We start from the raw sequence: 132,031 nt of genomic DNA, 5'->3' as shown, positions 1-132,031 counted from the left end.
TCAATTTAGTGATTGCATATAAACCGAATACACCTCCCTTGAATCCTGGCCTCATATAAAGTGTAAAGATGAATTGTGAAAAGAATGTGTTTTCTCTCAAACAGCCCCCCTCCTTCTCAATCTCATCAGCCACCGTGATTAAGGTTTGGCATTGGGGATTGTGCTGTCTTTTTGGAGAGATATTTCAGCTGCATTTCTGACACTCTGAAAGGAGAGGAAGATAAAGGAGGCGTCGGGGAAAAAACTCCTTCCCGTTGTGTGAGTCCTAGAGAGGGCCTTGAACCCTGCCATTCACGCCTTTCTCTCCATCAGCTGAGTCTAATTGCCAGAGAGGACAGGAGACCCCGGGCCCGATCGTTCCTTATCCTCTTTAGCGCTTTCAGGCAAGTGAAAGGCGAGCTTCTGCTTTTGATCTTTTCTCTGATTCGCTTTTTCTTCTCTGTCATCCCTACCATCCTCTCCTCAGGAGTGACACCAGCTCCTTTCACTGCCTGCCCCCATCTCCATCTGCCCAAAATAATGACCAAGGCCCAGGCATTATTAAACAGAGGTGGAGAAGGGAGGTCAGCACTGGGAGAGGGAGAGGGAGGTCTGGATGGGGACTCCGAGCTCGTCTAAGGAGGGGTGCCCCTATTCCAAATCTACTCCGTAGCCTCTCTGTGTTCCTCTAGATTCATCCCTTACAGTTTTCATGGCCTTAGCCTGGAGAAAGCCCATTCTTTTTACAGACCACAGACGTGAAGGCTCGTCCTTTCCCAGAGGCGCTGCTACAATAAAACCCAAGGCTGCTTGAGACAATGGAGCCTGTGTGATCTCTCAGCCAGACTCAGGATGAGACGATGCCTTGCTTGCCAGTCCCATGGGAGGGTAGACCCAGTGGTCATTGTTGACAGCTAATGGACAGCATCTTTCCACTGGCAGGCCCCCCCGCAGACTGTGTCATTTTAGGTTGCTTAATAACAAAACTCAGGCCGGGCCGACTGAGGAATCCTATCAAGAGCAGCAGTTTGTTTGCAGATGAAAATCATTCCCCTCACAAATCTCAAAAGCTAACACTGGGGGGGGGGGGGGGGGGGGGGGGGGGTTATTGGATGAATGCGGGCGGCGAGCAAAGACACCATTCAGCCGGCGAAATTCAATATAACTTATGAAAGGAGAGACTGGTCATATGTGTGAATGACCAGAATTAAAATTGCCTCATTCCGCAGGAACAATACAATTACAGGCATTTGTTTATCTTAATCCAGAGCAGAGCGTACTGACCACTAATAATGAGTCCGAACACGCTTACATACTAGATGCAGGACAATGCAAGAAACATGAGAGACAAGACTCTACATATCGCGTAAACAGACGTTAGAAATGCAGACCTTGTGTTTGGCAAGAGTGATAGTGATAGTTTACATGCTGTCGCAGTAAATGTAAATATACTGAATCCACTAATGTTCATTTCAGAGTAGGGATGTAATTGTTCTGTAAATCCAAATTCAAGACTTAATATTCCCAATTCAAGTTGTGCCAAGTCAAGATTGATTAGTCCAAAATCAAGACTGACTAATCCCATGTGAAATCCCGAATTGTCCAAAGTTAGTTCTCAAGTCAAGACTGATTAGTCAAGTTATTCCAAGTAAAGTCCTTAGTCGAGACTGACCCATTCAAAGTCTTTCATTTTTGAGTCCTAAACAAGTTATGAAGTGTCAGGTTTTGCACCCTGCAATTCGTTTTAAATGAAATTATCTTCGGTGTCATTGGCTTCCAACTAGCATTCAGTAAATGTTAGTTTCTTTATCGCTCTTTTCTGCAACTTCAATGTATGCTGTCGCATCAAACAACTTGCATCTCTGCTGGGAATTAAAAGCTATAATGTCAGTTGATTCACGCAATAAAGGGAAATTCATTTATTTGTGGAACACTTTTCTAATGCAATTTGTTCTCATTGGGCTTGGTAGAGGGTATTTTCAAGTCAAAAGGCTCAAGTCCAAGTAAAGGCCCGAGTCATTGGTGTTAAGGTCCAAGTTGGGTTGAAAGTCTTTTTTTTATTTAAGAAGAATTAACCTTTATTAATCCCCCTAGGGGGAAATTCTGTTTTGTGTGGAGTCGACTCTAAGCTCACAACACTTTTCATTTTTGACCTATTACTTTCACATGACATGACTCGGGTCCACACCTCTGCATCATATCATGTAATTATTTACATGTTATTATTATATTTTAAGCACTTTCACAGCACAATGTGTAATGCTTTTGAAGCAATTGTGAGGGATACAGTGATATGGACTGTGTGGTTGTCCTATTACGTTATTATAGACTTTCAGAAGGCAGCATATCATTTGTTCAACGCATTGAATAAAGCATTTGTTTAACCTTGTAAAATAATAGCCAATAAAGGCTAAATGGCCTTTCATCCTCTGCATGAAATTAAGAGGCGTGCTTTTGGATTTTCCTACACGTCTCTACACTGAGCAGAAAATCTGCTTTGTAAACTATTTTTACATTCGTCCCTATATCGATTTCACTTTGTCACACTGGTGGTCTAAATGTAAGCCTTTCATTGCGGGTGAAATTCCATAAAGACATTCTCACAATTCCTTCTGTCCTTGCAACCTCATACGGCGGCAAATATATAATGCCTGCAGACCTTAGAAACAGTTATGCTTTGACTGTTATTCTATCTATATTATAATCCTATTTTCTTGTATGAAATTGGATTGAATACTCTCTAAGACCTAATTAAAACAATTTTTCCTGAACTTCTTTGGTTCATATGAATGGATTCATATAATGTTATTGGAAATAATGTTAATTGTACTTGGAAAAGCGCTAAAATCAATACCATGAATTATTATTGAATTATTATTACAAAGTTATTTAATTCATATTGCATGTTTAGGACGATAAATAGGCAGGTTTTTTTTTTTTTTACAAGAATTACAGATGTTAAAGTTCTGGGCTAAATAAAGCATGCTAACGTGCTAACAATAACATTCTAATGATTAGCAGGTGTAACACCCTGTTAACCATTTCACTTAGCATGCTAACAGTTAGCACCAAAGCTGATTATGGCAAAAGATGAAAAGTTTGAGGATCAGCAAACGAATAAGAATTTATCCTGAATGGGGCATGAATGTGTCATCCAAATGTCATGATAAGCCATCGTATAGTTGTTGCGACATTTGACACAAAACCAGAAATATTAACCTCACGGTGGCGGTAAACCCACAGGAAAAAAGACAGCGGATCAGCAAAGTTGGTTGGATTAATCTTTTGGGGACCATATGTTTCTTAACAAAATGTCATGACATCCATCCAATCTTTGTTGCGATATTACAGTTTGACCGACAGACCGATGCTGCTACCATAGATTAAAACACACTATCTAAAATCTATTCTGTGGAATTGTTCTCCAAGGATATTTCCATTATATTGTAGTACAGTACAACTGACAATACAAATGGATGATTGGTAGGAATGAGCAGTCAAATATCCCTGTTTAGATTCATACACATCATAGCTTTACCAGAAATACTTCATGGGATTGTCTCCGAGTTGAGAAAGAGATCAGTCTTATCTAAATTACTTTTAAGTGCTGGAGGCTGCAAAGTGTTTATTTCATGTGCTGCCTGCCGGAGAAGAAAAACATAGAGGTACTGTTCCTTCTGTATTTTCTATGTTTTTGTTATTCCCTTTTCTTCTTTTTTTGTATGTGTAGGAGTGAGCGGCTCAGGCCAGAGTGTGATGGATCCTGGAGTGTAAGACGAGGGAGGGAGGGAGGAAAAGGGCAGAGTGTTAGGTCAGGCTGATAGAGATGTCAGCACTGCTTCAGTAATCTTGTGACGCCTAAGAGAAGAAAAAAAAAACAGGGGAGGGAGCGGGACGTCTGAAAGACCGGCGGCTTGGTGACAGCAGAAGTTGAGACCACCCTAACAACAGCATCAGGGTATGCTGGGAGGGGGGGTGCTGCGGGAGGGGGGGTGGGAGGAGGGAAGCCGGAGGGGGAAGCTGATCTTCAGTTACACATTATGGCTGATAGTTAACCCTCCTCCTCGCAGCAGTGCGTTAGACGGGGAGAGAGTGGTGAGCCAGTTATCAACGCTGTGGAGGATTTAAGCCTTGTCTACCTCATTTAACATCTCCAACAGGCAACAACAGTTGTGTTGTAATGACAAACACCAGTGCACACACCGGTGGGGACAGGAAATCCTTTTAAATAAGCGGAAATAATGTCATAATAATAAGGCTTTCTTGTAGAGCGTTTCTGATTTGCTTACAATCTATATCTGAATAGTAATCATTAGTTGTTGAACAGCACACGACAAACACTGTCCTTCTCTCACAGTGCCTTGTTGTGTATCCGGCTGTAAAAGAGTCCGCCTCTCGGTTCAGTGGCTGACCCAGTAATGAAATGTGATTCAGGTGGTAGATGGATATCTGCAGTGAAATATCTCTCCCCGCTCGCTGGCTGCAGCCCAGACGTCGCCTTCTGCTCGCTCCTGCTGGAAAGTGTGATTCGCTGTGTTTGGCCTTTTGTCTGGGCCAATTATGTTCACCATTAACTAGCTTTCTTCTGTTATTGTTCACGGTAATTTGAGCTGATGGTGGAGATGGTGCTTAGAGATTTAGTGGTGGTACTGTCGGGTGTTTGGGGGGGTGTTTAATGCCACAAAGAAAGAGAAGTTGGATAGTGTTTTACTATTGTCTCTATTCTTAATTTATATTTAAAGTTTTGAAACAGCTTGTGGAGTAAAGAAACATTCATGTATATGGTATTTCTCGATTAAGCCAGCCAGACACTGTGTCAGTCTAAGAGTTCCTTATTTTGATGACTCTAACGCATAAGTACAGCAAAGCAGAGGACACAGTCAACAATACCTGTTCTCATAAACTTTTGGTAATTATGGCTATGAAAAGAATTGCAATCTACATGATTAATTTAACGGGAAACTGTGAAATCAAACTCATGTGATTCTGAACAATGACTGGTGACCGGTATAAAGGGTGAAGAAGTCTGTGGGAAGGAGGTTGGGGTGAATGAGTAGTTCCAAATAATGCGGGACTCAGGAGACGGTAGATAATTTCTCACGTGAAACCAGAAGTCAATCTGACTCAATTTTGCATAACTTCCGTACTTAAGTAACAACACTTATTTCAACCCAAACCACAATCTTTACCTAAACCTAACCAAGTAGTTTTGTTTCCCTAAGAACAACTGACTTGTTTGTAAACCTCCGTACTAAAGTAACACCACTTCCTTAGTTATTTAAATCTAAACCACAATCTTTTCCTGACACCTATCCAAGAAATATGGTTCAGTTAACCCTTACCTTAAACCAAACCCCAACCTCAACCCTACCTAACTGATTTTGTTCCTACAGGGAAATGTTGGACTTTCTCCGATTTTTTTTTGATAAAATAATAAACAAAATTGTCACTTTTCGTATGATATTGTAAGATGATACAGAAGTTAACCTTGTCTTAGATTGGCCAACAAGCTGCATCGGCCAATCTAAGACATGCAGATCCTTTTCCTGCTTGATAACTCTGTAACTCGATCAAGGTGATTAACCAGTTTATTTCCTGGTCGTAGAGATGGAAGATAAAACAATTGCAGCTTTCCCAAGAGTTGTAAAATCCTGTCTCATATTATTATTAACTACTCTGAAGGGTTTTGGTGTTGGATAACCCTTCAAAAGTCATGGGTGTATTCATGGGCGTCGCAGCCATTATATGAGGGTGGGACAAGTCCCCCCCACTTTTTCAAATGATTAGTTTAGACCCCCCCACTTTTACTATGCGGAAAATCCGTGAATCGGTTTATCTGTAGTGCTTCACTATCAAATGAAATCCATTCCACTTGCTTATTGAGAGAATGCCCAAATCAATGAAACTCCGTACCATGTTTTCACTGCTACTTTGTACCAAGGCAGATTCTCACATAGCGCGCGCATGTTCAAGGAGTGTTGTCATAGTTGGACAGCTCAGGGGCCTCATTTATAACGCCTTGCGTAGGATTGACGTGAGAAGGTTGCTTACGTAGTACAAAGCAAAAAAATAGGTGCAGACATTTTCCGACATTTTCCGATTCACAAAACATTGCGTACCGGCGAGGGAAGTGCGTACCGGCACTTCATACGCCTGTTTCCCTTTATAAATCACAATCGACTCGAAATGCGGCGCAGCTTTTGCAGGCTTCACGTAACGCCCATATTTGCCTATAAATAGTCAAAGAAACGCCCATTCATTCATTCATTTTGACTGACTGCATGAAGAAGATCGCAGGAAATTACGACCGAACAGCTAAAAAAGACATCTCACACCGTGTCAGATTTAGGTTATTTTGGGGAGGTCGAGATAAATCATATTGTTTGGTGGATGCAGTTTGAACCAGAATAGCAGCATGGAGGTCGGATCGTCACCAAAATAAATAAATAAGTGGTCCGAAAAAAGTTAATGACAAAAAAAATACACATAACCTTCCTCAGGCAGTGTGTTTGTCCCGGGGACAGGAGACACCCCCTTGATGAGAAACTGTAAGAAATGATCGGGGAATCCCTCCGGAGTGGAGTCATGACGACTGGATCTGAATTATGTTGTTGTATTTGGTGGTTTGTGTTCCAGCTGTCGATCAGCAACTATATATCCATAATCCACCAGTTAAAGGAAATACAACTAATGTGTTGTGTTATTAGCTGTACAATTTACCACATATGGTGTTCTTAGTTTCCATACCTCCTGTGTTTTATGAGCGACTTATCAAGTCTTGGCAAACGGCATAAAACACGATTAAACGTGATAGTATATAAAACCATGCTCGTATCTACAACCTATAGAAATGCAAAACGGCGTCAGTTTAGACGTAATTCTGTCCTCCTGCTTACCGCATCATTTATGAGAAAACATTTCATAACATTAACACAACATATTCGAGGTGGTTTTAAATAACATATCCGTATTTATTTATTTCTCCAAGTTATGTTTTTGTGTGCACTGAGGAGTCTCAAACAGGCGTTTGTTTAATCATTTTAAGATTGGCTTTAATCAATGTTTGAAAATGAATTCTTCATATATGATAAATGAGAGGTAACATTTGATTTATTTCCACATATTTCTCTCCATTCTTCCTTCTGCCAACGGTGTCGCAGTTTCTCGTCTCTCCCGTTGTTGTGCTTAGTGAGTACGCATGGGTTAGAGTTTGCGTGGAGGACCGCACATTTTCCCGTCAAGTTAGTATTTTATAAATCGCAAACATTGCGTAGAAACTGGCGTACGCCATTTTTTGAGCGTATATCCCTTTATAAATGAGGCCCCAGATCTGTTGTATGAAGCGATGCCGGTAGCGGAGGTAAGGCACACACACCAAATGTTCAGGAAATGGTTAATACAGCGAAAATCAAAGCTGACGATCTCTTGGTTTGATATGTTTTCTCCCCCAGACAACATGGACATGAGAACATTTTTTTCAAAGAAGAGGAAAGTAAGTCATCAGCTGGTAGCAGTTAATCAGTTAACAGTGATGGCGGCGTCTCACTTCTGGAGAGGAGTTTCGTCTTTATGTCATGATAGAGAGATACAAATACTGAATAGTTTAGATGAGAAAAGGCATCGAAATGCCAGGTTACTAGTATTTATCATGTAAACAGGGAACATGAATAACCCGATCTCTCTGTGCTCATGTAAACACCATATCCCCAATATGATCATAACCGGGATAATACTCATAAACGGCTTACTGATGTCCATGTAGAGACGCAGTCAGTGTGTTTTACTGGAGCCTCAGTTCGATAAGAGATTCTTTTCTGAGTTCTTTAACTTAGGTACTCTCTCTCAAAATGGTAATGTGCATTATGTTTTAATTATACTTCTTATCATTCAGAAGCTTTTTGTGTGTGTTTATGTTTTACTGAGTGCTTATAGGCTATTTCCATCCCAGTATTCAGTTAACTATTTATTTTCTGTGCACATTACATAGACTAGCTAATATTCTACCTACTGCTTGGGACTTTGAGTCTTCAAAATGTCCAATGTCACAGACTGGGACTTACTTTAGAGTCAGTTGTATTTACATTCAGTATGACTTGTTATGATTCAACGTGAAAGAGTATACTGCTCAATAAATAATGATCACTTCACCACCTCTCTTGACATCTAGGCACTTGAGAGTGAGTCAGAGGCAGAATACAGGGACAGTGGAGAGAGGTCCATTGCTGAGGTGAGTGATGAAAGGGAAATGACAGTTGAGAGTAAATTGTGATGTGGACTCTCATCCCAGGATTTTAAGAAAATCAGTGGGGATATTGAACAGGAAACATTTCAGTCAAGGGGCATCATATGACCAATATAGACAGAAGAGCAACATTTATTTGAACATTTAAGTCAATGATACCATTCCTAGGTGAACTTAACATCCGTATGGAGTCAGATCAGTCTCAATATTAATAAATGCTCACAGAAGGATTCACAAATGTATTTTGCGATTTATATATAAATGACTCTCCACAACAATATCTCTCAATGCACTCACAAATATTTATTGTTGTATATAAATGTACAAAAAATGGGCATTTAAACTGCTTTTTATTAATTCAAAGACAGCTCTGAATTAATAATCAAATATGTTTCCTTTCTTTACTACTGGATGAAATTACAAAATGTACCCATCATTTTCCTCATGCTAGTATAGCCACATAAAAGTATCAAACCACCTGTTAAAATGCACCAGAATACAGGAAATCTATATTTTTTTTCGCCCCCACACCCCCGTTAAAAATGTCCCCCCCCCACATTCAGGATGCTTCCTACGCCCATGGGTGTATTACTAGACTAAAAAAAAACGGGGCCCAGAGAACAATATAGGAACAAAGTCCTATGATATATTCTGCTTCTATATACATTTAGATAAATGTAATAAATAACAGATTAAGATAACATCAGTTAATGTGCATTCCATAAAATGGTAGTGTTTGAAAATATTTGGAATCCTGTTATTTTCAACACTATAAATGCCCTAGTATCACATGTAATAGTGTAGTATTCAGAAACAAATAAGAAATAATTAACAAAAATAATTTCACAAATGTTGCCATAAAGATGAAGCTATAATTTTAAGCAAAAGTAATACATATATATTTAAAACATTTGGAGCTTGAAAATGAATGTGGTTCCTAAAGAAATATGTTCTTGTGAATTTACGAATTCATAATCAGAAAATATTTTAGTATTCATTTAATTACTAAGTTTGAAAACATGTTATTACAGAAAATGGCACCAACACTCGGTTGAATAAGAAATTATAAGAAAATAACTGAAGGATGTTTTCCTCTGGCTGAATAATATCCAGGGTCACAATGTCCCCGTTCAAACCCAACAACCTCCACTGAGAGGACAGGCAGTCAAAATAATCTAAATCTGGGGCAAAATCTTTAGGGGACCTAAATTGAGCCGTTTATGGTGCGGTGCTGTTCTGTGGCATGATTAACACCTCATACATGGGCAGCATTCCAACATTCTCCTCACCCTCTTTGTCTGAGCAGCAGAGAGGCCTGCAGGATGCCCATCAGTGGCACGGCTCAGATAATGACTTATTGATAGGAGAGGATGCCGGGTGCCCCGTGCACATTAGCACAACGCCAGCTGGTCGCTGCACCGCTGCTGCACCCCCGCAGCCAGGGCCGGCTCTAGACAATTTGCTGCCCTAGGCGAGATTTTAACTCGCGAGAGAATCGTACAGTAGAAAAGATAAAGATCAATAGAGTATCCAAGGAATACACAATAGAATATATAAAGCATAAATGAAAAATCTCTACAAAAGACAACTACAAAAACAGAAACTTATAGAATAGAATAGAATTGGGAGGGATGAAACCCTCTTCAATGGTCACACATGCAGAGCACACAGCACACACAGTGACATTTGTTCTCTGCATTTAACCCATCCTAGTACCAGGAGTCTAGTACTAGGAGCAGTGGGCAGCTATTGTACACTATTGACATAGGCCGAGGTAATGTACATCAAAAAGGCTTCAAATGTATTCAGCAGGGGCGTTTCCTGGACCTGGAAACATTCGGGGCTTAGCCCACAGTTCCTTATGATTAAGGTACATTAAGGTACTTGGCGCTACAGTGGAAATTTCTACTGCAACACTCCCCACACGCACATACACAGTACACCTGCGACTGTTACAATGAAGGCTTGATAATCAGCTCACGGCATATAGGTGTAAGCAGGGGTAAAGTGCTATTTTTTACAAGTGGGGGGCGGACCTAACCTCCGGGGGTCCTCACCTCCTATAGGGGGGTCCTCACCTCCTCTCGGGGGGTCCGGGAGCATGCTCCCCTGGGAAGATTTGTTTTTAAATATTGAAGTTAAAAGCATCAATCTGGTGCACTTTGAGAGCAACATTAAGAGATATGGATACCTCTCATATGAAACAGAACTGTCAACAGATTTTCTTTTTTTTTATGGATATTTTACAAATCACTCCCCTGTGACTGTGTAATGTAAGGTAGCTTCTAGCTTCATGTCGAACACTGACAGTAAGTCAACATTTTCCAGAGAGCTTTCTTTGAAATCACCAGGTAACGCTAAAAAACATAACATTTAGATTGTATGACAAAGTGTTTATTTAATATCTCTGGCTAGCTATAGCTACTTGCTAACGGTTTAGCTTACCCGCGCGATTCAAAGTAACGTCAACAACGTAGCTGTAATTTATGCTTTGCTTACATGTTCGCATAACTTGGAAGTTTACTGACATTTACATACCTTGTTTACCTGGCGCCTGATAAGCCAACATTCCCCACTTTCATCACTTACAGCGCCCATCGTACAGGGCAAATGAAAAGAGTAACCGGGGTGAAAAGGGTGTTACATTTACTTAATTATGAATGTTGTTACATCAAGGCCGAAAATTAGGATGAGCACCAACGGTCAAAAATGTTTTTTTCCCTCCCAGAGCTGCCAGCGCAGCGCCCCCCAGATCTGGCGCCCTAGGCGAACATCTATAACGCCAATGCTAAGGAGCGGCCCTGCCCGCAGCACCGCTCAGGCTATTACCTGTAGAGGAGGTCGCTCTGCTGTCAGGTGATACCTCATTTCATGCAGTCGATTAAGAAAAATCACAGTCTGTAATTTCTGATATCAGAGACATTAATTACTAACACTTAAAGGCAATTTAAACCTCTTATTTTGCCACCAAAATGAAAATGATTAAAGATGCACATTAAGAAAAGTTGCTAATATTAAAGTGTTTTTTTATATATATTTTTGTGACTTATTGGCTGGTGTTCCTCGTTGTGCAGCCAACCAAGATTAATAAACCAGCTAATTTAAATGTCATGTCAAGACAAGACTTTGTTTGGCCTGTGTGACAGATTGATTTGCAGACAAAACATTTGTTTTAAATAAACAAAATGTACTTAGGCATGCCTTGAATGCGTTACTGCTTGATATTTTCCCCCCTTCTTAATTATGAAACCAACAAAAGCCTCCCTGAATCCCAGCAAAGGAGGTTCCCGCATGTTACCCTGTCGACATCCTTGTACACTGAGATAAAACACATTCAGGGCCAAGGAAATAATTCTGCCGTATCAAGGGAGCTTGGGAACAGTGGAGGGAGGGGAGATTCCCAGCGTGTCCACAGATGACAGTCCTTCGCCCAGGGCTGGCCGGCGCTGCGACATTGTGCGCCTGTCATAGCTGCCCTTCAACGGCAGATGAAGCTGTCAGCAGGACGATGACTTTATTCTGACAGCCGCTCCACCCTCTCTCTTCAGAGCGACGCAAATAAATATGTTGGGTTTCAAAGCAGCCAAGGCAGACGTTGGACAGTGGGTCAGGGGGCCAAACGCAGAGCAAAAGCATTCCCTTCCCCTCGTAACCTGCTCTCAAAGAGCCTGGTCACCTCGCCAGGGCACCCATTCAATGTGAGCCATCCAAAGGGCCACGGGGCCCCAGATCTCACACACTGCCTGCCGGGGGGAGTTCTGAAAGCCTCTCTCTCTCCCCCTCTGACAGCCGTCACTCTGTTCCTCTCTTCTTCTCTGTGCATCTCTGTGGAGAGCCAAAAATATCCTCAACAGAGAAACAGCATTTCTGACAGAATGAGATTCAGTCTGATCAGATGACTCCTCTCTGACTCACTCACTGCTTTCTATGATGCCCTGTAATTCATTTAACATACATAATGTTAAATAATGCTTAAGAACTGTGTAATTATAAGACACTATACAATAAATAATGCTTAATTACAGTTTTCAATCATAATTGCTGCTCACTCGCTGACTTATTTTGCAAGCCCCCCCTCTATAATGCATAATAAACAGGGTTAGTTAAATGATGGTACAGTATATGAATGTGCTACTTATAGTATATTACTATAATGCATTATGATTATAATGTACTGCAACTATATGAACAATTACACACTATTGTCCTTGCAAACAGATGTCAAGTGGCAATAATGATAGCTTACGTTGTTATTTCATGAGTACTTTTCATTAGGGCTTATAATTAAACTGTGCTTTAAGCATATTATAAGTGTTTTAAAGATAATTATACACATAGGCGTCATAGAAAGTGTTAATGTAATATTATTTGATACAATTTCTCTTGATGATGAAGAGCAAACTCTCTCACCACTTTTTGTTTTCTCTTGTATAATCCACAAAATCAAACCTCGGTTTTTTTAACTTACTTCATCTTGTTTTTTTTTACAAACTAACTAAAGACAAACGCTAGTGGAGCCTCGCAGCGGCGAAACCATGCCGCGCCACACTAATTGTGCCGCATAGGTGCGCCGCATTTGCGGCTCAGTTGAGGCTCCCTCCGCAAGATGAGGCCCCCTCCGCAAGATGAGGCCCCCTCCGCAAGATGAGGCCCCCTCCGCAAGATGAGGCCCCCTCCGCGAGATGAGGCCCCACGCAGTCTGCGTGATCTTCCTGTAGGGAGGGACGGCCCTGTATATTAGTGTCACATTTTCTACAAAAAAATAAAAAAATATCCCAGGACAAAATCCAATAAACTTCCAATAGAGCTACAAACACCTTTAATACAACTTTTCATATAGAAAAGAAATCCCTGTTTGACTGGCAGTTTTTTAAATGTCAAATGTGGTATGCTCATTCAAAGGTCCCTCTGAATCCTGATGTATCGCACTTATTGAAAGAAAATCATTTTAAATTAGAAAATATTTTTTATAGTCTAAGTAGGCTTTAATAAATGAGCAAAACTAATTGACGAAATGTTTTTAAATCGATTAAATACGTCTTTTTTTTCTTATCTTAGGTAAAGCAGTTTTGAATTCTGGGGTTTGACGGTTTTTGACGGACAGCTGAAGCAATCTGAAGACTTAACCCGGGATTGAGAAGGTAATGAGCTTTGAATGATCTATTTATCATTATTCTGACATGTTATAGACCTAGAGGTTAATTAAAACAAATATGTCCCCTCAAGTAGCCATTACTTTCATCCAGATACTGGAGTTAAATCAGTTAAACGAATACAAACAATGTTTCCCAGCAAACAGCCTCTGGTACACAGGAAGTGCAGCAGCATTCAGTTTGTGTTTATTTGAAATAAACATCAGTATGGCCAGAGGTGCAAAGGCACTTATCTGTCAATAATAAATGACATGTTCTGTGTTTCCTGTCCTCTAGGTGTGATATGTATGGCATGTGCAGTGTGTCAGTGTGCCATTTTGTATAGTATATTGAAGTATAGTGTGTGTCCTGGATATTTGTACCACAAGTACGAATGTCCCGGTAAGCTGTAGGCTAAGATTTTTTTATATATAATTTAGTCGTTTCATACACAGCTGCAGATTTTTTAGGAATTCATATATTTTTGACGCATATCTAAAACAGATCTGAGGCAATATTTTCTTTATTCAAAATTATGCATATTTTGCCTTTATTTAAAAACATGACCATTGTGAGATTTATATCTCACCATTATATCTGATGCAAATCCAGAATTTAAGGGTTAATTTAACAGTATGTAAGAAACATTTAACTTAATGTATATTACAAATGTTAAAGAGAACAAACAATTCTGTTAGAGGAAAAACAAATCCTGGAAGCTACCAAATGTAGGCGCAGCCCATTTAACTTACTCCGTTGTTATATAACAGATTACAGCCTACCCTTACATAACAAGCCTAAATGGAGACACTCTTTGCACGCAACCAAATGCAAAACTGATGCTACTTTTTGGATTAAGATTCACTTCCTCCGTTTGTTTCAGGTCATGGACTTAAAAGTGGGCCTCCTGAAAATATTACGTATGTAATTGCATTTGAATGAAACACTGGGAGGAAGCTGTTACTTAGAGTTGAAAAGTGGAACATGGTCCCACACTGTAATAATCCTGACCTCAACTGGCTTTTCCACTTTTTAAAATGTAAAATAATAAATTGTATTTGTTTTATATAATGCTGTAGTTATAAAGTTTCCCTGACAACACTCAAAATAAGCTCTACAAAGCCAATCTTATGGATGTAAACTAAATTGCTGCTCATAAGACACATGGAGATTTATTTTTTGCTGACTGACCTGGCTCTCTAAAGTGACCATTTAATTTCCCTCTAGAAGTGTTTAAAAAGCTGCAGCGGATATATTTGTATCCGCCATACTCTCTCTATTTAACTTACAGATATCAACATGGTCACTATTGGAGACACTTCTCTCTATTTCAGGTCCCAACTTTAGATTTCAAGTATAAAAGAGTATCATTTAGACAGTGTTGGCCTTTTTGCATCTTATTCAATGTAGTGCAGAAGTTCCAACTTGTGTATATATGCAAGAGCTCCTTACATTTTACAACTCTTTCAAAAAGATACGATTTCTGCGTTCCAAATCGCATACATTTTATTTATAGTTTTTAGTATGTACTGTACCGGACATCTTGGAACTTTTGGAACACATGCTAGATTTGTTTCAGGCATACTAATTACTATAATAGTTTGAGTAATGGAATGCACAATAAGTTTGAAAAGTAACTGTTGTTCCTGGAGATGCCTGAATAAAAACACATTGATGTGTTTTGTCACTTTTTTACAGACCCTGTCCTTACAATCTGATACTGAGATATTCTCCAGCCTGAAGATAGGTTTAAGACATCGTGAAATGATGATGAAAACAGGAACTTTGCCTTAACCGAAGTATGTTATCCTTTGCAGGACGTGAGCAGAATGAAGGGCTGTGAATGGCCTCCTGTGATTTGAGGAACGAGCCTTGATATCTGTGACCTCCTTGAGTAATATTTCATTTCATTTCATTTCAAACCTTTATTTATCCAGGTTATATCCCATTGAGATCATTGATCTCTTTTTCAAGGGAGACCTGCTTTAATATGAAACAGAAGCACAAAGACCAGTTGGACTCCTTTATGATACATTTTCAGGAGAATCTCTAATTAAGTCAGATTCAATAGTGTGATTTTGTATTATTTTTTTTGTTTTTTAAGTTTGAAATCTTGTGTTGTTAATTAAGCACTATAAGTCAGCTAAGGGTGCTGCAGCTTACTTTCACAAACGTATTAAAGTTTTACAAAATCAAAGGCCTGTCCTCGACTAAAGAAATTCTTAGTCGCCTATACGTAACGACTTGGAAATGTAGCCATTACTTTATTTAATAGACGGACATTTACTACTAAGGTTCACTACAAAGTATCAAGCAAATGCTGTTTTTACCAGAGATGTGATCATATGTTTCTTAGAAATAAATAATTCAGCATGAAAAGAAACGTAAACAAGCAACTAATGGACTAAAGAACTCTTAGTCTAGACCAAGAAGACCAATTGGTTGACTCAACTAGGAAGGGTCAACCCTAGAAAATTCATGGTTTCTGCAGTGTAGGCTGGCCATATGCACCACATACCAACTGCTTTCAGATCAGCACATTATCAGCTTGATGCGTGCGGGCCCTTTACGCCCGGGGCCCCAATCCCCACCACAGCAGCCCCCACATGTCTGAGGACCGTCGCCATTTAAAGTCCTTAAACTAAGAGAGAGGAAAACGAAAGTGACACCTTTTGAATTAAAACAAGCTAAACTTTAGGAATTTCGGCGTTCCTCTGATCTACCGCCATCCAGTTTCCTACATCAGCAAGATTACCAAGCAGCCGCAGTCAGGAGATCAGGGGGTCAAAGGTCACAGCACACAGACAATATTCCTGTGACCCATGAGTGATCATAGATGATTAAGAAGTGCTGAAATAAAGTCAACGTCTTTTCGTCTTTGTTTGGAACAATGCTACACGATAGGCAACAACAAACACGGGAGACGAGTTTACTCTAGAAATTCTCTGTGATATCATACGAGGGACCACTTTGTGCGATGTTATCGCATGTCACTGCCCACAAACGTCTACATGCATCACTGCTCGTTGGCAATGACATGTTTATTTGGGATTTCTTGTCCGAGTCTACACCTAGATATCTGAAATCTAAACTGACTTCTGTCTGACATCATAGGTACTAAAAAAAAAAAAGGAAGAAAAATATATGAAGAACAAAGTCATTCAAACTTTAAGGGGTCAATGAATAAATGAAAAGCTTTTATTTTTTCATTCACATAATTTAAATAAATAAGAACCTCGTGCAGAAGAGCCTGCCAACTTTTTGCCAGTTTATTAAGTACAACTAACTTAACTTACTTTGTTAACTAGCTTATTTCCCCCTAATGTTCAATATAACTTGGTTTTTAGGTTGCATCACAGATCCTTTCTTCAAGTAATCTCCAGTCTGCAATGTAAAATGACCCTGCAAGGGTACTGAGGGGCCGTCAGAAAAAACAGTTCTGATACCCAATGTAGTTTTTTATTACTTTTCTCTAATCTTTTTTTCAGAAATGTTTAATAGATTTACTTCTTTAGCCCTCAAACATTGTTATGAAACCATAAGAAAATGTACAGCTCTGGAAAACATTAAGAGACCACTGCAAAATTATCAGTTTCTCTGGTTTGGACTATTTCTAGGTATGTGTTTGATTAAAATTAATGTTTTTAATTGTATTCTATAAACTACTGACAACTTTTCTCTGTGTTGGAATTCAACAGACACTGGAATGGAGTGGCTGCCATCAGGGGCGCCGCCAGCGATTTTGGGCCCCATGAAATTATATGACAATGGTTACTTACATTTTATTTTCTTAATGTTCTAAAAAATGTTGGGCCCCTGTCAGTCACGGGCCCTTAGAATCGTCCTAACTTTTCACCCCCTTATGGCGCCCCTGGCTGCCATACATCTAGAGATTGAGTTTTAAGAAACATTTGGAGTGGTCGCTAATGTGCAATATTTCATTCTTAATTGTACCATATATGAAATACCATAAGATTGATTTTCTGAAGTAAACTACTACCTAAATGTGACTATATGGTACAAAATACCTGCCCGTAGTTACTTTCTACGAATAGAAGAAAACCAAAGCAGTGACTCTGATACTGCAGGCACCTGTATTCTATGTGGAGGTAGTTACATTTTGAACCAATCAGCTGACTGAAGTGACAGGAAGTCACCTGAAATATCCTTAAATCACACGCTGACATCCGGCAGTATCTGGAAGCATGGGCGTAATTTCCACTGTGGACAGGGGGGACATGTCCCCCCCACTTTTCAAAATCCCATTTGTGTCCCCCCCACTTTTTATTTTATTTTATTTTTTTTTACGCAAGCGGTCATCGTCACGGAGGAGCGTCTGTGTGTGTGTGTGGCACGAGCGCATCTTGTGAGAGAGAGATAGAAAGAGAGAGAGACAGAGAGAGAGAGACATAGAGAGTTACGGGGGTTGTTGTTAGCATTTGGTGCTAGCTCGGAGCTAATGGAGATTAGTAGCTGTTTCAACAATAAGGAGAGGGAGAGCTCTTTCCTGTCGGACTTTGAGAGACTGAGAGAGAGAGAGAGAGAAATAGAGAGAGAGAGAGAGACAGAGAGAGAGACAGAGAGAGAGAGACAGAGACAGAGAGAGAGAGAGAGAGAGAGAGAGAGACTGAGAGAGTTACGTGGGTTGTTGTTAGCATCTGGTGCTAGCTCGGAGCTAACGGAGATTAGAAGCTGTTTCAACAATAAGGAGAGGGAGAGTCCTCTCCTGTCGGACTGAGAGAGATAACGTCAGCTCAGGGAGGTAAAGGACTCTCTGAGTGATTAGGTTGTAAACTTTAGTCTAGTTATCTCAGTGGGTCTCAAACGGTTTGGTCATCTATGTAAACAAATATTTCCATCTATGTAATAGTTGTATATAAAATAAGTTAAGAAATCCTTCCAATGTGTACTATAGGTCAGTACAAAAATAAAAAACACAGTTTGAAAGGGGAGTGATTAGTCAAATATGCATAAATAAAAAGAAAAAATGCAGACTAGGTAAGATAAAGATAGGAGAGAGGAGTTTATCAATGATTTGTTATTGGTTGTGAGTATATTCTAATGGCTTTTTGATTATTGAAATATATACAGTTCTGTTTCATATGAGTGTTGAGAACTGTATCCATAAATCTCGTAATGTTGCCCTCAAAGTGCACCAGATTGATGCATTCAACTTCAATTTAAAGAAACAAATCTTCCCAGGGTGCATGCCCCCGGACCCCCCTAGAGGATGTCAGGTAATCACAAATAAAACAGGTTCACATGGATAGGATACTAGATAAGTGTGCACACTCATTATATACACTACACATTTTTCTTGGATTTGTTAACACTATAGTCCCTAATATATTTGTAGAAAGGCAGGAAATGGAATTAAATTGAGAAAATATTTCATTGCGGAGGACCCCCTGTTTTGTGTCCCCCCCACTTCTCAAACCAAAGTTACACCCTTGTCTGGAAGGTTCTGAGCGACTGACGCTTTATTTGATACTTTGATATTAACTCGATCCGCTGAGACTTTACAGTGGCCTACTTTTGTCTCTGCTCTCCTCTGACTTTGCCATAATATCCGATTTTTTCTTCATCCCAGTTGCCTTTTCAGTAAAAGCAAGATTTGCATCTTAATGGATTTTAGCAACAGCAGAGGCCCGTTTGGCACTGTGTGTTTCAGAGTCACTTGCACATGCAACATAAACTTTTAAATTTAAAGAAAACAACAACAAAAAATACAATTTCACATGGGCCCCAACAAAAATCTATTGTGCCTTTGGTCAGATTAAAACCCGTTCCAGGAAGATGTTTAGATGGGGTTGTAAAAACAGATCACTGATAGCCAGAGTTGGGTGTAAAGCGTTACAAAGTAACGCGTTACTGTAATAATATTACTTTTGTCGGTAACGGACTAGTGTAACGCGTTACTTTTATAATTCAGTAATCACACTACAGTTACTAACATTGCCCCGACACGCGTTACTTCGTTACTTTTATAAAATCAGTCATAATCACACTGACAGACAAGAGGGGTTTCCGCCGCAGGTTTATATGTACGTAATCTGCGCGACTTGCGCGTCCACATCTCCACGTGCAGTGCTGCATAAACATGGCTGAGTCAGCGATAACTTTCGAGGGGTGGAGGTATGCCCATTATTTTGAGTTCGTCCGAAGAATAGACAGGAATGTGACGGTGAGGTGCAAACTGTGTCCAGGCCAGAAGCTGTTATCCACTGCTGCAAACACCACGTCAAACCTCAACAAACACCTGCAAAGAACACATGCTAAGGTGAAGCTAATAGCTAAGGACCCCCGAACCCAGAGTGAGGATGTTGTGAGTGCGCCGCCGCCGACCGAAGCAGCACAAATTAGAATTTGGAGGACCGGCAACCAAAGCAGAGATGGACAGGCTTGAAGCATCCTTCATAGTAGAGGTAATGTTGCCCATTTGCACAGTGGAATCACCATCGCATCGTTCAGAGATATACTGCGCAAAATACAGATAGCAGGAGACAGAGGACAGCCATAGTCAGAGCTATCTGGATCAGTCTTATGCGACAATGGAAACTGAACTAAAGAGAACATTTGAAACTTTAGCAGTCTGCGTGATCTGCCTGTAGGGAGGGGCGGGCCGGCCCTGCGAGTAAAGTAACGAGTAAAGTAACGAGTAAAGTAACGAGTTACTTATGTAGAGAGTAACGAAGTAGTGTAATATATTACTTTTTTTTAAAAGTAATATGTAATATATTACTTTTTTTTAGTAACGACCCCATCTCTGCTGATAGCAATGTATTAGTGGGGGATTAACACGATTTTCGCCCTGCTTTCTGTGCACAATAAAGCTTTAATCTAGGCTCCGACTGGGAGGCGGGGGCTTCAGGCCTGGGCCAATGAGGTTCCTCGGTGAGGAGCATGTTCCCGCCCATGGGTGTCTCCTGTGTTGGTGCTGGGCCAGCCTGGCAGCAGTGGCAGTGACAGACGTGCCCCTGGGATTCCACCTGTCAGCCGCAAACGCACTAATCGACAGGCCTCGTATAACCTGAACTCTCCGCCACCTCTCTGTCAAATCTCCATCTTCTCATTCGCCTGACAGCCTCACTTGCCCACCCCCCACCCTCTCTCTTCTTATCCCGCCCTGACTCCGCCCATACACCAGCTTGGGTAAAAACACTAACACTTCTAAATTCATTCTGGTGTGTGGAATAAAAAGGTTTTGCTTTAAGGAATAATCTTAAATGTTCTGTACAGCTTCACAAACCCCACCCCCCTCTCAGCTTTATTGTGACAGAGGTGGGCTTTAATGTGCAGTAGTAATTGGGTAGGAGAGGGAAAGACTGCTCGGGAGGAGGAGGCGGAGGAGGAAGGGTCATGGTCAGGTTTCTCTGCATCTGTCTCTTAGCAACGACAGACCGTTCTTTGTACAGTCCTTGAGTTGATTGGTGCGTGTGTTTTTTTTTCTTTTTCTCGCTCCTTGGTGGCTGAAATGTTTTCTTTTTTTTTAAAAGGGGCTCCTCGACAGACAGCCTTCCTCCCACATTCACTGCTTTTATGAAGCATGGATTGCATGAAGATGGAGTCTCTGAGGCGTGGCATGAAGTGTAAATGTGCATCGCTCACGAGAAGAGAAGAAAACTGAATTTGAGATCAACGCTCATGCTGACTGTATCTCAGTTTAGAGGCTGGATGCTGCTGAAGCTCATCCTCCTTCAGAATCTTTAACCACTCTCATATCCCCCTTCTCTTGAGCCTGTGTCAGGAAAAGGGCAGCCCTGGGTCAGAGGTCAGTGGAAGGAGCCAGGGGAACCCCTTAATTCACACCGTCAGCCTGAAGACATCAGAGTAGGGAGCCAGAGTGGCGTGATGTCAGTCTTACACATGGAACAGGATTAAAAGGGCAATTTGGGGACAAGGAGCAGAAATAAAAGAAGAAAATAGCCTGTTCTCTTTTCCCAGCAGCTCAGATTCAGACACAGATAGATTTATACATAGAGATACATAGAAAGATAATGTCACAATTATGGTTCGACTTCAGTGGAAATGTCTAGACAACTGCCTTTCCCCCAATATAACGAGTTTCCACCATTTAAATCAATGACACAAATGTATTTAGTATTGTCAGTGAAGTTATTTGTCCCTTAAAACATTAAAGAATGTTTTCCTTTGATCTGAGGAGGTTTCCATGTTAAACGTGTCCCACAGATTGTTGCTTTTGAACAGGCGTACCATACAAAATGTGGAATTGCTTCTCAGATGTTTCAGCCTGCAGGTCCGTTTAATGCCAGCTTCAGACAGATGGAGCTTCATTTCAGCCATGAAAGTGTTTTTCTATTCTCCTGAAACTACACAATCGCACAATAACGCCAAGTATAAATCGAGGCAGTCCACATGAGGACAACACGTGAACTTGGATCAATTTATATAACATTAAAGGCGGTTGTTTTGTATAGGCCATATGTTGTGCTAAAAACCTCGAATAACTTGATGTGTTTCTCACAGATTTAGGCTAAAATAAATCTGATTGAAAGCGTTATGTTAAGCCACTGTACAGTTTGTACAGACATTGTATGAAGAGCACCAATGCCTTTATCAGAATAGCCTACATCGCAAAGGAATAAATCAATACCCGAAGTAGCCTACATAAATTAGTCGGTAAATTAATGTGAAACGCGGGATTGTATTCATGCAATTAAAGACTGTGTAGGCTATTAATGAGCTGTATGATGTTCAAATATAATTCTGCTGTAGCCTATATTGAATAGGCCTATCACATTTTTTATTCAGATAGGCTACTAGCCTATACCATAAAGTAGGCTAAGTTTAGGCAGTTTTTCTGTCGACCCGCCTCACACACCCTGCGGTAATATTTGTTGACTTTTTGTATTGACTTGTAATTCTGCTTAGCCTAATTTGAAACTTTAACTCGTTTTTTATTATCATACATTTATCAAGGTGTCGTTAACAGTAAAACTGTAGCAATACAAATATTTTTGATCAGAATAGTAGCCTACAACTGTTAGCCGTTTATATATATTTTTTATTTTCAATGAAAATGTAGGCTAATGTGTTTCCTTTTGAAAACATTATCATTCTACGTATCTAGACCTGCTGTTCACAACAGAAACTTGAGAACAAATTAAATTTAGATTTGAGGAAATGTTGAACTCCTGGCTTTTTGGATACGGCCACAGAGCTGATGAAGCGTTGCTGAAGCTGTCTAATATAGGCCTATCGGAGCTGAAGCTGTGTATGATGTCCACTGAAATTTGGGGGAAAAAGCAGTGTATTAAGTTACAAATTATAAACTCAACTCGGTTATACAGTTAGTGTTTGAAATGTAAAAATGTAGCCCATTGGCTTTAATAATATATGCAGTTAGAACACAGATTATAAAGTAACTTAATATTTCAGTAACAACATTTACCAAAATTGTTTGTGTCTATAGCCTAAAATTATTGCCAGCGCTGGTTTCCCACATGAATCCAATTTACCGGGAGATATTGATTGAATGCGCCAAACCAGTGAAACACATTTTAAAAAAGCAACAGAGACACACGAGAGAAATAACATGTGATTTGGTTGACTTTCATGAGGCTGTGTAACGGAACAAAATTAAGTTTACTGTGTGTGTTTTAGGACAGATATTAGAGAGTCAATCTGATTTGCCCTTTTTCACTTCGTTGCCCAATTTTTCTCAAACCTCTTCTTTTGATAAATCTGCAATTTATTACTGTAACATTTTGTTAACGAAACAATCTAAGAAATTAATGGTGTTTAAATTAGAATTTGTGGAGGATTGTGAACGAGTTTGGCATCATTTTAGATTTTGGAGTGGTAATTATTGGTTTAAAGCGTGCCATTGAAACGGCTCCAACGCGGCAGTCAGCATCACAGATAAACTACAGGAGGGCAGCCACGGCCCAGAAAATAAACAATATTTATGTATTAACATTCACATGTAATTTTGATAATTAAACTGAATGACTGATTTGATTTTACAATGTTTCTGTAAAAGCTAAAACTTCAAAAATTGTGAGATATTTCACTCCAATGTGTTCCCCGCTTAGGCCTATCAGTTATCACGTCATAGGAACTTAAGACATATATATATAATAGTACAAAAACTATATATAGATTTTGCGTCAGAAATAAAACATTGTTAAATCATAAACCATTACTCTTCAGGAAACTAGTTTGCTAAAAATACATTTTAGGCTACTTTAACTTTAACTAGCCTACTTTAACACCAGTTTCCAGTTTTACATTTTTTTTCAGAAGCGTCAATATCACAGAAAAGGTTTTAAATTAGTATATACATAAATATTAGAGTGTTGTTCTCAAGAACATTAGCACATCAATATAATAATATTTGATCACCACCAAAAGAACAACAACATTTGGGTGGGATAAATATTATTTTATGAAATGCTTGCATAAAGTATATTATATTGTTGAACATCTGTTATCATTGTGATATGTGGGCCTTAACCTCTAAGTTCAATAGCAAGTCCTCACTTGACATGATAAATGTTAATATTTAGAAAAACATGTTAAGAGCGATCAGATTGGCTACACGCTTTCAATGCTGAAAGCTGATTGGCTGAGTCCAAACCATGCTGCGCGGCGACTGCTCCAGCTTCAGTTCCCAAAAAACAGCAGAGCCGCGGCTCTCTCTTATTTATGACCGGGATCCATTTTTTGTAAAATGACGTAAATACGGAAGCAAATGGAAATCCATTGGAATAACAGTGCTGCTATTTCCCTGCAGCACGAGCTCAACTGATTTTCCTTCTCCTTTGCACCCTGTACTCCTTGGCATTTTCTTCTTTTGGACGTGTACGTGTGTGGGAAAATGCTCCATTGTTTTATGTTGGCCCTTTGGCCCAGGACACCCAGGGGCCGTGGAGCGCCCAGCTCCATCCTCCTCAGGGTAAACTGTTGTGACAGAGCACTCAGGGGCCCCTCATTAGCTCTCTGTCCACTAAGAAGCAAAGAAGCTGCTTTAATCCTCTATGTCCTCCTCAATCTGGCAACACAGACATGGATTATAATTCCATGTTCATTCAGCTCTCCTGTCTGATGCAGATTTTAACCACCTTTGTGAATTAATACAATCACTAATCACAAGAAGCACGTTTGTTAAGATGTGTTAAGTTAGCATCAAGCTATTACAAGTAGTATTAACTGAAAGTATTACGCTAATAGTCTAATCACTGTTTGTGTTTTTCCAAATTACTCCCTAAATACAAATATTATTTTGTGTGTGTTTTGATGGTTGTTTCATTATGATAAAGACATTTTAAATAGTGGTTAATGTGCGAATAATGAACTTTGTCTAATAAGCAACTAAATTATACATCTCAGGGATTAATAGTTTGCGTGATGTGCGTTTTGTCTGCATTTTAAATATGTTTCAGATGCAGGATGAAACCCAGTGCAACTAAATGCTGGAGAAAAGCTAAATGTTTCCTGCAGAATTTTTCAAATAAGGCATGTAGTTAAATGTTGGCATCCGCATGAGGCTTGTCATTGATATCAAATGTCTAATTAGTGACAATATTAGCGTCAGGAACTAAGCTCAGCATTCATGTGTTACCAATTCCAGTACACAACCTTGTGTACATGCTAACACACACACAGGCACAGGTTATACACATATTTTGTCCTCTCTTTAAAGTGGCGGCAGACATAAACAACATATAATTAAAATGTCAAAATAAACCAAATACACTTTATTTATAAATCTTGAGTTATAATTTAATATGGTACCAATATGTTAACCAATATGCTTTCACAGTACATCAGAGTGGTTGTCAAAAAGAAGTAAACACAAATACAATCACACACACACGCACATGCGCACACACACTCTTTCAGTTCAGCAATACCCTGCAGTGGTCTATTGTGCCATTTAAGCGGCCTGGGCTCATAAATGCATGAAAATTATATTGAAATACAATTTGTACTTGCACTGGAAGTATGTGTAGTGTTCAATAGGAGACTAGTTACAGAATACATTGGGCCCAGTGCTTTTAAAATCTCTTGGAGACAGTCAGTGTAAAAGAAATAAATGAAGGTTTTGTAATGCATTAATCATTAATCCATTATAGTAATAACATGACTTTCCCTGTAACAAGTTACCAGTCAAAAGAATAGGATTATAACCCCCTTTAACCCCGCTAAATAAGAAAAAACTGAATATTGTACAGCTATCTAATATTCCTTCCCTTTATCTATTTTGCCACATGTCATCATCTTTCAGTGTGAGAAATAACAGAAGAGTTCTATTTCTCTGAGTGTCACTATTTACTACTTTGATGAGAAATGTGACGTTGTCGAATATGTGATCATTCAAAGGAGAACTTAAAAATATAGATTTTCGAAGGTAAAAAAACTGCAGATATTAAGTACTGTGGAATTTTTTTTTAATGGAAATAATAATGTGAGGACGTAATGATATTACATATGAAAGGAGTAATGCATTACTTGGAGCAACCTAACACTGATCGTGGGAAGTGCATTATCCAAATATATTGTTTTGCTCTTGTCCTTTCCATTCTGCGTATGTCCATAATGCAAACGGAGCATTAATCTCACTATTCGGTCTGTACACAATTGAGCCAATAGGTTAAAGTCAGATGATGTTGGGTTCCAAACACCTGCGTTAAATCTTTCTAAAAATGTTCCTTTATTTTAAAAGTGCCATGTCTGGAAGGTATGAAACAAAAAACAATAAAAACACAACAGATCGACACGAGACAATCCCTGCAGTTTTCTCACATGCCGGGGCAAAAAAATACGGAAAACATTTAAAAAAGGAACCAAAACATAATTTATAAGCACGATAAATATACACACAGGGTCCAATAAATATTGATTGTTATCCCAAAAACCAAAGACGGTGAGATGTCACCACACAGCAAAAAAAATGTCCGTCATTAGCAATCATTTCATTTAGTCAAATATCGTTTTCCCCAAACAAGTACAAAAAAATCTGCCAGTGGGCAAAACGTCGGTAAGGTGGGTGAATTTATTTCAGGAACATTTTTCTAGAAACATGGGGACACAATGCAGCGTAAGGCGGATAACTCCTCTGGTATTGCAGGTGGTGTGAGAATATCATAAATTGAGATCTTATTTTTACATTGGAAATGTCTATAATTATCTCATAGCACTGGCAGTGTTTTTTCCTTGTTCCGAAGCAACAGAGATTTTACGGCGTACTGAAATGACTCGATTTGAGGTGTGGGACCTTTTTCTGACCTTAGAAGCAGCACCGTGGCCTGTTCCTTCTATTGAATAGGCATGTAAGGCCAGTTGAAGCTGCTCCCGGTCAGCAGCATGTCCCTTATCAGTGTTTCTATGGGTGTTTTCCCCACCAGTCGCACGAAGAAAAGCTGCTCTATGACAGAAGAAGAGACGGTGCGGAGGGACGGCAAGCGGAGCAGCAGCTTCCCAAACCTGTTAGGCTGGTTGGGGTACTGGCTCCTCACGTACTCCTCTAAAGCACACTGGGATTTCTCCTGCAGACCCTCCACATGCCCCACGTCCGACAGACCACAAGCATCTACAGACGGAGAGAAGGAAAGTGGGACAAAAAACCAGGAAGGAGAAGAAGAGGTCAAGACCAGAGGTTGAACCAGGCGTCGAAATGATCACAAGCATGGTGAGGAATGGTTTCATGCTGCAGGTACCTCCCTTACTATACAAATAAAGAGTGACTACAACATAGAGCAAAATAGGGAAGATCCATCCATTTTTTTATAAGGCAAAAAAAAAAATCTATAGAAACTAAAAACAATATCGGTTTTGCTCTTGTAAGTTATTATTATTTACTTCATCACAATTGCAGACTACTGAGCATTTGTGTTAAAGGTAGATCTGAGTAAGTCTGTGTGAGATAGTAACAGAAAAGTGAAGCAGGTTCATATGCAAATAAGTGAGAACTATAAAATTGCATTTTTAAAAACACAATAGCTTGAAGAAAATACATTCTCATGTACTTCCCGTCATTTCGCTCCAATTAAATCTAGAAAACGGTGTTCAGATCAAGAGATAAGGTAACAGTATGATTGTAACTGTATAAGACCTTTACAGACTGAGTGTGTGTGTGTGTTCTACGCTTAGCAGAAGCCTCTGTTTTTACTGTATCGCTGCAGGCCGGATGACAGCAGCCAGGGTTAAAGAATGGTTTCTATGTCCCAGTTTGAATACACGTGTTGTTCAGATGTGCTCATGGGGACTAAAATAGACCCAGTACACAGGAGACCTTTCTGTATTTTTTAGTCAGTGGCAACTCATCCTTTTGATGCTGCTCACAATCCAGCCATCAAACATCTGTTATTAAAAGGCTATGAAATATATATTACGCCTTTTGCTGTGCCAACCAGTTTCTCTTGTTTCAGAAAATAATCTGTTTCTCCAGTGTAACAATGTAAAGATATAGCAAAAATAAATATATCTTTGTGTGCTTCTAATTGAGTAATTTGTGTTATAAACAATGGCATTCATTTTATTTTAATATATATATATATATATATATATTAAAAATGTTAAATGCATTATTTCTTAAATAATTGTATGCAAAAATGTAAAGCCCACAAATACATTTTAATTACTTTATATAAAAGGCTTACATTTAATTAAAAAAAATCAAAACTGGTCAAAACAGTATATTTGAAAAATAACTTTACTGATACATCTTTTATCAAAAATACTAAATGCTATGAAAAATGAATTTTCAGCCATTCAAATGCATAGGCTTCTATATAATGAGTGTTTTATATTTTTCGAGGCTGCAAGATTTAATGCAGTTTGTAAACCCACTTAATGCTTTTTAATAACTGTTATTAAATGCCAGTTTAAAATGTGTTTCTGCTGGACTATTTACTATGTAAAGCACTTTGAATTGCATTGTGTTGAAAGGTGCTATATAATAAAACTTGCCTTGCCTTGCCTTCATAATACCGAAAGACTGTGAGCTCATAGTTCATTTTACAAGGTCAATAAGAGGTAAATATATATGTGTTATGTTGACAAGAATATTAATAGGAAACAAGATTGTTTTCTCTTTCCTGTATTTTTTTGCCTTTATTACATTTTATGAAAATATTATTTAAGAAATGATGTGTTGTTTTTATCAGCTATTGTGTCCCATCGCATACACAGTTATACATAGTTGCTGGTATTGAAGGCCAAATAGTCACTATCCAACCATCTTTATAATAACATAATTTTTTTGTTCATACTGGTAGTTGTTTGACAGTATATGTATTTGTTACTAACACTGCTATGCCTACACTTTCAAGATGGAAGCTTTGCATCTTTGAATGGTTGTGTTCAGAGAAAGAGTGTTTACCTGTTGTGAACAGCACGATGGCCTTGATGCAGCTGTACTCTGCGGAGTCCACGTGCAGCACCTTGAGCTTCTCCACCTGCTCCTGGAAGACCCGGATGTGGTCCATGAAGGCAACCACCCGGTCCGCAGACATCGGGGAGGCGTGGAGGCCTGCGGCGGCCAGCAGCGGGGCGACGTGGACGGGCATGGAGCACTGAGCGGCGTTCAGCACGAACAGTTCGCTCCATGTCAGGCGGAGCAAAGCGACCTGATCCGTCACCTGCAGGTCCGGGAAGAAAGGGATGTTGCGGGCCCACTCCACGGCGCTGAAGAGCATCCTGGCCGCCAGCTCACAGATGTTCTCGATGCCCATGATGTTGTTGCTCTGCAGGCACTGAGAGCCGAACCTGGAGGTCGGGTAGGGCTCGGCCCGCAGCAGGAGAGAGATGTATCCCGATAGATAGGAGTGACACTGCAGAGGGTCTCCGTTTGTCAGAGCAAACTGGCCGTGGTAAGACTGGGTGGGAAGTCTGCCTCTCTGCACAGCTGCAAAAAAAAGCAGAAATGTCAAATCAAGCTAAAGGCAATAAAAACGAGAAAGAATACATTTAAAGAAAAACAGTTATCGGTAGACATTTTTTTAAAGCAACCGAGATGTCAAAATGTAGACACAGAAATGCTACTAGCTTCTTAGCTATGAGAGTTAATTTCTACGGTCAACAGGCTATCGTGGACTAGCTCTTAACAAATGGACGTGAATAAGTGTTTTAGACAGTTCCTGAAAACAATTCAGCTCGGTCCTGAAAAAACCTTTTATTATTTTTCTTCAAAGCCAAAACGGTTGCATATACTTGAAGTCATGCCCACTAATATTTGCTAGTTTCTGGCAAGTAACTTTGCTTGTAGCCTATCTGTTTTCACTGTAGCCTTCACTAACTGTGTATTTCCCCCCCTGTCATTTTTGGTGCTGAAAACTATATTCGACTTTTATTCAAATGTTCAAGTTATTCTAACTTTTACATTTGCTTTTGTTAAGTTTGGAAGCATTTATAGCAGGCACACGCTACAGTAGGCTAGATTGGGCCTGTACAACCAGCACGCATAGTGAATCTTGCACACACACACACACACACTTGCACACACACACACACACTTGCACACACACACACACACACACACATAGTCACATGCATATCAATATGCTACATAATCTGCCAACAATATAAAGCACTCTAGTGCTAAAAAATAAACACAAATACCTAGAAAATTAAGCACAACGTAGCAAAATTAGTGTAGAATTTAAACATGCGACATTAAAGCAGCCTCGCGCTGCTTGGGTCACACAATGGCCATGTTGGACGGACATAGCGCGGGCGAGTAGCACAATAATAAACACGCAGCAGATGCTAGCTGTAACATTCTCTGATATCACGGGCTGGACAGTGTGCTAGGCTATGTAGCGTAAAGAATATCTACGATAAATATGCCGATATAATTACAATGGGAGTGGTCGGAAACAAATCTGTAAAATATCACTGAGTTTAGACAAAGGCAAACGGCTGTGTCCAGGAATAAATCAGGCTATGTACACTAGGTACTACATTTATCATGCAGAACATGTATAGCATTAATAACGCATACAAAATTAAGTCGATACGTTGTGAGCATGTATTGAACCATAACAGTGTCCAGGACCGTTTACTGCTGGATAATACGATTTGACAACAACATAAAGAGGACGCCAGCCGTACCTTCCCTCCTCATGCCGACTTTGAGGCATTTCTTGAGGCGACAGTACTGGCACTGGTTACGGTGGTGCTGGTCCACGGGACAGTTCCTGTTGGCCCTGCAGGTGTATGACAGGTTCCTCCTGACGCTGCGTTTAAAGAAGCTCTTACATCCTTCACATGTGAACTGTCCGTAGTGCTTCCCGCTGGATTTATCCCCACACACGATGCATTCGATCTGCTGGTTCTGCTGTTTGTCCATGGACGAGGAGGAAGAAGAGGAAGAGGATGTGTTGTTGTTGTTGGTGGTAGTGGTAGTAGTGGTGCTGGACGGATTGGGCGGCGGTGCGCCCTGGTGTGCTGCTGCTGCCTGGGGTATTTCCAGAGAAGACGCCGGGTTCATGTGTCCCGAAAGCTCCCCGGGCAGAGACAGAGGTGCAACCTGGGACACCTGGGAGGAGAGGGTCCCCTGAGAGTCCCCGACGCCCTCGGTGTTTCTCCACGCCACCATAGCCATGTCGATAGTCTCTGAAAGTTTGAGCGCCCAACTTTCCTATTTTCTCAGCGACAATTGAACCGCACTATTTGGTATCGTTAATTACTAACGCACCTTCAGGAAAACTGCAGCATTGTTTGACAAAATAAAGTACAAGTTACAACTTAATAATATGAAAAAAGCTCATAGAATAACGGTGATACAATTAAAGCGCGCGACTTTACAAGTAGCCTTTAAAAATCTTCAGTCACCCAGAAACAGTGTCGGTCTGTTGGAAATCCAAAAAGAAAGCTTCATTCAGACCGAGATGATACACTATAACATCCACAGAGATTAACACATAAAGACGAAAAACACTGAGCCAAAATCCATCGAGTAAAGCAATGTTATCCCAAAAATAATATACAATCTGTCTGATCCTTGTTCGGTCCTGTGTGTCCACTTTGAACAGAACACCGTGCGAGCAGATCCTTCACCAGAGATGGAGTCCAGGCTTTCCAGACGCTCCGTGCTCTCCCGATCAGTCAGAAGTTACATTAAAAAGACAGCGGAGGGGAGAGACAGAGAGGAGCTGATGGATGAGGATTTTGATGATGCTTTGCTCCGGGACGGAGGAGGAGAGTGGTGCGTCCTCACGTCACGGGCTGTGACTCGGTGACGCCTCTGTTTGGGGTGGGGCTATAACGCGAGGAGAAGCTGGTCTGGGATCAGCAGTGTGGGGCTCCGGTTGGATTTATGTTAATAAACACTGGCGAGTGTGGAGTGAGGTTTTAGCTTCCGCTGAGCTGTTCTGGTAGGAGTGTGTGCTTCACATGATTTGCTTAAATATTTGCAGTGATATTGACAGACCATTGTCTGTCACACTGAAATATAATGAGAGGACATACTTAAACTCACACTTCATTAGTCTCACATGAGGAGTGCAGCAGATCCCATATGCAGTAATTTGATGCCACCTAGTGTCATCAGTAAATTACACAGGAAATCACCTTATGACGCACTTGATTTATAGCTTGAGGAGATACTTGATTTTGTATAGTGTCAGTTGGAAGAGGAGAAATATATATTTGTTTTTAGGTCTGATAATTAAGGTGAATACATTTGCTATTGTAAGGGTGTTTTCAGTATAGGCATGTTATCAAAAACGTTTACGTTGTGTAGATACATGTTTTTATTGATTTTAAATAGTTAATTGAGTTTTACAAGGATTCCCTGCAGTGAGATGGGTGTCAATAGGACCTCTTTCAAATAAAGGGAAAACAAGAAGAAAAAAAAACACATTTTACATCTTCTTAATAAAACATCTAATAAAAACGTTTGGTTATTGTTTTGCCTGGAATTGCACTTCAAAATAGTTTGATAACAATAAAAGACATTGTGTCAAACACAAAGACTAACATAAGTGTTTTTCTTTGCCATGCCTCAATGTTAAATCTAAATAGTAGTCTGATTGAATCAATATCAAGTTCTTAAACAAATAAAGTTTAACCCATCTGCCTACATTTAAAGATGAAGCCCATGCATGTACAGTATGCATGGTTGAATATAGGCATTCACAACTTTTTTGCATGTCATTTGTACAGTGTTGTTTTGCCATCTGTGTCTCACTACTTTTAGCTCTTGATGTGTTTCTGCACCAGTGTTGCTAAGTATGATTCCTGTCAATGAGAGATTAAATCATCTTGATGTTCATGTAGGCCTTTTGGAAGTAAGTCATCGCCATGTGAAAATGTTTGCACGGCCCTTTCCGCGTTGACTCATGCTCCATGAGTCCCGAGGCAGAGTGTGCGGCACGTTCTTCCAGACGGCCAGCTTTGCAGTCATCCAGTGACTGCCCACACACAAAAAAAGCTCTGCTCCGCCTGTTAACAACACACACGGCTGACGTCCAAGACCAATCAACAGTGGAAGGTCAAGGCTAAAGTGTTTACAACGCTGGATACGGATGATGCATTCCTCCACGTTTAATTCACTGAACTCTCCCCTATGTAGTGACAAGTCCAGTAACCATTAATCACAGATTTAGGAGTTTAGAGATGATAAACCCCCTCTTGTTTTTGGTGAACCGGTGCCCTTTAAGACTTATCACATGTGGGGAGCTGAAAGCTAGCCAATTGGAGATGAATTGAGAGAGAGTATGGCCAGGAGAGGCCTGCTGTGTGTGCAAAGCCACTAGGATATAACTGTTTATGGCACAGTGGGAGACAGTGGCTGACTAGCTGCCACACAAACAAATATCGTAAATGTACAGCTCTCTTCTAAACTCTTCACCCCCTCTAACCAACCAATGGCACCATATCAGTATCTGTTAAACCCACCAAGTGTATACAACAGTGGTAAAACAATAATGACAGTCTGTGCTTGAAGATGCCAAATGAAGACCCACACACATACTGTAAGGATGGTCAAAAAGTGATGTCCCTTTCCTGAAAATGTACTTTTGTAATCTAAAATTAGCTATACTTCAGTGAAAAAAGTATACAAAAATTATTATATTTATTGAGTATTTTAGAATTGTGTTGAGATAGATTATTGTCTTCTAGGAAACGCAGTAGCACTCTTGGCAGAGTCCATATGTGTAGTGTAAGCTCATTATGCTAATGAGATTAGTGTTTGTGATCTAAAAGTACACTGTAGCTTCTCTCTCACATCCTTCTGCAATGTCCTACTGGTGTTTGTCAAAGAGTCAGTGAGCGTTCACATCCAGGAATGTCACGCCCTGACCTGTTGGCCCCGACAACGTAAAACAAACACAACATTATAGTTTGAGATAATGATACATCAGCAACTTGTTATGTCTTTAATGGTTTTTGAATGTGGTGTTTGTGAGTTTATCTGTGAATACACTGTGTTGTATGTTGTTGGGGGTCCTTGATCCCAAAAAGTCCTCACAGTTGTCTCAAAATACACATCACATGAATGCCATGAAAAACTCATTGTAGCATTGTTTTATTTTGTATTTATCTGTTATAATAATAATTATAATAATTTTTATTATTATTACATGAGAGAAAATGGTAGCGTAGACAAAAACTGAACTTAAATTAATAACTAGTGGTAAATTAATGAAAAATGGTTAGTTAAACTCAATTAAATAACTATTATTAAATAATAATAAAATAACAGGCAATTTTTATACCAAACTGAGGACTTCTTGTCGGTTTTGTATTCTGTAAATATATTTTTAGGAAAAACAGCATAGTCGAACATTTCTGGGAAGAATACATAGTTAATATGTTGTAAAAATGTGAATAAATGACAGACTACGTGGACATTTTCAGAAAAAAACACATAGTATAGCATGTTGAAAAAATGCAAAAACATTACAGTATAGTAAATGGATTTTTTCAGAAAAGACTACATCGTGTTAATGTCGAAAATAGGCCAAAAAACGACATAGTATAGTATTTCTATATATTTTTTAAAACACAACATATGTTCAAATTATGCAAAACGACACAGTACAGTATGTCGAAAATTTCAGATAAAAACGTTCAAGTATAGTATGTCGAAAAAAGGCATAGCAATGATATAATAAAGTATGTTGAATATGTAAAATACATTCATAGTACAGTATGTCGACATTTCAAAAAGAACAACATAGTAAAGTATATTTAAAAAACACTGGTATATTATGTCGAAAATAATCACAGAAAAAAACTTCACAGTATAGTATGTGATAATATCCCAAAATGTATTCACAAACATTAAATAAAAAAGTAATTGTAAAGTTGTCAGAAATATAAAAAAAGTTGTATTGTATGTAAAAAAAGCCATAGTGTTGAAAATATTTCCAAAAAGCCATAGTGTAGTATGTTGAAAAAAAGCCATAGTGTAGTATGTTGAAACATTTTGGGAAGTCGCACTAACATCGTTCTGAAAAGTCAACTGGTGAGTGGGCAACTAGCAGAATTCTGGATGTACTGAAGATATTCAGGAGTTTGGATGATGAGTTGTTGATGGTGAGGCAGAAGTTGTTTTTGGGATTTGGGACCGATGATGAGCATGTCAGATTTATCGCAGTTGATTTTGAAGAAGTTGCATTTCATCCAAGTTTTTATATCTGTGGGGCTGTCGGTGAGAGTGGAGCGACTTGCAGTGGTGATTAATTTAGTTGAGATGTATAGCTGGACTTCGACGGCGTAGCAGTGGAAGTGGAGGCCATGGTGGCATATGATGTTACTGAGGGGGAGAAGGTACAGGATAAAGAGGAGAGGCCCAAGCACTGTACCCTGGGGGACGCCTTGGGACAGGGTAGCAGGGAAGGAGATACAGATGTTGATGTTGAAGAACTTTGGTCTCCTGGTGAGATAAGTCAGGATAGGGCAGTATCTGTGATGTTGATGGAGGTTTCGAGATGGGCTGTTTTGGTGCTGTGTTGTGAACGGAAGTTGGATTGGAATGGCTCATACAGTACAAGTTATAGGAGTTGAGGTGGGTTTTCAGTTGGATGGAGACTACGCGTTCCAGTATTTTTGACAGAAAAGGGAGATTTGAGATGGGTCGGATATGACCCTTTTCTCCAGGTTTTTGGAGGATGGAGGTGACAGTAGCCAGTTTTAGTGATTGTAGAATGTAGTATGTCATAAAATGTCATAAAAAGTCCTTATTTAGGCGACACAAGGGTATGATCTCTTAGGCTTATCAAAGCTGATTCCTACAATAACTTGTCAGTTAGATTGGCACATCTCATCTACTGCTTCACCTGTGACCATCGCACCAACTTTCACCGTTCATTAACCCCAGACTGCCGACCTCTGACTCGCACCACCGTTCACCATGTGGAGGATTACATGCCTGAGATGCACATTGTGCTACAGGTCAGTGTCCAATGATAACCCACACTGACAGCCTTCCTAGATGTAAGTAGAGTCATCCTGGCGGAGTGCAGGGATCCTTCATTAAGAATTGTACAAAGCCCTATTTAACCTTTGACCTCACTTAGACCAGAACTCATTATCTGGATTAACGCACATAGCGGTGTATATTTTTTGGACTATTGTTGCCTTCCAAAGAAGCAGCATCAGTACTTATAATAACATTAAAAACCCACAAAAAAAGTATTTATGAAGGATGAATTTTTGCCATAACCAAGTAGTTTAGTAGCTTAACGTAGCTTAGCTTAGTTTAGCTTACCTTGCTACTGTAAGTATCCAAGTAAACAACCAGACAGGCTCAAACAAGAATGAAAATGTGATGAATAAAAAAACAAAAAAACAATAATATAATATAAAGTAAAATAACATAATACAATATGACCCATGTATCTAAGGATTCATGTGAGTGTACCAACAATTTCTACGTTGTATTTACCCAAGTGTCTTGGCCTGGTTGGAGAGCAACAGTTAAACAAAGTAGGATTTGGGGTATCCTTGTCCCTGCTCTGTTGGTGTGTGAGGTGATGCTGGAAGGTTTTGATGTACTGGATGCTACAGTACATTTGTTCAGACGGCTGTGTTAAGGCCAGGAGGGACACAGGCAGTTGGGGGATTGTCTGAACGACATGAAAACACACGTTTTTCTCTGTGCTTCTCAAGGTCAGGTGGCATAAAGGACTGCAAGTCAAAAAAGAGTCTGTCCCCTTGCATCTATCTTGGGAAATAGTTATAGTTTTCCAAGAGGATGAGAGTTAGGTTGCATACTCCTTTAAACTGGCAATGTGCATGGAATATAACGGTCTTACTTTGGCACTTAAAGGATGAAATGGTGAGATTTTGCAACCAACACAACAGACACAAACAATCCCTCTCACTTTTTCACTACAGGACCAAATGTCATTCAAAGGCAAATACACTTCTTTTGTCCTTCACAGCAGCACACTTCCTCAGACTGCGCATACTGCCCGGCGTTTTTGATTGATCATGTATTTGTATCTATTCATAGAGGCCAGATTCATCATTCCAATTTGTCAAGTTGCTGGAGTTAATTATGTGCAGGAGAGCCGGGGAAAAAGAGGACAGCCTCGTGTTTGGACTCATCTGAGGTTTTCCCTTTCTCACCTCGGCTCCAAACGAGCAGCCAGAGCTTCAGTGGGCGACAGGAGCGGCTTGGCACCATGGGTAATTAGTGTGATGAATGCTTTAGCAGAACAAATAGTGGCAGTCGCCTGTCTCGCTCATCCTGTGGCTGTGCTGTCGTAGCTCAGGGGCCGCGGGCTCATCAGGGTAATGGATGATTCTGCAACAGGACCATCCCTCAACCAACAGCGCCACTAATGCTAACAGGAAACACAGAGTTTTACAGGTTTCCTCCCTGCCTCAAAGATGGTGTCTTACTTCCCTAGGCATCTATACTGGTAATGGATGTCAAATGCATGTTTGGAAGGTTACTGACAATCAATAACTATGGAAATATGTAATCAGCAAAGTATTTTTCCAAGAAAATGCAAAGGAATTACAAACTATAACATTTTTTCGGTATTTATTTCTCCCAATAGAGCCTCTCAGGACTGTATATGTAGATATGCAAACATCTTCATACTAATCCTCTGTGGGATTACTTTCACTGCCTGTGGTGTAGATCCGTTGCTGCTGAAATGATGGATCACATTATTAGATTAGAAGAGAGCAAGGACAGCTAGCAGCTGGATTTGCATTTCACATCTTGTATATATGGACCTTTTCTGCATGGAAGCCATAATTGGGCTGTTGTCACTGAGTCAGATTGTTTTTTTTTTAAACAATGCAGGGAACCTTGCAATAAATCAGGTCAGCTGTCGGAGCCATGTCACAAGACATCCATTAGTCAAATATGCAGAATAACCCTTTTGCATACAATGTAAAGAGGAATACATAATAATGTATTTGCAGCAAGAGAAGTCCAGATATCCTCATTTGTCCAACAAATGAAGGGCATATGGTGATTTTGTCTTGTGGATGAACCTGAAGGCGGAGGCAGCCATGACTGTTTGGCTCTTTGAGCTGTCATTTCAGGACCAGCTAATGGCCTGTGCTTACTCTGTGCCTTGACTCTCGAACCCACTGTGACAGTGAATAATATGCGGCACGTAAGGCTGAATCCTAAGCCATGTCATCCGTGTAGTGGAAGCTGAATGGGTTGACTGTCACAGACAGGTAATCCATAGCTACAGTATATCAGAAAAAGAAAAAAAAACAAGATGAGAGAATTGTTTAGATAGCAGGCCAGAGCCACGACTAACAGAGCATGAAAGACAGGCAAGGTCGTGGAAAGGTTACTCCTGGGTCCAGGAGGTGAGACTTTGGGGATGCGGACACGTCAGTTCAGCAGTGTCCTCAGGTCAATGTGAAGACAAGTGAAAGACACATTTCTCTGTCAGCACGCAGAGAGCCCGCACGGGTTCAGGCTTTCGACGTGAAGTCCTAAGTCATTGAGTCAATAGCCAAGAAACATGACACAACCTCTCACAGTCACTCGGCATCAAGCGGAACAGGGAATGGCATGCTTTCCATTTCACTGCACCGTGGCCCCGGCAAGACCCGGTCTGCACTCGAGAAACAGGAGGGCTCTCAGCCCCGGCTCTCGCATACAAGCAACGCTGAGCCCTGGCCCCGAACATGGCTCCCTCAAAGCAGCGGTACAAGGTGATCCACCGGTCAATCCATAACCCCGGTTATTATCTCCACTGGCTGCCGTAAAGCGCGGCAGGGAAGCCTGTGGCTAACCACAGGGCTTGGATGACAGGGAATTTGATCATGGCAAAGCACAAGCACATTTCAATTAAACTGATGTCAGGATTTATCTTCTTCTGTCAGTGTGTTTAGACGGGGAAGAAATAACCTTTCACCCTAATTGACCAAGCATTCGCCCAGTGAAAACAAACCTTTATCACAGGCATGGTATACAGGAAACCGAATCACATTGCTTCGAAAAATGGTTGAAAAAATAAAAATGGAATTTCTTATTTTCTCCAAATCATTATTGCACAATGAATGACCCCCATGTCACGGTATGCAGATGTACATTTGCACTTTAGTTTCCTTAATAGATTGTTTGGTTGAACTACTTTTTCGTGTCACAAGAAAGTAACAAGGATGTTTGTCAAGATTAAAGCAAATTTGAAAAGATTGTTCCACTCACACAACCCTGTAGGGTCCCAAACCCCAATAGTGAATGCAACTTATACAGGGAGGCATATTCATAATCATTTGACTGAATATTGCTAATGCTTCTGTGCCTTGCATGGTTTTAGCCACAATGGAATGGCTCTAGGGATGGCAAAGTTGGTTGGTCCACCACTTTGGTCAAAATTATAATATCTCAAAAGATATTAAATGGATAGCCATCAAACTTTATACAGACAACCATTGTCCCCAGATGATCCCAATGACTTTTGAAATACCTTGACTTTTTCTCTAGCATGGCCATGAGGCTCACACTTTTTTCTCAATGTCTCAACAGCTCTTGGATAAACTCAAGACGTTTGGAAGAAATATGAATCCCCCCCAATCTAAACACCCATGGTGTCAATACTCTACAGCCATACATTCTGTAATTAACATTTTCTTCTGTCTATTGCCGCTTTAAAATAAGCATGGTAATTGTCACTATGCCTGAAAAGAGCCACAATGACTCTATGGCTGCAGAACTGTTTAACACAACTTATCATCTTGACGTGTTAACATTATCTAGTGAAAATATTTCTGGCTGGTTTGACAGTGTACAGTAGGTGTCCCGTGGGTGAATAATTGATGGGATTCATGCATACTAAATATGAAAACTGATATTTCAATGGTGTGAAAACCACCTCTCAGTGACAATGAGTTTCAGCAGGAAATCATCATAGTTGTGAGGCAAAAGAAAATGTTTTTTTAAAAACAAAAATAGTATATTTAATGTATTTACAATAAACATACAATCATGTAATCTTTTTCAAGAAATATACAGAACATAAAACAGCATATCTAAAAATCTTTAGGTGATGTTTTCTTATTTCAATGCCCTTTTATTTTCAAAGGTCCCCTGCAAAGAGCCATGAAATTCACACATTGAATATCACCCACAACATAAGCAAACACATCACTCGAAAACCGTCACTAACATGGTTAGCACGTGGTTTCACTTTAATCAAAGGCAACATGCTGCCTAAAGGCTCAAACCAAAGGTTTATCTGTCTTCATACGAAGAGTTTGCTGTCAAAATAACATCCGTCATTTAAAAAAAATTGACCATTCGTAATAAATAAATGATCGCAACAAAAACAAATTATGGGACTATTTACAGGTTAATTCTCCATTGATGTTAAAACGTCTCTTGAATGATAAAGCTCAGGACTTTTTTTGCCCAGAAATGTCGTATTTTGGCAGTAAACTCTTCATATGCCCATACTTCTGTCACTAAAGATTCCGCTATAAAAGTCAACCTGCTGTTACCACCAGGCAAGGTCATCAAAAGAGAATAATGAGAAAAATAGGATGTAAAAAAACATTTATGCTCCAAAGTTATTTTCTCATCACAAGGCAAAACAGTCCTATCGCCGCAGGTGAATACAAGGTCAAGCGAGCGCCGTCACACTGGCCAGCGCGTTAGACAGACCTAGAATATGTTGGCTTTTTCTTTGCAAGTGTTGAATATTACACTGCACAGGTTGATATGGCACAACATCAGGAAGTCTCAGAGTAGAGCTCAATATCCAGGCACAGGTGCAAGACTGCTATCAGTGAAGATCGGCAGATTTCTCTACAGTCAACCTCATCTACTTTACAATGTCAGGCGGAGGCTCAACATTGGTGCCACTTGTTTCAAGCAAAGTTTTGTTTTTAGTTGGACCAAAGCAACAAACAGTTATCAGCTTTCTCTGATGGAAAGAGAGATTAATCTAAAGTAGACAATACCTTCACTAGTAGAAAAGTTCTACATATTAACAGTTATTACACCCTAAATAATATGGTTTTCTAGACCCATATACAATACTTTATAGGCAATATGTTTTTGGGACACTTTTTGTATGATATGGTGAAAGTAAGTGGAGGGATATCACAGCTAGGCTACATACAGCTGGAGGATCTGCTCTGAGCTCCAGCGTGGTAAAGACAAAGTTCTCTGCAGGACATTACAGAAACACTTCTATGTTGTCTTGGGCACTTGTATGGCACTATTATGTACAGAGGAGTCAGCACTATGACACACTGGACATTACAGATATCAAAGACAGCGCCACCTGTTGGGGGTTACGGAGGAGGAGCTGGTGGCCAGCTGGTAATGTTACTTAGCATCCTTAGAAACTCTCTTTGTAATTGTTTGTACATCCTAGCAAAATGTCCTGCTGTCCTGTATGTCCTGCTAGGAGCCAATCTTCCCATCAGTCCAAATCTTTGCCTGGAAACTGTTTCAAAAAAATAATCAGTGCCCGAAAAATCATTCCATTTTAAGTATTTAAGTTTTACTACTATGCTTAAAATCTGTATGTATACTCTCTTTGTTCACATCACAGCAGGCAGACAGTAGTCTGGTCTGGCATGGCTCTGTGTATGTCCACTGTTGATCTCCAACATTTTCTAACAACTGTCTTTTCCCCCCCATTTTATATATTATTTAATATTTATGATGCTGAAGCATCGTCAAAGTATAGTTTAAATCTTATACTATTTGTTAATTGAAGTGCTAAACTAAGAGCACATGAGTAGTTTGGATCGAAGATAAATTCCACAAAAAAAGTGCTCATAAAACTTGAGCGTTAGCATAAAATGAGACTGAATCATGGAACTTTAACTCAAAAGAATAGTCGGACATTTTAGGAAAATATGTTTTTTGCGAGCATTAGATAAAAAGATCCTCTCTCGTTCCTGAACGGTAAATATGAAGCTACTGCCAGTAGGTGGTTAGCTTAGCACACAGACGGAAAAAACTGTGGGAGGAAAGCTAGCTTGCGTCTGGTAACGAAATACACCTATAGTAGATTCAAAGCTAGTCTATTAAGACCTTATGTCTAATTTGTTCAACCTGAAAAAAAAAAAATGTATGATGGGTTTTGTGCATTAACTCATGGACAAGGCAGGCTAGCAATTTGCCTCTATTTACATTCGTTATGCTAAGCTAATCAGCCACTGACTCTAGCTTTATTTTTACCATACAAACATGAGATTGGTATTATCTTCTTGTCTAATACTGGGCAAGGGACTCACCATATTTCCCAAAATGTAAAACCACACCTTTAACCCCCACCTTTAACATCATAGGGAGTAAATATGGCGATGGTGAGTGGCTGGACAAAGGTCCATATTTTTGATGCAAAACATATTAGATACTTAAAAAGTAAGCCAAGAAAACCAATATAATCTCTATATAAACTGGATATGTCAGAAATCCGAATCCCAAGGAATTCGGCAAAAAAAAAAAATTCTGTTTAGACAATCACTGCAGTGTGAGTGATTATGAGTCAGCTGAGGTTCGCTAAAAATGTTCAACATCACAATGCAGTATGCATTATAAAGCTTTTCCATTGTCTAAAATAGAATTTGGAAGCCATTGTAGTTACATTACAATTTAACTGTAACCATGGCCGCCAAACCACAGAGTCTGTGCAGCTTAGTGACATACTGAATATTTATTTGTATCATTGCATGCATTACCAGCATGCTTTAAATGAACTAATTCTGGCTGGACACTGTGCGTCATGCTGTGCTGCGTCTGCTGACAGCTAGCCCATCACCATCATCACGTCTCAGTGCCCTGACTTGGCGTTCCCCTTAAATGCCTTCACACTCTCAGTGTGTACGCACGTGTGAGCTTTGCTGCTGTAACTGATTCTATTTCTGAAGACCCCCTCCCCCACAGCCTCCACCTGCTCTGACCCCACTGCATCCAAGTACCCTGGAGAGTCTTATATGCAATGGTCCCTGTTTGTTATTTATCCTGGTGCTGTGTATTCCATGTATTGCTGCTGCGGGGGGGTGTCCCCAGGAGTAGAATACCACGACCAAGTAAAACTGTATTTCTGTCTCATTTTGTGAGTGTTCCTGGCTGGAGTTATAACGGTTCTACGGGTCTCATCGGTGAGAGTGGTGAAACTGAATGTCACAGGTTCAGTTACTGAATCGACATTCATTGTTTGACAACCAAACCCCTGTTTCCTCTCTCATAGTCCATTGCTTTTAATATCGTAAGCTAAACACCTAGAATTTCTTTGTTAAATATATTTACTTTTAGAAGTTGGACCTAATTTGTATACATTTTAAAGAGAAAAGACTGACTATAAATAAATGCTGTGAAGTAAAATACAAATAAAAACAGTCTTGTCCAGCATTCATAGTAAAACTCCACACTATGGCACAGTAAAGGGATAATTAATACATACTAAGTCAACACTCTTCTACCTTCCACAGATCCTAAAATACCCTCTAGAACAATGCAGGCCAATTACAGTGAAATGTATCGAAAAACACTCTTTATCATTATTTTTTAAATCTGAGCAATATGTGCAACTCAAAGTGAAGAGTTTTGTTCCAAAATGAGATATCCACCCTTTGAGGCACCATGGCCTCTGCTCTTGCCAAATAAAAATCAGTTTCTGAAATCTATAAATATTGTTGTTGTATAAGATATAACAATACATGATTTATGAAACTGTCATTAATCTTCCATTAATTTGGTTTGTTTTTAATGAAGAAGGTTCCATAATATACATTATATTTACTTTCATATGTTGCCCATTGCTTTATTATTTCCCCATTATTCTAAATTATTCCTTCCTACTTATACTTCTTGTTGCTTCTTGCTTAATGTGTTGTGCTCCTGCATTGGCCTCTGTAATCAATGCATATCTCTCTTTCATTATTTGTGAAGTTAAACAGCTGAGTGAGATCTGTATGTCTGAAAAAGTGCTGCAAACATGAGCTGAAATATGATCAGCTAATGATAAACGCCGAAGCTAAACTGCAATCATTTCCATCTGTCATCAGACCTGAGAGGTACTTCCTTCTTAAAGGAAAATAAACTGTCTAATAAAGCTTATGAAAATAACACATTTCAGATTGCTGGTTCTCAAAAAGCTCTTATCTCCTTATAAATCTGAACCTAATGACTGCAATTTTAACCGAGCTGTTAATGAAGTTGAACTAAAGAAGATGTCTGAGGGGCGTGCTGGCTGATTAGTGGTGTGATTAATTAACTGCTGAGTCATTCCTTTCCCAAAGTCAATCTGTATTCTACTGCCAAATTAAGTTATGTGAAAAGCAAAAAAAAAGAGAGTCAGTTTATGACAAAAAAGGACCAGATATCTGTATTTTAGCAAAAAAGTGCAATGAGGATATAGAGCATTTTGGGAACATCTCTTAATTATTTTTAATATGTCTGATGTTATACTGTAGTTGAGAAGACCCTTACTGAGAACATTCTTCTACACTGATACGACACATCAGATTAGTTTCACATTAACCACCTCAGCTCCAGTCCCGGTGCAGACCTCCACTATAAAACGGACTCCATGTTGTCACTCATATCTTGGTCCTCCAGGTTGTAAATTAACTTTGTCCTGTTGGCTGGGTTCTGGGTGATCTCCTTGCCCAAATTGTCCAGAGTCACATTGGAGGCGAAGAGTTCGGTGGGCGTGAGGTAGCCCTCACTGTTCTTGATGTATTTCCTGTAGTTCTTTCTCAAACACTGCCACGTGGTGGCGTACAGGATGAAGGCAGAGGACTTGAGGGCGATGGCGATGCTGACGTACAGGTGCCTGTAGGCCACGTTGTCGTACAGCATACAGGCTCCCTTCTCCCCGCAGACAGAGCTCCAGAACAGACAGGTGGAGTCGATGCCCATGCCGAAGATCAGAGGGGGGGGGATGAAGCCTGCAGGAGGAGAGGATGGTGCACAGAGAGCAGGTGAGGAGTTCAACAAGCATAGCATTTACATGTGTCTTATATCCAGACAGATGAGGTTAGTTTTAAAGGGGCCCTTCAATGCTCTTTCCAGGTTCATATTTGTATTCTGTGCCTCTACAGCAGTGCTTCTCAAAGTGTGGTCCGTGAGTGCCCCCTAGTGGTCCGTGAGTATATTGGTAACATTTCACATTTGAAATAAATAAATACATTTAAGTTTTCCGCACTCTCGCAGGAATATCTCCGCAATGGAGCGAGCTTAAGTTTTTTCAGGAGATTTGTAATCTGTTCTAGAAAAACGATGTGTTTTGGGATATTTGTGGAGTTAAGTGGTCCGCGAGTGTTTTTTTATTGGTTAAGTGGTCCTTGGTATGAAAAGGTTTGAGAAACACTGCTCTACAGTTACATGCTTTAATGTACAAAAAGCAGGATAAGAAATATAAAGATATGTCTTATCCTGCCTGTGCCTGGAAAAAAAACTCCCTCTGTAGACCATTTACATGCATAAAAACCTATATAACACACTACAGGAAAGGGAAAACCCCCAAAAGCATAATAGGGCTTGTTTAAAGGAAATCCCCAATTTTGAATGGTTGAGTCTTTTTTAATCATTCAATCAGGGCAAACTCTTTTTAATGAAATCAGTGAAAAGGAATTTGAAAGGCTAAACGCCAACAAACACAAACCCGGTTTGAAGCTGATTTGTTGTTACATCTACAATGATGTTCACTGTACTGCTCATGGAAACAGTCCAAGGACTTTTTTGCTCATGGAAACAGCCTAAGCACCCTCTGAGAGACCTTCTAGCATTTAAAGGAGAGTAAATGCCAAATATTCAGCCATTAAAACCCAAATGGCACAAGGTAACCAGAGAAAGGTGCATAACATTACTTTAAGGTTTCAACGCTTCAAGGTAAGTGTAGAAGCGGTTTTGTGTCGTAGGATTTAGTGGGGGATTATATTTGATTGCATAGTAGAAACTGAGAATACATCGGCATGTTAGCTTTCATTCAAGACGTCATATTAAAGTTACCAAGATATTGTGTTAGACAAAAAGATGAAATTATTGAATCTGTATTTTATTTATATTGAATTCTGACTATTGTATTTTACAACGTTCTGGATTTATACGTACGTTTGTATGTTGACACTAGAACCGCCAGAGGTCGCTGTATACCTAAAACCGCCAACGGGTCAAATGTACCCACTATTGATTTTCAAGGTACAATTTTATTTTATTTATCATGTAGAACAGTGAGTTTTGATCGCACAGGGATGAAACTTATACCAATATCTATCTATCTATCTATCTATCTATCTATCTATCTATCTATCTATCTATCTATCTATCTATCTATCTATCTATCTATCTATCTATCTCTCTCTCTATCTCTCTATCTATAAGGAATAGCAGTAGACAAAAGGCGTTGCTATAGCAACAGGTCATGTTTACGCTGCATTTTCTATGAGGTAAATATTACCCACTGGCGGATATAGGTATAAATGGCAATTATTTTGGCAATTTTTTCAATCTGACTTCATATTGACAATTTTTAACAACAGAGTGTGCTACATAACACCCTTTCAGGAAAAGTCACTTGAATATTTTATTGAAAAAAAGTTACATACAATCAAAAAACAGCTGCGGGTCAAATTGACCCGTTGGCAGTTCTATTGTTAAGATCACACAAGTCAGAAACAATCCTTTGCAGCCACAACTGGAATCTAATTCTACATATAGTATCATACTAAGACTATAAGTTAGCCTAAATGAGCAGACATGAAAAATAGAAGAATATAATAAATGCATTACCTATCAGTCTCAGGAGTAGGAACAGAACTCCAAGGGCGTAAGACTTCAGCTCTGGATTTACAGTTCTGAAAACAAAGACAGGAATGAGCATAATTGTATTGTACTGCTGAATAAAATAAATAAATCTGTTTATTCCTGTCTATAAATGAATAAGCAGTATATAAAAAAAGTAAAAGTAGTCATTCCAGATTAGCAGCTTTTGGTACCACTTTACAATAAGACTACCCTTATAAAGGGTTTACGAATAGTTTGTAATTCATTTATTAATTAGGTTGTGAGCACTTTATAAATCATTAATAAGCTTTTATAAGACATGAGATAAACAGGGCAACTGTGACTGGTTGCTTGCCAAATAGTGAGCCCACATTTATCTCTACTGCTAAGCCTTATATTGGCTACTTAGCTTACTTCGTCTTCTTCATCAGCCAGCATCCTTGGTATCTGTTGTTCACTGAGTTGATTCTCCCCCCTTCCATCTTGATGTTTCTTGGCATCTCTTTGTGACCATTTATGAATGAGTTACTAACATTTATAACTGCCAAAAGGGAGCCTTATTGTAAAGTGTAAAACACATTCCCATTTATTAATGAGTAATAATAACCATTTATAAATGGTAAAAGGGAGCCTTATTGTAAAGTGTAAAACAAATCACCATCTTTTGATGAGTCACTAACATTTATAACTACTGAAAGAAAGGGTGCGTTGTTTTTAAGTTTCATACACATGTCCATTTATGAATGAGTTATAACATTCACGCTGACCTAATACACATTTTTCACATGAAATGCAAAGTAAGATGCAACAGAACCAAGCAAAACATTTTATTCACACATGAAGAAAATTAGGACTCAAAGTAATGACTGTTTAGTATGACTGATACACATATTTAAACATAAAAGCTTTTCTCAGACATAAATGAAAGACTTGGTAAGACATAATGGTACTCAGACTGGAAAGGCTTTGTGTATATTCTTGAACAAGCGTCCAAGCAGTCCATCAGGGTGACCAGAGCCAAGCCAAGATGACCATTCAAGAACCTTGAGGTGTTCCTCCAACAAACTCTCTGTACGGTTTCCTCTCAGTCTACGGACATGTCCTTTGACGGTCGACCTAGCTCTTTCATTATGTTGGGTATGATTGCCGTCTGGGGGTTCACAAACACCTGCTGTGGTTTATGGTGTAGTGGTTGTACCCCATGTTACTCAGCACTCTCCTGTATGCCCTCCACTCATCACTAATAATGCTACTTCCTGACTTAACATGCCGTCTAATCAGAGGGACAAGGTGGCATCTTGATCGTTTCTCCACTAGTTTCAACACTAGTCTCCGCATTTTGTCTTTAACTCCCATCATTCCGAAGACCCATTTCTTCCTTCTCCAGGTATGTCCAAAGCGTCCACGTGCATAATAACTAAAAAGACATCATAACATCATCTTAGTTAACAACAAAATGCACACAAATTACAATAACAATTGTTGCACATCATGTTTCAAAATGCCATACTTGTTTATTAGGTGCATTGTATAACATCATTTAAGGATAATTATACAGTAATGGTCCATATTGATTTTTATTTTGTATTCTCTTGTACAAGAAAGCCCAGTCTATAACTGCCGAACATAGGAACTGGGTACAGTACCTTCTCCCAGACACAAATACTCAAATAAAATAGTTTACTTTATCAGCATTGGTATTACCAATGCTTACTATTTATTTGATACCAATTTGGTAATACAATTAATAAAAAGAACAAGGTTTGGGTTCGTTCTTCAAAGATGACTGTGACGTTAACGTGTAAGCTCAATAATGAACTCCAGCTCAACCAACCATATTGTAATATCTAAGTAATCATCTTGAAATATGACATTAATATTTGTAATATACACACATCTTATTGTGAGGTTAATTTCACATACACTAGGCCGCTCTTCAACACTACTTTGACATTAGCTTGTCTACATAATCGATCATAGCAAATTAAAATTAACCTTAGCAATGCATAAAGTTACCTACCTAATAAAATATCTCTCTAAGTTACAAGGATGACCTTATTTTACCAACCTCAAACAGAAGCCGCTTGTTCTACAGTATTATCCCACTTAATGCTTAACACTTCTCGATTACATTTTAACTTGGAGGCTACGATTAGCATCGTTAGCACAGATGTAGCTACCACTTGCTTACTACATGCTAACCCAAGCCAAACATTCATTAACGTTAGCTGACTAAAAACATAAGCAACACATAAATAAAGTACTCGAATTTCACTTACCGCAAAACCGCATTCATGCACCGTCTGTTTTAACCGCAAAGCGAGTCACAATAGTCCGATCTAAGCATGAAGAATAGTCCACAAGGCACCAGTACATGAGCACAACAAACACGGCCGAGTTCAAGTTATGTTCCCCGGATGAGCTGAGCAGGCAGAGTCCCTGTAGCATCACGGAGCTGCTAGCAGAGAGACAGGAAGCTTACAACAGCAGTCACTGGACAGAGCTGTCACTCAATGTGACCACGTCCTAATTTATGCATAACTTTAAGGCTTAATATAACTTAAACAAATTATAAATGGTTGTAACTCATTAATAAATGGGAATGTGTTTTACACTTTACATTACATTACATTACATGTCATTTGATAGACGCTTTTATCCAAAGCGACTTACATACATTCAGTACTGTTGACAATCCGCACAGGAGCAATTTGGGGTGAAGTGTCTTGCCCAGGGACACAACGACATGCTGACTGAAGTGGGACTCGAACTTGCTACCCCCTGATTCGAAGTCCAGCACTCTATTCACTTAGCCACAGCCGCCACACTTTACAAGGCTCCCTTTTGGCAGTTATAAATGTTAATTACTCATAAATAAATGGTCATAAAGAGATGCCAAGATACATCGAGATGGAAGGGGGAGAATCAACTCAGTGAGAAACAGATACCAAGGATGTTGGCTGATGAAGAAGACGAAGTAAGCTAGGTAGCCAATATAAGGCTTAGTCATCTTGCCAAATAGTGAGCCTGTGTTGACGTATGAAAACTATGTTAGAACTGGTTTATAAATGGTTCTTAATGATTAATAAAGTGTTTACAACCTAATTCATAACCTAATTATAAACCGTTTATGAATCCTTTATAAGGGTAGTCTTATTGTAAAGTGGTACCGCCCATTTTATAATCACCATCATACACTATTACTAAAATACAACACGATTCCTTCAATAATGTGCTCATCAAAAAATTGGGCTAATTTAATGTGATTTATAAACGGCTGTGAATCTTAAACAATAATATATATAAACACTTTTTATCAGTTAATTATATAATTTTTTTTTATCAAGAGCCTTAATCTACGGAGCCCCCTGGGGGACATGGAGAAGAAGAAAAAAAAAAAAAAGAAGTTTTGCGACATATCGCAAAACCCCTTTGCGAGATCTCGCAGAACTTTTCCTTTAGCTCAATGTACTTCCTGGTCAGTTCAACAACACAGAAACCACAACAATGGAGCGGTTCATCGATTTTACTTTGAGCTTGGCCTTAAATATAAAGATATAACATCAGTGCTTGGCAATAGGCACGGGTTTCACATAAGTGAAAGACACCTCAAGAGAACACTCAGGGCGAGGGGACATGCACGTCGCAAAGCATACTCTGAGCTGAGTTATTGACAGATTCGAATTTCGCGGATCAATAACTCATGAACATAACGTTGTAAAAACACAAACAACATGACTTTACAATCATAGCAAGGTAGACAACGAGCTACAGAGTCGTTTTTATCAGAACAGTTCGATACGCGCCGTCATCCGAGCTAAACTTCAAGAATTGGTCACAATCTGCAGCTGGAGGAGGGAGAGGAGTGCTTAGGGACCGTCTACAAACTGCAACGGGGTTTTGCGTTATCTCGCAAAGGTTTTGCGATATCTCGCAATACTTTATTATTTTTTTCAGATTATAATTTTTTTCTTCTCCATGTCCCCTAGGGGGCTCCGTATTAATCTATATGAAAGTAATACCTACAGTTATAAAAATGTTTTATTGGAGTTAAAAGTAATAATTCGAAGAATTAAAAAATAGCACTAAATATACATACTTCAGTATAGTAACTCAAAATCCTACTCAAATACAGTACTTTAGTAAATGTACTTATTTACTTTCCACTACTTTCTGTACCAGAGGTGGGAGAAGTACTAGGATTCTTTCTTAAGTAAAAATAGAAATACTATCATCTTAAATAATGTCTAAATTAAAAATTGAACTTAAGTAGAAGTACAAAAGTATTATAGGCAAATTGCATCAAAGTAAAAGTACTCTTCATGCAGAATGGCTCTTTTAACAGTATTATGGAACATTATTATTCAGCTTTCATCACCAACAATTATATCTTATAATTTTAATGTTGGACTTAATTATTTTTGAAATGCTGGGTGAATTAGCAGAATAGTAGTGCATCATATCATATACGCATACCATGTGTTTTTATTTGAAAAACGTATCTAATTACTATGAGAGTTAAATAAATGTAGTAGAGTAAAATGTAAAAATGTTGCCTCAAAAAATGTTGAATGAGTAGAAATATAAAGCATCCTAAGATAAAAGTACAAGTATGGAAAAATAGTACTTACATACTATACTTCAGTAAATGTACTTTGGTACTTTCTACCATTGCCTGTGCCAAAGTGACTTCCTCATGGTCCCTTGGAGCAGACACACATGTCACCAGCTCCCTCTGGTGGGAGCTCTATGAACAGCAACAGGTCTCCTCACCTGATGAGGATGATGACAGAGGGGGTCTGGGCCATGGCTCCGATCATGCTGCACACACAGATCACACACAGGAAGGTGAGGAAGGCCTGCTGACAGCCCGGACTGGGACACTTCCCCGGCAGAGCCACCGCCTCCTCACTGGAGCTGGATATACACGTGCAGCTGGTCAGGTTCTGACACGAGGACGAGAGAAGAGATCAAAGTGTTGTTATGGAGATCTGCTGCACTGTGTGTATGCTTCCTGTCTTAAAACTTAGGCGCGTTCACACCAAGTACTTTTCCCACAATAGTTCATGAGAACTCAGTTCATGAGAACTCTTTTAGTTCTGATGAACTAAAGCAGATCGCGTTCACACCAAAATGAGTTCCTGGGGGTGGATTAGGCAAATGAAGCCGCTGACGTCACTTCTTCTTCTTCTGCTTTGGCAGGCCGCAAACAACTTCACGGCGAGTACAGTAGGTGGCGGTATGCACCTTAAAGTTGCAATCCGCCAAAAAACCGAGAGAAGAAGAAGAAGAAAAACCTCCCGCGTATACTGCCACGCCCACCTGCTGTATATGAGGCGTCTGTTTACCTTCCGACCTCAGACATGAGCTTCGTCTGAGTTATTTAAGCAAACACAAATACAGATCGTCGACCAGTCAAATGCAATAGCAATGCTGATTCGGAGGCGACGGCGGTTAAGAAGGATTGACAAAAGGATTGGACGACGACATGCACGCGCTATGGATTGCGTAACCTGTGTGAAATGAATAAACTGTGCCAGGTGTGACGTATGCACAGTAAATAGGCTCAGCAGTTAACACACCTTTATTATATATCCTCCTGAGAGCAACTGCATCTGTCTGCCATGAACCCTACAGAAACCTACGTGTTAGTTTTGGTTCCCTTACTCACAACACTGGTAATTACAAAATTAACCATTTCTCTTTCTATAAATAAATAGTGCTTGTGTTGATGGACGCCATTTTGAAATACAATGAAATACATATTTGGGGTGGGACACAATAAATAAAGCTTCGCCAGTTTATAACCGATGAAACATGATGGTATCAGAATAATCACTTACATGTGATGTATAGGATGCTACACAGGTCACTGTAAAGATAAAGTGTCAGAGGAGAAATAAGCAAGCTTAGTTACTCCAGGGAGAATGTCCTTGTAATTAGTAATTGTAAGTCGCTTTGTATAAAAGCGTCAGCTAAATGAAATGTAATGTAAAATGTAAGATACAGGCTCTGTTTAATCGCCATGTAGGTTCTCTTTTATTGCACACTCAAGACAATATCAATAACGGCATCACGCTGTCCCAGGTGTGTCGTATGCATGTAAATACAAGTTAAAAGTTTTAGTGTAAATAGAAGTTAACATTTTCAATATAAAATAGAGTGTCAGTAGTATCAAAAACAATATATATATATAAATAATAACAATATTAGGTAGGCTCAGCAGCAGACACACCTTAGTGCAAAGTGAAGTGTCAGTATTAATAACAGTGGCATATATATATATAATCACAATAACACAAAATGAACTGTCCCAGGTGTAGGCAATTTGGGGTGAAGTGTCTTGCCCAGGGACACAACGACATGCTGACTGCAGTGGGGTTTGAAGCTGTGCTCCCCTGATCCGAACAACAACGCACTAATCCACTGCACCACGCGCCTCCCAACAAGTCATTGTACAGTTTATCAACGACGACAAGTTTTTCTTTATTTTTTTTATTGAAGTCCTGTTGGATTTAATCAGCTCGCTTAGCACTGCCAGAAGCCCAGCCTGAAAGGTATTTTGTTGTTTTGTTGCTCCACCTGGCGCGCAGACACCTCCACCTGGCGCGCAGCCTGGCACGCCGCCGAGTCAGCATGGCACGCCGCCGAGTCAGCACGGCGCGGCATCACCATGAGCAGCTGGTCGTCCGATTCCTGGGCCTTGTGTGAATGCAGCAGCCGTTCGTCGTGCATCTCCTTGGCACGCAGGTCCTCATTCTCCTGGCTGACCATGGCACGGCGGTCCTCCATCGCCATGATGGTGTCAAGGAAGCTGTCATCCCCTGCCCGCTTTCCTAAGAGGAGAAATAAGTAGGTTGTCAACAGAGACAACATTGGACATGATGCAGGCAGGGACAGTGTACAAAATGCAGGTGTAAAGTAGAAGATAAGATAGGATCGGATCAAATAATATCAAAAATAAATAAATATCAAAGTGCCCTTATTTATTGTTTTGTGCTTAATGTATGCTTGAACTTTGTTTTATAGGGATTAGTGGACATCAGTTCGATGCGTAACTTTCTTTCAAGGCCAGAGTAGTTACAGTGTAAGTGGATTGACATCTAACATAACATGGCTGAGTAAAATTATAACAATCAATAAAAAAAAAGGAAAAATTACATTTTTACTTAAATGTGCAAAATATTAGAACATCAGTCTTTGTGGCATGCAGGTAATCAACAGTTTAAGCTTTTACCATTAACATGTCGAATTAATGTTGCAAATGACACATGAAATTATAGCTACTACAATGTAAGTTATTGTTTATCTCTATTCATTCACTGTAGCCACAGAGGTAGCATGCTAATTGCTAACGTTATATTATCGTTTTATCCCGGAGGGGAAAGCTCACTAGTTTCCAATCCAGAGAGAAACACCTCGCCTGAAACACACGATTAGTGCCATGAGTTAGTGAAGCAAATTACAGAACATTGCACACTTATTCACAAGTCAAAAGTTTTTTATAGCGGCCGAGAATAGCTAGCGAGCTAGCTAGATGTTATTAGCTAGCTCGGTTCCAGCCTGCTAACAGTGTTACCCAATTCAACCTAGCATTGCTAACTCGATCTACCGAGCAAATAAAAGTACATCTGAGACCAGTATTGTGCAGATTAAAACAGTGCATTGCATGTAGTTCATTTTACCTTCGTCGTGGTCCCTGCATGACTGCGCTGTGGACGGTTTCCAGGTCTGCTAACTTTGCTGAGCCACGGAAACGGCCTTCAGTAGAAGCTTCTGGATCGCGTCCTCCGAGTAAATCGGCAGAAGCGCCGACACATCCTCATCACTCCACCGCTCCGAGGATTTATTTAGTGTTGCTATAATAACTGCTTTCACAAAAGTAATCTCTTCGTTGGTGGCTGCGGCGCTGAGCTTTTAATGTGAGAAAATACAATGGCGGCCTTCAAAAAACATTCAGAGACTCACGGGGCGTGGTTTGCATTCCGCACAGCCAATCACACGTATGAACTTTTTTATCCCACGTAAGTCCCTGCTCTCGAGCAGGGACTGAAAATGGCGTAAAAATGGTTCTGATGAACTAAACGCAAATATACAACACACTCTCACTCCATAAACGTCCAGGAGCGACGCTTGGTCAGGGTCCCGAGGCGTGCAGTTGGGACGCTCCTAGGCTCCTTCAGCTTCATAAACAGACGCAAATAGCTTTCAACTGATTGCAATGTATTCCCATCTGTGGCGGGATTTGACGCTCATGGAAGCACGGCATTCGTTTGTGTCGGAGGCTGTTAAAGGCAATGTGAGCGTCCATTCCCATTGGATAACGGAGAATTGTACACCCGGAAGTAAGTATTCCCCTTACTGTCGATTGATTTGACAGTGATATCTCCACTACTCATCAACTCAAAAACACCAGATTATCCTTGTTAATTAAACGACATTGATAGGTTTTAGTGTGTGTACAATGCTTTTGTCACGTTTTTCCCTTCAATTCTGAGAAACAAGTAGTTTTCTATGAGTTTTGGATGGCCGAAGACATTACATTACCCACAATCCTCTGGTTAAAGCACGTTATTGCATTTTATAATTTTATTATTAGATATTAATAGGAGGATGTGCCAAACAGACAACTTAATAAGGCTTTATTTAAACAAGATTAGAAAATCTTGAAATCTTGAAAGGGATGTGCAAAATAGTCATTATATACAGTCTTTAATTAACTATTAGTAGAGAATAACGACGAGTAAAGAATATACTTTATAGGGATCCTATTAATATCTAATAATAAAATTATAAAATGCAATAACGTGCTTTAACCAGTAGGTGTCCCTTTCTATCAGCTGTGTACCATTATGGCGTAAATACAGCCTATCTACCAATTGGATCAAATATAAAAGTCAGCCGAATTAGTGTTGATACTGCAAGGAGACATATTGTGTGAAAAGAAATGTAAGATGTTGTTTAATTGCTTATATATTTAAGATCCACGTTAAGTTTTCAGTTTTGGCGGCAGTTCCTGTTTATCTAGAAGTCTTGTCACCAGAGGCCTGTACTACGAAGCTGGTTCAACTTAACCTGGATATGTTGGAGTTAGCCGGTTGGCCTAAGCCAAAACATACGCGCTGGCGCTAAGCTGTACTACGACGCCGGTTATCAAGTGGATCGCTCAAGCCAGCCGTGTCCTATCTAGTTAGGTGCGCGTTCACATGAAAGGGGTGGTATTTGGAGCATTCGACCAATCTCAAACACGGACAACCGTACTGACAGCGCAGCGTCATACTTCCTGAATGAAAAGTGAACTTTAATATTAGTCAAATATGAAGAAGTTAAACTTTAAACATCCATGTCTTAAACACTTTATCCAGGATAAAAGCCACATAGCTGCACCTGCAAGGTGAATACAGCTGGTAAAAGAATGGATCTGACTTTAATTAGGAGAATTTGACTCGAGTGTTTCGTCAATTTAATGTGTTGCTTAAAATAATACTTCTGCATACAGTATGTGACACTGTGAGTGTTGCACGGCCAGATACGGCTCAGCTGACTCAGATAAGGAAATATATGATACATTATGATGTGATATGATATGAATGATAATGGCACACATCGACGTCTGCACTCACAGTGCCGCGGACTGTACTTAATGTTACTCTGATCCGGTTACTTATGTCGTGGCAGATATTTAAGTAAGCTTTCTTAACGCTAATATTATAATAGTCAGATTGCTCTGAAGATGGGAGGGGATATTGTATTAATTTTCACGTTCACACAGTCAGTTGATTTTGGCCGGCTGTCTTTCCTGCAACGGCAGTTTTTCTGTATTTCCTCTATCCTGTAATATTAATTGATAGCTTTAAACTCCGCACACGGAGCTCTGATTGGTCAGCAGGCGGTGCTTTCACTGAGTTGATCTCTTAGCCTGCCACCTAACCTGCTTCGGAGCAGGTTTGCCGCTCAGCATAAGTTACCATGGAAATCTAGCCTGCTAAAAAGAGAACCAGCGTCGTAGGACCGGAAAGCCCGAGATTTCCCTGAATTTAGCCGGCTAAGCGAAAATCCAGCTTCGTAGTACAGGCCTCTGGGCTCTATAAATAGAGTTAACTACGGCAGATATGTAATATTGAATGCAGCCGAAACGTGTATTATAATGCCGTTATGTGATGACTTTCAAAGAGAAAAGCAAGCACACTCGGAATAATGTATTATTTAATTGTTTTATACAGTCTATGGTTGCTACAGAGGATTGTCGGTAATGTAATGTCTTCGGCCATCCAAAACTCATAGAAAACTACTTGTTTCTCAGAATTGAAGCAGAAAACGTGACAAAAGCATTGTACACACACTAAAACCTATCAATGTCGTTTAATTAACAAGGATAATCTGGTGTTTTTGAAGAGAAAAGCAAGCACACTCGGAATAATGTATTATTTAATTTTTTTATACAGTCTATGGTTGCTACAGAGGATTGTGGGTAATGTAATGTCTTCGGCCATCCAAAACTCATAGAAAACTACTTGTTTCTCAGAATTGAAGGGGAAAACGTGACAAAAGCATTGTACACACACTAAACCTATCAATGTTGTTTAATTAACAAGGATAATCTGGTGTTTTTGAGTTGATGAGTAGTGGAGATATCACTGTCAAATCAATCGACAGTAAGGGGAATACTTACTTCCGGGTGTACAATTCTCCGTTATCCAATGGGAATGGACGCTCACATTGCCTTTAACAGCCTCCGACACAAACGAATGCCGTGCTTCCATGAGCGTCAAATCCCGCCGCAGATGGGAATACATTGCAATCAGTTGAAAGCTATTTGCGTCTGTTTATGAAGCTGAAGGAGCCTAGGAGCGTCCCAACTGCATGTCTCGGGACCCTGACCAAGCGTCGCTCCTGGACGTTTATGGAGTGAGAGTGTGTTGAAATATATCGTAGTTCTGATGAACTATTGTGGGAAAAGTACTCCGGTGTGAACGCGCTACTTGAGATGTCCAGTGTATAAGGTGCTGGTGACAGAGCTAATTTCAGTCCCTCACTCACTGGTTTGGTGCAGCCTGCGAAGCAGGCGGAGAGGTAGGTGACTCCGTTGGAGCCACAGACGGGGCTCACTGACGCGGTGTAGCAGTTACAGTTGTTGATGCACGCTGACTCAGGTCGCTGCCAGGACCGCAGCGTCCTACAGAGGGTCAAAGGTCACGTTAGAGAGCATATATATTTTTATTTTGTTTACATTTTATTGTTACACTTTGTAGTTGGTCTGTACATGTATATGGTGTATTCGACAGAGTGACTGATAAGTATCCACTTACTGTTTATGTTTTTTTCTACTGTTGATATATTTACTGTATATTTATGTTTATTCTCTAATTTACTTTATACTTATTTCATGTGCACTGCCTCATTGAAATGGGGACAAAAATAATTTCCAAAATTGGGATAAATAAAGCATATCTAATCTAATCTAATGTTATATATATATATATATATATCTATAATAATATTTACATCAAATAAAAACAACCACAGGATTTTCATGAAAATCTAACTTTTCTGTATCCAGATTTGTTTGTTTTTTCACTTTTGCATCGTTTTGACTCTGAACAGTCACGGCAAATGATAAACAAACTATATTCAACACAGCGCTTTTCCTGTTTTAGCGACCACTCTTAGCGCTTTACAACACAAACCGATTGCAATTTGGTTTGCTTGATTGGGATTGAGCATTTTGATATTTACCTATCACCTAAAGCTGCAAACAAATCAAGAAAGACATGGAAAATGCATTCATTACAATAAGGGACCTTTAACATCTTGAAATGTATGACCTTGGCTGAGATCTGCACTTTTAGTATTCAAAGATTATGTTCTGAATAATCAACCATTAAATCCTCACATCATAAAGTAACCAGGGATGTAAAAGTCAATATTTCCTTTCAGTGAAATGCGTAACATAACTTCAAGGTTTCAGCACTTCAAGTGCAGTGCTTATTGTAAGTTGTTTGGTCCCTTACACAAGACTTGAATTCTGAATTAATACATAAAAGGTATACATGTAAACAGAAATGCTAGAAGACATAGCTACATCCCCACTTTGTTTTTGGGCATAGTTTTAGTATCTATCATGTTTGAAGTCCAAATAAGGATATCCTGGGAGGAATATGTTTCTATAAAAAAATACATAAGTAGGTTGCCCCTGCTTACTCGTTGCCGTAGGCTACAGTAACCCCAGCGACAGGTCCGGTGTCACAGCCCAAGAACAGGAAAGAGACGTAGCAGGCGGTGGACACCAGGTTGACCATCATGGCCATGCGGACAGCGCCCAGGGCCGACAGGTTCAGCTTCTTCACCAGCAGCCCCCCGAGGAAGATCCCCAGACAGGCACAGGGGATGGCTGTCATACCTGGGGAGGGAGGGACGTGGATACGTTTCCAAAAAATATTTTGATAAAATGTGCCTGAGAGAAGGTTTCTGTTTTCACAAATGTATATTTTCATTTAGTTTGACTGTAAAAAAATAAGGTTCTCCATCATCTTAGACAAGATTATGCCCCGCCTACCTAGCAGCTGATTGGCCGAGGAGGTGGTGAGGTTGAACTGCTGCTCCAGGTATTTTCCCAGGAAGGCAGCAAAGCCAGCGACCACGGCGATCTCCATGCAGGCTGCCAGCGTGATGCAGCTGAACACCGGGTTGGACAGAAGGTGCCGGGTCACCCGCGGGATCACTGGTAGAATTGTGAAGAGAAAAGGAAAAAAGGGAGTTATAATTTCTGAGATTATTCATTAACCAAATATTTTTTTAAAGATTCAAAGGTTTATTGGAACAGGAAGTAATTCCTGCCAGTGGCCATCAAATAGGATGGTTGCGGTCTAATTGTCAGTTTAGCTTAGGAACCTTCCTAACGGAGTGAAATGACCCAGAAGTACCTCAGTGGCAGCCATGATAAGTGCCGTTCGAATTCTCCAGATGATAGGAAAGGAGCTTTGAAACTTCCTTTATAACCTCCTTTAGCTTAGGAAACACTGGACCTTCCTTTACGAAAGGAAAGGAGAAAAGGCTGTCCCACAATACCTTGCTGCCGCAACATTTACCGTGACACAACATTCGGCCGTTCACGGAAACAACCGATCGACAACTATTATACTGACGTTTAACACAGAGGTCAAGAAATAGTGGATAAGAATAGCCGATAGGAGCTGATTTTTGGACTATTTGACTGCAACCGACATCATTCCTGCAAGTGGTCATTAAACAGTCATTTTGAATTTTGTATGTATCTTGTTTCATTTAATTGTAGGATTTTATTGCACATTCTTACTTCTTAAGTATATGAATAAGTATTTTTTTAATTTATCTTTTATTTGAAAATGGATCAACTGCCATGAAATCCAATTAGCCGCCAGAATAAATTAAGTATTTCTGATGGAGAATTTTGCAATTTACACAATTGCTACACAAATGAGTTGGCAATGAAAAGTCCCCGACTTCTTCAAAAGTGCAACATACAATATAATTGAGACATAAAAAGAAAAATAGTAAATTCAGGAACGGGTACACTGTAAGAAAAAGTTTTTAGAGAGTACTTGAGTACCAAAGTGAGTTTGGCAATTTACTTGTCCGAATACATTTTTACAAAAATTGGGGCCACTGGAGTGTTCTTCTTCGCCATCGTTTTTTACATTTTCCCACGGTTCGTGAGCGGTAAGATTTTACTGCATCACACATAGGCAGTGGCGGCGCCAGGGTATGGCTGGGGTAGGCTACAGCCATACCAAGAAATGGCTTAGCCCCACCTTAGCCCCACCATGAAAAATGATGTTAAAGTAAGCAAAATAAAGTCTGCCAACTCGCGCGGAGTAAATTGCACAGACAGCAGTTAGTAAGATTGATTTCAGTGGCCACTTGTCTGGAAATACCGAAGACTTGAAACGCTTTTGAAAACTTTTGTCACGTAGTGATCGTCTTCTCAATAAAACATCTTTGATAATGTCTTCTGGTCAATGTTGCAGGAAGTCCCGACGGAGAATACTTTTGCTGTAGTACATCTCTATATACATCGATACAACATTACGTGTTGATAGAAATCAACACGTAATGAAATAAGAACCCACGGTTTGATGATTGATAGGTGTGTGGGCTGTCTTTCATTTTGACACGCAGGACAATGGGGGCTATCCACCCTTATCCACAATGTAAAGTAATTCACACAGCCTCTTCCCTCTTCTCTCTGTGAGGAGCAGCAGGTTCAGCTTTCAGAACAAAGTAACAAAAAAAAACCCAGACCCCCCTGCAGGGGTCGGGTTTTCAGCATGTCAACTCTTTCACCTGTGGGGAAATTGCAGGATTGGCTCCAGGTCGCCCTTTTTATTTACTACAAGACAAATGTACCTTTTTATTTCATACAGTTACATTTGGATTGAGACAGGGAAATAATCTAAACCTCACGCGTGGTGTTTCACTGTCAAGGGGGGCGATATAGCGTGTATGTAATTACATTGCAAATACTGACTTGAGCCCCACCACGTGTTTGGATTTTAACGATTCCGGTTATGCTTTTCGATTCCGGTTCCTTTCGGTTCTCGATTCCGGTTCTTTGAGAGGGTAAAAATAAGTCCCATGCCAATTTCACTGCGAGAAAAATCTGTATTCCTATTTACAAATCACTTCATACTGTTTAGCTTTGTTACGGTTATTGAATACAATTGTATAAAAATAATCTCTGCATTGTTTAGTTGGTTCTCAGTGGTGCAGTTTGAGAATGTACAATTGGCCCAGTCCCCTCTGATGTTACACTGCAACCTGCCTGTGAGACAGAGTCCAACCATACAGTCTGTCCAACACATGTCCTGCAACACATCTGCTACAGCTGCCCAGCTGCTCACTGTTTGTAAAAGTAAATAAATAGTATTTTCATTCAATAATGTACTTTCTATACCCTGCTTCATAAACAATACTGACATCCCTGTGCTCCTCCGAGTCGGTCTCACAGTCCGGGGATGTGAGGACAGCGCAAGGACACAGACAGGGAGGCTGCTTTACTTCATAAAGGAAATGGCGGTCAATATTAACAACATAGGAGCTAAAACGCTTAATAACCTTCATTACGTGTTAGAGAAAGAACATAAGAAAGTCTGACAAAGATGAGGCTGTTAAACGGGCAGCGGAGCCTCTGTGTAGAAAGAGAGAGAGAGAGAGAGAGAGAGAGAGAGAGAGAGAGAGAGAGAGAGAGAGAGAGAGACAGAGAGAGACAGAGAGAGAGAGAGAGAGAGAGACGCTGAGCTGCACCGTGCAGCGATCAGCTGATCCGGAGAATAGAGAGAGAGCTGCGGTCGGCGGGGACACGGACAATTTGCGAATGAGTTCTTCCTTTTGTAAGCTGATTTTATCAATAAGTTGTCATTAAATATGGGCGAAAAACGTCACTTGTCCATCGGACAAGTCAATGGAAAGATGTACTTGTCCGATATTGTAAATAACATGTCCCGGACGATCAGACGTGTGCTTTTTCGCACACTGGGGTAATATTTAAAATATAATAACATGAAACAGGATGTAAAATGTTAATTAAAAACTGTACAGTGAAATGAAATACTGCTCATTGTAATAATATATAAATATATGGACTGTAAACAGATGTTATATTTTTCCCAGTCTCTCCCCCTCACGTCTTAGATGCTCACACACTGTGAGGCCGCTGTTTATGTCGAAGCCGTGGAAGGCCCCGTTGGGTTTGGAGCCCTGGTACTCGCTGAGGGAGGGAGGCAGCATGGCCTGCTCACTCTCCCCCCCGCTGTCCATGTCCGGCTCGCCCAGCGACTGGGGGAAGCCGAACATGAAGAGGGCCGACAGGAAGAGTAAGGCACTGCAGAGCAGGAAGCCGCCCCACCACGCCCCGATCCAGCGAGGGTCGTCCGGGGTGATGTCCAGCTTACCTGCAGGAGAGGGAGGGACATTTACACCATGGAGGGATGTTGAGTTATGTCATAGGTAGAGGTGTCAATCGATTAAAAAAATGAATTTTCAATAATCACAATGATATTAAAACATTTGATAAGTCATACATTTCAAATGTATTTTGGGAGGGATAAAACAAATATATGTGTGGTGTTGTAATCAAGAAATGCATGACAAACTGGTTTATATTCGATTTTTTGACTTCATTATAACATGATTTCAAAATGTTTAGCTTTAAGTCCAACCATTTTCCGACACTGAGCTACCTCTTTGACAAAGCCACAGTTACAGAGAGCCGCTGTGATCACCCTCTCTATAGTGTGTGCTACCAGTATGGATGTATTGTGGCTGCCTCTATCATATTCTGAGCACTATCAGTGGCGACGGCTGCTTTATTATGGGTAGCTCAGTGTGTAGAGACTTGGCTTCATAACAGAAGGGTTGCTGGTTCAAGTTCCAATCAGACCGGACCATTTGTGCTGTACTGTGTGTGTAAAACAAACAGACTGGAAAACTGGATTTCCCCTTCGGGATCAACAAGGGTTAATCTCTCTGCGCTGTAATTACTTGAGGAAGTTGGGATCAGACTTGGTAATGTGATTATTTTGCGTTCATTTTAAGGTGTAAATGAATTGCCAGCGCCATCATGTTGACAACAACATTGACATCAACATTGTCAGCCCTAGTCATAAAATGTTAAGAAATTGCATTACAATACTTTGGTGTACTTTAATTTCCTCCTTAGGATCTTAATAAATATAAGTATTGTAAGTGAAATTAATAAATGAAAAGATTTATTTGAAGAAATACATAAAGTGGCCACTTACTGGTATCGATGAAGACAGCATCGACGTAGACTTTGGTACAGACAGAACCTAAGATGAAGCCACAGGCCGGGCCGAACACTAATGTGGAAAATAAAATACCTGCAAGACAGAGAGACAGAGGAAGAGAAAATCAAATATTCAGTCAGTTAAAATAGAATGGAACAGCTGTATTGTATATTTAAGTACTTGAATTTAGTTTAGCCTAGTTGTACAGTTAAAAAGAAACTTCTAAAATAAAAGTATATCCACTGTTATGACCCAGTTAATTCAATTTATTATAGTCACTGCTTTTAAAATAGTGACAAACCAAAGTATGTTTATACTGTATATACAGAATATGTACACAATTGTATATGTTTATACCTCAGTTTTCTTGGTTTATTGCTAATCATGATTTGTAGGCATCAGATCTTTCTATTTAGGCACATGTGCACTTTTAATGCTGATCTCCAAAAATGTTAGGGTTAGGGTGTAAGGTATGTATTTCCCCAATTCATCACACACTAGGTAACCATAAATAAGCTAAATAAATAATAAATTAGGTGCTTTTCCCCTCCTCTTTCAGCAGAGGGCAGCATTGTATCAGACCTGAAAAGAGTCCAATACTTTAACATGTTATTAAAAATGTGGTAGCAGAGCTGCTGCTGTTGAATCCACTGACGGAGACTGAAATTCTATTCAAGGAAAGATTGAGTTCATGCCAAGGGACTTTACATTTCATGCGATGTCTCCCACGACAGATTTATTCAGTGTCACTGTAATATGCGGCTTATAGGTTGCGCAGCGTAATTGATCTACAGTAAGACTAGATTATCCAGCAGCAGGATCATAAATAAGAGAGCAGGAAATGGGTTCTTAGTGTAAGAGCAGTGGGGAACCAGAGAGCTTTCCAGTAAGCAGCAGCAGACTGTGCAGAAAGGTGTGTGTGTGTGTGTGTGTGTGTGTGTGTGTGTGTGTGTGTGTGTGTGTGTGTGTGTGTGTGTGTGTGTGTGTGTGTGTGTGTGTGTGTGTGTGTGTGTGTGTGTGTGTGTTGCTGAAACTCAGTTATCCATGCTGGTGGTAAGTGGAACAATAGAAGCCTGACTGCTAATAAAGAGCCCAGAGCAGAGGAGGCTGCCCCCCCGCTGATGGAATGAGAGGGACAGTTTTCTCTGAGGGATGTAATGATTGGAGCTGTGCTTTTCACCGCTGATAAATCTGAGAGCAGAACGGCTGATTCATTTCTTTGGCGTGTTATCAATGCATTTCTAAAGATCAAATCTCCATAGTATAAGCCAGAGAGAGAAAATGGCTTCAACAAGCTTTTTGGATTATTTTATGCCAATTGAAATCTACGGAAGCCCTGGGAGGCAAAACGAAGAAAAATGACTGGTGATCTATTTTATGTTGGATGATATTTATATTCCCTTCTCTGTTCTGCTTGAACACTAGTGAAGTTTCAAAAAAAATAAAAACATTATTTTCTTTATATAATATTTGTTCTCATTTGCCTCTTCTTACAAACAGCTGTTTCAGCCCAACAACACACTTGGTCCATTATTTTCAGTGTGTTTTAGTGTTTTGGTGCAGAAATAAGAAATATTACAACCTGTGACACTGTGGGTATACCAAGACATGCAAGTATCCCCCCATATACCTTTTGACAGATTTGGGGTCTTACAGGGGCGCAGTCACCCACATAAAAATAATAAACAACTCAAATCATTACAGTAAAAAGCCTCAACCATTATCACAAAACATGTACAGTATGTTTGTGCACTTATTGTAAGTCGCTTTGGATCAGAGCTAAAGGAAATGTTATGTAATGTAAGTTATTCATATCCATAAAGGTGGATTTGACAGAAAATGTCACAATATTGTCAATTAATAAACTGATATAGTGTGACTGTGGCTGCGAGGGAGTGCAGTTGTCTTTCAACCAGAAGGTTGTTGGTCCGATCCCTGTCAACATGTCGCTGTGTCCTTGGGCAAGGTACTTAACCCTGAGTTAATCCCAATGTCCAACGGTGAATGAATGTGTGTAAATGCTAGTTTCCAAGGGCACTGCTCAGTATGAATGAGGAGAGAAAGGGTGAATGACCTGTAGTATGTAAAGCGCTTGAGTAAAGACCTGATAAAGCGCTTTATAAGTACAGTCCATTTACCATTTAGTGTCACACATATGTCAGTCACACGATAAGCCTGAGAAACCTCTTACTATCAGGTAGCAGTCAATGTAATTGGTTTTGCAGATATTTGATCATAAAGCAAAGTTTAGGACAGATAAAGACAACGGATAGAATGTATTTATTAATGGGGCTATATACCTTATAAGGTATTTACAATGTATCCTTTTGAGACCATTAGTGTCTGCATAGAATTCATCCTAGAATAGAAACTGAAACGAATAATAAATTAAACAATACAAATATACTTTAAATACGATTCTAAACACAACCTAGCTTTACTGTGTCATGAGGATAGAGCCTGGAGTGGCCTCGACAGTGAAACAGATGATGACGTAGAATTAGCGCTTAGCTTTGTGTTGCCGTGAGAAAATACAGAGAGCTCCTGATGGTGTAGCAACAGCTGCTGGACACTATCAGGAGAAGCATTCAGGACGGATGCCAGTCTGTGGTCTGGAAAGTAAGGCCGTTTCCTTAGAGACACCACTGAGCGCTCATGGCACTGAAAGAATGTGGTACAGTACTGAAGTCATGCAGTAACACTTTATTAGTATCCTATTGTTCTCTTCCAATAGTGGAGTTTTTAGGCTGTGAAAGCCAGTGTGTTCATTTTGGCACAGCACCTGCTCAATATCTTACACATTCCTTCACAAAAGTGTTCCCCTTTAAAAAACAGATAAATGTCAATGTATTTGTTTTTATATTTTCTGTATTCATTCTTTTTTATATTTAGTCTCTTTTGCTAAATCTAAGTCACCAAAATGCCAAGTTATATTTCTTGTTAATGCAATCCATTAAACAGTCTTACTAATGAAAACAATTGAATAGTGTTTAAATGATGTACAATTACGATAAATGGTGTTGTTCGTTTTGCTTTATAATGAATTTCAAAAGGACTGGTGACAGAGTTTTAGAAATGCATTTGATAGATTGTGACCTTCAGTAGCTGTTTTGGAAATCTATTGACAGCGCAGTGGTAAGATTGTGTATAAGGTGCCATCTCTTTCTTCGAATGGTCTGCTTAAATAATTGTAGCACCCCTATAAAAATGTTAGCACTATATCTAAAATTCAAGGTATGACAGACAATTGTGCTGATGGAATAAAGGTTACTACGTATTAAGAAAAAGAGTGCAAACAACGGCAACCATTTAGGGATTATAATGTGTGCACATTGGTAAATACATTTCTTATGAAAAAATCAATGCCTTTGAGGTTCATTTTCAAAGGATTGGTTTAACCTTTGTTGGTTCATTAGAGGCAGAATGTAAATCCTTCTGGATTCATTGACTTTGCTATAATTGCAGTTCTGCATCAGTGTGTAGCCGTGGTGGATGAGAGCTGTAGACGCAGGAGAAGAGAATGCTAAACATTTATGTAAGACTACCCTTTCTAAAACAATATGAAGTACAGGATGCATTTAGAGAAAGAAAACCCTGTTAAAGAGGCCCTATTATGCTTTTTGGGGGCTTCCCTCTTCTGTAGTATGTTCAATTGTTTTGTGTGTATGTAAATTGTCTGCAAAGGCTACATTTTGATGCCAAAAGGCCTCCATTGGACTCCTTTGTTTACTTCAGTAACATAGTGACATCCCTATGTAACACTCACGCTTCTATTGGCTAGCGACACATTGTACGTGATAGACTAAGGGGCGGGACATCTCTAAGCGGTTGGCCAATCACAACAGAGCCGGCCTGCTAACCAATCAGAGCAGGCTGGGCTCTGGTTTCAGACAGAGGGTGAAAAGAGGTGCTGCAGCACAGGCAGTATGATACAAATAAAGAGCTTTTTGAACATTAAAGCATGGAGACATGTCAGAGTAGAGGCACAACAAACAAATATGAAACTGGAAATGAGCGTAATACAGTCTCATCAGTTGTATGTGAACTTCTGCTATATTAAGTTTGTCTTTATGATGTTTATAAAGCAAAGCCCTCTGCAGAGAGGGTCACAGCTCACAGCATTAAAGTCCCCAGTGATGACCTGTATGAAGAATGGCCTTTCTTTATATATCCTCATGTGTTTCGAGGGCTGTTAGAAAAACAAGGAAACATCCAATTTGGGAACTATCTACAAAACAAAGCCTTCCCTTTTTCTATCTGTTCCCTTCTAACGTATGAACCCACGAGTACAGAAGGTCCTTCAACGCACATAAATACACAATGTGCAGAGCAGAGAAGCAAAGATGTTCTTTTCCCAAAATATGTCTTTACAAAAAGTCCTCTATCATATCCTCATTATTTTGGGAGTAAATATGTAACTAGTGATTGCAAGCAGCCAATCAAACTAAAGGAAAGCATATTTAAAAAGGTAATTTCAAAAGGTTTAAAAGGGCAGCGGAGTGTTGGTTGACATGGGGGAATTCAATCTGACACCCATCTCAGACACACGCTGTGGGCTGTGTTAGCCCTGCAGGCTCTTCCCTGGAGACACCGTGCACTATGAAATATTTCCAGACAGAACCCTAATGGATTTTCGATGTTGCTACTGTATGCAAAAAACAAACAACAGTCTGCTGTATCCTCCTTGTGACACTATTGTATACCTGCTGTGTCTGGAGGCTGCCGTAACGAGCACAGGGACAGAATAAAGGTCAAAGAATGGTAAATCAACAAACTAAAGCAAGATTAGCTGAAATGTATTCCCCTGTGCCACTGTAACTCTGTGTCACATGATGACTGGAAATTACTGTAAGTGAAAATGGACAATTCATAGGATCATTTATGTAAGTAAGAGCTTCAGACGTGTATCCATGTTAAACTGTGGCAGGCCGCCTGACACAGTCATTTGGAAATGGCAGGTAGAGACACTCCACTTAAGCTGAGAGCGTGCACAGGATCTGACAGCTCCCCCTACGCTGAGTTTGTATAGCTAAGTGATTATAATAATATGTATGTAATGTATATATATCTATCTATATATATATCTATATCATATATAACAGTCTGGAACTTGGGCTTAACCCTGACTTATTAGTCAGTGGTGGAAGTACAATTTTAAGTTATACATCGATTACATTACTCAAGTAAAATTATTTAAGAATGATCAACAAAATGAAACATACTGTAAAGGTATTGCTTTAACTGGTGCAGTAAAATTGTTCCCTGTCACTGTTCCACTTATAGTACCTTTTACATATAATAGCCTAAAAAGTATATCAAAATCCATTTACTTTAGTAATTTAACGTACATTAAACTCACCCCAGGGAGATAAAACACTCTAATTCATGAAACCCTGAGGACAGTATCTGAGTGTCCTAAATTAGCTGTTACTCTCCTGAGAATAGGGTTCAATTTAACTAAAGAAAACTTGTGTTTAAAAACAGATTTTAACAATAAAAATGCCCTATTGTACTTCTGTTAAAACACTGAATATATTATATACATGTTGATTTATGTTCTTAGTCCTATGTAAATGGTTTGCTATTACTTTTACTTGTTACTTGACAATTTTTTTTTTGCCATTTCTGTTCATATTCACTGTTTTTACGAGTGGTCGAGAAAACTCTTGCCTAAAAAAATAAATGTTTTCTTAGCTCACAAATGGTTTTATTTGTAATGTGAAGAATGTAAAACAATGAAGGAATATCAAACAAGACAGTTGGGGATGTAATAAAGTACATGTAATCAAGTACTTTACTTTAGTACAATGTTGAAGTACTTGTACGTTACCTGGGTATGTTTCTTTTATGTTTCTTTATAGTTTTATGCCTCACACATTTTGGAAGACAATATTGTTCTTTTTACTGCACTACATTTATCTGACAGCTTTATTTCACGTCCTGTAAAAGTACCAATGTTAGGTCAAAACGGCATAAGAGCAAGCGCTCCCGAAATATGTCTCTTTGTTCTTTTACTTTTTACCTAATTACTTCAGAAAGGCAACAGTTATTAGTTAGTTACTTTTCCTTAACACAAATCCATTGAGAAGATTTAAACTTACATAGAGTTTTTTTTATGGGCAAGTATTTTATTCGTTGAACTCATTACAATTCCTTCAATCATGGGATTCAAGTTGAAATTGACTTCAAAGTGCGATCTGACTCAAGACGCATGATTATTAAAGCGCAAACAGAATTACCCGTAAGCTTTTATCAATAAAGGAAAACAAAAAAAATGATTAAAAAATATATAAATATCACGTCTCTAAATATTCAACTTTTGTCCACCCAGGACAGATAATTAAGATGACACACATGGGATCGGATATTGGTCCCATAATATAATTTAAGGTAACAATTTACTCAAGTTTTAACACTTACTTATAATTGATGACAACAATTAACACGCACTTATAGAGGATTTTCTCTTTTTATATATATTTAACTTTATTTTAATTTCAGTGTCAGTAACATAACATAAAACACAGTTTTTTTCATTCTTTTCCAAGTACATCTGTCCACCTTCAAGCATTTAGACAGTCAAGTACAACATAACTGGAATGCATTGTCGTATAAAAAAAGCCTTATTAATTTTGCGGTTTTCACCAAGATAAAGGTGATACAGAACCTTAATCAAAAAGTCCTGAAAAGTCACATTTTACAATCAGACCCCCTTACAAAATATCCCCCTTGTCAAATATTAAAGTTATCGCCACCTGAGTACTTCTTCCTCATTTGATCAAATTTAGACTAGATCATAGAAGTCCTTGTATGATGACTGTGTGTTCAACATCGGAATGGCTTAAATACTGCTTTTATACGCCTTTACATTTCCCTATAATACCTGTACTGACACTCTGGAAAATAATAATAAAAGAATCCACAGTAAGACGTTAAGTGCATCTGGGGTCCTTTTCTCTTATTTTACTCTTTCGGAAAATTAGGAGAAAATAAAACACTGCTGCTGCATGAGGCTTATTTACAGTATCTTAGCTAAACATGATGGTAATGCCGATGTGTTTTGTATCCAGCTGCAATGAATGCAGCAGAGGCAAGGTCATCCTGTATGAGACAGGGCTCCTCCACCTGCTCACACTGCCAGCGCATGAATCATTTCTCACTCAGACTCACATTATGGCACGGTTCAATCACTGGCACTTTGTATCTTGGCAAAGGTGCTCTTAAAAGGTGCACACATAAAACAAACCTGGGCCGGTCCGAATAGACAGTGTGTGCTGAGTCAGCTTCCGTTCCCTTCCTCTGCTGTCCTACAGAGGAAGATAAATAACTCCACTGGAGTAAAAACATTTTTGCTGCAGTGGACTCTCAGCCTCGCAGCGCTTCATTACACGCATTACAGTGATGAATAGGGGCTAAGATATGAGGCAGGGAGAGAGGAGCTGACCCAGTGGCTGCAGAGCTGGACCCCTCTGGCTCCGGACTCACTGTTTACTATGGGCTAAAGACTGCTGTACTTTACACTCCTGCTATATCAGTTGCTGCCATTTTCTTCAGACCTGAAACATCCCTGTTGTTGTCCAGCATAGTCTGAGGTACTTCCTTTAAACCAGTGTTATAAAAAGTAATATGATGGTAAACTGACAAAACTATAAGTTAGCTTGCTGTCTTTTTACCAGAGGTCATTTTAAGATGTTATGATATACTTCTGCACCTCTTACAGAACCTCCTGTAGTTGAACAATTTTTTATCTCTTTTATGAATTGTCTTATTTTCATTTTCATTTGTTTTTTATTAAAGCTTATGAGAAGCACTTTGCTCCTGCGTCAGAACTGTGATATAAATAAACTGACTTTAACTTGCCTTACATTTTCTAATTAGCACAAGACACAAAGTACAGCTGGGAATGTCATTAGGTTGATATTGTTGTTAAAGCTAGGGTGGGTACATTTAGGAAGCTAGCAAGAGTATGTAACTTTGAAAGAATCCGGGTGATAAAAACCTCCCCATTGTTGCCCACTCTTTTCGAACGGAAGTAGCTAGCAACATAAGCTACAAGTCCCTAAAACTAGCAAAAAAGCTGTAGAGCATAATGCTAACAATAAATGTGTCCAATATTTGTTGTGAAGCTTCATCTTGACTTCAAAGAACAATTTTGAATGAGAAATGTTGCTTTTCTGACAGGGCAGACACATGTGAAACCGAGAAAGACTGGAGGCATTAGAGTAGCCTAATGAGTCCATACACTGTGGTGTTACTGTGGAGCTCACATAGACGGACTGCATGCCGTATAGCATGAAATGTACATCTTCCATTAGCGAGGAACAAACATTTACACAGCAGCACATACTGAACCTCATTAGGATGTAAAGCAGAAACTATTTGGGGCTACATTATTGTAGAAACAAAAAAAAAAGGCACAGAGCTTGAACACTGTAATTGAATAGCTGCTTTTCTGTTGGAGGCTCTTTGAGCGATACAATAGATAGGAGGATTAGTTGCCTTTGTCTGGGGTATCAGTCAAGCAGTAGACAGCAATCAATAATCCAATTACAATCCGGGTCGGACATTATCCTGTAGTCAACAGAGCTCAGGAGAAGTCTTTCTGTGGGAAGCCAATTGGTGGTTATACAAGCCGCAGGTCAAGACTTTAAATATTAAATACATGGTCATACTGTAGTTTAATGTGGTAGATACGAAAATGTATGGACAGAAACAAGAAAGAGCGGCGTGGATCTTATCGGTCCATCAGACAGTCTACCATTTTGGTTCTTAATGAACAATCTCAACAGCTATTTGTTGATCTACCATGACATTTTGAACATTTACCTATAATGCCAAAACGATTAATCAAAACGAGTTTGATGATCCCCTTACTTATCCTCTATCGCCACCATGAGGTATTTGTTGTTATTACGAGCGGACTAAGTGACGCTAGCATTGGATGGACCCATGGTTCACACAGGATTTAGTATAATGTGGTTTTGTGATTGCCTTTATTTTTTATATTATTAAGTCACAATTTGTCTGAAGTAATATTGTATAAAGTGCATCACTACACATGTTCTACATACAAAGTATATAACAATAATACGATTTTAACAAATAAAAAGAGTGTGGGGGGGATCATATGTACATATGTATAACACATTTTTATATACAATATAAACTGGATCATAAAATGTGACGCAATTATCAATTACCAGTCTTCCTTCTTGACCATTGTGTTTGAGGTTAAATTCTTTTTTATGTTTTAGCATATTCTATAATATTCTAATAATAACATTCTAATATTAAAAAATGGAACATGTTAATATCAAAATCTATCCACCACATACTAATAATAATACTGTGAAACAACATTCATCTCAAATAAAGATATATCTGGGAACATTCACAAGAGATATTGACAAATATTTATATATTTTTAGAAAATGCTAGCATGTTATCCTGCTAAACTATGGGGTAAAGTCTGTAAACATTATAGCTGCTTAACATTAACAAGGTAACAGTGTCTTTGTGCTTTTGTTGCCATGTGCCATGCTGACGTTAGCATTTAGATCAAAGCCCTGTTGCTGTGCCCCTCAGAGGCATGGCTATAGACTCTGGACACACAGATCCCTCTCTTTATTGCTTGTGCTGCAGTGTATCACTGCTGCATAACCACCATCTTTATCTCTAGGTTTGTTTCCCTCTCGTCTGCCAGGAGGCCGAATAATCTGATGGCTAACTAACAGAAACAGAAATTGTCTTAGTTTGTTTTTGTTCAAACCAATTAGGAATATCGTAGAGGAAAACATAGAGAGAAGTACACTATGAAAGCCATCTTACCTTTTGAGAACCGTCTGCAGATACAAGACATACAAGTGCATGCTGGGAGATGTGCCGTGACAATTGGTAAGTGTTTCCTGTTTTGCTTTTCAGTATTCCGAGTATTTTCAATCTCTCATTCAGGCGTATTGATTCTTGTGATGGTGAAGATGAAGCCAACAGAGCAACCTCTCCTATCATCTGGTTTGTTAGCGAGCCCCGTTGAGGGCTGCTGCTTTAATATTTAATCATTTGGTTAGATATTTGCTAAACAACTCCAAAATGCTTCTCTGTCACGCTGCATTATTCAGGGATTTTGTACAATGTTTTTGTCTTCACACGTCAAGCTTGTCAACTGACACCACCGCGTTGAGATGAGGGGACTGGAGGCAGCGGAAATACTAAGCGGCACCTATCATGCATGTGGTGTAGAAAGACCAGGATCCATTTAATTACGGAGCCACAACTGACGAGGTTACCATGGCAATCAATGCCATATGCCTGGATTGTCCAAAAAAAAACTGAGAGGTGTCAAAGGAAGACGTTTAGGGGATGTTACGAAAGAGACTATGTTTTATGGACTGGAAAAGGTGCCACAGCACTGAACAGCGACAATGATACTGAATCAGAATCAAGTCAAAAATGCATTGTTTGCAAATGTCAAACCAATCCAAGTATTAGTTTAAGGAGCAAGTAAAAGGACGTCCTTGGTTGACTGACTGGACTGTCAGATCCCGTCCATCACAGAGCTAACATTAACAGACACAATCAGACTCATACTTATAGGCACTCCTGACTCTTGAAGTCAAACTGAAACTAAAGTCAACATTCTTTGTTGCTATCAAAATCATGCAACAGTACTTTGGTCAATCACCATATGATGGATTACCATGATTAAAGGCAATAATTATCATTTTGTGGTCCGTTGAATTTTTCTTCTGAACACCACCAGCATGTTCAAATTTGTGGGCTTGACCAAAATGTCCGGAATTTTTTTCAGACTTTCTGTTGACAAAATATTACTGCACTACTTTGCTTTATGCCATAATTTCTAATCAAACTGCACTGTTAACACGCTAAACTAAAGCCCTTGCCACACGAGGACGAAAACGGTCGTATCTGCTACAGTTCTCTATCAGATAGACGGTTCGGCCACACAAGGCCGACACGGAAACGTAGAAAACGATAACGATAACGGGTCCCTAGGTGGGTAGATCTGCAAACGAAACGCTCTGGGGGGGCAAACAGCTCCGTGATTACGCCTATACGATCATGTCCTGATAACGATGACGCAATAGCCCCGCCTCTCCCCACCTCTCCTGCTCAGAGATCAGCTGCTGGGCTCAGAAGAGGGGGAGGAAAAGAGAGGCTCCGTTTTTTATTATTATATTATTATATAGAGTCGTTATTCATTTGTTTTAAAGCTCAATAAATAACAAAGAAGACCTTTGACCGGCACTTTTCTAATTTTGTCCGGAAGATTTAAAAAAAAATAACTGAAACTCTGCTGCACGGTCCCCTTGTCCCTTGGAAGAGGCGGAGAGGTGGGTATTTTTCATCTGCTGGTGGACTACCGGAGAGTAGGAGCAAACGCTTGCCTCGGGGAGGGAGAAAAAGAGCCAGAGCGTCCACAGCGGAGAATAAACAGAAGGGCAACCATGGCAACCATGCGCGGGAAGTCTTCTTTGCTGCTTTTGTGGTAGGAGTACGGCGCCACTTACAGGCCTGGCATATGTACTACAGCGTCTCCAGCGCTTTCGAGCGGTCTCGTGTGAACGGACACGTTTCTGGTGCTTGTTGCGTGTGGACGGAAGACTTTTTTGATAACGATTGCGGTCCTTTTGCGTTATCGTCCTCGTGTGGCTGCAGCCTAAGTGACAGTGAACATAGTGGCTAACCATTATGTTTGCTAAACATCAGCATGTTAGCATTGTCATTGCGAGTATGTTAGCATGGTAACGTTAGCATTTATTTAGTACAAGCCGACGTAGTTGGCTGTAAACTCTTAATATGGTTCAATTTACATTACATTTGAAAGTATCAGAAAGTTTTACTGGAAAAAAAACACAAATCGTAAGAATAAAGTCCAATTGCAATTTGACAGTGCTATTATCCCTTTTAAGTAGAAAAAAAAAAAAATTATAAATGTCCACAAACTTATTTTTCAAGGTCGCAATACTTAAATATGCTATTTATGTCACTTAGTTCTACTTAAGTTGCTGCTACTATTTTTTTTGCCATGGTTGTGTATTTGTCTTTATTTGAATTTTATTACTAATGGGTACTTTTCTTTTTTATTACTGCATGCCTTTTCTACCTGCTATGTCACTTCTGCTGTAACACTTTAAACTTCCCCACTGTTGGCTAATTAAGGAATTCTGATTCTGATTCATTCATGCGGCTTTCACACCAGCGCTTTTCCCTTTCTAGCTCCTAGCTAGAGCTTTTCTGGTTCAGCTCCGGTTTCCCTTTTCAGCTACCGCTCTGTTCACACCGCCCAGCTGCCGCTGCTGCGTCATGACGTCACCGTTTACATCGCTGATTTTCTCCCCAACGGAGCTCCCAACAACAACAACGGGGGGGGACTGCGTCGGGTCGATGATCGTGTTGCTTTTAATCATACGAAGCCAGATTAAATTAAATAACGACTTCTCCAACCTTATACTTTTCTCCAGAGTGCCGTGGTTCATTGTTTATTAATGTGTTTCAGCGGCATTTACCGACCGCTGCAGTGCTGGCTGCTCTTCCACGGGAGTTTATTCTCCCGTTAGCTCCGGGTTAGCTCACACGGCTCTAAAGTATTCACTGTCTGACTGTCACACAAGCAGCTGATACATATCCCCAGTTCCCCTTAAGTGAATGTGTGTCAGTCTGAATTGACGCTGTTTGGCATCACAACGCTGTTATGAAAGTTTCTCTGGTATAACATGGGTGATGTTAGCATAGCAACCGAAGCTAAACTGACTACTTGCGTATTTTTCATTATGATTCTACTTGTGACAGTCGGACATGACAACCTGTGCAGCCCATGTATTGATTCCATCCGATAGCTGCTATAATAACAAACAAAACGTCTGCCTGCTCTCCACAATGATCAATAACAGTGAATGGATGGTCAAAGTAAGGTACAAATAAACAGAATCACACGAAGCCTGGTTAGTGTTGCCTGACTTTATAAAGTGTGTTTTTTTTTTATAAGTGTGTGGTTGCCTTCTAGTCACTTTGCTCAGCGCTACTGCTTGTAGGCAGGCATGACGAGACTCTTCAGTCGACCCATGTTCAGGGGAGGTGGTTTTGGTTTCTTGCACGCCTCGACGTAAGAGAAACGTAAGCGACGCCGCGTCATAGCTCCGAAGCTCTTGCCTCTAGACCAGAGTTGGGTGTAACGCGTTACAAAGTCCAGGCCAGAAGCTGTTATCCACTGCTGTAAACACCACGTCAAACCTCAACAAACACCTGCAAAGAACACATGCTAAGGTGAAGCTAATAGCTAAGGACCCCCGAACCCAGAGTGAGGATGTTGTGAGTGCGCCGCCGCCGACTCCGAAGCAGCAACAATTACCGGTAACCAAAGCAGAGATGGACAGGCTTGTAGCATCCTTCATAGTAGAGAAAATGTTGCCCATTTGCACAGTGGAATCACCATCGCATCGTTCAGAGATATGCTGCGCAAAATACAGATAGCAGGAGACAGAGGACAGCCATAGTCAGAGCTATCTGGATCAGTCTTATGCGACAATGGAAACTGAACTAAAGAGAACATTTCAAACTTTAGCAGTCTGCGTAATCTGCCTGTAGGGAGGGGCGGGCCGGCCCTGCGAGTAAAGTAACGAGTAAAGTAACGAGTAAACTAACAAGTTACTTTATGTAGAGAGCAACGAAGTAGTGTAATATATTACTTTTTTTTAAAAGTAATATGTAATATGTAATATATTACTTTTTTGTAGTAACGACCCCATCTCTGCTCTAGACCGACAATCTTTTGGAGCTGGAAGTGAACCGCATTCCGGAGCTATGACGCGGCGCCGCTGCGGTGTGAACAGGAAAAACCGGCGCTTTTCCAGCTCCAGCTCCGAGCCGGAGCTGGAAAAGCGCCGGTGTGAAAGGGGCAATAGTGGAAATTCAAACCCAGGAACTTGCTAATGAGGGGAAATGGTAATTTGGCATTAAGATATTGCTGTAAAAACAATGAAAAAAAACAGGAAGCACTTGTAACTGTTTCACCAGCAATTACTATGGTATGATCTTGTTTGAAGTGAATATATCTTTCCTTTCCTTGTTCCGAGATTCTTTATGGTTTTTGCACTTATTGTAAGTTGCTTTGCATAAAAGCATCAGCTAAATGATATGTAAGGTAATGTAATGTAGAATTGCTAACCACTGCATCACTAAGGTGGCCGAAGATGGATTTAATGTATTGTAAAACATGAGCTCTTCCAAAGAGGTTATATTTCCGTTTGCTTTGTTTGTTGATTTGGTCTTCAGCTTTCGTCAGGATTACAGGAAAAATACTGGCCCGATTTTAAGTAAACTTGGTGGACGAGTGTAAAATGTGAGAAGACAAGTCAAGTTATATTTATTTACATATTCACATCACAAATAGAGCAGGTCTAGACAAAACGGTAGTAGAGCAGATCCTAATCACAGGGTGAACACCCAAATTATTTTGGCGGATGTTTGCCCTCTCTAAGTGGCCTTATAGTTTTACAAAAATAAAAAATAGGTCATTTTAGAGATGTTAAATGTGTTTCTGTGCTAATGGAATATTATCACATTATAACAGGGAAATGTATGGATTAGTAATTAGTAAAGTGGAGTGAATTTCTTTTTCAATTTTCTAGTAAAGAAAAACATGACTAGCAGGCATCTGGTAGGAGTTGGGCTCAAGCCAGGCTGGGGGGTAGTGTGGGATGTGTGCTGTGATAGCCTTGTTTGCCCTCCTTCCTCTCCTCTGTCTATCCCTCTCCTTCTGTGGCGGCTCAATCCCCAGTTGCGTTTGAGTCGCAGAGAGGCTAAACTTGGCTATAAACTGTGACGCGTTTTCGAAGAGAAAGTCCATAGTGAAGCAAGATAGTTTTTGGGATATTTAATAAACAAAATCATAACATGGACAAAACGGTCAACAGAAAAAATGACAGCACAAGCTCACCCTCTGTCATCCGCACTCGACATGAAACAGGTGACTTAAATAGACAAACCACACCCATGTGACAATTACCGGAAGTGCTCAACAAACAAATAAAAGTGACGTAAACAAATAATAATACAAATAATGAACTTGGGCTAAGTAGCATTATGGCACCTACAATACCGGCCCCTAATTATCATTTCACAAAATTATAATTACACTATAATAAATGACAATACACACAATAAACGTCCAGATCTCTTTCTTGAATTCTTTTTGTTCAGAGTTCATATATTGCAGTCTTTTTGGAAAAGTGATCTTTACTCACTAATCAGTATCAGTAAAAATGTTTAGTGTGGTTTGTGTGTGTGCAGGGGGCAGGGGGCAGGAGACAAAAAATAAAATAAAAGACAAAAAATAGTCCGTTTAGACTTGGAAAAACTCCTCTGCCTCCTGAAGAAGGCTAACTTCGTTAATTGGTCTGCTCAAGAAACCAGTCTTGGTCTTGATCCGAAGCATACGTACAGTACGAGTCCCTTTTCTTCTTGTTTGCCACCATGTTCTCCATCCGAGGGATCTCAATCCTCTTTTCCTCTGTGGCTTTTTAGACTCTTTAATCGTTGGCTTCTATATATTGACACTATTTCCATATTCACACCAACATTTCATTAAGCTGGAAAAAAGAGAAAAGGAGGAGTTTCAAACGTCTCTCAATTTGACTTGTTCCAAACTAAGATGGCAGCCGGAAGTGTAAACCTGTCTTATTCTTCTTCCTCGTTGGTTTCGCTTGCAATTTAATATCTTGTAGTTCCTCTTTGATAACATGTTTTTCTGCTTCCATTCCTGGTGCTTTTTGATTGTTCATCTGGATTTCAAGAACTTTTTATACGCTTCTTCTTCTTGTGAAAGTTCACATTTCAGGTTTGACATTTGGCTCATTAATCCGTGTACCTTCAGCTGTTGACTGGCAATTTGTTTTTCAAGCTGCCTTCTCTCTTTAGCTTCCCTCTTCCTTCTCTTCTTATGTTCCTTCATCAATTTAGCTTCCTTCCTCACCTCATTCTTTTGTTCCTCCTCTATTTCTCCACCTTTCTCTTGCTCAGGCTCACTGTCTTCACTGTCAATGGGAGCACGGATAATTCTCTTGCTCTTCTGGGCCCCTTTCTCTTTCCTATCACCCTTCTTTTCTGCCTTTTCAGTGTCCATCTCCTCTCCGCTGAAAGCAGATAAGACCAGCGCTTCGGCCATGTTTACACTTAATGAAGTTTTGTCCCGAGTATCATCAGGACATCCTCCTAATGGTTCACTAACTGTCCATCCGAGCATGGTTTTTACGGCATAAGGTCCATCCCCCACACTCCTGATTACATCAATTGGTTCAAGGGCTTTTGGAACATCTGAACCAATCAGCAAGTCAATTTCAGCGTCAATTTCAGGTAGACAAACATCCCTCAAATGCAACCATTGATTGATGTCGGTTTGACGTGGAATGTTTCCTTTGTGCACGGGCATAGTCTTCTGAGTGTAGATGCCGGGGAGATCACAAAAGTTGCTGTTATGCAGTCCAGCAACCTCTAGGCCTGACACAATGCTGGTTTCAACGACCTTCCTTTGACCCATAGTTCTCAGCAGAATGTTTGACCTTCTTCCTTGGAGGTTAAGTTTGTTCATAAGGCCTAATGTGCAAAATGAAGCAGTGCTGCCTGGGTCAAGAAATGCATAGGTATGCACTGTTGTGTTCCCCTTTTGGGCTTTAACTTGGACTGGTACTATGGAGAGTTTGCAACCATCTTCACCGGCCCCAGTAAGGCCACCTGTCTGAATTGAGGCTTCAGCAGTGTTTGCCGATGCTTCTTCCATTTCCTCCTGCTCGTTTTCCATTTCCTTCCTTTGTTGGTAGATGTGCAACATTCTGGGATGATTTAGATTGCATATGTTGCACCTCATTCGTTTCCTGCAGTCTCTACTTATGTGTCCTTTACACAGGCAGCCAAAACAAAGACCATTTTCTTTAAGAAATGTGATTTTTCCAGAGCATGTTCACATCTACAATACAAGCAGTTTTCTACAGTGCTTCTGTCATATTTATTTTCTGTAACCTTCACGTTGGTTGCAAAGATGCTTCCACTTGGATGAGGCTGTGGCCTTATGTCTTTGCTTACGGGAGGGGGGTCTTTAATGTCCCCAAATATGGGATCTGTAGCAATTTTTACTTGCCTTTCAAGGAATTCCACAATATCCTTGAAGGCAGCTCTTTGGTGGTGTTTTTCCTGGATGTCACATGCTACAGTTCTCCATAAATCCCTCAGCCTATATGGAAGTTTCTTTAAAATGGCTAGCATGTTTGCTGGAATGTTGAGCTCAAACATGTAGTTGACATCTTCCATCGCATTGCAACATCATCTAAGGTAGACCGTGTATGCCTGTAGAGCCCTTGTGTCCTCAGCCCTTATTAATGGCCATGAAAGAGCTCTTTCCATGTATGCTGTAGCAATTTTATGTTCATTGCCAAAGTTCTGTTGTAGTAACCATTTGGCCTTGCTGAATCCACTGTCTGAGGCCATATGTTGGCAACTCCGTACAAGGTCTCTGGGCAGTCCTGTTGTATATTGCTCCAGGTAGTAGAGGCAGTCTCTGGGGTTATTGTTTTTGCTTTCAATATTGAATTCGAAAGATCTCACAAACGTTTGGTACTGAAGTGGGTCACCATTAAACACTGGAATGTCTTTCTTGGGCATGGATGATAGACACTGTTGCTGGATTAATAAAGCGGTTATTTCATTTGTTTTTCCATGACTGAAAATATATTGCACTTGTCACTGTTGCTTGTGGCAGTTACTGGATCTGGAGATGTTACACGTAGATGTTCATCTAGATTCCTGATGCCTGCATTGGGTGTTAGGGGAGCTGTATCAATGTTAGTGACAGCTCTGTCTGTGGTGGTTATGATTGGTTGTTTTAATGTTACAAACTGTATTTCCCTTTGTCCCGTTTCAAAATATGACTGCATGCCATTGGATGATATAGAACAATTAGCTGATCCCCTGGGGGCTGCTAACACTTTCATTTTTGCAATGGTGGCAGCAATGTTTCCTTCTAATTCCATTTGCTCCTTTTTCTCCTCAATTCCTGCTCCTGTGCTTCCAGGACATGTTTGTCCTTTAGGAATTTTTGGAGTACTTTCATGGCTGCCACTTCGGCCTCAGCTTTTATGTGTGCAGATGCGGTGCTGGAAACTCTTGATCTTGAGCTTTGCCTGCTTTTTCTGCTACCAATGTTTGATATGCTGTCACCAGGTTGTATATCATCTTGTGTGCATGATGTAGCCTTCATGTTTGACGGGGGGAAAGAGAACGTCCTGCTGAGCCTCAGTGTGTTCAAATTGCTCCTTTACATTGGCAGGTGCCTCGTCTGGTAGAATGAGAGGAATATCTGTGTTTGCAGCGATTGGTTTATTGGCAGTCACATGACCTGTTTGCAGAAAGGGCCTCCTCCCAGTTTCCAAGAGCCATTGTTGTACATCCTCCATAACATCATTGTTATGTTTTGTTATTTGTTGAAACCAGTTATTTTGTATTTCCAGGTCGTCTTCGGAAAGCAACATAATAACTGATTCATGTGCTGTTTTTGCATTTTCATATTGATGAATTAATTTGTCCAGTTTGAGTTTAACATCCTTTGCATTTTCATCATTTTTCATTAGATGTTTGAATTCCTGTGTGCGTCCTTTAATCTTCTGCACGTTTGACTGACATTCTTTTTGCAGTTGTTCGATTTTGCAAGCCAAGGCTTTACTAGTAAGCTTGACAGTCCTTTTTTCCATTCCATCGTTTGTGTCACTCATATTTGATGCAATATGTGTGGTGCCTTAGCATTTAAAGTAACACGACAGTGTTCACTGGTATGAAACTTAAACCAGCGGGGCCCGCCCGCCACAGCAAAACAAACAATTCGAAAACTTCCGCTGCTCACGGCATAACAAGCACACACAACCGCCGCTCACGGCACAACAAGCGCACAACAAAAGCCAAAGTCCCCAATGGACAAACGGTCACGCTTCCCAAACTGTGTCCAGCAAAAATACACAAGAAAGGATATAATCGTGCCTACCGCTTTCAGCTTGTTGTGCGCTGCAGTCAATGGTGTCCATCAGTGAGTCCTCGTGGCTACTCCAATCCATATCGATTAGGGAAAAACGGTCCGAAGGTTCCAAAGGTACAGAATGTTAAGTCCGTTATCCGAAGCGTCCAAGCGATCCGTAAGCTTCGGAAGCCGGCCGGTCCGTCCAGTTCAGTCTCTGATGCAAATCACCGTTTTTTCTGTTGACTTAATGTGGCGGCTCAATCCCCAGTTGCGTTTGAGTCGCCGAGAGGCTAAACTTGGCTATAAACTGTGACGCGTTTTCGAAGAGAAAGTCCATAGTGAAGCAAGATAGTTTTTGGGATATTTAATAAACAAAATCATAACATGGACAAAACGGTCAACAGAAAAAATGACAGCACAAGCTCACCCTCTGTCATCCGCACCCGACATGAAACAGGTGACTTAATAGACAAACCACACCCATGTGACAATTACCGGAAGTGCTCAACAAACAAATAAAGTGACGTAAACAAATAATAATACAAATAATGAACTTGGGCTAAGTAGCATTATGGCACCTACACCTTCCCTCCCTCCCTTCTTCCCTCCTTCCCTCATCTCTGCTGACAGAGACTGTACAGATCAAAGCATGCACAGAACAAACCGCGGGCCTTCTCACTCTGCAAAGGTCTGCATTCAAACGCAAACAGAGACACCGCAACCTCGCCAAGGACGAGCAGAGAAGCCTGTGGAGGAGCAACCAGCCACATGGTAGCCAACGGACTCTATTCTCATGTGCCTTTGTTCCTCCCATAAGGAAACATTGATGAGCCCACAAAGAAAGAAAGAGACATTTAAAGAAATGTTTTGCCAAAAAAAGACAATTTGTTTATCCTTGTCTCCTTGATTTCTTAAAGAAATGTTGTTTTTTCTCACATGCCTCCATACAAAGATTTTAAACTTTAGAAAGTATCGATACATTTATGGAAATATTGGCCATAAAATATTTATGGCCAATAGTACCTGCACCGAGAGTACCTTGTCGGTGCAGGTACTGTTAATGACGAAGTGTATACAATTGTAAGGTTTCAGACAAAAAACATGTTTTTGAAGAAGTAGTTAGCATTGAACTGGATGAACAGGAATTGGATTGCGCTCTTAACTCCTTTTTTTTAATACATCATGGAATGTATTTGTTTATTTAGGAGAGATGCAAGAAAAACATGTTGTTTTCAAGAGCTCAAGGTTACACGGGGGAAACAACTGATATACAAATGATCATTTTGGGGGTGAAGTATTCCTTTAAAGACAGCACAAGAGCTCTAACACAATAACATAAAATAAAGCTGGGCATTGACTAATTGCAGTATCAGCTCTTTGTGGTTTAATGTGATGTTGACTTTAGTGTTATATATTACAATGCATGTCATTACCCAGCTGTAGACTTTGCAAATGAATGTGAAAAGCAATAAGAAGAGATGCACAGATAGGGAGTTTTGTGGATAATAATGACAGATAAATACCAACACAACACCAATACAATTATTGCATTATGCAAAACTGTTTACCAACTGAATGGACAATGCAACACAATTGTGATGTTTTAATAAAGGTATTAAATGATGCAGGGAGACAAACATTGTGCAGACACAACTTTTTATTTTTATTTTGTTGATGCTTTGTTGTAGATGTTTTCTTTCATTTTATACTTTTTATGAAATGGGCCCTATCATGCTTTTTGGGGGTTTCCCTTTCCTGTAGTCTGTTATACTGTATAGGTTTTTGTGCATGTAACATTGTCTTCCCCCCCTGCCTGAAATGCCTCCATTGGACTCCTTAGTTTACTTCTGTAACATAGTGACATCACTATGTAACACTCATACTTCTATTGGCTAGCGCTCCAACACATTGTACGTTATAGGCTAATGGGCAAGACATCTCTAAGCGGTTGACCAATCACAACAGAGCAAGCCAGCTAACCATCAGAGCACTGGGTTCTCTTTAAAGCCTCCTTGAGCAGAGGTCTTGTAAATGTTGCTACAAAGGCTAAACACAGTGCACATGGTCCTTGTGCATGAATGTATGATACCACTCTTATGCTGCGTTCACACCGCAGGCGATGCGATGTTTGGGTACGGCGCGATTACATGTAAAGTCAATGCAGAGATGCGGACAGACGCGAATTCGCTCCGACGGTGAGCATGAAGCGGTGAACGCGAATTCCGCGGCGCGATTTGAGGCGATTGAAGGGGGGCCACGACAACGCTCGAGTTCAATTGTTTCAACTCGAGCTTCATATTCGCGTGACGCGATCTCGCGGTAGCCAATCAGGATCTCAGCCTGCCGTCACTGACGTTCAACCAGAAAACATCAGCCGTTAGCTGTTAGCAGTTAGCACACAGAGCTCACAGCTCATCATATCTGTTCAGAAACTGGACAAAAGTTAAACAAGTACAAACCACAGACTGTCTGTGTCATGCTAATACAGTCGCTGGTTTATTTATGTCTGTAGGCCGTTGTTGTGAGTGTGGACGGAGCATATACAACGTTAACTTAGCCTGGTCGATCCGATCTTCATTCAGAAAACAAGCATTTTAAAAGGTTTTTTCGCCTGCCGTCTTGTCTGCAGACTTGTCAAGCATTAATTCATGGTTTTTACTAACCGGTCTCAGTATGTTGTTACTTCGGCATCATTTTGAAACGTATATTACAATTGAATCACGGTAAAATATGTTCATTTTGTTGTAGTTGTAGCTCCCGAGCCAGCGCGTCTTGTTTGATTGATGCGAGTAAACACAGCTGACAGCTGCGGTGAAACTCGAGCGTTTAGAGCGATGCGATAAGAGCGATTAGAGCGAAGCGAATATTCGCATCGCGTCCGGTGTGAACGCAGCATTATCCTACTGTGATGGGCCATGTCAAATCAAATAAACCAACCTACTAAAGATTGTATTCAATAGAAAGGATGAGAATGTAACTTTTTACATTGACCAGTGTATTTTCTCACTGCTGGCATATCATGTTTGTATGTTAATACATTTTTAGCACTCTTGTAATGATTGTGTGTCCATTCACAGTCACAGCTAGAGAAGAGGAACCACAGCTCCACTTTTTCAGATTTCCTGGCTGAAATTCTATATTCAAACAAAAACAAACATTATGTTGTACATTTATATTCCTCATTCTCTCCATCTCCCCAGATTGGAGCGCTGCTACAGCAGGTCGCTAAGCGGTGAGACCAACAGGGATAGCATGAAGCCTCGGTGCCTGGCTCCTCACTGTTGCCTTGGCTCCTCACTGTTGCCTTGGCAACTTTGGCAGACACACTATAATGTGTGTTATGTAGACCCCTCGGTTTCACTACTGTAAGTTTATACTGCAGAGCTCTGCTGCTGGCCACTGAGCATTTGTAAAAGATGGGAAAAGTGGTTTGCTCAAAGGCACTTAGATAAAGGGCAGGAAATATTGAATCTTGTTTTTTTGTATAACAAATGTTATGTTATTTCACTTTAAATATGACGTATAAGAGTCAAAGGTCTTTTCACAGAGAGAATTGTATATATTTCTTTGTTTTAGAAATGACTGTCAACAGCCATAAAACACATACATTTTCTCCATGTTTTAGGAATACAATGTTACATAAATCAGGCTATGAATGACCTTTGATTAAACCACCCCTAGTATAATCCATCAGAATATACTGTAGATGAGAATAAAACTGGAACCTTTGGTGCATGTAAGAGTATACGAAAAAAACACATAATGCCAATTAAAGAAATTCATTGATATGTTAAACATTCATTTTTGCAAAACACTAGAGGTAAATGAAAATTATGTATTTTGTATATGCTAATTCTATGGGCTCAGAACAGTCTCATAATGCACACATGCACACAGAAGGATTCACACTTGTATTTCATGATCCGCAAAAGGATTCACACTTGTATTTCCGGATCCACACTTGTGTTTTTCAATGCACACACAAATGTGTTCCGTTTCATATACATGTAAATAAAATCCAAATACAGAAAAAAGTTTTACATATGTATTTTTGATCCTCACATATTTGTTTTCCGTTTAAAACCGCATTGCCACTTTCCGAGCAGGAAATGCACGCAAATACAAGCCTTTATATTATTAAGGTACAGTGCCACTTTCCGAACCATTAATGAATGCTTGTGTACATAAAAACGGCAGGCAAAACTGTTTTAAATGTGTGTTTCCTGTATGGCGAATACAGCTGCTTTAATTTATGTCTGTATGAAGTTGTTGTGAGTGTGGAGGGAGCAGCTACAGGTTAGCTTAGCCTAATCGATCAGTGCACTACGAAGCCAGTGCTAGACAGTGAACTGTCAACGGGGGGGGGAGCCCCGCCGGTCATTATCGGCCGATATTCACTCTTAATAGTTTTGATCGGTGCTCTCTATAAAGGCCGATCAGGAGAGCTGGATCTGATCGATATGGACATAAACGCGGAGTGAAGTTTAGCGAGCTGCATGAGAAACTGACGGGCTGTCAGGAGAGAGGGAGGGGAGAGAGGAAAAGAGATGATCCTTACTCCCGTGTTATTAGCCATATCCGGTCATAGTCCGGTAATTAACCTGCTATCGGAAACTCTGCTACACAATTCTTCTTCTTATTATTATTATTATTGAAACATGTTCAAATTTGTCCGGTAAAATTAAATTCTGTCCGCGGAAAACCCTGCTCCGGACAGCGCAAAATGCGTATATGAAGTGTCCATGAACGCAATAAATCATACCCTCGTGGGCTTAGAATTGAGGAGACATGTGATTGGCTATAGATTAGAACAAATTACAAGTACGAATCGGGTGACCGTCAGGGAGTCTCAAAAAACCCACACAACAAATGCACAGCGATCCATGCACAGAAAGCGGTTTGTGTTTGCAGGTGCAGCGGTTTTAAACGGAAAACAAATATGTGAGGATCAAAAATACATATGTAAAACTTTTTTCTGTATTTGGATTGTATTTACATGTATATGAAACGGAACACATTTGTGTGTGCATTGAAAAACACAAGTGTGGATCCGGAAATACAAGTGTGAATCCTTCTGTGTGCATGTGTGCATTATGAGACGTTCTGAGCCCATATAATTCAGCATTGTATAATGCTTACTCTTGGTCAATTCAAATAGTGAAAAAAACACCAAAATGTGTAGTTTAGGTGTGTTTTTTTCCAGTATTCTGAGAGGAATACATGTTATGGAAGCAAAATAGTCCAAACCCTAGAAATTGTCAAGTGCATTATAAATCTATGTCTTTAGTAGTGACACACACACACACAACACAACACACACACACACACACACACCACACACACACACCACACACACACACACACACACACACACACACACACACACACACACACCACACCACACACACACACACACACACACACACACACACACACACACACACACACACACACACACACACACACACACCACACACGTCTTCTTGGTGAGGGCTAGAAAAAGAGGAGAGGGCTAGGAATTAGAATCCTTCTATCAACAATGTGCATAATGTGAATCAAAGGCCATGTTGAAATCTAGCTAGCGACATTAGCTGTTAGCTGCCACAGTGCTGCAAAGTCCTGTTTTGCTAAAGAAAAGAGCTAACATTGACCTTACAGTAGCATGGGCTACATGGAAAACCATTGCTTTCATGCTCTATTCACTAATAATGAGTATTAGGCAAATTATTATGTGTTCTGGCAAAAAAGGGGATAATGAATACAGATGTTTGAAGGAGAGGTTTTCACAGAAGTATAAAAAGGAATTGGGAGGGAATTGTTGCCTAATTTCCTAATACTAGCTCTATTTCCTAATAATTTGAATTGTTTGGTTTTATGCAAATAAACAATACGGAAGACAAAAGAAAGAAACAACAATTTCATTATTTAGACACATTTTGGGATAGTTCAAACACATTATTTGGGATGGTTTGGGGACGTGGTGAACAACCAAGGTAGGAGCCTTGAACTCAGACTGTTATAGGAGCTATTGCTTCTAATGAGGCTTCAAGTATTTGTTATCAGCTTGCCTTAAAATAGCTGCAGTCTTTGAATCTGCCTCAACTCCCAACCACTGCTTTCACTTTGCTGCATGTGCACCTGTTATTAACCATTGTCGGAATTATCATGACTAATTATGGTTCAGTGAAGATTATATCAGTGATAAGATTTGGTTTATTTGTATTTACTAATCTCGTATTTCTAAAAGGATCCTCTGTCTTAATTAAATAGAGTTGATCATTTAGAGCACGCGATTGATGTCCCAGTGATGTTTCATTTATGACAACATAATCATCCATTTATGTTGATAGATATGTTGAATGTACAGATTTATTATGCCATTAGCCTTTGTTTTCCTATTACTTCCAGCTAACTGAGAGAGCTTTAAGATCAAGCTGTTGATAGTTGTTGCTTAGTTGAGGGACAAAAGAGGTTTGTTTTCTTATTTTTTAAGATTTGTTCTTAATAATGTTCTTCATTATTATAGTGTGTGTAATTAAGCTTAGTGTTGTGGTCATTCTCAATGTCACAGCCAATATTATTGTCTGTTTTTATTTCAACTACCCTAACTAATCTGTACACTCTGGTCACATGGGGTGTATTGGCATTTGAAACAAGCGCCATATTCAACAGCCTTTGAAAACATGCAGAATGTGATTTAAATAACAGAAGAGCCTTATGGGTTCACTGTCCGAACGCACATCGTTAAAGAAATGGTATGACATTTTGGGCAATATGCTTCAACATGTGAATAATAATAAAAACGTTATATTTTGTTTAATCTTAATCTCTGTTTGCAAATGTATGCATTTTATTAGTTATCTGTTGACATGGATCAGATTTTGGTATCGGGAGCGTTGTGCTTTCCACTTAAGTAGTTTTGACCAATCACGTTGGAGTGGACTTTGGTTGAATGCTGGTCAACAGTCCATGAGGGGAGCAAAAGAGGCAGAACACATTTGCCAAAATGCAAACTCAGAACCCTTCTGCTAAGCTAGCGTTGATTCATCTTTCAATTTATCTCTGCCAACATAAATCTGTATACGAATGGAGGGAAACAATCCGGTCCTCTGTCAACTTCCAACTCCATCCTCACATCTCAACCTGATTATCGGACTGAAACAATTACCTGTGGAAGAGGAAGTCTTGGTATGATAGTTGTTATCCGGTTATCCACAAGCTAAACTGGAACCCCAGAAATACTGGTCTCTTCCCCAAGAGCCTAATCATTGTCGGACCAATAGCCAATGGGTTCGGAAAGTGTCTTTGCATTAGCAGAAACATAAAAATGGGATTTGGTTTTTGGAGTTGTTACATGCTGACTAGCTCTTTGCCCCTGCTTTTAGTCTTGCTTTAGTTGGCTCTACACTTGATATGTCGATGTTGTGAAGAAGATTAAAGTGCACCTATCATGCAATTTTACAGGCAATAGCATAGGTCTCAGATATATAAAAATATATAAAAACATGTCTATGAAGTGTTTTGCTCAAAATACCAAACAGATCACCCATTCTAGCCATGCCTCATATCCTCTATTTCACTTCCTGTTTCAAAGTGCTGATTTGGGGTATATAAAGCTTTTTTTTTTAAAAAGAAAATTGATTAAAAAAAAGGAGGGGGCTGAGCTCATGCGGGAGATTCTACCGGCAGATACTGTGGTGATGAAATGCCATTTCATGGATTATCAAGGATTATTCTGAAACCGTATGGAGCTCAAAGGCTTTCTCTCTTGCCGGTTATACCACAAGGTGAGTTCCTTTTTATTTCCTGCTTCTTCACACACATGCTCTGTGCAGTACAGGTTAGCTCTGAGTGTTAGCGATGCTAATGTAAACATGCATCGACCATATTACGTCCAAATCAGTCGTGCATTGTTTCTGATAGTAACGTTTTCTGATAGGGTGTAAAGCCTTTCTGATAGGCAGCCAGCCTACTTTGCCAATATGACGTCATATCGGACGCAAATCTGGATCAGCTCCGTTGTAGCCCCGTTTTTAGAGATTTGGGTACGGAGGAAAAGAGAGAGGGTTATATTTTCTGATGCTGCGTGAGTTCCCTGACACACCGGGGACACATATTTATGTATACAGATGGAGCCTCTTATTTTGGACCCCAGCATACAGCTTCCTGCCGACTGCCAGCCAGTTGCCAGCCAGTTGCCTGCCAAAGACCAGTATTCAGGAATGTTAGGCCCTCCCACTATTCTCCAATTTCAGGGTTTAACCAGGAGATGGCGCTATATATTAAATAACTAAGACTTAGTTTTTCACAATAGAAAATGCAGATATTATATAAAAAACTAAAGTTAAAATCTTGTTTTTAATGCCCCAAGAGCAATAACATCTTGTCACAAGCTTTTTGGAAGAAAAGACTGACTCAAGAGACCTGTAGTTGACTAATTACAGGCCTCAATAAAGTTCTGCCATTGGTTGTGAAAAACAACGGTGGACATAGTGGAAAGTGAAATTGACATTGTCGAATTTAATAAAAATACAAAATAATGTATCTGTGTACGTGTTTTACTATGTGATCTGCACTTATCAAACATCTAATTAAGGCGAGACACCCCAGGTGAATAGGGTATTTTTAACTTAAAGATATCAGCTAAATATTTCTCCAGTTAATTACTTTACAATAAGGCAATTGTTTTTTGTATTACAAGTTTTCTGAAATAGCATGTTTAAATATCCAAATGAACCATTATCTCATGAAATATGCGCATATTTTAACACATTTCAGGAACCGAAATCTGAACTTTGGATAAAGCCAGGATCAAAATTATTGTTTCATTTTGTAGTCATATTAGTATCTAAGGCTTTTACAGAAGGGATTTTGGATATCTCTTTGTATCACTCCATAAATCAGAAAATACTGTCAACAGCCCTAAAATATCAATTTTCACCATGTTTTTAGGTATAAAATGTTATATAATTCAGGCTATGAATTATATATGACCAAACCCTTCTGTAAAAGCCTTCATAATATTGATAGGAATATAACTGTAAGGTTTGGTGTATGTAACTGTGATTCTACAATTTAGGGTACATTCCATGTCCATTGATTGTCCATTGATGATAATTATAATTATTCTAACTATTTTCTTCAACAATATCATATTTTGCCTATATTGGAAAGCATGTTATAATATCACAACAAACATTATGTGCATCCTATGCTTTATTTAGCTTGAAATGTGTCATGATGTTCTTTAAATTGTCAGTTTTTGCTATGTCCGTTTTTTCAGTTGAGGGTGTCTTGGATTCAAAATAATGAATAAAAAACCATTAAAGTAAATTTAAAAATGATTCATTTATTTCAAAAGTCTAAATACTAAAGAATAATAACATATTTTTAATTGATTTCCCCCTTTAAATAATTTAAATATCTTAATATATGAATGTCCGCAAAAGTTCTGTCCACTATGTTACTAACAGAACTTCCCCCTTTAACTCAAAAATTGTTTGTCCCAATACCATGTCACCAGCATCACATGATGCCATGTTCCTCTTTGGCAGACATTTTGAACACACTGTGGTGATTGTCCTCTACATTTTACAATATTTTATGTATAATAGCACATGGTCAATTAATATACTCATTGACAATCAACAATGTTACCGTACATTGTTATGGTTTACAATTGTTTAATGATTTTAATTCAATTATATGTGCAAATGTGATGTTAACCTGTTCAAGAAAATGACATGTGGTCATCCAGGCAAGGCCCTACCATTGAAATGATGGGTCAAATAGGGAAATTGTCAACTAGGTTACCTGTCAACTGAGTTACCCAGTACTGTAATAACTGTAGTAACTTAGTTGACAGGTAACCTAGTTGACAATTTGTACGACATGTAGACGTCATTACACATCATTATCAATGGAATTTTGCACTTCTGCCTTGAAATTAACATAGTGCTGATGGTTAATAATGTGTCCAGTCAACTATGTTATTTGCGTCAAATGTTTGACTTTCATTGTCAACTATGTTGCACCTCATTTTTTCAAATTTAAATATCTAAAATAGTGCTTCTGATATCCTTTATAGTATAATGTATATCTACACAGGTTGGAGTTTTACATGACATCTCTTAAAACTATCAAAATGACCTGTATGGTAGTTTTATAAAAAAATATCCCTAAACTTAATGACAGTGCTGAACATATCACATGAAAAAACAAAACTTTAATACAATTATTTTTTAAACTTTAAAAAATCTTTGGATATATGGTAGAATAGACTCAAGAGCCTTTCAAATTTGATTTTACTTGAAGTGCAGGACTTAATCAAATGATTGTAATAACATCAAGTTTGTCCGTAACATAGTTGACAAACTGAGTAGTGAAAACATCCTTTCCCTTAAAATAAAAAAATATATAAAAATGTTTAAGCTTTGCAACTAGTGGATATGTTACACTGAGGAATATACTAACTTGAACCACTGATTGTTCTATCTATACATTTTATTTGGCATTAGTAAATAATTATGCACATTTACAGATATTTTACATGATATGAGTGATAACACGTGTTATAAGGGCTATTTCGCACAATAGGTGTGCCTTGAGATTTTTACTTGTCCTTTGGTGTGCCTTGGGCACAAAAAGTTTGGGAACCACTGCTGTAGAGAAATGTAAACGTTCACCATCCCCCACCCGCCTACTGTATGTTGCTTTTTGACATGTAAATGGGTAACTACCCCCCTCTGAGTGAATACCTGTTGTACCTGTCCGGGGCTAAGCCCATAGGACGATGCTCTGATGTCATCACCCTCGCACATTGGTCATATGTTTACAAAAAACGATGTTAACACTTTCTCGTTCTTAATATATGCTATATTTAGGGTCGATATGTGTTGAATTTACTTTAAAATAGCAGATCACTGTGATTCACTTCTCCGCGGCTCCTCCGTGCAGAGAGGCCCCCCCCCGTTGACAATTCACGAGCGTCTAACTCTCTCCCCCCTGTGAAGAGATATCACAGGGGGGGTTGGGACACACACATTCCGATGGCCAATTCGTTTTAAACAAAGAGTGGGGTGGGGGCTGGTGAACGGTATGGTCAATGTTTGTAAACACTGTGACATTTTGACTTTATTTGATCATTTCAGTTAAAAACTAACGTTCATATTTCATATTACTTTTTGCCTGGCTGGACCTGTAATTTACAGGAAAGGAGTGCACGCTACTAAAGAGACACGCTACCATGGAAACCAAACAATGGTGTTGCTGTATTGAAGTCCGAGTGGAAACAGTCATATTTGGAGCGTTATGTTAGAATGAAACAGCGAGGTCGTGACTCACAAAAAAAAAGTGTTACTTCACTAACTGTAAGCTTGTCACTCAGAGTAACCTACAGTTAACTTAACTGTTGGAAAAGAAAGATCAGAGTTAGGAGTGTGAACACACAGCTGAGAGCTGCCGTTTCATTCTGACTGTTTAAAAAATGGTAACAACGGACTATTTTTCTTAGCGGATGCATGTAAATTTAAATCAATACATAGAACTATGTTTTAAATCAATAAAATATTTTCTAAATCCATAAAAGCATTTTAATTAATATTGGGAGTCATGTCGTTACTTTGTTGAGAATGTGGCCATGTAATAAGCGGGATAATTTGCAGCGACTTGGTCATTATGGGGAAAAATAACACCCAGGGATCAAGATGCCTCCGCGACGCGGAGGGATCAGTAATTTTTAGTGAATTACTGAGTTTAGGCACGTTAATAACATTTTAATGAAGTTGAATACAGTATATTCATATTTGTCAGTGATTTCATGTCAATTCGGCGAACATAAACGATTAAATTAGGATTAAAAATCGAGAGCCGGCTGCTGTTCGTTACGGTAACCCAACTAGGACACTTGACACAGTGGCTTTTGGCAAAGCACACAAAGAAAACAAAAAAAAACCGAGAGAGATGAGTTATTGTTATTACAACGTGACTTCACTATTATTTAACAACTATTTTTATTGGGTTCTTTTATTTGGGGTTAAGTACATTGTCAGAATAAGTGAGAAATGGATTTAACTTCTGTTAGACAGCTATCATACTGAATAAATATTTATGCAAAAATGTATGGCATTAATAATGTATATCTAATTACATTTAAAAATGTATGGCATTAATAATGTATATCTAATTACATTAACTGTGAATGTCTTTCATTTTATTTAAAATGAAATAAAATTACATAAAACATTTTCCATAAAAAAGTTGATTCAAGAACAAATCAGTACTTTTCTTATATGACTATTATTGCTAAATTTGAAAGGTCTTTACCAGCTTTGGAATTATATATATATATATATATATAGCACCTTCTGCCATCCCATCTCTACTGACATATGGATCTTAACAAAGATCCGCTATACATTAGTACCAGATATACTGTACACGGACATTTTAGTGAACCAGACCAGCTGTTTCCGCCGGGTCTTCGCTTCCCGGGCATCACGTTGTTTACAAGTGTGTTCAGATGCTAAATGATAAGTGCAAGTGACAATTGTTGTCGTCTTCTCTGTGAACGTTTTTTTCTCCGTTATTTTGCCATTTTCAGATTTAAATTTCGAGCGGAAAGCTAACCAGGAAGTAATAATTACTTAAGCGGAGAACGGAGAAAGTAAACGTTACAGCAGGCATAACAACAGCCCGTGTTTATTTTATTATAATATATATCATTTGTTTTAAAGCTCAATATATAGTTTTATTATAATATATAGTCGTTATTCATTTGTTATAAAGCTATACTGTACACGGACATTTTAGTGAACCAGACCAGCTGTTTCCGCCGGGTCTTCGCTTCCCGGGCATCACGTTGTTTACAAGTGTGTTCAGATGCTAAATAAAAGTTTAGCTTGTACTTTTGATACCCCGCCTCTCGGCACCACAACATCCAGTTTACTGTATTTCACATGAGCGATGTCGAACATTGAAAAGTCCTTATAAAATCTCTGTTATTAGATCAGTACTTTTCTTATATGACTATTATTGACTTGAACACTGAGAATGTATTTATTAACTTCAGACATTTGAAATATTTGAAATCAGATGAAAACAAACTGTAACGGACCCTGCCGTGTTATCTATGATTACTATGCCTTACTGTACATTCATAATTTCAGCCGGAGGTAGGTGGTAGGCGTTGCGGAGGAGCAGATTGCGAGTGAGGTGCCTGTTCTAAACGAACTATTCCAGCTGTTATAAAGCATTAAATAAAAAGTAAGCAAGGAATACAGAATGTTTCGTTACGTAACTTTGTTGAGAATGTGGCCATGTACATGTAATACATGGGATCATTTGCAGCGACTTGGTCATTGTGGGGAAAAATAACACCCATCCTGATCGTTTCAATGAAGTTGAATACAGAATATTCATATTTGTCAGTGATTTCATGTCAATTCGGCGAACATAAACATCAATGATGATGATTAAATTAGGATTAAAAATCGGGAGAGCCGGCTCGTTCGTTTTTTCCGACTAAACAACATCTATTATTTAGAAGTTGATTTCACATGACTCCAGTGTGGAACCCCACTGCACCCCCTGGTGGATCAATGATCCATTGCAGCTGGCTTCACAATAATTAAATGTATTTATCATGGGGGCGGTATCAAGTCTGACTGGGGGCCGGCCGGCCATCACGGAACGTGCACAAACCGATCACGACCCCTCGCATTTTAAACTGTCCAAAATAAGACGCTTCATCTGTAAAAGACATCAAAAAGTGCATTTTGCCATGATAGGTCCCCCTTTAATTTTTAATACTTTATTGCATCCTACTCTCAGCAACAGCCATTAAGCCTCCCTTTTTCACGTTAGACATTGAGTCCCCTTGTATGACGATGTGAAATAAAGAGGCTGTTTTAAATCTCTGATTCTGAAGTGTCTAACTCTGTTACGTGTTTCCGTCCTATATATTTGTAAAGGGGGTGAATATCTCAGCAACCACAAGTGATCACATCATAAGGATTTGCTACAGGATTTAGAATTCAGTGTTAATAAATAGCTGTTAGAACTCCTCTTACCAAGAAATACTATGAAGACACACTTTACAATCATCATATGTTTTCCATGTGTACAGTAGCTCAGTGTACTCACCTATATACAGCGAGGAGTCCCTTCCTGTGGACATGGTCGTCGATGTAGGACACTCCCAAAGGCTGGACGGGTTGTGGCTCCGATGCCCAGCAGAACCGGGCTCCAATCAGCAGAAGGTACATCATGTTGGGTGTTGGCTCTTGTTGCCACACTTAAACCCAGAGTCTCGGTTTTCTGACTGGAGTGTTGGAGCAGACGTCCCCTGCCGTCCTCGGCGTGCCACGAGTCCCCGGCTCGTACTCATACTGATGCGTCAGGAACTCCGGCAGGGCCGACAGCAACGCCCCCAACGCCATGACAATCCCGCCGCAACAATGAGGCGGGGTCTGTGGGCCTTGGCTCCAAAGTAGCTGACAAACAGGATGAGGGCCAGGTTGCCGATTTCGAAGCTGCTGGCAATGACGCCCACATCGGCGCTCTGGAGGTTGAAGCGTCTCTCCAGAGTGGTCAGAACACTTACCTGGCAGAGAGAAATAAAGAGAGAACAAGTGTTACTGTGTTTTCACAATTAGCAGCCATTAGGGACTGTCGATGACTTCATAGAAAACCCACTAACCTTTGATTGCAGGTTCATAACATTTATGTTGATATTTAGCCCATTTATAATGTATCATTTATACACTATAAATGACTGTACCAACCTGTCAGAAGCATGAGACTATTGGCATCTTTGGCACAGACCCACAGATTTATAGTGGTTCATCCTCTATTTGTTGTTGCTTTGTGTCTCTCTGTAGTGGTTATGCATCTTTGTATTTGTCTTTTGGTAAAAACTTTGTGTCTGATTGTAGTTATTTGTGTCACTGTAATAGTGTTTTGCTTTATGGGGTGATCGTTTTGCTCCTTTTTCTGTAGTTTTGTATCTCTCTGAAGTCATTTTGTGTCACTTCATGTTCATTTTGTGTCTCTTTGTAGTCATTTCCTGTCCCTGTATGGTCGTTTTGTGTCTCATTGTAGTTAATTTGTTTCTCTTTGTAGTTGCTTTGTGTTCCTTTGTAGTCATTTTGTATCAATGTTATTGTTTGTGATCATTTAGCTCCTTTTTTGTAGTTTAGTATCTGTTTCAAGTCATTTGTTTTCTCTTTATGGTAATTTGTGTCTATTTGATTGTCATTTGTGTCTCTTGGTAGTCATTGTGTGTCTCTTTGATGTCATGTGTGTCTCTTGGCTAGTCATTGTGTGTCTCTTTGATGTCATGTGTCTTTTTTTTTTATCATTGTGTGTCTCTTTGTAGACATTTTATGTTTTTTGTGGTCATGTTGAATCTCTTCCTGGAATTTCCATGGGAAGGTTAAGCTGGGGAATTTTGGAAATATTCCATATTGGAAACTTTCCATGGGAATTATGGGAATGTATGGGAACTAACTGGGAATTGAGGGTAATGTAATCAAATTGTATTCATATCCAAGCATACATATATAACATTTTGTTAAGAAAACAGCCATGCAAAATGATACAATTAAAAAACATGACATTTCAACAGATTATTTTGTAAGTAGAACAGAACAAGTTTTAATTATTTATTGAGCAATAATTTGTTTCATTGAAGAACAAAAACATGAATGTTGAGTTAAATATTACTCATCCCCCCAACCCCACTCATTTAAAAATGTGCTTTGGGCTCAAAGTGTGGTCCAGGTCTTCTAGAAATCATCTGTGCATGTCGATGGAGGAATGCACAGTGCCTGTAGGGGGGTCGTGGTCTCAATAGCCATGCAGTAAACAGTGTGCTATGTGCATGTGATTGAGGAATGGCATGTGATATTCAAGTGTACTTGAATGGCATCTGTTTGTTTTAGTCAAGATTATGCTAAAATATACCTTTTCCCCAACTATATTTAAGTTCTCTATGAAGAGCCAACCTTCAATTTTGAAAATTCCCAGTTTATTCCCGTTATTCCCATGTAAAGTTTCCATCTTTGAAAATTCCCGGAATTTTGCAACCCTAGTGGTTTTAGGTCTAAAAACCTCACGCACGCTGTTCTATGTATGAGAAGGACACAAACAATCGTACCAGCTGTGTTTCTGGGTCTGTACTAGTGAGGAAGTGGGGTCCTTGCATTACAGGGTAAGCCGAATCATCTTTTCAACAGGACTGACGATAAAAGGTTGTTCAGGAGTTATTTTAAACTTCTATTAATCATTCATCCACAGCAAGAAGTAAAGTACAGGCCTCAATACTTTTGACAGCAATTCCAGATGTTGTCTTGTTTATTGTCAAGTAGGGCTGCAACTACAGATTATTTCCATTGGTCTATTAAATATTGACCGATAAATTATTTCTACAAATGGAGAGAAGAAAAGTGACTGTCACAATTTCCTAAAGCCAAAGATAATGACTTTGGTCACCCCACACACAAGCCTGTCTCCTAAAAATTATGTTCCCACAGAACTAAACTGCATTCTCAATTACGTTTAGCAAGAAACGTATTTTCTCCCACGTTACGTTTGTTATTGAACGTATCTCAAATACGTTTATTTTCTACATATCTTCTAGAAACATATTTTCTCCCACGTTATGTTTGTTATGAACGTATCTTAAATACGGTTATTTTCTACATATCTTTGCCATTTATTGTCTTGCTTATAATAATGATAATAGTCATTTATAAATATCATTTTAGAGCACATATTTGAAATCGACGATCGGGGCTCGATATATGGTTAAATTAAAATCAGTAGGCGAGGGTGTAATTTCAACACAGTCTCAAAGGCAATGTTGAGCGTCCATTCCATTGGATAATGGAGGATTTTACACCCGGAAGTAAGTATTCTCTTTACTGTCGATTGATTTTACAGTGATATCTGCACTACTCATCAACTCAAAAACACCAGATTATCCTTGTTAATTACACAACATTGATTGGTTTAAATTGTGTACAATACTTTTGTATTTTTCCCCTTCGATTCGGAGAAGAAACAAATATTTTTTCGGAGTTTAGGATGGCAGAAGACACTACACTACCCAGAATCCTCAGCTATCGGTTGGGACCACACCATGTGCTTTGCTTGACAAACCCCGTGATTAGTCTTCAAGCTCTGTGATTGGATGTTGGAGTGGCAGTGCGCAAGTTTACACCGAGCGTCATACAGCACGTTTGCAATGGAATGAAACCCCATCGACGGCACACTATTCAAACAGGAATCGATACGTGTCCTACCCCCCTACCCCCCCCTTAGGTCACAGGGCTCCTCCAACAGTGCAACACAATAAAATCAGACACACAGGAAAAAATAGTGCAAGTAAATACAAAAAGAAAAATAGTAAAATAGTAAAAGTTGAAATAGGGCAATAAGAGTCTATATACAAGCTGATTGAATATGATATATTAGACAAATCAATTTCTAAGTAGCAGCCAGATGAATGTTATGGATGTTGTTTCAAAGTCAGGGTTTAATAGTCTTATGGCCTGTGGGATGAAGCTGTCCCTGAGTCTGGTGGTTTTAGTCCGGATGCTGCGGTACCGCCTGCCAGACGGCAGCAGACAGAACAGTTTGTGGCTGGGGTTATGGGGGGTCTTTTATAATCCTGAGGGCTTTCTTTAAGGTTAACCTGGTATTTTCACTTCACTACATTTATTTTAGTTACTTTGCAGATTCTGATTAATGATGTGAAATATAAACAACCCTTAAATCAGACTTTAGTTACACCTGAGTAAAATTCAGGGGAAGGTGATTGTCAAGTGCCAACAATCAGGCGAGATATTTGATAGTTGGTGCTTGAGAAGACTAAACATTTATCTGGCAGATCTCTATAAAGTATATTCATACTCGTTATTCTCTACTAATAGTTAATTAAAAACTGTATATATGGCTATTTTGCACATCCCTTTCAAGATTTCATGATTTTCTAAGGTTTATTGACATATCATTCATATACACAACTACGGTGTAGTTATGCCATGAATGAAAAACTTGGGTCACAGGTTCCTCAACAGTGCATTACAAGACATCTATCAATATGTGTGTATACCTCCCCCATTAAACTGTCAAATTCTGCACATTTCTTATACTATCTACATACATAAGAGTATAATTAATTTGTATAATATCAGTTAAGTGGACCTATCATGCTATATTTGAATAATATAGTGTAGGACCATACCTATATAAGGCATATTTATACTTTTTATTTTTCAAAATACCAAACAGATCATGCATTTTAGCCATGCCTCATTTTGCTCAATTTGACATTTTTTAGCTCTGTTTTTGCAAGGGCAGATTCTGTGAGAACAGCACCACCTACAGGCCTGGCATATGTACTACTAGCGTCTCCAGCGCTTTCGAACGGCAATGGCCGTTGCTGTCTCCTCCTGATTGGTGGAGTTGGGCCCAATAGCCGTAGCGTCACTGTCCTGACGTCAGGACAGTGTTCAAATCTGGATCAGTTTTTATCAGATCCGTTGCAGCCCCTTTTTTAGAGATTTGGGTATGGAGGAAAATAGAGAGGGTTGTGTTTTCTGACACTTGGTGAGTTCCCTGGAAACACCGGGGGACACATATTCATGTATAAAAGACGTACAAAAGTGCATTTTGCATGATAGGTCCCCTTTAAAATAAGTGCTTCAACATAGTTAACATTGCAGGAAAGCAATATATTAGACGTTAAATACTTTTGTCAGGCTTAATATTTATCTGTAGATACCCCCAAAAGCTGTTTTCTTATTTAAAAGAAGACCTTAACCTAAAGTATTCTTTAATGTGCAAATAAAGGTTTTGTTTTGGCACATCCTCATATTAATATCTTTATACATCCGGCACTAAACTGTTTTATTGTAGAGATCACTTACAGTATCTTCTTGATTTTTTATATTCTATATTTCTATCATTGACCTTCTACTTTCACCCTATGAAAGTATGTACTCTTAATATTTTTTTCATCAAATAACATTATTCAACAAAAATAACATTATTCAACAAAAAATAATTAAATAACGTGCTTTAACCACTAGGCGGTGCACACAAGGTACACACAGCATACTAATAATAACTTTGTATTATTAGTGTAGGACACTTGTGTATGTATAACATCTGAAGATGTGTAGTTTTATTCATGTTTTTACATAATTTTACAGGATATTGCTATATTATTTCTCATGTTTTACTTCTACACATTAATATCTGATTTGTAAAACATCACAGACAGAAAGGTATATCCGTCATTTAATGGTAAGCTATTGAAATTGTGATTCCATAGATGTGTCTCCCATCACCCAAATCCCCTGACTATTCTCTCAACTCAGTATTTACATTCTTATATTCAAAGAAAATCAGTAATATCTTTAAAAACTACAAGTCCTTTTCTATCAGCTGTGCACCGTTATGGTGTAAATATAACCTATCTACCAATTGGATCAAATATAAAAGTCAGCCGAATTACTATTGATACTGCAAGGAGACGTATTTTGTGAAAATAAATGTAAGATATTGTGTAATTGTTTGATATATTTATGATCCACGTCACGTATTCAGTTTCGGCGGCACTTCTTCCTGTTTGTCCAGAAGTCTTCTCATCAGGGCTCTATAAATAAAGAACTACGGCAGATGTGTAATATTTAATGCAGCCGAACCGTGTATTACAATGCCGTTATGTGATGACTTCCAAAGAGAAAAGCAAGAACACTCGGAATAAAGTATTATTTTATTTTTAAATGTTTTCGGATTTCACATCGCATAAAACACCATCTCCCAACGTGCATTGCGGCTAAAACATCCAATCAGCGAGCTGAGGATCTTTCCTACATCTGTTTTCCGGTATTGTTCCTGTAATGAGAGTTCACATTTATGCTACATTTCAAGATCGACTACACATCTTCAGAAACATAATTTGCTTCAGATATACTGTAACTCATAGCAATATTGTAACCATTAAGAAAAGCCAACTGCATTAAAAACCCAGTTAACAAACACTAGGTAAAGTATTTTTCCTTCAGTAATGAAGATGTAATTCCAATGTAGACACCAGAGATGGAGTACTCGAGTCCCTGGACTCGGACTCGAGTCGGACTCCAGTGCCGATTTCGGGACTCGTGACTCGACTCGGACTCGCGCACTGATTGACGCGACTCGGACTTGGACTCGTGAATTCTCGCACACGATGACTTGGACTCGGACTCGTGAATTATCGCGTACGCTGCCTTGGACTCGGACTCGTGAATTTTTCCCCCCCACGATGACTCGGACTCGACTTGTACATTGACGCTCCGACTTTGGACTCGGACTCGGACTCGAGCAAGTTTTCTATGGAGTCTGATGCCCTCTATCCTGGCGTGTGCACCGGCTGCGAGGCGAGTTCACGTACTGGGCCCTGCTATTCCAGTCTAAAGATGTCTAGAGACCACACCCCGCATCGTGCTGTATGCTTTCACACATTCTGCTTTCCACATTGGGAAAAGAGCAGCGCAAAATGCTCTATGTGGAAACAATATTGAAGAGAAGGCTCCGTAACACATTGCTCTAAACATCGAGTTCAGGACATATAGGCTGTCTTGAACACTATCATCAGAGTAACGTGATCTAATCAATACATAAAGATTCAGCCGATAACACGAAAGCACACGGCTACTTAACATGCAGAATGACGTCATTTTGCATGCTAAGTAGCCATGTGCTTTCTGGGGCTAAATCTTTATCAGTAAACCGATTTAACCGGTAAAAGTTCCTTCAAAATAAGAGTCCCGATCTTATTACTTTCAAAATAAAAGTGCAAAACGAAAACTTTACCATAGGAAAATATTGGCATACAAATATAATCACTTCTCTAAAAGTAACTAATTTTAAACATAGTTTATTTATATATAATAATAATAATAATATTAATATTAGTAATAAGCTTTATATTTGTATAGCACCTATTACAAGAATTGTAGCCAACTTCGCTTTACAGCAGTTCAATAGACAGATTAGTATAACAGACAGGATAAAAGCAATGTAGAGGAGCAGCTACATTTCAACACATATATCCCGAAGATTAAGACATGAAGACTTGTGACTCGGACTTGACTTGGACTCTTCTTAGGTGACTCGGACTTGGACTCGGACTCGAACACAGGTAATGATGACTAGGACTCGGACTCGACTCGGACACTCCTTGGGTGACTCGGACTGGACTCGGACTCGAACACAGTAATGATGACTCGGACTCGGACCTCGACTCTGACACTCCTTGTGTGACCTCGGACTTAGACTCGGACTCGACTACGACTCTCCCTTGGTGACTCGGACTTGGACTCGGACTCGAAGATGTGGTGACTCGAGAGTGACTTGGACTCGTGAATTCGGCTGGACTGGACACAACACTGGTTAGACACACCTGGGGTCACTGTTCAATCAGTTACGCTGAGCCATGCATTGTTTGGAACGTAAAAGGAACGAAGAAGACAAAGTGAAGTGACGTACCTTCCGGGTTCCACATGAAAACATTCCAGTGCAAAAACAAATCGCTAAATAAAAGATAAAACACTGGCATGTAATTTACGTTAGAATAAATAGAATGGTTTTGAATAATAGATGAGAGTCAAATCTATGTCACTTTACAGCCCCACCCACTTTTGGGGGAAACCAACGCTGTCATTTGAACGGCGATCAAGCCTGAAGCCACAGAGCTCTTCTTTTACTGTCCTTTCTTACAGAAACACGTAACTCTGGATTTGTTTTAATGTTTGAGGGTGCAATAAACGACACAGCAGCTTTTTGGCATGTTAAAACTATTATTTTCTGCCTCGCTCATGAGAGTAACAGCTGGCGAAATTACAGCCTCGCCTACTGATTTTAATTTAACCATATATCGAGCCCGATCGTCGATTTCAAATGTGTGCTCTCAAATGATATTTATAAATGACTATTATCATTATTATAAGCAAGACAATAAATGGCAAAGATATGTAGAAAATAAACGTATCTTAAATACGTTCATAACAAACGTAACGTGGGAGAAAATATGTTTCTAGAAGATATGTAGAAAATAAACGTATTTGAGATACGTTCATAACAAACGTAACATGGGAGAAAATATGTTTCTAGAAGATGTAGAAAATAAACGTATTTTGAGATACGTTCATAAACAAACGTAACATGGGAAAAAATATGTTTCTAGCTAAACGTAATTGAGAATGCAGTTTAGTTCTGTGGGAACGTAATTTTTAGGAGACAGGGTTGCCACACAGTACAAACTGACAGTGTGGAAATCTGTTCAATTTATCAACATTTACTGAACATCCAGTGCAAAGTGTACGTCTTATAATTATCAAAAGTGGCAATTCATACTCTGGCTTGGTGAGTAACGGATAGGTAATCAGGATAGGAAAGAAAAGGTTACTGTATTAGATAACAATTACTATTTAAAAAAATAAGTAATCAGAATACTGCTATATAAAGAAAAAAGAGATTACTAGCAGGATTACAGAGTTACAATACATTTTGAAATACATATGTTATAGGTAGATGTACTGATTTAAATGTCTTAATGGGTTTATATTTAGACTACTTGAATTTTTCGTAGGTGGACACCTGATTTCTTAAAAGTCCCATGTCATGGCCAATTTCTACTGATCATAAATTCCATTGTTGAGGTATACTAGAATAGATTTACATTGTGCAATGTTTTTGGGCTGCAGCACCCCCATCTGCGAGGCTCCACTAGCACCCGCCTAAAACGCATCTTTTTAGAATAGCCTTTACTAGATTTTCAAACCCCCACATTTTGCCATGCCGGCATAAATGTCACTGCTTTTATTCTGTTGTTTAATTACTTTAATTGTTGTTTTTTGTTTTTGTTTCACCCCTTTTTACTCTGTAGCACTTTGAGTTTTGTTTACGCGAATGAAAAGTGTCGCTTATAAATCAAATTGATTATTATTATTATTATTGATGAAAACAGACTTAGCTGTAATGCAGGTGATGCCTTAGCGGACAGTGTTGATCTTCAGTCATTATAGCTCTGCCGTCTCAAGTTTTACTGGAATTTGTTTGAAACAGGAAGAAGAAAAGCTTCTAAAAAGAGGAGAGATAAACACACCCTGTGAACCGAGAAAGAGGCTTGAATTAAAAAAAGACAGAGAATAAAGATTGATGACAAACAATATTTTATACAGGGGAATAATGGATCGGCAGTGTTTCCACAGTGCTTTTGTCGGCAGCGGGATTTTGCTAAAGGTGCACTTTTCGTTTGGGGATGCTGTTTTAAAGGGAAAATATACACTGCAGTCTTCAAGGTAACGCTAATGCACTTGAAAATTTGTGACTGGTGCAAAACACATTAAAACCAACTCACTACTGTTGGGTGGCCAAGCTGCAGTCTTCACCAAGGCAGGTTCTTCTTTTCCTAAACAAAGCCTCCTTTTTATCTCTAAAGTCTCAAGTCCTTTGCACTCAAGTCCAAAAGTCCAGACAGTGGATAAGTCCTGGGTCAAGTCCATGGTCCTAATCTTTAGTCATAATGTGCTCTCCTCCCAAATTAATGCCATTTTTGCCATTTCGTAACTAGTAATTAGTATGTTACAGGTTTTCTGTTTACACCTCTTAGATTTGTAAGCTATGGGAAACAAATTGATCTTTTGTAAAAATCGTTTCCAAACTGGTGCTGCTATGGTTCATGGCAACTTGTCTAGAAACTGTCGGAATGTTCCAGACAATTTGAACCTTAGGGATTTAGTCGACTTGCTGGGAATGATTGGCATTAACATTAATTAAGAAAATGAAGGGAGAGTTATTCCTTTTTGGCTTGAAAAAAACTAAAATGTGGTAATCGATTGGCTGTGGAGGGCATCAAGTATTTTCAAGTTCAAAAGGTCCATGTCAAAGTGAAAGGCAAGAGTCATTGGTGCTTAAGTCAAGTCAGTTTGCAAGTCTTTTTTTATATTGTTCAAGTCTAAAGTAACTTAGGTCCGACCCACACCTCTGATTTTTGTTGCTTTATCTTCCAAAACCACGCAAGCAAAATCTGCCTTTACATAGTCAAGAAAATTGTAGGTTATTTGTATTTACATACTGTATAGCTCGAATCACAGACAGAAGTTTCAGACTTTTCATATAGAAGAGGTCCATTTAACTGTAAGAAATCTCAAGAAAAACACTATTTGGAATAATACTGTTTATAAAGTCAGATCTAATGAGAGTCAAGCAGCTGACCTTGCCTCTGTTGTTAAATTCCTTCCTGGATTTTGTTGTATATGACTGAGAATGAAGGCGGGTAATTTGACAACTAGTGTTCTGTCCCTCATGAAGAATACAATGAAGACCCAAACGGCAATGTGCAATTATTTATAGTATCAAGACTTTGCTGCTGACGCCTTTCAGGGGCTTTGGGCTTTGATCAGGCAAATAATAATCCATGATTAAAGTGGGAACATTCATATTTTACACATTTACAGTAAGTGGTGAGGCCAACTCTGACTAATAAAATGAGTCAGTGGCCAATGTGGCCATGAGGGTTTGTGCAATAGGGTCGCCATTGTCAGTATGTTGCGTCTGTGTATTGTGTTTGTTCAAATGGGTGTATGACTGATGATATGTGTATGTCTCTTAATGTCCTACTATGTTTTGTATATGTACATGTATGCGGAACTGCAGGACGGAGTCCAGAACAAATTCCTACGGGGACATAAAGTATAATATACGTTTTTTGTATATATATACTTACATTTGTTGGATTTGTATCGTATCGTAATCGTATAATGCAGCGACGTGCAGTCAGTGGAGGCAGGAGAGGCAGAGCCTCACCTGTCATACTCCCAATGTAACGGAAAAAACAATTAAAGAAAAACTAAATAATAATAATAATAAAATGTCTCCACTGATCTTGTGTAAATGTGATTTATGTATGATTCCAATCGCATTTTATAGTCAAAATCAGCAAATTTGCCGAGCTCCGCTACGGGAGCGATGAGAAGTGAGGCAGGCACGAGCACTGCCTCTCGTAAGCCCACAGTAACTTGCTGGAGCGCGGGCACTAATTTAGCGCGGCCACTTATTTTGTGAGCACGCTCAAGCCATTTACTGTGGGGTGACGCATTCTGAAGTGAGGCAGAGCTCATCTGTGCCTCAATTCAGAATGTGTCACCCCACAGAAACTGGCTGGAAAGCGGGCCCTAAGCGCATGCCTGTTCCCATCTCACTGTAGGTCACCAATGTAATGTTTGTAGATCCCTTTATTACATTTATCCTCGCCATCCATAGTCTCTAAATAACTTATTTCACGTATATATGATATTTAGGCTCGTTGGTCTCATCATACAACGGCAAATCACCAGGAGAGGCAGCCATAACCTCTGCCGCACTGAAGGGGGCGCACGTGAGCCCACAGGTTCTTGTTGCTACTGTTATTCTACCGCAAACAACAAAGAAACTAGACTTTTGAAACTACAGGAAGATAAGCAGGACTTTTACAAAACAGTAATAGAGATTGTTGTCCAGAAGGATAGCATGGACTTATATTCAAGTCAAGGTAAGACCACAACTGTAATGAAAATGGGATCTTACTTAGAAAGAACAATCCAATATTTAGATTTTGGGTATCCTTTTGTTGATCGGTCTGTTTAAAATTAATCATAGCATCAGACTAAAAAAGCTTTTGAAAATAACAGAATATTTCGATTAAGGTCAAAATAGGCTATAATATTTTAAATCTGACTCTGAAAGAGTCAGTGCCTCACCAGCCATGAACCTCACCGCACGTCACTGGTATAATGTGGGTGGGCCACACAATTAATGACTGCTGTAGTTGGCTTTGGCCACATCATAAACAGCTGCCATTAAACTCAGTGCCCTTCAAAATCCATTCATCACATACGTACAGTTTTAGTACTTGGGTTTTCTAATATGTTTGGTGTTAGGGGGGTTGCTTTAACTTCACATTTGCTTTAACTTCACATTTCTAGTAAATTGTGCCTCCTGGATTCATTTTCTGTACGTCTTATCTCTAATATTGGCCTGTCCTTGACTTAACACATTCTTAGTTGACTAACTCTCAATTAATCGATTAGTTGATTCAATTGACATATCTGTAAAACTGAGTGTCTTCATAAAGATGATGCAAAAGCACCCCTTTAACCCTTGTGTTTACCATAGGTGCGCATATGTTTCTTAGAATAAATCAGCATGAAAATGCATGGACTAATCAGCTAAAGAAATCTTAGTCTAATGGGAATAAACAACCAATTAGTCGGTTTGTCGACTAACATGGGACAATCCCTCGATTTTGACAGCATTCTTACAATATCAAGCCAAAAAAAATCACAATATTGGACAAGACTGTGATTGGGAGTACACTGTAAATGAGAATAAAATATAGGGAGCTTTTCTGAAAACACTAAGATACAGTCGCTTCTGTTGTGATCACGTCAGCGCCTATATCCTCCAGTGTCAAAGGCCTCCTGCATTACCGAGGCTCCAGGCTGCAGAATGAAGCAGAGCCGGCAGGTTTGATAGACCTCCTGACCACTCGTTTCATAACCTGCTCCCCAACAGCTCGTCCGTATACTCTATGAAATTGTCCCATAACAACAACAACAACAACGTGGAGCCTTTACGGCCGCTGTGACGCGCTTTGTGTCATGCAGATGGTGCATAGGCCTGATGGATAATACGCAGCAAGTCATCAATCAGTGAGAGCACCGCGGTCCCATGGCTGCTGGAGGGTGTGATTATTCTAATGTGATCAGAATAATATGATTATTAACCGCATCAGTGAGAAGCGCCGCATCGTTACTCACTGTGTGTCTGTGTGCCGGTTTGAAGGGCGCTGCGTTAACCCGATGTTACCTGACAGATACTGACACATACGACGTTCACCAACATTGTGTCCGCGGTGGATCACTGCCCTGGGGGGGGGGACTCACCAGATAAGCGCCCACGGTGCCCTGTGCCAACATGAGAGCGCATTCCGACACCAGGAAAATCTTGATGTTGGAAAAACACGAGGTCTTCTTCTCCTGGTTGTCATCCTGCTCCGGCTCGTCCGTGCTGCTCCGCTCGGTGCAGATCTGGTTTTTAACCTGCATCCTTCGGGCTCAGGCTCCGGTCGGCTTGGACGGCATGAAACTGAACGGGTCCGGTCCGGCGGAGAGCATCTGGTAATAATGACGAGCTGCACTGCAGAACGAGTGCGAATCTCTTGTCAATAGCCCGTCTAGGCTGGAATACACAGCGAGAAATACTGCTGTCCACTCAGCATTACGCGCAGTCCGTCAGCGACCTCTCTGCTCTGTCCTGTCCAGCCAGTGCGTATCGACTACATCATATTTAAATACGTAGACTACGCATGTGTATGTATGACGGCTTAATACACGACGTAGAACTACAGGACGCCGCTTCACCACATCCGGTGTGTTGCATCTACTCCCAGGACCGGTACCGACTGGATTTTGGTTTCTCAGCCCGGTTCCGAACCGCAGCTCTGCGTCCTTCAGGCGGCGTTACGATGCTCCTCCTTCCCCTCTCCCCCCCCCTACCCTTCATCTATACACCAAACACAACGAGGGAGGTGTAATGTCCCCCCCTTCGTGTCAATGTGTTTTCCCACATCATCCTTTCACCTGTGCAGACTTTAATCATCGCCACATAAAAATGCATCAGGACACCCAGTGAAGGATGCCCCATAAGCACACACTGATAAATCAGCAGTGTAAGTGACACAGCGCATCTTTCACTTGTCAATAATGAATGTTCTGATATTACTTTGCAGATTTATAAAGCTGTAGAGCAATATGATTGTGACATGGTTTGCATTTCAAAGTGTAACTTTAAACCAAATCTTTGTAAAACGAGCAGATTTTCAATGTAGAATTCATTTGATTAAAGGCAAGGTTAACAACATATTTTATTTTTAAGTTTGGTCAATTTTGAGATAATTTGCTTAAGTAACATGCCGTATTGGAAACAAGTGAAAAGAAAACATTCCAAAAACACATTTAGGTGTTTGTCTATAGATTTCTCATAAATTAGCCAAAGTAAAAAATAGATAATGCCCCATGTGCATATTTTACATTACATTCCCAGAACTGTCTTCTCAACTGGAGAAGTTTCCTTTTGATATTAGTTCATTCATTTGTACTCCTCTGCACCTGTAGTGTTTTAAAAAAAAATGTACTTTTATAATACAGCTCTTTTAAGGTATTTTTCCATGATGAGTTGATTTCTTATACTGCATTTTTGCATATAAATGCATTTCAGTAGTACTAACATAAGCCATTTCTCCTATTTATATTCTTAAGGGGCTTATATCGTTCATGGTGGGTTGCAGTGAAACACAGATCCCCACAGCTTCTCTAATGGAGCTGCCAGGAGAAGTGGACTGAGGCAGCTTTATAGTAGGAATGTACTGCAAGAAGGTACAATGAAACTGAGGGAGTTGATGAAGATGCTCAGATCTCCTAGGATATGATATCTCGAACAAGAGGTGAACTGATTTGTTGACCGAGTAAAAATGTTTTCAGTATGAGTAATAAGAAAATAAGAAAAGCAGGTGGATAGATATATGCAACTACTGCTCTTTTTAACTGTTATATTGTGATACCATTGCTTTTCTCTTTAACACTTTACTGTACATGAAGTGCATTGGGGCTATATTACTGCTTCCTTATGTAAGTAAGTTAGTTCTATTATATTCCAAATAATAAAATAAAAAATCTGAAAAAATTAAAGGATAAGAAATGGTACACATAATGAAAATGATATGGAATGATGGTGTGAAAAAAAAAGATGATATGAATTATTAATAATTTAAAGATGCACACAATAAACAAAGTTAGAAAAAAAAGGAATGACAAATATTGCAAAGATTAATATATACATATAATATATATATATATATATTTATAGAAACAAATCCGTTACATAAATACGCATTCTGGTACACTCTGAGAAGAAAATAAATCAATCTATTACTACCCGACATAGCCTATTAATAATATTGTATGCCATTGTTTGTGTTTCACTTTTTTACCGCACCTCGGTAAATTGATCAACGGGGGGGGGGGTGCTAGTGACTTCAGTACCCACTTCAGTACCCCCGGGCCCATCGGGATTCGTCCGAACGATCCCGATGGCCAGGTTCCGCCCCTGGTAAAGGGTAGATAGCTCCCATTGTTCTGTTACCTGTCAATCAATCAAACCGGGGGTTATATTTCATTATGTGTTCATTTTTATCTGAAGTTGTACCCATGGATGTATAAAAGAATAGTTCTAAAACCTAGGGACCGCAAAGTTAGGTGCGGTCGAATAGTCCATTTAGCTTGAACCTTCCTAACGGAGTGAAATGACCTGGAAGTCCCTCAGTGGCAGCCATGATAAGTGCCGTTCAAAATTCTCTAAATGAAAAGGAAAAGGGCGGTTTTCAAACTTCCTTTAATAACCTCCTTAGCTTAGGAACCACTGGCCTCCCTACCGAAAGGAGAGGAGAAAAATGCTGCCCCACAATGCCTTGCGGCCCAGCGGCATTTGCCGTCACACAACATCGACCGTTCACGGAAACAACCGTAGATGAACGAGAATGAGATCATGAAAGTTACGGTGCTTATTAAGCATTTTAAAACGTATGTGGTAAGTTGCCAAAGTTGCTTTGTTTGAACGTTTCATCAGTATTATAATAAAAAGAGAAATATGAACGTTAGTTTTTACTGGAAATGATCAAATAAAGTCAACATTTCACAGTCTTTACTGAGTTGGTGTGGGGTTTGTTCAACTTTTAAAAGATGTTTGAATGGTGATAGATGTTAAGGACTACCGTTTATAATAAATACATTTGTATTCGATTTTAAGATCTTTTCATACATCATACGTATTGGGATCAGTTTGTGTATTAATGTGGACCGGAGGGAGAGGGGTGACTAGCATAAGTTTCACTTTCCTTTATTTATTTCAATCCAACTTTGGTCATGAAGAATATTTTTACTCTGTTGTCCCACGTTCATAAAGCATAAAACAAACAGCATCAGAGCACGGTGCAGAGTTCTCAGATGAGTTTAACAAGTAGTCCCTCGTTTCTTATTAAACATCCATGTTGTAGTCCGCTGTATAGAAAACTGTAGTTTTCCATAGTTTCCCCACAGCAGCAGACTGCACATTTATGACGTCCGCTGGCGCATCATAAAACACGTCGGATAGTGAAAGTGCCGTAGGATTCTCTAAAAGTACCGCAGTCCTCTTTTCCTAAATCCTTTTGAATTCATCCTATCCACTATCCCTTACCCCATGACGTTTCACTCAGAGGTCAAGGAATAGACGATAGGGTTAGAATTTAGGAGCTGATTTTTTGGACTATTCGAGACCGCAACCTCTTTCTCCGTGGGGACTTCCGGCAACAATCTTGATTCTAATTGGCCAAAGACTTCGAAAAAAACATCGGCAAAGATGTGTTAATTGAGAAGATGATCACTACTTGACAGAAGTGTTCAAAACCGTTATCGTCTCCGGTACTACTTCCAGTCCACGCCTACTTGCAATGCACAGCGTTAGAAAATCGGCCCTCCAAAATAAAAGTTTGACTTTTTTCCAAAATAAATTTAAAAAAATTTATTTAAAAGAAAATTTCACTCACACATCGTCGAAACGGGTCTGCGACCCACTTTTGGGTCGCGACCCACCAGTTGAGAACCACTGGTCCAAATGATCGAGAGCTCCTTTACACGCCGAGCGGTAGATGGTATCACCGGTAGTCGAACAGAGGAAGGACAGTCATCTGGACCAGAGAGAGTTTAGCAGATTAATGTGAATGAGGAACGATTCCTAATATAGAAATCTGAATCTAGGTTTAACCTGGTCTGAATTTTGTTGGTTGAGATCTCAGATTTGGCGGTAGAGCTGTTGAGCATGGACCGGTGAATTACAAGCGAAGTTTGGGTGGGACAATCGGACCGCTGTCCATTGGAGCTACAGCGAAATACATCGTGTTTTAATGGCGAGGGATTGCGTTTCCATGGAAACGGCAGGATGATGACACCGACCCATAATTAACGTAGAGCTGTTGGAGAGGCAAGGAACCATTAACCACTAGAGAATGCAATTCTTGAAGAAATTGCTAGTGGGAATGCTTTATGCTGAAAAGCTGACGCTAAACTGCTATGCTGAAATGTAATGTGTAAGAAGAAAGTGAAGAATTGAGATTGAAATGATACATGAACACTGGGGGCTTGAATGTGTGATGAGAGAAGAAAGAAAGTAAAAAGGCTTGGAAAAGCAGCAGAATATTTGAACTGCAAACCTTTGAACTAACTTGATGGCGAATGATCTGTCGGCATGTCAACGGCATTTGATGATATCCCATAATACGCTTAGATGCGTTGATGGCTGCATCGTTACCAAACCTGTGAAGTTTTGGGCCGTTTGGAGCATTTTCACTGAAGTTATGAGAAAACCGTGTTTCATGGTGAGCATTGTGTTGCCATGGAAAAGGACAAAACAAAGAATTTATTTTCTCCGCCGTCTTAGGTCTTTTGGGGCGAGCAGAGAAATTCTTCTGTTGTTCTTTACATCTGTGATCATGTCCATTCTACAGTACTGCAATAATACCTGGTACAAATGTTTGTCAGCAGCTTTAAAATCAGAACTGCTCCACCTGTTAAAAATCTGCTCAAAGATTGTTGGTCAACCCTGTCAGAGACTCTTTGACTCAGCCTATCATAACAACCTAGTGAGGCTGTCCAACAACATAATCTCTGACCCAAACCATGTTCTGAACAGTGAATATGAACTGCTACCATCTAATCGGAGATACAGGGTCCCACGATTCAATAAGGTCAGACTGAAGCACTCCTTTGTGCATCAGTCAATCCTCTCAGTAAATACAGAGCTGAATCCCAGATCAAATGCACGCTGAAGGCTCTTTGAGCATGTTTTCTCTCACTGATTGTGCTGTTATGTTAAATGTTTGTTGTTTGTGTTTCATGTATTTATGTCTGGATATTTGTCTGTTGATGTTGAAGAAATCTCAAAACTGTCCCGTAGATGTCTTCATGGCTGGACTGTTAGCACACATGTGAAGTTTGAGCACTTTTTGAACATTTTCATAGGAGTTATAGCGACATTGTCTTTTATGGCGAGGGATGCGTTTCCTTGGAACACCCCATAATTGACGTAGAGCTGTTGAGGGCTGGACCGTTAACCATTATCTGAAGTCTGGTGCTGTTTTGACCCTTTTCATAGGCGTTACGACAACATCGTGTTTTATGGTGAGGGATGCGTTTCCATGGAAACGGCATATGGTGAGATGTCAGATTTGACGTAGAGCTGTTGAGGCATGGAGAGGTGATATACAGGTGAAGATTGTGGGACGACCGGACTGTGTCCATTGGAGTTACAGCAACATCGTGTTTTATGGCGAGGGATGCGTTTCCATGGAAACGGCATATGAAGACACCCCATAATTGACGTAGAGCTGTTGAGGGCAGGACCATTAACCATTATCTGAAGTCTGCTGCTGTTTTATGGCGAGGGATGCATTGCCATAGTAACACCACATTACGTAACATCAGATTTGATGTAGAGCTGTTATGTGTTAACCATTACCTGAAGTCTGCTGCTCTGAGCATGTCAGTTGGAGTTATGACATCATCGTGTTCCATGACACAGGTGTTTATATTTGAGCTAACGACGTGTCCAGAGATCAAAGGTTTCCATGGTGATGTGCAGTAATCAGTGAGAGGAGAGCATTTTCATTGTTCTGAATGAGAGATAAACTTCTTACATGTGAACATTTTGTTGAAGAACCGTAACAGATTTCAAAGCGTGAAGCATGTCAAGGAAGTGAGCATCTGAAGTGTACTTTTTTGTGTACTTTCGGGTTAATTATGTGGCATTTTTGGCAGATTAACTAAAGGTGTATGGCTGCTGTGGTGGGGAAAGATGAGGCTGAACTTACAATGGGGTTTAATGGAGACATGTTGAACGTTTTTGTCACTTCATGCCCTCAAGAGGAATTTTGTTTAATTATTTTGCTTCATTTTTTTTAATTTTTCAAGCTAGGAAATGTTTTCCTACGTTTGTCAGGAATATAGGGTTTGGGAATCATGGCAGGTTTAAAAGAAAATATGAAGGCAAAATTAAATCTTTCCTCCACTCTAGCTGTGACATCACACACTCTAAAATCTGAAGAAGGCCTCTTTACCAAGGTCTGAACAATGTTTAATATCTCTAAAAGTAAGAATCAGATTTAACAGTTGTGTTAGACGAATAATGTCAGAAAGATGTGTAACATTTTAAAGTTGGAATGAGGTTTCTGAGTGAAAGTATGAAGGAACAGTTAGCAGTTGAAGTCGCATGTAGATTTTCAAGTCTGAAGAGTTTCTCCATTGACTTCCATGTTAGAAATGTGATGAATTATGGGATGTATCTCTGGAATTATGAAAGTTATGAATGAGAAAAGTAATAGCCATCGATTCCCGACCGAGCTGAACGTTTTGATGTTTGAACGGGGTTTCTGCGATGTGGAATGTGGGAGCAGAAGAGGAGCAAAATAACCCGGCGGAATAATAAAGAATTTCGTGCGTCGTAGAACAAGTAGTTGGAATGCTGTATCAGCATTCCCACTAAATAAGCGAGAAATTGATTTAACTCCTGTTAAACAATAACTGTGAATTTATTTCCTTTTATTTAAAATTAGAAATCAAATGTGATCATACACCAACGCAGTTTTTAAAGATATACATTTTTCAACACAGAATCATTTACCAAAATTACACCATATCCAATCATTTTACGAGTCAGAAAATGCTATCTGTTCATTGCAGTTATTTTTATTGAATTAAATTACCATGAGCTCAACATAATTATGTAGAGTACAAGTCCACAGCCAAGAAAATGTTATTTGCATGTCATTTTATTTATAAGTATGGAATTATAACACTGGAGTTTGTTATTATTTACTATAACTTGATCATTCTATTTCAGTTTGTGGGCTACAGCCAGTTTATGGTAGCAGCAGGTTAACAGCTTCATCCTCTGAACGTGTGTACTGTCTGTTCAAAAATCTGCAGGAATCCAGAACACAGACAAAAAACATAACCCCCTTCACATCTCAACTATTGTAAATGTTACGGGTCCCCGATATGACCACAGTAGCAGTGATGAAACCTGTATTAAGCAGGTGAAACAGGAGCATGAGGACACAGTGTTTCCTTGCAGATAGCTTCTCTGGTTGTTTTATTGCACAACAAAATCATGTAAACATATTATGTAAATAACCCAATTTGTGTTCTGTGAAACTGAAAAGGATATTACATTGTTTTTGTTACTTTCGTTGCAGTTGTATATAGTCTTAAATGTAATTTAGGTTAACTTCCTATTTTATTTAGATGCTTTTATTTTGAAGGCGAGTTTACGCTGTTGACAGGAAGTTGTTGTTGCTATGGAAACAACATGATGGTATCTGATATCTTCTACATATAAAGACGGAGAAAGTAAAGAATAAAGTTTATGTTTAAATGTTAGCACCCCCCGAAGAGGCACAAGCACTTACAGATGGAGCATCTTATTTCAGACTCCAGCTTACTGCTTCCTGCCTACTACCTGCCAGTTACCTGCCTAAGACCTGCCAAAGACCAGTATCTGGGAATGTTAAGCCCTCCCACTATTTTCCAAGAGGGCGTTGCCAGATTTTCAATTTCAGGATTTAACCAGGAGATGGCGCTTCCTTCACAAAAACAGGAAGACAACTTTTGTTTTTAATGCCCCAAGAGCAATACAAACACTTGGTAAAAAAATCCTGAGTGAGGCTTTCATAAATTGCATTTAGCTGACGCTTTTATCCAAAGCGACTTACTATTTAATAAATGATAAATGATTATTCATAACAAATATGAGTGATGTGTGATTATTATTCATGCTATATACTGATATAGGGCTAAGTAAGCAATCAATCCTGCAAATTAACCCTTAGTTGTTCAATATATTTATTCAGACAATGTGAGTAGAAATACAGAAATTCTGCTCCCACCTAAGGCCAACGTTGCAATATTACAACATTTCCCTAAAAACTTACCAAAACGTAAACATTTTTAAAACTCTTTCATTTCTGCTCCAGAGGCCAGGGGTTAAATTGGGATTTGATATGTGGGGGGGCTCTGTTAGAAAGTGCGACGGGGGGGGGGGGGGGGGGGGAGAGAGTTAGACGCTCGTGAATTGTCAACCGGGGGGGGGGGTGTTGTCGGCCGTAAGCGAACCGGGCCGTTGGCGTCCGGCCGTTCTGTGATTCTCCAGAACTCACAGCTGGCCAGGGATAAGTCCCGACTCTCCCGACGGCCAATCCGTGCCTCCCCTGACTGCACGTTGCTGACACACACCGCTGCAAACCAAAGCAATGCTTTTTGCTCCCAAGTCAGCGTCCTCCTCTTGCCTCTCCATTGACACCCTTTATGGCGTTTCTGTTGAGTTTGTTGATACCTACAAATATCTGGGCTTTTGGTTGGACAGTAATCTGAACTTTAAACACCATATTGAAGTTTTAACAAAGAAATTGAAATTCACTCTTGGCTTCCTTTACAGACTTAAATGTTGTTTTTCAATTTCATATCCCGTAAAAGGTTGGCTCTTCTGGCTTATTCCTGTCCCAGCTGGACCACGGTGATACAATCTATAGATTTGCCTGTCCCACTGTTTCGGCCAAACTTGACCCACTTTACCATGCTGCACTGCGTTATATATCAAATGCACCTATGGTCCTCACTTAACTATGCGTAGGATGCAGCATTGGTTTTTATTAATGTATAAAGCCATTTTAGGTAAGCTTCCACTGTACATAGTTGTCAGATTTGCCCCAGTTTGTTGACTCTTACAACCTCAGATCCAGTGCCTGGATACGGTTCCAGGTACCTGCTGTGCGGACTGAGGCTGGAAAAAGAACTTCAGACTTGTGCTAATTGACGGAAAATATTCCTAAAACGTCCAAATAGTCACAGCAGGGATTTGCCACTGTGCCAATACAGTTGATCTGTGTGTCTACAAAGAAAGCTTTTCATTTGCTAGATGGCTGATGTAGCTATTTGGATTACTTTTGAAAGATGCAGTTGGGAATATTTCCCTCAACCTGCTTTGTTATTTTCAGAAAAGTGAAACTTAAATAGGCCTATAAAATGATAGAATTTAAAAGAGTCTTGAAAAAGCATGGTGATGGCAATAAATGCATTAATGAATCACCCAAAATCTACAGAATACATTTAATTTTAAGGGGAGCAGTTACTGAGAAGTATATAATGAGAACTGCTACCAATGGTGGCCTATTTAGTTTATTAAGAAATACATATTTTTAGCTTATTTCAGACTCCAGACTTACATACATTCCCGCCTAAGGATAATATTCCCACAGTGCAGCATAATGTACAGTATCACACTGTATTACAAATTCAAAGTAAATGACTGTGGGTAATACAGCAATTTACTGCCTAGATTACAGATTTTGTTTACAGTGTATGTTGCATGTTTTAAATGTATTGTTTTTATTTTTTATTAGCCTTTATTTATACAGGTGTAAAAATCTCATTGAGACACAAGGTCTCATTTGCAGAGAGACCTGTCAGTGGTAACCACTACCAACACAAAGTTACAGACAGACAGGACACTAAACACAGAGGCAACAATAAAATACAACATCGTAAAAAAGTAGTCATTGAAATCCATATAAAGTATTCAGATATAGCAGGTGCAAACACCCACAGATGATGTATTTACTTATTTAAAATGAAATGTGTTTTAGATTGACTTTTAAAAAAATCTAACTAACTACAGATGAAAAATAGCCTCTTGGCTAACTCTAAGAAGAAAGGGTGAGACATACTGTATCTGTACTTAGTGCCAAATAGCTAAGCAGTATTCACTCAGAGGGGGGTAGGTACTAAATGGCCACCCATTTACATGTAGGCAAACAAATTCAAAAGATCAACAATACAGTAGGGGGGGTGGGGGATGGTGAACGGTTATGGTCAATGTTTGTAAACACAATCCCCAGGATGTGTCCTTATCAACCAAAATAGAAAAGTGCAGATATTACACTCAGACCCATCTGAAAAGTACCTTATAAAATGATAGAATTTAAAAGAGTCTTGAAAAAAGCATGGTGATGGCATAAAATGCATTAATGAATCCCAAAATCTACAGAATACATTTAATTTAAGGGGAGCAGTTTACTGAGAAGTATATAATGAGAACTGCTACCCAATGGTGGGCCTATTTAGTTTTATTAAGTCACCTTAATTCATGTCAGTAAAAACATCTCAGGTCAGTAACACTGAAAGCTAAATGTGCAATACCATGTTCAGCTATGTTAACTATTTAGTAATGTTATTGTTGTTACAACAGAAGATGTTTTTCTTTATATTGAAGTTAAATGCATCAATCTGGTGCACTTTTGAGGTCAAAATTAAGAGATTTATGGATACCGCGGGAAAAAGCTGCAGTACATAAGCTGAGCTGTACGTAGCGCTGTAACTTCCTCCCAAAAAGCAGCCTTCTGTTTATTCAACGTGGTGGGGGCCGAGGGAACCGGGCAGAGTTTTTCGTCCGTCAACGTGTGTGAAAGTTTAAATCTTCCTTATTGAGCTTTAAAACAAATGAATAACAACTATATATAATAATAAAATAAACACCGGTTGTTGTTTTATGCCTGCTGTAACGTTAAATACTTACTCCCGTTCTCTCCGCTTAAGTAATTATGCCGTTACAAGCTTCATAGTTGTATTTATCATCTAAATTTGCCGAAACAAGTTTAATAGTTCTGAAAGCCAAGACTTTGTTTATTTGAAATCAGATGAAACAAACTGTAACGTGACCCTGCCGTGTTATCTATGATTACTATGCCTTACTGTACATTCATAATTTCACGCCGGAGGGAATGGGCGGCGCTGCGGAGGAGCAGATTGCGAAGTGAGAGGTGCCTGTCATCTTCCCTTTATAAGCTTCACAAATGTATTTATCGTGTGATTTTGGAAATAAAAGTTTCCATATTCTAAAAGCCAAGACTTTGTTTATATATTATACCTGGGTGCTATGACGTCAGAAGGAGTTACCGTAAATGAGAGCTGCCGTAAAAGTGTTTCTAGGATTTCTAAACGAACTATTACAGCTGTTAGAAAGCATTAAATAAAAAGTAACGAAAGAGATAAGGAGGAGAAAAAGGTTTAAGGAAGTAAGCAAGGAATACATAATGTCGAAATCCTCTGTTTCACTGCGATGTCGAACATTGAAGACAGAGGACGGCGGTCCCCCAATCTACACAGCGGGAGAACGAAGATCAAAAGCAGATCGGAAGAGACATCACGATCTTTCCCACATTAGTGCAATTCACCTATACTTACCCCAATAAAAGAACCCAATAAAAACAGTTGTTAAATAATAGTGAAGTCACATTGTAATAATAACTCATCCTCTCGGTTTGAGTGTTCTTTTTCTGCTTTCTGACTATTTCTCATTGTGGGGAAAAATAACACCCAGGGTCCTGATCGTTTAATGAAGTTGAATACAGAATATTCATATTTGTCAGTGATTTCATGTCAATTTGGCGAACATAATCATAAATGATCGTGGTGAAAATGATGATTAAATTAGGATTACAAATCCGGGAGAGCCGGCTGGCATTTCCTCTCGTTCGTTTTTTTCCGACTAAACAACATTATTTTGTTAAATAACAACATGGTGATGTTTTGTAAATGATTACATGTCTTATTTAGCACAGACTATGATCCTATCCGTGACATATGGATCTTAACAAAGATCCGCTATACATTAGTACCAGACATACTGTACATCCAGCTTACTGTATCGAAGTTGATTTCACATGAGCTCCAGTGTGGAACCCCCACTGCACCCCCTGGTGGATCAATGATCCCATGGCAGCTGGCTTCACAATAATTACATTTATTTATCACAGGGGCGGTATCAAGTCAGACTGGGGGCCGGCTCTTCATCACGAACCGATACAGGGCCGATCACGGACCGTGCACTAGCCAATCACGACCCTCGCGTTTCAAACTGTCTGAAATAAGATGCTCCATCTCTACATTGAGTCTGGAGATTCAATAAATTCTAAATCATCAGTAAAGTCTACGACCATATTTCGGATGGATGAAATGCATAAAATTGAAAGTTAATATGTATGCTACATATTAACTTTGAATGTTATGCATTTCAGTTCTTCATTAACATTACTTAATTAACACTTCACTTTCCTAACACAGTTCCACTAACATACATTCACTGTCGATTGTTATTTTTTAATACTCTTTGCGGAATTTGGCCGAGCAAAATGTCCTGGTTTGCCGTACAGCCAATGCGTGACGTCATTAGTAAGCGCAAACGGACCCCGTGCTGATCTGGTAGGCCGTGCACATCTGGCACCTACACCGGTACTACCCCGAGCGAGCCGAGGCGTGCTAAAACCCTGTAGTGGAAATGCGGCTTAAGACTAAAGTTAACTATCTAAACACTCAGAGAGTCCTTTACCTCACTGAGCTGGTGTTATCTGACAGGAGAGGGATCTCTTCCACCTTGTTTCTTGAAAACAGCTCTTTATATCCGTTAGCATAGCTAGCTAACCAGATGCTAACAACAACAATCCCCGGTACGGGTGCTCTCTCTCTCGCTCGAGCACTCACACAGAGCCGAGCTTGAATGAAACACAGAGACCCATAAGTACTTGTACTGTACTGTATCATATTATTTTCGATGGCTTTATTGTATGATCAGTATGACAGATCGCCACTGGGCTTTTCAACTAAAGACACAGCCACGGGCACTGCAATTTTTGAAGTGCCTGAGCGGCGTTCTGGTGCGCTCAGACAGCACTACACCCCTGATCCTCGGCATCACGGATGTCCGAGTTATCCAGTGTGTCGATTTCACCGGGCATTTCATCGGACGTCTGCAGTGCCACGGCTAGTTGTTGTTCTAGATAGCGTTCAATCATGTCCAGACTGCTGTTCCAGCTAATCAAATCAAATCAATATTTTTAGACGCCCTGTGCCGTCTGTAGGAGCCACATTTGAAGTATTTTTTCTGTGTTTATTACGGTACATGGTTTTTGAGTCACTATAGGTGGTGGGCGTGTCAAAGGATTTGTGTGGTGACGTTTGCGGTTATATCCGGTTGCTTTTACCTGCGCACTTTGTGATAGATGGAGGGGGAGTGAGCTGGAGAAGGACAATTTTTGTTGACCGCACGCACACACGCATGCACGCATAAAAGAATATACATATGGATATGGACTATTGAACTTTTGCTTTGAAAATAAAAGGTCAAACGCATACTGTTGGAAAGACTGAGTTTTTGCGCATCCACAATGTTTTTCTCTTGTTTAGTCCGTCGCGGCACTTTGTTTGAAAGATTACTGCCGCAATATTAAGTCAACAAAAAAACTTGTACCACAGCGTGGATCTACGGAAATCGAGGATATATACGGGGATTCCTAGGATCGATCTGGGACGCTGTGGAATTAAAAGGAAACATTGAAACGCCGTGATCGCCGCTGTATTGGAGAGCGGCTTAAGGAAACAAACTTCAGCGTGCTGCCGCGGGAGGATAAAGACTGACGGACAATCCACACAGCAAGGAGCGAGCGGCATGTAACTTCTTCATTCATGCTGTGTAAATGTTTTGTTTGAACACAATGTGAATAAGTTACTGCTGCGTGTCCATTGGGGACTGACTTGTTGCTTGCGTGTATTGGTTTCGCAGATGCAAGTGAGTACGGCTATGGAACAGTGACTTACCTGTTATTACATAACATCAAAGGACAAGTGGCACTGTGTCTTCATTATGGGAAAAGCTAGAGTGGCCCCATTGAAACCAATAACCATCCCTCGAATGGAATTGACGGCTGCCGTGGTTGCAAGTCGTATGGACAAGATGTGTAGGAAGGAGCTGCAAATGCAACTTAAAGACTCCATCTTTTGGACTGATAGTACTTCCGTATTGAAGTACATCAGTAATGAGACCTTAAGGTTTCGAACCTTCGTCGCAAACAGGGCTTCAAAAATACCCAGCGTATCAAATCCATCTTAGTGGAGATATGTTCCCACCGCAAGCAATCCTGCCGACTGGGCTTCCAGGGGAGTCAAAGTGGAAACGCTCCTGAAAGATGACACATGGGTGTCTGGACCTCAGTTTCTCACTGGACCTGAAGAACAGTGGCCTGTGAACCCTGATGGCTCTGAAATGGCACCAGAAGACCCTGAGGTCAAGATAAGTCTGAATGTGAACGCTGTGCAGGTTGAAAAAGAGATGGATGCTGTAACCCGATTGATCAATCACTTCTCTTCTTGGATCCACCTGAAGAAGACGGTTGGTTGGATCCTTAGGTTGAAAAACCTGCTGCTGTGCCTTAGTCGAAAAAGGAAGCAATTGAGTCTGACTCTTGCTCAGTCTGGCTTGAATAAGGAACAACAAGACCGAGAGATGAAAAAGGAAATGCAGACTATCAAGGCTCAGGTGGTCTCTGGTTTTCTTTCTATTGAGGACCTCCGAAAAGCTGAGAAAGAAATGATCTGCTTTGCCAAAGAAAAAGGTTTCCTGAGGAAATCAAAGGCTTGCAAAAGGGGAGAAGGTGTGAAAAGGACTAGTCACATCTACAAGCTCAACCCAGTACTTGAAGATGGTGTTCTGAGAGTGGGAGGACGTCTCAGTAGAGCAGCAATGCCTGAAGAATCTAAACATCCTTGTATAAAACTCCCCATTACTTGGACTATTCCTTGCACCCCCTAACATAGGCCCGAATGGTTTCAACCATGTTGCAGCACCTAACGTGCACTTGTTGACGTTACAGGATTGCACGGACACTAGTAGCATCGGACAATTGAGAGTGGTTGTTAATTTTGTGTGTTGTGGACATGCGTGTGCGTGCATGAAAATGTAAGTGCATATATTCTTGCCTAGTTCTGTTATTTGTGGGTTGATGTTCATAATACAGAGCTCACTCTGCAATGGAAGGGCAGTTAGCACTAGCCGCTAACTTTGCCATGCTGACTATAGGAAAGCACGAGGTGCGGATGCACCAGGCACGCTCCCTCACCTTGCATAATGAACAATGTAACGCCAAGTTGATGCAGGGGCCAATGTATGCAGTGTTCTTTATATTGTAGTCATTATAGAGACTTCATTGTGTGCATTCCTGTATGTTGTTCATGCGTGATTGTTTATAATAGTTAATTACTTTATGTAATAACGTGTCACTTCTATCGCCATTCTGTTGCGGCCTTTGGCCAATAGAGGGCAGCATAGGCCAGCTAATTGTGCCATTTCTTATCCACCTAATTTACTGTGTAACAATGTCACTGGTCATTATCCCTCTATATTACATGTTTTATTCATACCTGTTTATCTTTATATTACAGATACCACACCCATCCAATTACCATTGCATGTACCATTCACTACCCTGGAAACTAATAAAGTACTTAAATTGGAACAGCCTGTGGAAAGCCGTTCTTCCTCGCACGTCTGTCGCCGACAGCTTCTAACAGAGGACAGGAAAAATCTAGCTGCAGCACGACCCGTATACTTTTGCACGCCGTGTTCTCAACAATCCTGCTATATTGGCAAAATGTCTTCACATTTCTGACATCATTCTACGGCAAGTACACCAAGATGTGGGACACGGTGGTCGTAACCACATGCTATCTAGCCGCAACAAAGATACTGGATTCCTGGTGCTAGTGTGGCTATAAGGAAAACCCTGTCAAAATGTATTGTTTGTCGGCGACTAAATGGAGCTCCAGGAATGCAGCAAATGGCAGATTATACCTCGAGACAGAGTTTCTCAGATGAACCTCCATTCAACTCGTGTTGGAGTTGACTATTTTGGACTTTTGAGGTCAAGCGAGGAAGGAGTACAGTTAAAAGTATGGTGTTCTCTTCACATGCTTAACAGTAGAGCCATCCACATCGAAGTAGCTTCATCCTTGATACAGATTCCTTTGTTAATGCTCTTCGACGCTTCATCGCAAGACGTGACAAGTATTGGAATTACGCTCAGATAATGGAACCAACTTCGTCGGAGCTGAGCGTGAAATTGAGAGAGGCAATAGAAAGGTTGAATATTGCTCAAATCAACAACACACCTCCTTCAGAAAGGAATAAAGTTGGACTTTCAATCCCCCTACTGGATCCATCATGGAGGGAGTATGGGAAAGGTTGATCAGATCTGTGAGGAAGGTTCTGAATTCCAGCCTGAAGGCACAGAACCTTGATGAAGAGTTCCTTCACACGGTTCTTTGTGAAGCCGAATCCATCATCAACAGCCGTCCCATAACAAGAGCATCCACAGATCCCAATGACTTGGAAGCACTAACCCCTAACCATCTTTTGCTGCTAAAAACCAAGCCATCTTTTCCACCTGGACTGTTTCATAAAGAGGACATATATGCTCGTCGAAGATGGAAACAAGTTCAGTACATCTCAGACTTGTTTTGGAAACGATGGATTAAGGAGTACTTGCCTCTACTCCAGGAACGACAGAAGTGGTCAAATGTCAAGCACAACTTCATACCGGGAGATATTGTGCTCATAGTCGATGACTCAGCACCTCACAACTCATGGCTTACAGGAAGGATTGTACAAACCATTCCAGACAGAAGAGGACTTGGACGTCAGGTGCGAGTGAAGACAAAAACTAGCTATCTGGACAGGCCTATCAAAGATCTGCCTTCTACAGGAAGCAGAAGAGCCGTGAGGAAATTAGTGGGTTATGAACTTCATAGACCTTGACATTGACGTTTTTTCCGACTTTTTACTAAGTGATAGTAAAGATCACTCCTTCATAGGCTAACAAACTATATATTTTTATTTTATTTTTTATTTTCTATTTTTTTTGCCTAAAGAAGAAAAGGACACTTTAACAAAGGACGTTTTTATCCTTAACATTTTTTTCCTTGATTGTCTCCTACATCATTTTTCAGTTGTGTAATTATTATGTTGATATAATTAGGGGCCGGAATGTAGGAGCCACATTTGAAGTATTTTTTCTGTGTTTATTACGGTACATGTTTTTGAGTCACTATAGGTGGTGGGCGTGTCAAAGGATTTGTGTGGTGACGTTTGCGGTTATATCCGGTTGCTTTTACCTGCGCACTTTGTGATAGATGGAGGGGGAGTGAGCTGGAGAAGGACAATTTTTGTTGACCGCACGCACGCACGCATGCACGCATAAAATAATATACATATGGATATGGACTATTGAACTTTTGCTTTGAAAATAAAAGGTCAAACGCATACTGTTGGAAAGACTGAGTTTTTGCGCGTCCACAATGTTTTTCTCTTGTTTAGTCCCTCGCGGCACTTTGTTTGAAAGATTACTGCCGCAATACCGTCTAAAAAATTGCATCTCGATTAATTTCTTTAGCTCAACTGGTTTTAATCTTAACGCATCTGTACCGATTTTTAACCGGTTCACGATGCATATTTACATACCTAATTTTCAATGTAGGACTTATAACAGAGTATTTCTACAATGCTGTATTATTACTGTTACTTAAAGGGGACCTATCATGCAAAATGCACTTTTGTACGTCTTTTATACATGAATATGTGTCCCCGGTGTTCCAGGGAACTCACCAAGTGTCAGAAAACACAACCCTCTCTATTTTCCTCCATACCCAAATCTCTAAAAAAGGGGCTGCAACGGATCTGATAAAAACTGATCCAGATTTGAACACTGTCCTGACGTCAGGACAGTGGCACTACGGCTATTAGGCCAACTCCACCAATCAGGAGGAGACAGCCACGGCCATTGCCGTTCGAAAGCGCTGGAGACGCTGTAGTACATATGCCAGGCCTGTAGATGGTGCTGTTCTGCCCTTATCTGCCCTTACAAACACAGAGCTAAAAAATGTCAAATTGAGCAAAATGAGGCATGGCTAAAATGCATGATCTGTTTGGTATTTTGCAAAAAAAAAGTATAAATATGCCTTATATAGGTATGGTCCTACACTATATTATTCAAATATAGCATGATAGGTCCACTTTAAGGACGAGATTTGAGTACTTTTTTCACAACTGGTAAATTCAATGATTATGCTTCGTTAACTCAAAACTGGTGTTGCTGTTGCATTGAGAGCTATCCAGCTACCAGTCAAGCGGATAATGTAACTCTCCATTATGCTGTTTAAAGTTAATGCCTCTTTAGGATCTGAATATATTGGTTGAATTAAACCTGCAGTACCTCTAAAAAGGAGTATTTTACCAAATGTAATAGCCTATAGAATGGTTATGTAAAAGTTTTGAGACCTTTTGAACACATTTTCTTTTGCTGTTAAATAAAACTACACTCAATTGTTTGTATCAGAGTTCAGAATGATGGCGTTCATTCACAGTGACGTTTCGCCATGCAGAAAAAATGAAAGTGACAGCAGAGTGGCAGGACTGAGTGCCACAGAGACATACAAAAAAAAACCCCGGGGCGAAAATCGTCCTTCATATACCGTGAAATAAGAGAGCACTAAGTGCCAAGGTCACTTACCGATCACCCCGCAGCTTTTGGCCAACGATATTATTCTGACCATTCAGATGCTCTATCAGGACCAATTCAATAGCATCTGAAGCAGCACAATCTATCAGGCAAACTGTGGACTCAGCAGGAAGAGCATCCATTTCTCATGGAGTCACTCAGAGTACCCGGGGTGATTTACAGTGAGATCAAGCACAGAGCCTGCTGATGCAGTGCAAGCCAACTGAAGACATTATTTTAGATGCCTCTTAATCACAAGGTCCACAAAAAGAAAAATGCAGTCATGCGTTTATGCTGTAACCAACAAATAAATTACCGGAACACAAATGCAAATGATGTCAGAGTTTATATTTAATAAAACCTAAAAAGGTTTGGCTATAGGATATGCCACACTGTATATGATATATCTGATATGATTGTCGGATATCTGCAGTGGCTATAGGAACCTCTGATTGACAAAAAAAGATCACGTTAATGATGTGCTTTTTTCTACATCTGGACAATTATTCAAAGTAATGAGAGATGCATACCCAGATGTACAACGGCAATATATTTAATAGTATATTATTATCTCCAAAATAGCAATAACTGGAAGGGTACTTGGAGAATTGCCAAACATACTCTAAGGAAAAGTCTCCATCCCTTTTCTGGTTGTCTTTTTTCAAGCATCCGCACTAAAATGATGTCCGGATGGTATAGACCAGGGGTCGGCAACCTTTTTGATATGAAGTGCCATTTAAAAAAAAAAAATTTATCAGCGTGCCAACGATCGAGAATTATCAACGGGGGGGGGGTGCTGTTGAGGATGTTGAGGAGCTTGACGCTCGTGATCTATCAACAGGAGGGCGGGGGGGCCTCGCTGCGGGGAAGCAGTGTGTGGACCTGTCAGCGCAACTTACATGATGCCGAATTTAACAAACACATTTAAATAATTGGTTTAAACGGCATAATAATAAGGACGATCGTCCGTTCTGTGATTCTCCAGAACACACATGTTATGATATTAGGGTCATGCAGAGTGAGATGAGATCGCTGTCCCTTTAAGAGAGAGAGAGAGGGGTGTGGCGTGTGCATGTGAGTATGTTTCTGGAAGTGAAACGAGGCAGCAGAAAACAGAGGTCTGTGATGTATTTTGTGAAACAGAAGAACAGCTAAATAAATGCAACGGCCTCCCAAGAAGAGCTCGCCTCTCTCCAGTCATTTAAGCTAAAGTGGGTTATTGAACCTGAAGCTTGTTGCTTCTGCCCTCCTCGACTACGGTCTGGGAGCCGACAGGAAAGTTCAACACACAGATGGCCAGTCCGCCCCTTTGTAGCATATTATTTCAATGAGAGATGAGCAGATCGCCACTGGGCTTTCAACTAAAGACACAGCCACGCAAAAACTGCGACATTTGTAAAGCTCCTTATGGGTACTGCAATTTGTGAAGTGCTTTCTTCCGTGGTGAAACGATCAGCACTGCACCACGGAGGAAAGCGGCAGAAAGTCACCTGGAGTTAAAGAGAGCGGGGCTGCATTGCGTGCATGGCTTCCTTCTGCAGGTAACAGGGAGACGCGCTCTGGCGGCGGTCGTCGTTCAGGATCCGAAAATACAATTTAAATATTTTGCACACTTATTCGACTTATTCCTAGTGTGCCACTGGCTACGGTGCCGCGTGCCAATGCTGGCACGCGTGCCAGGGGTTGCCGACCCCTGGTATAGACAGAGTTTCTCTGACTGTTGACATTCTGACTGCCGTCGCGTTGATGATAAAGCAACACACTCTCACTCCCTAAACGTCCAGGAGCGACGCTTGGTCAGGATCCCGTGGCGTGCAGTTGGGACGCTCCGAGGCTCCTTCAGCTTCATAAACGGACGCAAAGAGCTTTCAACTGATTGCAATGTATTCCCATGGCGGCGGTATTTGACGCTCATGGAAGCACCGCATCCGTTTATGTCGGCGGCTGTTAAAGGCAATGTGAGCGTCCATTCCCATTGGATAACGGAGGATTTTACACCCGGAAGTAACTATTCTCCTTACTGTCGATTGATTTTACAGTGATATCTGCACTATTCATCAACTCAAAAACACCTGATTATCCTTGTTAATTACACAACATTGATTGGTTTAAATTGTGTGCAATGCTTTTGTATTTTTCCCTTCGATTCGGAAAAACTAATATTTTTTTGGAGTTTAGGATGGCTGAAGACACTACACTACCCAGAATCCTCAGCTATCGTTTGGGACTACACCATGTGCTTTGTTTGACAAACCCCATGATTAGTTCTCAAGCTCTGTGATTGGATGTTGGAGTGGCAGTGCGCAAAGTTTACACCGCGTCAAACAGCACTTTGAAATGGAATGAAACCCATCAACGGCACACTATCCAAATCAAGACTTGAATGTGTCCTACCCCCCCCCCCCCTCCCTTAGGTCACAGGCTCCTCCAATAGTGCAACACAATAAAACAGATACACAGAATAAATAGTGCAAGTAAATACAAAAAGAAAAAATAGTAAAATAGTAAAAAGTTAAATAGTGCAATAAGAGTCTATATACAAGTGATTGGAATATGATATATTAGACAAATCATTTCTAAGTAGCAGCCAGATGAATGTTATGGATGTTGTTTCAAAGTTCAGGTGCTTAATAGTCTTCTGGCCTGTGGGATGAAGCTGTCCCTGAGTCTGGTGGTTTTAGTCCGGATGCTGCGGTACCGCCTGCCAGACGGCAGCAGACAGAACAGTTTGTGGCTGGGGTGATGGGGGTCTTTTATAATCCTGAGGGCTTTCTTTAAGGTTAACCTGGTATTTTTACTACATTTATTTGAGTTACTTTACAGATTTGGATTAATGATGTGAAATATAACAACCTTTAAATCAGACTTTAGTTACACCTGAGTAAAATTCAGTGAAGGTGATTGTCAAGTGCAAACAATCAGGCGAGATATTTGATAGTTGGTGCTTGAGAAGACAAAAAATGTATCTGCAGATCCCTATAAAGCATATTCATTACTCGTTATTCTCTAATTGTTCATCAAAAACTGTATATAATGGCTATTTTGCACATCCCTTTCAAGATTCAAGATTTTCAAAGGTTTATTGAAATATCATATACACAACTACGGTGTAGTTATGCAATGATGACAAACTTGTGTCATAGGTTTCCTCAACAAGAGATCTATCAATATGTGTGTACCTCCACCATTAAACTGTCATATTCTGCACATTTCTTATTCTATCTACCTACATCTTATAAGAGTATAATAAATATGTATAATATCAGTTAAAATAAGTGCTTCAAATCAAATCAAATCAAGTTTTATTTATATAGCACATTTATAAACGATTTTTGGTCGAGACCAAAGTGCTGTACAAATAATAAAATACCCTACAGTAAAGACATTTTACGCTAATACAACAGCACAGTTTGATCAAAATATCGTATGAGAAAAAACGACAACCCTCTGTCCTTAGACCCTCACATCGTACAAGGAAAAACTTCCGGAGAAAAAAAACCCACAGTTTTAAAGGGAAAAAATGGGAGAAACCTCAGGGAGAGCAACAGAGGAGGATCCCTCTCCCAGGACGGACAGACGTACAATAGATGCTGTGTGTAAATCGAAGAGATAATACGTTTTACAGCATACGTAGGGTAGATTCGAATGTTAGGAAATGCATGTGTCTATAATAAGAAGATGAATCCACGAGGATGTCAACAACAATCCTGTGGGAGCCTTCAGGGAAGCAGCATGACGAGAGCCAGGCAGGACCGCAGAGACAGGCCCAGCCACGACCCGAAGTCCACGACTTAATCCAGAACTCAGGATAGAAGGTTCCAGGGCACAGGACCACAGCAAGAGGATTCAGCCTCGACTCCGGATCCGGCGTCGATATAGACACAAAAGAAGAACAATTGGCTGGTTAATCGGAACATGAGAGTACACAGACACTCCCTTAGGATAGGTTGAGGAAAGGGGTAGCAAGTAAGAGAGTACGAACAGAGGTGGAGAGGCACACGCAAGGACAAAGTCAACATAGTTAACATAGCAGGAAGTTGATTGTCAAGTCCCAAAACAAACCAGGCAATATATTAAACGTTAAGTACTGTTGTCAGGCTTAATATAGATACCCCCAAAGCTTTTTGCTTACATGTATTTAAAAGAAGACCTCTAACCTGTTAAGCCCG

General features: G+C 39.7%; 2 protein-coding genes across 2 annotated transcripts; both read right to left on the bottom strand.

The window, feature by feature from the left end:
- Positions 1-25,090: 25,090 nt before the first annotated feature.
- LOC117484275 (COUP transcription factor 2-like) lies at positions 25,091-31,275 on the bottom strand. The gene is made up of 3 exons (XM_034132748.1): positions 30,430-31,275; positions 28,700-29,224; positions 25,091-26,908 (listed from the first exon to the last, which is right to left on the bottom strand). The coding sequence occupies exons 1-3, from the start codon at positions 30,920-30,922 to the stop codon at positions 26,634-26,636; spliced, it is 1,293 nt and encodes a 430-aa protein (XP_033988639.1). The 5' UTR covers positions 30,923-31,275; the 3' UTR covers positions 25,091-26,633.
- An 11,701-nt stretch (positions 31,276-42,976) lies between these two features.
- On the bottom strand, positions 42,977-109,626 carry LOC117484251 (solute carrier organic anion transporter family member 3A1-like). Its single transcript, XM_034132718.1, is given in 12 exon segments — positions 42,977-44,664; positions 46,508-46,572; positions 51,275-51,447; positions 57,542-57,677; positions 58,703-58,901; positions 59,058-59,222; positions 62,164-62,430; positions 63,280-63,378; positions 96,446-96,464; positions 96,466-96,758; positions 96,761-96,905; positions 109,282-109,626. Coding segments are annotated over 12 exon segments (2,100 nt in total). The 5' UTR covers positions 109,444-109,626; the 3' UTR covers positions 42,977-44,287.
- Between the last annotated feature and the right edge of the window lie 22,405 nt (positions 109,627-132,031).

This window comes from Trematomus bernacchii, unplaced genomic scaffold, assembly GCF_902827165.1.
Source record: "Trematomus bernacchii unplaced genomic scaffold, fTreBer1.1, whole genome shotgun sequence".
Lineage (NCBI taxonomy): Eukaryota > Metazoa > Chordata > Actinopteri > Perciformes > Nototheniidae > Trematomus > Trematomus bernacchii.
This window is presented reverse-complemented; position numbering and strand designations above follow the sequence as displayed.

Bases quoted from the DNA above. Each gene is read 5' to 3' on its own strand.
- LOC117484275 (XM_034132748.1), bottom strand. From the start codon at position 30,922: ATGGCTATGGTGGCGTGGAGAAACACCGAGGGCGTCGGGGACTCTCAG. The intron at 29,225-30,429 runs GTACGGCTGGCG...TTTTTTTTGCAG, and splicing joins AGTCGGCATGAGGAGGGAAG to CTGTGCAGAGAGGCAGACTT. The intron at 26,909-28,699 runs GTAAACACTCTT...CTCCGTCTGTAG, and splicing joins CATCGTGCTGTTCACAACAG to ATGCTTGTGGTCTGTCGGAC.